The sequence below is a fragment of the Trachinotus anak genome, unplaced genomic scaffold (assembly GCF_046630095.1).
Source record: "Trachinotus anak isolate AG129_WGS33_773 ecotype Australia unplaced genomic scaffold, CSIRO_AGI_Tana_v1 ptg000045l, whole genome shotgun sequence".
NCBI classification, from domain to species: Eukaryota; Metazoa; Chordata; class Actinopteri; order Carangiformes; family Carangidae; genus Trachinotus; species Trachinotus anak.
In genome coordinates, this window is record NW_027273896.1 from 160,499 (window position 1) to 303,306 (window position 142,808).

The 142,808-nt window shown below is 42.6% G+C and overlaps 8 protein-coding genes and 1 long non-coding RNA gene across 12 annotated transcripts in view; 7 read left to right on the top strand and 2 right to left on the bottom strand.

The window, feature by feature from the left end:
• Positions 1-15,325: 15,325 nt before the first annotated feature.
• On the top strand, positions 15,326-42,951 carry LOC139615276 (acidic mammalian chitinase-like). The gene is made up of 6 exons (XM_071473090.1): positions 15,326-16,233; positions 17,234-17,392; positions 18,345-18,543; positions 38,439-38,555; positions 38,975-39,107; positions 41,293-42,951. The coding sequence occupies exons 3-6, from the start codon at positions 18,517-18,519 to the stop codon at positions 41,652-41,654; spliced, it is 639 nt and encodes a 212-aa protein (XP_071329191.1). The 5' UTR covers positions 15,326-16,233; positions 17,234-17,392; positions 18,345-18,516; the 3' UTR covers positions 41,655-42,951.
• LOC139615275 (piggyBac transposable element-derived protein 1) lies at positions 31,706-37,428 on the bottom strand. Its single transcript, XM_071473089.1, has 3 exons — positions 36,279-37,428; positions 36,010-36,174; positions 31,706-35,848 (listed from the first exon to the last, which is right to left on the bottom strand). The coding sequence occupies exons 1-3, from the start codon at positions 36,523-36,525 to the stop codon at positions 35,034-35,036; spliced, it is 1,227 nt and encodes a 408-aa protein (XP_071329190.1). The 5' UTR covers positions 36,526-37,428; the 3' UTR covers positions 31,706-35,033.
• Positions 42,952-43,104: 153 nt separating the features above from the next.
• On the top strand, positions 43,105-47,759 carry arfrp1 (ADP-ribosylation factor related protein 1). Its single transcript, XM_071473091.1, has 7 exons — positions 43,105-43,446; positions 44,376-44,463; positions 44,704-44,786; positions 45,700-45,781; positions 45,937-46,007; positions 46,599-46,699; positions 47,128-47,759. Exons 1-7 carry the CDS (start codon positions 43,354-43,356, stop codon positions 47,213-47,215), a joined length of 606 nt encoding a protein of 201 aa, XP_071329192.1. The 5' UTR covers positions 43,105-43,353; the 3' UTR covers positions 47,216-47,759.
• LOC139615279 (uncharacterized) lies at positions 47,599-50,120 on the bottom strand. The gene is made up of 3 exons (XR_011687329.1): positions 48,817-50,120; positions 48,253-48,323; positions 47,599-47,720 (listed from the first exon to the last, which is right to left on the bottom strand). It is a non-coding gene; the product is annotated as an uncharacterized lncRNA (long non-coding RNA).
• Positions 50,121-50,137: 17 nt separating this feature from the next.
• Positions 50,138-52,597, top strand: LOC139615274 (piggyBac transposable element-derived protein 4-like). Its single transcript, XM_071473088.1, has 2 exons — positions 50,138-51,574; positions 51,701-52,597. The coding sequence occupies exons 1-2, from the start codon at positions 50,823-50,825 to the stop codon at positions 52,266-52,268; spliced, it is 1,320 nt and encodes a 439-aa protein (XP_071329189.1). The 5' UTR covers positions 50,138-50,822; the 3' UTR covers positions 52,269-52,597.
• A 1,566-nt stretch (positions 52,598-54,163) lies between these two features.
• stmn3 (stathmin-like 3) lies at positions 54,164-84,065 on the top strand. The gene is made up of 5 exons (XM_071473092.1): positions 54,164-54,314; positions 74,610-74,705; positions 75,643-75,821; positions 78,111-78,306; positions 83,840-84,065. Exons 1-5 carry the CDS (start codon positions 54,296-54,298, stop codon positions 83,893-83,895), a joined length of 546 nt encoding a protein of 181 aa, XP_071329193.1. The 5' UTR covers positions 54,164-54,295; the 3' UTR covers positions 83,896-84,065.
• Positions 84,066-85,074: 1,009 nt separating this feature from the next.
• LOC139615272 (3'-5' exoribonuclease HELZ2-like) lies at positions 85,075-106,163 on the top strand. 3 transcript variants are annotated; one of them, XR_011687328.1, is made up of 21 exons: positions 85,076-85,234; positions 85,915-87,452; positions 88,580-88,763; positions 88,994-89,101; positions 90,702-91,216; positions 91,338-91,976; positions 93,546-94,344; positions 94,504-94,579; positions 94,734-98,136; positions 98,246-98,331; positions 98,550-98,675; positions 98,757-98,912; positions 99,006-99,147; positions 99,253-99,369; positions 100,929-101,121; positions 101,520-101,666; positions 103,916-104,125; positions 104,218-104,374; positions 104,932-105,102; positions 105,193-105,566; positions 105,601-106,163. XR_011687328.1 is itself a non-coding variant. In XM_071473084.1 (20 exons), the coding sequence occupies exons 2-20, from the start codon at positions 86,101-86,103 to the stop codon at positions 105,303-105,305; spliced, it is 8,694 nt and encodes a 2,897-aa protein (XP_071329185.1). In that variant the 5' UTR covers positions 85,076-85,234; positions 85,915-86,100; the 3' UTR covers positions 105,306-106,163. The 3 variants fall into 3 exon arrangements, 2 of the variants coding, with proteins under 2 accessions (XP_071329186.1, XP_071329185.1); XM_071473084.1 differs by having other exon boundaries at positions 105,193-106,163; XM_071473085.1 differs by lacking the exons at positions 103,916-104,125; positions 104,218-104,374; positions 104,932-105,102; positions 105,193-105,566; positions 105,601-106,163 and adding an exon at positions 102,543-103,811 and having other exon boundaries at positions 85,075-85,234.
• A 6,901-nt stretch (positions 106,164-113,064) lies between these two features.
• LOC139615273 (serine/threonine-protein kinase PDIK1L-like) lies at positions 113,065-123,355 on the top strand. Its single transcript, XM_071473086.1, has 3 exons — positions 113,065-113,731; positions 115,617-116,357; positions 121,191-123,355. Exons 1-2 carry the CDS (start codon positions 113,080-113,082, stop codon positions 116,333-116,335), a joined length of 1,371 nt encoding a protein of 456 aa, XP_071329187.1. The 5' UTR covers positions 113,065-113,079; the 3' UTR covers positions 116,336-116,357; positions 121,191-123,355.
• A 12,235-nt stretch (positions 123,356-135,590) lies between these two features.
• The window catches only part of LOC139615299 (CCN family member 5-like), a 7,759-nt gene continuing 541 nt past the window's right edge, over positions 135,591-142,808 (top strand). Inside the window, exons 1-4 of one of the 2 annotated variants that reach the window (XM_071473119.1) lie at positions 135,591-137,800; positions 138,131-138,347; positions 140,198-140,446; positions 140,932-141,164. In XM_071473119.1, coding sequence (XP_071329220.1) covers positions 137,792-137,800; positions 138,131-138,347; positions 140,198-140,446; positions 140,932-141,164 — 708 coding nt within the window. In that variant the 5' untranslated portion in view covers positions 135,591-137,791. The remainder of the gene's footprint in view (positions 137,801-138,130; positions 138,348-140,197; positions 140,447-140,931; positions 141,165-142,808) is intronic. The other variant, XM_071473120.1, reaches the window with a different exon arrangement.

Sequence of the window (142,808 nt, forward strand, 5' to 3'; positions counted from 1 at the left end):
TATATTTAATTAAAGTTGAGCTGCTCTGCTCTCATATATAAACAGAGTGTATATCAGTGTATGTATGTGTGTATATAAGCAATGTTTCAGCAGTTGGTTGAAGTGGAGCTCTTTGTTTCCTGTTTCATTCAGGGCTTCAACTAATGATTCAGTCATTTTCACTCTGGATTAATCTGCTGATAATTTGTTGATTGATTCATTTATAGTTTGTTTTGTGGAAAATAGTGAGAACTGTTGTGACCCAGAGCTCTGAGTGACGTCTGAGTAACTTTACTGAGTAAATGTTTGACTTTTGTCCATTAACAATAATCATTTATGAAAACAGCCTTTAAAAAAGACAAATCAATCAACCACATTTTAAATAACATTGAGCAGTAATATTTTACAGTGCATCATATTTGAAAAGCTCTTCCTATGGTTTGTATTTCAAACCTTCATCTGTAAAGTAACTCCAGCTGTCAAATAAATGTAGTGCAGTACAAAGTATTTCCCTCTGAGCTGTGGTGCAGTGAAAATATAACGTATACAATAATGAATATAACTGGATGGATGGAGCTGCTTGTTTTGCTGCTGTTTCTGAGCCGTCACATCTCACAACTTAACGTGACGAGCTCTGCCGCACTTTACTGGGGCAGCTGTGGCTCAGGTGGTGGAGGGGTCGTCCTCTAATCAGAAGGCCGGTGGTTCAGTCCTTGGCTCCTCCAGTTCACCTGTCAAACCAAATTGCCCCAACGGTTGTTCCACCAGTGTGTGTGGGTGTGAATGTGTATGAATGTGGTAACTGTTGTAAAGTGCATTGATAAGACTGGAGAGGTTGTATAGGCGCAGTCCATGTGCTCACCTGGTGGGTTGAGTTCAAAGCTCCACTGTCTTGGTGTCAGTGAGGACTCTAGCAGCAGCATTCTGGATGAGCTGCAGCTGTCTGCTTGATTTTTGACGAAGACCTGTGAAGACACCATTACAATAGTCAGTCCTGATGAAAATAAATGCATGAATGAGTTTTTCTGTTTGGACAGAAATCCTTTAATTTTAGGAATGTTTTCCAGATGGTAGTACGCTGGTTTTGTAATTTAGGTCTGAGTCTATAACAACACCGAGATTTCTGGCTTGATTTGTAGGTTTTTAGTGTCATGGATTCAAGCACTGACTTTTACTTTTTCTTTTTTGGGGCAAAAAACAACGATTTAGTTTTTTCCTGTGTTCAGTTGTAGAAAGTTCTGGCACATCCACTCGCTGATTTGTTCAACGCACTTAATCAGCTAATGTAAGGGACTGGTGTTGCCTGGTGACGCTGTTATGTAGAGTTGTGTGTCATCTGCATAGTTGTGGTAGGAGATGTTATAATATCCCATAATCTGAGCAGGGGGAGCATAGAAGTGAATGGACCCTTTAGGGACTCCACGTGCAATTCTTATTCATTCAGATTCATAATTACCAACTGACACAAAGTAGTCCCTGTGTTGTAAATATGATTATTTAAAGTTAAAGTTAAAACTTTAACAAGTGCAGTCTCAGAGCTGTGGTGTGGTCTGAATCGAGACTGAAATGTACTGAAGTGATTGTTTTGTACCAGAAAAGCATTGAGTTGCTGAAAAACAGTCTTTCTATGATCATTCTTAAAAGAGGTAGGTTTGATATGGGCCTGTAGTTATTTCTAACTGAGGCACCACATTCGTCTTTTTTAGAAGAGGTTTAATAACTGTGGTCCTCAGGGCCTTTGGAAATAGGCCTGACCAAAGAGATACATTAACTATCTGTAATACATCTGATGCTCTGCAATTAAAGACTTTTTTTTTTTTAAAACTGTGGGCAGAGTGTTGAGGCAGCAAGCAGTAGGCCTAAGGCTTTGATCAATATCTGTCAAGGCTGCAGAATCTAGGAGGATGAAACGGGCCATATTAGCCAGAGTAGTCTTTGTGGAGCCACAGGTGACATCATAGTTTAGCCTGAGATGGAGTTACACACAGTTTGTCTTATCCTCAGAACTTTATCTGTGAAAAAAGTCATTGCATGAGTTGGTGGAGAGCAGTTCAGGAGGGACTGATGCTGAGAGGTTTTTCCATTTGTCAGTGACAGTGAAGTTTAACTCTTTTTTCAGCTTTCACAAGTGTGGTGTTCCTCCACGGTGCTCTATTCTTACCAGAAACAACTCTGGTCTTCATGCGGCCAATGGCATCAATAATATTATAACTTTAGAACTGCAATTGTCTACGATATCATTGACAGGGAGAGAAGGCAGAGCTGGTGTGGATGTAAAACCCTGTGTGAATCATGTGTGGGTGTTTTCACTGATACGGTGCTTCCTGATTATCTCTGTGTTCATTCTTCTGGTGTCAGCTGAGATGGACATTTTAAGGAAAACACAGTAATGATCAGAAAGGAAAACTCAGTCACCACGACCTCAAGGACATGTATGCCCTTGGAAATAATAAGGTCTAAAATATGTCCCTTATTATGTGTTGAGCTCCGGAAGGAACTGATAACTCTTCTCATGACCATGTCCACAAATCACAGTTCACATGTATGTTCATGATGTACATATGGACATTAATCCATAGTATTTATCCACAGTGGCAGGCACCTCAGGCACAGCTCTCATGAGCTGCCTCAATGCTGCCGCTGGCATTTATCTCCTCCCTCCAAGAGAGGGCGCCCTGAGCCAATAATCCATACAGATTCATAAACACAACAAATGATGGTGACAGCCCTGATGTCATGTCCCCACCATGTCTGTCAATGGTCTGTGTGAATGGTTTGTCACAGTCTGGTGGCCCAGCGTTGGAGGAGATTGTAAAGCTAGCTTCAGATCAACAAATGCTCTTCCTGCTTCAGGTGTCCGCTCAACTTGATCTTTTGCAGTGAAGCCTTTTCCATGCAGCAGGTTGCTGCTAACGGTGCCTCAGTTTCAGTTTCCCAGGTGACACAGTTGCTCTTCACCATTTCTCTGATCTCTTGTTTCATGCCGTTCATGAAATGGTCTCGTAGGTGAGCTTCCCATGGGGTGACAGGATTGAGTCCTTGAGTCTTTGAAGGCCACTGTGTGCTGTGGACCTTGTGAGTGTGGTGAGGTGATTGGACACAGTCTGATCCTCCTTCTGCTTGCATGCAGATATTTTGCCCATGTCCAGTCTCAGTGGGAAGGCTGCTCTAATTCCTCAGTCACCAGGGATTAAACTTGCAGAGAGACAAGTGTTGACTTTGTCCCTTATTAAACAGCCACCACACAAATAAAGGCAGTGGACTCACACACTATACAAACTGTGTAACACAAGGTTGTTGTTCCTGGTAGAGACGATGCTCTGATGTGAAAATATGTCCAAGTGTTGAACATGTGTAGTTTTTCTCTCCAGGTTTTCAGCTCTGACACTCACCGACATTTTCACTGTTCTGCATCAGAGAAACTACAAACTGTACATTTTCATTTTCACACACAAAATCTACATGTCTGTGACTTTCACATGTATGTGTGATGGAAAAATCACCCAGAGAAGAGGGTCCAAGTTTAAAGATCCTTTATTCACATAAAGGACCAGAGTTTCTCTCTGCAGAGTACAAGACTGAAGAATACAAGGAAATACACTCAGATATATAGTAACAAATGTTACCTTGGCCTCACATATTTATCATAACATGCACAGGATGGCTAGACAGAGTGGCTACTGTTTGTACTTCTCTGATGTAATTCTGGTGCTGGATGCACTCAGGGCCTGTGTTTTAACTAGACTGAGTGGAGCACACATTTCTTTCATTGAGAGAATAAGTAGATTTAGTCTCTAAAATGAACTGAGTTAAACATATGGATATAACACAGCGAATAACGAGCTTTATCTGAATTACACCAGTTCAACACAACAGGTTTCCACCACATGTATGTGCTGACACAGATGTCACAGTCAGATTGTACCTGTGCTTTTAGCTTTGTGCAGTGCACAGGTGACCTGGTCACATGATCCATGTGTGTTTTCAGTGTGTGAGTGAGTGTGTTTAGGTGACAGTTCTGCTCCAATCAAAATGCTGCTTCATGTGGATGTTTGTGATTTTCTCCTCAGGACTTCGGGCTGTCAACAGGTAACAGAGAACATGACGTTAATGAAGGTGGAGGTGAGCCAGTTAATAGCTGATGGAAGCATGATAGACTTCAATGACCTGAAAAGGATGTACACACAGAGGATTTTAACATTTGGCAAAGCAATTTAAAACATTCAACCATTAGATTTCAGCCATAATTTTATAACTTTATGATGTCTAATCTCCCAAATTGTGATTTATTACTCCTAATTTAATTTCTGGAGAAAATGTGGCTCATCGGGTCCTTTTTTCTCCCTCCCTTCACTACTGCCCCACTCACACATACGTGTTGTAGTTTTCCTGAATCTTAATCTAGTCTTTACACTACAGTTTGGATCTGTATTCTATTTGGACTGTTTTTAAATACTATTATTACTGTGGGTTTGACACTGTAATTGCAACTTTAACTTTTCATAATACAGTGATTTCATTATCTCAGTTTTCTATGTTCACACTGTATTATTTGTTCGCCTTATTGCGTCCGATTATTCAGTGGCATCTTGAAATGTTTGAAACTATCAAGGCTACAGTGTGTTACTTTATAGAACTGAAGTGTTTCCACTGTGGTGTCTCCAAATGTGTCAGTTTGTGCACAGTAATATATCTAATACAGTTGAAACTTTTCAAATTAATGGTTTCAGATACTGTGGATTTCACACAGTTCAAATTTGTTCTTGTTGTTCTTTGTTCTTTGGTCGGCAGGCATGACTCCCTGATTTTCGGTCACATTGCACAGAAAATCACTCAGATTGATTGAAAACTGTTCAAAAGCTGTGTGATTTTTTCATGTATTTGAGTTTTTGACGTCTGCAGGGGTCCGGGTATCAAAGTATGATCCTTTTTTCATTTTAAACCAAAAACGGAAAAACGTTTTTTGCTGTCAGCATCAAAAAATGAGAAAACGAAAAAAACCAAAACCAAATAATGGCCAAAATTTGGTTTTTGCAAATTCATTTTTTCATTTTTCGTTTCTTATTTATGAATATGACGGCGGACAGACCGGAAGCAGAAGTGAAGTGTAAAACCGTCAAAATAATAGTTTAGCGTGCTGATGCTAACTTCTTAGCATATATTATAGACTACCATTCTCTTTCTACACCGTATGGTTCACATTTATTTTACTTCTGTGAAACTATAACAGCTGGTTGTTTGGAAGAACCTGATAGGCCTATAATTATCATTTTAGCTGAGTGTGTGAATGCACTTTGTGGAAAAACTTTACCCTAATTAGCTAGGCTATACGTTCCCTGCCTAAATTAAGAACTTCTATAAAGTCACCAGCAGAGGTCCCCATCACCCACAGTCAAGACTAGGCTATATTATTATAACAGGCTAATGATTTTGAAAATGAGAATTTCTGACTTAAGTGCAGTGGATGTTTAGCCACAGGGTGGCGCAGTATTTACATGAATAGTAGACCTGTGCTTTACTACGGGGGATGATGGCCAACACAGCCAGGCTCTGTGTTCATGATGCGGCTCAACAAAACCCAAATCCCCGGTCAGACCGAACTAGTATCACGGCGGTGATGAGCTGCGCCTGTGATTTCAGCCGGGAGGAGCAGGTTGATTTAATGGAGAGCTGTGAGGAATAGCCTACAAAAAAGTGATCACAGCCAAAATATGACAAGAGATGAGGCAGGCTTTTAATTTCTGACAGCTGAGCATTGCACATTAACCTTCACCCATTTAAACAAAATAAACGATAGCCAACAGCTGTCTGTTTTCTTTCTTCTTTTTTTTAAGTGTTGTACTGTGCCAAATAAACAAATGCTTTTGCTCTTTGCAGTTGTGACAGTTTTGTGTAGGCTACGTGTCAGCAGGCAAGCTTCATGATTTGGAATAAGAGAAATTGATCTATATTATGGAAATTGGCTCATAACAGTCTGGCTGGAATACAAACCAAACTTACCTCTTTCAAATGCACAAATGCACATCCATGGAAATCTTGTACATAGTGTCATCCCAGGACAAAACACAAACAATACACTAATGTAATAGGCTTAATATAGGGCCTACATCTTTAAATGGACAATAATGAGTCATTCAAAGAGTTATTAAATATTTTTATTATTTAATTACACAGAAACCACATGTCAGGTGCTATTTTCTCATCCATACTCTGTATAGCAATGTGTGGGTGTCATACATGGTGGTTGGATCACTCTTCCTGAGAGGTGTCCTTACTCTACAGTGAGTAGAGCGTACTTTCCCTGGAAGTATAGACTAACACTATGGACTAGGGTTACAAAGTTATTTCAATGCTTCATTAAGTCATCTGAAATTAATACAAAGATGAAACAAAGTGTGCCCAACATAAAATAACACGTCTGTGTCATGTTGTTGCAGCAGTTGTTGATCTTCTCCCATGTTTTGTCTCAGACTTTTCTTTGTCAAGCTTTTGAGTTTCTGAAGTTGGCAGGTTCATAGCAGAACACAGTCAACTGAAAATCAAGTAGTGTGATGCTCCAACAGTTGTGTGATTTTTTTTAAGCTTTTGAGTTTCTTAGGTCTGCAGGCATGAAGAAATGATTTTAGAACACATTCAACGGAAAATCACTCAGATTGAGTGAATACTGGTCAGAATCAACATTTGTGTAATTTGTGTGATGTATCTGAGTTCTGCAGGCATGAAGCAGTATTTTTAGATCACAGTCAACTTAAAATTATTAAATCTGAGTGAATAGTGGTCCGCATCAACAGTTGTGCAATTTCTGTGAAGCTTTTGAGTTTTTGATGTCGGCAGTTATGGAACAGTAGTTTTAGACCACAGTCAACTTAAAATTACTCAACTACAGTACATACTACAGTGAATACTGTTCAGAATCAACAGTTGTGTTTTTTTTGTGAAGCTTAAAAACTTAAAATTACTGAATGTGAGTGTCGCATCAACAGTTGTGTGATTTTCGTGAAGCTTTTGAGTTTTTGTCTTTGGTCACATTGCAAAGAAAATCACTCAGATTGCGTGAATTCTGTTCTAGATCAATAGTTGTGTGTTTTTTGTGAAGTTTTTGAATTTTTGACGTGGGCAGTTATGGAATAGTAGTTTTAGAACACAGTCAACTTAAAATTACTGAACGTGAGTGAATACTGTTCAGAATCAACAGTTGTGTGATTTTTGTGAAGCTTTTGAGTTTCTGAGGTCAGCAGACATGAGGCATTAATTTCAGAACACAGTCAACAGAAAATCACTCAGTGTGAGTGAATATTGGTCAGAATCAACAGTTGTGTGAATTTTGTGAAGCTTTTAAGTTTCTGACGCTGGCAGGTTTATAGCAGTAATTTTAGAACACAGTCAACTGAAAATCAATTAGTGTGAGTTAATACTGGTCAGAATCAACAGTTGTGTGATATTGTTGAAGGACACCAAGTATGAAGCAGTATTTTTAAGACAAAGTCAACTTAAAATTACTGACTGTGAGTGAATACTGGTCAGAATTAACAGTTGTGTGATTTATGTGATGTATTTGAGTTTCTGAGGTCTGTAGAATCTAAATCTAAATCTAATCTAAAATAATGGCCACACAATGGGTAGTTGGGTTATGGTGCCACACAGTCTAGTGTTTGTGGAAATGCCGTACTGTCCAACAGTACAGCCCGCCACCAACGTGATACTTGTCTTTTCCTTCAGCACTGGCTTGCTAACTCACAGCCGGGTCCACAGCTGACTGGCAAACCGTCCCCTGCAGCACGGCTCCCTCCTGTCATGGTTCCCCGCTGCACCTCCGGGGTGGCCTAGGCAGTACGTTGCTTACAAAATCACTACCGAGTACTTTTTACTGTCTACACCACTGCTACTAGGCACTACTTCAGGCACTTCTGGATAGCCCGACACTAGTAACGTCACGTCTGTTGAATCAAAGAAATCGCGGGTACTCACTCATCTGGGCCGTGGCTCCAGCCTCTGCCCAGCCCATCTGTGCGTTGATACAACTGGCTCTGGTCCTTCTCAGCTGGTGTCTCATGGTTTTCCAGTGAACAAACAGCAGCTCAGTCACTTGGCAGCAGCAACGCTCCCCTCCGTCCACTTCAGCCTGCCACTGCTCCAATTCGTAGTCGCCCATTAGCTCCCCCCGGCTAAACTGTCCATCTTATTGTTCAATCAAGCAATTGTCCAATCTATTGGTCTTAAGTCCGGCAAGGTGCAGATCAAAAAAATATGCATGCAACACTGTTAAGGCCAAATAATCAAGATTAAAAACACAACTACTATACACATACACATGCAAACATCAAATTGAAAATATTATGCTGTGTGACACTCACGGCAGTTGCTGTGTTGTAGTAGCATTGTTAAGTTGATGAATCTCGTCAAAGACAGCTTTTGAGCTTTTGTCGGCATGGCAAATTCTGATGTTTCGCCATGAAGATTCAACTCACTCTAGCTTTGGCATGCATTCACCAAAATACCTCACAATTTCTATGTTTGATAAGAGTCTCGGCACGAACAGATCTATATGCTCATATTCAGTCACACTCATAGCGTTCCCTAGTGGCGACAGGAAGTGTCACGCTTGACATTTTGCTGTACTTCTTTGTATTTGTGTTGATTAGAAAACTCCTCAAATGTGATGAAAAGGTACATCAGATCTTGACAATGCTTGATTGTGAAAGACATTGAGTTTTCATTTAAGGGCGTGGCTGTGATGGTGTGACAAATCTGCAACAGGAAGTGACCTGCTGCTCTAACAGACTTTGTGTAATCGGCTCCACCAAAGGTGAGATGATGCTTCACATCCTGAAGAAGCTTCACTGTGAAACTTAGTCTCTGCTGAACGGTACGTCCGTGGTGGAGTGCAGCGTTTTTGATGTTCCGCCATCAAAAAGAAAGCTATTTACACAAACTTCTCCTCCAGAATTGATCAGACGGTTATTACTCTCATCTTAAGGCCTTTACAATGTGAAAAAAACATTTTCAGATTTCATGGAACCAATTGCCTGTGATGGCGTGCCACATGGAGAAACAGGAAGTTGCCTGTATGCCCATCTAGATTGTTGAATCTGCCCCACATTTGCTGAGGTCTTGATGAATTGTCCCTGTGAAAATTTTGAGTCTCCGTTGAACGCTATGGCTGCAGTGCAACATGACATTTTCACTGTGTGCCTATGACAGAGATAATAGAGCAAGTTCTGCAGTTCTCATCCTCTGTGTCTCCAGTTGCATGGTCTCTGGCTCTGTCTATGGACACATTTAAGAATGGCACGGAAAAATGTATTGCCTTTTCTGGCTGTATTGTCCAATCTTCCTCAAATTTCACATGTTTAATGGCAGTCTGACACTGACAACATCTGCCCACTAATATGATAGTCATAATCAGAGCGCTACCAACTGAAAACAGGAAGAATCTTAAGTGACAATCACTATTTGATCTACATCAGATTTTCATTGTGTGTTCTACACCTAATACACACACACATAACATGTTGCTGTTATTTCTTCAAACTGAAACAGACAAAGATTATTGCACTTAACTACTTAGCTATTGCTCATACAATAAAATGATACTCAAAAGCAATAAAATATTGCTTTACTGAGAAGGCCATAATTTACAGGGCATATTAAAATGGAGTGAAAATTAAAATAAAGTGATAATTTAAAGAGGTCAACAGATGACGGCAATGCACTTGTTACTGCTATGATGCCAAAATGCCAAAACGACTATCAACAGGTCGAAGCAACCGCAAACGGCAAAACAAGAGATGTATGACTTAAAAATGCACTATGTGTAAACATGTTTCATTTTAAAAGGTGAGGGGTAAAACATGTTACATGGTCATTATAATGACATCTGATTATGTAATCTCCTCTTACTATTACGTTAAAGAGCCTCTTTTGGCTACCAGATGTATCATTTCTCAGGTGAGGACAGAACCAAAATCCACTACAATCAGCTAAAACTGATGAAGTCTAATACAATGTAGTCCTGTAATCAACTGTCCTGCATGAAGGTTATAGTAGGTTTGTAATAAAAGTGTTTCAGATGGACTCAGACACATAATGTCTGCATGTTGCTTGTTGTCTGTCTGTAAGCAGTGGGGGCGATTAAGAATGCAAATAAACAGGCCTGGAGGCCGCCACACAGTAAGTGTAGGAAATCTTAACCCCTGCGATGCACAACTGCTTTGCCAGGGATTTGCGCGGACTGCTGCTCCACCCTACCCCCCTGGTCACAATGGTGCGGGTTGCTTTTTGGACCCGGCGCGAGCCCATTGCGGGGCACGAGGGTGCAAGGGCTTTAATTGTTATGAATGCCTTAGATATCCCAAAGCATTGCATTCAGAAGCAGTAAAGGCCCCATGTGCTCTTGTAAAGTGTGTTAAAAATCACAGGAAAGTTAACACAAAAAATAGTGACCAATATTATATGATCAATTTCTGTCTAAAATGCTTATATGACTGTTGTGTTGACATTCTGAGGAAATATAAGCCATGCTAATGGCATGACTCTAGAGATGAATTTTTTGGTTTTACTGAAATTCCTCAGCAACTATTTAACTGATTCAAACCCAAGGAATAAATTGTAATAACTCTGGAGCATACACCTAATTTGTTGAATACTGCTACTTAGAAAATGTTAGCATGCTAGCATACTAAACTAAGACATATAAATAATATAGAATAATAATAGAAAATATTATACCACACATGAGCATGCTGATATATCCGCATTTAGCTCAAAGCAACACTGTACCAAGTACATCCCACTCCCATGGCTGTAGGCTCTTGTTTAACACACACAGAAAGATAGTCTACTTTGTAGCAGGTTGCACTAATTATTACTTGTCATTGGCATTCAACTTTAAAGAGGTGAAACTTGTCTTGGAAATTTTTCATAGCAAAAAGAAGTGTATATTTTTACATTTTAATAAATTGTTTATCTTAACTTAAGAAAGTGATATGAAAAAATGCTTTTACCATCCTAAAATGTTAATGATTTAGTTAACTGTTGATTAATATATATAAAAACATTTTCAGGATTGACTTGATTACACGTGAAAGGTTTTTAAACCACATCCCATCAGCATTTATTCAGTTTAAAAACACCACAGTTCAATGAAATTTAAATAATTATTTCAATAGTCCTCACATGATGCAGGGACACAACAAACAAACAGGCTTTGCTGTACCATTTGGCACCACCCATTACACATCGTATGCAGGACATATGCAGGACAGCTCATCTCAACAAATCTCAGTGTTCAACAACTAACATTCACTGTAATCCCTCCATCAAATCTTAGACAATATGTAGTTTGTAAGGAGAGCTGTACTTTATGAAAAAGCAGCTTCTTTATTTGGGGTGTGGCAGAGGAGATCATTTAAGAGCACCATAATCCTGTGGCTCCTATCTCCACCACCTTGGAGGCCATTTTAATTCCCTCCATCATTACAGGGACATTCGCTGGTAAGCTTTGGTAAAGGTGATTGCTGACACAGTCATTCACAAGGACTATTTCAAGATGTCAGCCCATAGCTGAGATTTGTCTCATTAAAGTTGGTGGAATCCATGATATCCATCCCTTCCTCTGCCTGCCACACTCAATCAAGACAACTTGACCCGAGGTGGTTGTTATGGTTGTTATGGTTATTTGCATAAAGGTTACAGTGTGACAGACTATCACTGACCAATAAGAAAGGAGAGAAGCAGAGGGAGAAAAACACAGCAAGTTGTTGTGAAGAAATCACAGGCAGGCCAGCTTCTTTTTGTTTTTCCTCCTCCAAATTGATGCCAGCAAGTAAGACTGGTTTCAGCTGAGAGGAATCAAGAAATGTCAGCATAACTGTTATGAAGACACTGGAACACCATTCTTGTGTTCAACAGTCTCGTGACCTCAAGATTTACATACAGCTTCAATAAAACCAGACCCACATATAGCCTAGCTCTTCATCTAAAGCATATCAACATCTTTACAGCTGGGGGGTTTCAAAGCCCCGGGATCAATCATGTAGATGAATGACATCTGTGGGTCAGGAGCCTGAGCGAGGGAGGGACAGACCCAAACTTTTTGTTTGTCTCTGAACACTTTCACTTGCCTCAGCTCACAGTTGTGAAGCTGACAATGACAATAACCATTCTGCTAATTTCATTATGCAGCTCACAGGACTTTGCTGTGTTTAGGTTGTGTTGTATTTGTATTTAGATGTTGTGCTACCAAGACCCAGGAACTTAAGACTGTTGGAACACTTCAGATGATGTGAAGTCCTTTCCCAAACAACTAATCAGTGTCTTCATTATGTATTCTAATGTGGATGAGCAAGTTTTGTAGAGGTAAGTAGCTTGTTAACTGACAGAAAATTAGTCAGCAACTATATTTCATAATTTACTGTTTCTGTCAAGAAAAAACAATCCTAAACATCACTTGGCTCCAGTTTATGAAATGTGAGGATTTGCTGTTTTTTGTCAAGATAGTTGACAATTGACTGTTGACTTAATATCTTTGGATTGGGTTGTTGGTTGAACAAAAAATCTTTTGAGGTTAGTATTGTTGATCAGACGAGTTTGAAGCAGAGCTGACACAACTCATCTGTGAATAGAAAATTAATCTGCAAGTATCTGATAACCATTGAGGAATATTTTTATATAACAGCTTGTGCGTGTGTGTGAGTATTGCAAGGTTATGAGAAACATGTTGGGGTAGGATGCTTGCTTTTGATAACTATATGTTGGGGAGTTGCTGAAGTCTCAACAGGGAACAGGGTGTTACAGATGGTGAAGTCAAGAATGTGTGAAGGGGTTGTTCTCCAGATGCGGGGCGGACATGCCACAGATAGACTGCATAGGTAAAGACGAGGACAGAAGTGTGCAAGGGCACGGTTAACTGATAGATGTGAGACAGCCTTGAGGATGTGGGAGTGTTGTGTCTCTCTCTGTCTTCTTTTCTCTGTTTCACACAGGTAAAATCAGCTGTTCCCAGGCACGAGTGAAGGAGGTCAAATGTAGTCAGATAACCGCAAAGGAGGCGCCTGGGCGAAGGCAGGACGGGCAACAGCCAATGAAGAAGACTTCAATCTACATTCTTTGCTTCCTTTGTGTAACAGTAATAAAAAGACCAGGCTAGGGGGAAGTTAGTGTGTCAAACTTTGTGAACTGGCACAGCTGCATTTTGTTGTCAGGGAAAGATAGTTTGGACCTGGAGCTCTGTAACGATCCTCTTTTAATTTTGTAAAAGCTTGTTCAATAAATTGGTGAAAAGAATTCTGAATTCGTCTCTTGCATTAACTTCATCAAACAAATGCGCAAGTTTACTTGAAATGAGAAAGGACTGTAAACTCAACATAATTTAAGTTACTCCGTTGAAGTCATTGTTTAGCAGAAATGTCAAACAACTGGCTGGTTGGATGGCTGGTCTGACAAAACAGGCAAGTTACTGACTATTTTCTAACATTTTTAAACTTAACAATAAATTGATTCTGGGAAAACTCCCATGGGCTTTAAGAAATTATAATGGGGAATTTCACTAGTTTTTGAAATGTTAAAATAAAAATTGTTAATCTGGAAGTAATCGGCAGCTTAATAGATAATGACAATAATCATTTGTTGCACCCCTGAAGTGTTGTTACCTTTGCAGTGACTGATAAAGTCTCTGGCTGTATAAAAAAGGATAGAATTGTGGACATAGTGCATGTGCACAGCTGAGAACTTTCAAATGAACTATTCACCACTCTTTCGTTTGTAAAGAAACACAAGAGAGCAATCACTTGCATGCCACTGACTTGAAATGCTTCAAAATGACATCATTATTTTAGGTACTTGCAGTGCACAAAAAGACACATTAGTAACTACAACATTAAATGAAATCACCTTATCTCTTATCTACATAGAGAAGATTAAACAGAACCACTGTCACTATCCAAACATGGCCTTCACTGAACTGCACTGCACTGAACTGAACAAACCAGTGTATCTGAAGCTGAAACATAAAAAATAACACATTGTTTACCCATTTAAAAGATATGCTTACACATTCAGACAAAGGAAACTGTGAACTTTTTTTAACACAAGGACCATGAAAATAAAACAGTTGATTATGTTTCAATCCAGTATGGTGATGTTTTGAATGAAGCACAGCTGTGGTACATTACATTGTTGGAACAGGGATAACTCAAAGTACAAAAAGGTCAATTGCCTAAGCCTGCATGAGTGTGGTGTGTGTGTGTGTGTGTGTGTGTGTGTGTGTGTGTGTTAGGGGGTATTATAATACAAATCTAGAGTATGAAGACACTCATGCCACAAGTTTGAATAGTGCTTCAGCATGTCAAGTCATGGTGGCACGTACCATGATCTGCAACAGTACAAGAAGTAGTAAATGCATGGACACAAGACATGGGCAAAATTAAAATTTGATTTCCCTTTGTCAGCCTTCCTCTGACGACAAAAAAATGGGAAAAAATGCAGCAGCATATAGAAAATTTAATGTTTCTAGCATAGGTAAAATCATATGTTCATATATCTGTAAAAACACTTTTCAGAAATGACAACATATAAATACTGTACATACAAAAAACCCCAACACATCCTTTAGTGTTCCTTAAAATGTATTATGGAAACAGCTGGCAGCTGATGAAGGTGGAGGGGGGCTTTTGATGGTCCTGGCTCATCTTTGAGTCTTGTGCCTTATACAAGTTCCCACTCTAGTGGTCTGTACATGAACTGCAGTTGACTCCAACCAGGAGCTGGAAGTTACAGTGTTTCCTTGTGCTGGTGTGGTCTACGTTTGGATGACAATGAGTTCCAAGGAGCCGAGGTGGGTGGTGGGCTTTAACTTCAGTTAGGAATTTTACAGTCCAAAGCGGGCAGGGGTGCATCTGGGTGTCATGGGCATCTCCTCTCTTCTGCCTGGTGTGCAGATTTTCACTGCCCTGAGTAAAAAAAAAAAAATCAGAAACAAAACAAGTTTTATTCACTGTCACAAATCTCTTTGAAGTGTGTTGGGATGTAGAGCCTGATGTCTCTGACAGCACAATCTATCATCTTTAATTACAGCAGCGTGACACCCTCACACTGCCCACACTTCACCTCATCTCTCTCTCTTTCTCTTCCTCACACACACACACACACACACACACACACACACACACCTGCAACAATTACAACCATCAGCCCATAACCCCCTTCTGTCACTGTGTCCTATCTATTAGACCTGAATCACTTTTTATCAGATATATTATTGTTGAGTCAAAATGCAGATTTTTCAAATTGAGCTGCCTGGAGTTGTTGCAAAATTATATCCATAAATCTATACCTGTACACCCTGCAGCCAAAAATAGTTAATAATAATGTGAAGCATAAATAGGCTTTGTATTATTTGAAATGTGTTTGATATTAGTGAAGATGTGACACCACAGTTTTGGGTTGGGGTTTGAGAAGTATAAACGTGTTTTTAAAGAAGTCAAACTTCAGTTGAACAAGAACTATGTCTACATAAATTACAGACTAAAATTGCAGAAATGATAATTTCAATGAGAAAATGCCGAAACACAGAATAAGGAAAAAGTAGTGCAAATCTAACAGTAGATGTGACGCCAACTTTAAGTACTTGACAGAAGGGCTGCAACTAACTAACTTTTTTTTTTTTTTTTGAATCATTTCATCTGAAGATTATTTTGAGTAATAGACTAATTGTTTTTGTCTGTAAAATGTCAGGAAATGGTGAATAATGACATCAAACTTTCCAAAAGCCCAAAGTGACATCTTAAAATATTTTTGTTTTGTCAATCCCACAGTCCAAAACCCAAAGATTCTCAATTGACAGTCATATAAGACAAAGAAAAAAAGGCAAATCCTCACAACTAAGTGAGGAATTCTGTGCCTATAAAGAAACTTATCCAGGTTCAATACACTGTAAATGCAAACAATGTGCTGATTAAAGATGAAATTGTGCATTTAACTTAATTCATACTAGTTCTTAAAATGTACTTTCTTACACTGAGTTTTCTGTACTTTTTACCTGCATACTTGTTTCATTAAGTTATATGAACTTGATTTTTCTGAGTGAGTAGCATAGTTGGTGGTATGAGACTTAAGTTACAGAGCTGCACAACCCAGTGCGCATGTCCATTTCCGGTTAGCGCGCATCTACCACTGGAGGTAAACTCAAGCAAGCGGTCAAAGCCATGCACATGGCCCCAGTGCTCTCACGGGACATTCACTCTAACATTGGTTTCGGTAAGTGTAAAGCTTTTGTCTTGTCAATATAATTTAATGTTTGGAATGAGAGTTGTTGGAAGAAAGCCCACTCTTCGACTTTTTGTTGGCATGTTAGCCCGTGTGTTAGCAGCAGCTCAACATGATACTGTATACAAGTGAAGAAAAATCTGATGAGGCCGGATCCTTGGCCGTCTGCATTTGATATTCCAGAATTCTCTGTGGATGTAAATTTCCGACTGGGACAGGGAGACCTTGTCTATATGAAGGATGGAACTCGGATGGATGTTTCTCGGGACATGAAACATGTGATCTTAGAAAGACTTGCAGAGACAATGTACAAATACACAGCATACCCCACAGAGGAAAACTGTCAAGAAGTGCACTGATTGCAAAACATCCCTGTCTGAAAGAAGCTGGATCACCCACTGGATACTGTGGATCGAAAGATAGCATTAAGTTTAAGATGGGGAATTTCCGTACAAAAATGAGGAGGCCAATGTCACGGTGAATGGCAACAAGAGGAATAGGGATTTTCCTGAAGGAGCACAATCATGTAGTAACATAAAAAGGCCAAAAAGAAGTGAGACAAATTTCTTGCCAAATTTTCCTGATGGTGAAAATGCAGATACTCTTGAGTCTGTTAGAAGATAGCTTGAAAGTGAAGCAAAGAAAAGGCTTCCAGACTCAGCCAATGTGAAGAAAATGATGGACCTGACATTTTCTTTGCAATGTAAAGAAATCGTGGAAGAACAGCCTCCAGTTAAAAGGATGATGGAACGCTGGCTGGTTCACAGAAAGTCAGGTGTGGCCCACTGACACTGTACTATACTGAACCACAACACAAGTAATCATTATTTTCATTGTAGATTACTCTGTTTCGTTAGATTATTTGAATGATTAATTGATTTATCATTGAGTAAATCTGGTCATTACTTTTTGAGAAATGTATTGTATATGGCAGTCAAATAGGGTTAGTTAGCTAAATAGGGTCCTTTGGATGTGTTTTTTGTTTCTCAAGGTGTTTGCCGAGTTCTACAGAGTTGCCAGTAAGAACCTCAAGAAAGACTTCTACGAAGTTCTGGACCACCATACCACTCATCTCATTGACCTCTTCAAATCCAAAAAAGGAGTTGTCGGCCAATCACTTGATCGCCTCCTCCAGCGAATCAATACACAAGCAAGTGCTGTTTCAATTTCTTCATCATTACCAACTTATGGCAGTGTGCCTGCAAGCTTCAACTAGGTCTTCATATAGTCTTCTGCTTATTGTTTTTTGTTATTTTTTTCCATGAGACCAATGACATCATCACAACACGCACTGCTGTCCTGCAATGTCTGCCCCTGTATCTTGGAGATAATTCCGGCAAATTCTTCCTCAGCTGCCCACTAAGTACATTTATAATGATAATGATATGACCATCCTACAGTGCACATTTTAGGACATCATCAGACTTTAGGTTCAGTTCTCAGATTTCAGAAAAAACAGCATTGTTCAGGTGTGGTGTGTGTAAACTTTGTCAGGGCTTAGGTCTAATGCACCTGGACTGCAAAAAGCCAAAACAAAATCCCCCAAACTTAAATCAAGTTAGGTATTATAGCCTGTATTCACACTTTGCAAACCAAACATATTTAAGTGGGGATGTCACAACATTAAACAAGTGACCTATTTTTAATCAGTTGGGAGTTACAAACAAATTTGATGTATCACATGTGATGCTTAAGGAAAGCAATTTTCTATCTTAGTCTATGGTGAAAATGTTTTATTTCCATTTCTTCCTGATATAAAATTTGTTTTAGAGGGTTATATCACTAAAATGCAACTACACATTTATGTTTAAAATGATTTTCAATGCATGCAAAGTTTGAGCCAAATCTGAGCTTCGCAGATGAAGTTGTATAGTTTTTTTGTTTGTTTGTTTTTTTTTATGCTTTTTGTGCAGACTTAGTGCTGAAATGCAGCTATTTCTACCTGCTCATAATCTAAAGAGCTCTCTAAGACGGTATTCCAGAGTTGTGGTTTCTTCTATGTGATTTTGTGTAGACACTTTAATCATCAAAATGAACACACTATAACTGTGAGTCTTAGCACCCTCCCTGAATTTATTTGTGTTATTTTATTTTCAATGCAGGATTCGGACACTGCAGATGACTTCACCCAGGTGCCTGTTGGGGTTCTTAGAGTCATGACTGAGGACACGCCACCAGTGATTAACAGCATTGCAATCATCCTTGAAGGAAACATTGTCATGGATGAGATTCCCACAACCTGTCAAGCACTTTGTCTTCTGTTCGGCTTAATATATGCCCTCCATCTGGATTACCCCAAAGGTATGAAGAACACATTTGAGTTCATCCAGAAGATATTGTTGAACCTTGGACAACAAAAGCTCAGCTCAAAACTGCAAACATTAAAAAATGCACTTTTGGGCTAGATGTTGTGGCTAGGGATAGCTAAACTGGTTGTCTACATAAGTGTGGTGTGTGAATGAGTGTGAGTTTGATGGGGCTGAACAGTTAACAAAACATTATTGAATATTTCATGCATTTATTTTTCACTTGCATCTTTTTTTATCTTTTGATAATGAAAGTGTGACAGCCTTTTTTTGTGGAGCTGCAGAGGTTTCCATATTGTTTTCTGAAGAAATAAGAAAAGATGTTGGATAGACAACACACTTAGAATGATCCCTCTAACAAAAATGTATAATTGTCACAATAACTGTCAAAAGAATGGCAGTGTTTTGATTTTGTTAGTTTTTTTGGTTCAGCTTCATTTCATTCCATACTCATCTGGTTCAGTGTTATGGGTGTTAAGTTACTGCTACCTCATAATTGCAGAAAGGGAGTAGGTACTTGGGGAGCCCACAATATAAAAAAGGTTAATGGAGACCAAAAGTAAACCTATAAGTATCTATTGAGATAGCAGCTTGTTGTATTTGCTCGCTGTTTTTTGCATTTGCGATTTGAAAGCATAAAACAAGTTTAAAGACAGCAGAAGACATCCTTAGGCAGGTCACATGACCCTGCCATCAGTGCAGGTGTTATGTAATTTCCAGTGAGTAAAAACTGTTGAAAAAGAGCATACAGTATGTGATGTTTAGTATTAAAATGTAGTGTGCCTCTGTAACACATGTTGAATATATCAAAGTTGTTCAAGAGTGGACTTAATTTAGCTGCTTTGAAGATGTATGTACAAGTACAGTTCTGTGTAACAATACAGTTTTAATTATCAGGTTTCAATCAGGTTTTATTCAGGTTTTAAACTTTTACAGACTAAATGTTGCCAAGTCTGTTTGTTGCTGTGAGACATTCAGGAAAGTGTCCATTGTGTATCAAGAGCCTTCTGTTAGCTTACATCCAGACCAATCATTACACCTCACTCACACTCATTCTCACTCTTAAGTCTCACTCATACATCACATAATGATTTTCACTCATACTGACATACGCTTTCTGTCTCACGCACACATTCATGCTCTTACACTCTTACACTCTCTCTCAAACACATAATATTGAAGAAATAATTTAGAGAAAGGTATAATTTAGCTGAACCAATCAGCAAACTACAAGGAAGGATTAGCCTCTAACTGGTTAGCATAATTTTTTCCCCATTTTCTCTCCCCTGCATTGACTGGGCTGGTTTTCTGCTAACAGAAGGGTTGGGACTAAGGCTCAACAATTAATTGCAGTATTAACAAAAATCGCCATATGGCCAAGTACTGTTATTCAAATTACAGTACAGTACATGTAATTTTTTGATAAAGGTCAAATTAGGTAAACCTCATTAAAAACTAAGTGTATGTGGTGCTAAAGAGATGGTCTGACCTTTTGTTTATCTATCACCTAAAAATTGTTCAGCCAAACTTGATGGTCTCTGTCTAGAGAAGTTTCAGAATCAACAGCATGTTGATTGTTGTTATTGTTGTTTACAAATACTTAAATTTAAGAAAACATTTTCATGATGATTTTGTGAATTCTTATTTTAAAGTTAGCTAAACTATGGTATGTTAAGTGCATTTATTTAAATTTAAGTACTGCCCACTTACTTTGGCACAGTATATTAACTTAATGTGACTTACATTTATTGAGTTCCTGTCAACTTTATTGAAGTGGATTACACTAAGATACCTCAAGTGAAGTGTAATACAAATTTCAAGTGATGCCCACTTGTTTTGGCAGAATATATTAAGTTAATATGACTCGATCATAAGATTCTATTAGAGAGACTAGAACATATGGTCGGCATTAAAGGAACCGCACTAAGCTGGTTTAAGTCATATCTGTCAGATAGACTCCAGTTTGTTCATGTTAATAATGACTCTTCTATCAACACTACAGTCAGTCATGGAGTTCCACAAGGTTCTGTGCTAGGACCAATACTCTTCAGTCTATATATGCTCCCTCTAGGAAACATTATTAGGAGGCACCAGATAAATTTCCATTGTTACGCAGATGACACCCAGCTGTACTTATCCATGAAGCCAGGTGAGACTAACCAGGTAGCCTAGCTTCAGGTGTGTCTTAAGGACATAAAAACCTGGATGACCAGTAATCTCTTACTCTTAAACTCAGGCAAAACTGAAGTTATTGTAATTGGCCCAAAACACCTCAGAGATACACTATGTGATAATATACTGACTCTGGATGACATCACCTTGGCCTCCAGTGCTACAGTCAGAAACCTTGGTGTCATTTTGACCAGGACTTGTCCTTTACTTCACATATAAAGAAAGTCTCTAGGACAGCCTTCATCCACCTGCGCAATATTGCTAAAATCAGACCCATTCTGTGTCTAAAGGAAGCTGAAAAGCTAGTTCATGCATTTGTTACCTCAAGACTGGATTACTGTAACTCTTTATTGTCAGGATGTCCCAAAAATTCAGTAAAAAGCCTCCAATTGATCCAAAATGCGGCAGCACGAGTACTGACAGGAACTAGGAAACGAGATCATATCTCTCCTGTGTTAGCTTCTCTGCATTGGCTCCCTGTAAAATCCAGGAAAGAATTTAAAATCCTCCTCCTCACCTACAAAGCCATTAATGGTCAGGCACCATCGTACCTTGGAGAGCTTATAGTTCCCTATTTTTCCAACAGGACACTTCGCTCTCTAAATGCAGGTCTACTTGTGGTTCCCAGAGTTAGTAAGAGCAGAATGGGGGCAGAGCCTTCAGCTATCAGGCTCCTCTCCTGTGGAACCAGCTCCCAGTGTGGGTTCGGGAGGCAGACACCCTCTCTACCTTTAAGATCAGGCTTCAAACTGTCCTGTTTAGTAAAGCTTATAGTTAGGGCTGGCTCAGGTATGTCCTGACCCATCCCTTAGTTATGCTGCTATAGAGCTAGACTGCTGGGGGGTTCCCATGATTCACTGGGCTCTCTCTCTCTCTCTCTCTCTCTCGATTACTTTATGCCATTAACTTTGTATTTTTTTCTCTCCTGTAGTTTGTGCTTCTCCTCTCTCTCCCTCTCTCTGTCCTTATTCTGCAGGTATCTCTGCCTCTGGAGCAGCAGGATCCAGATCCACCACTACTCATCATTACTATTAACCACTGTTATCTGTCATCATTATTGATAACACCATTACCTACACAGCTGTTCCTGGTCTTTCTCTCTCTCTTTTCTCCTCTCTCCTCCCCCTTCCCCCCCTTTTTTATCTCCTCCTAAACCCAACCGGTCAAGGCAGACCACCTCCCCCCCGAGCCCGGTTCTGTTTGAGGTTTCTTCTTGTTAAAAGGGAGTTTTTCCTCCCACCTGTCGCCAAGCGCTTGCTCTTTGTGGGAACTGTTGGGTTTTTCTCTGTAACAAAGTAAGGTCTTGACTTTACCCTGTAAAGTGCCTTGAGATAATGTATATTATGATTTGGCGCTATACAAATAAAATTTAATTGAATTGAATTGACTCAAAATATTTGAGTTGTAACAGTTTGATTTGAATTGAACTATACTGAGATAAATTAAGTTCTCACAACTTTGAAAAAAGTACAGCTCACTTAAATATAATAATTTTACACTACTTCACACAATTAAGTTTGTTTACTTACTTTTCCCAAAGTAATTGGTTTCCTAAATTTCTTTAAGTAAACTCAACTTGTTAGAATTTACAGTGTACCCAGCCCTATGTATACATTAGGAGACTAAAAGCTGTGGTATTGTCCTGTCAGTGCTTCATATGGAACAACAAGGGACCCCCACTTCCAGCTCTTGCCACTGATACACTCAATCACACAGTTCTACATTTATTCACAAAACAGATGACTGGGCCATTTACTAATTCACACCACTGATCTGTGCTGGTGAGCAGGGAGACAGGTGATGAGCAGCCGGCATACCGAACAAATTATTTTATCCTGGTCACACTGAACTCATAGAGGAGATGCTTGCGAGGCCTGCTGGAGGACAAAGGAAGCCAAGAGCCCAGGAGAGCCTTCAAGCTTCATTATCACACATTGAGCTTCCTCTGCTTAAATGTAATTCTTAATCCTATACCTCGAGTGTGATTATTTTTAAAAGATCTGTCACAGACGTTGTCATACAAACTCAAGACAGATGAACCAGCTGATTAATTTAGAATTTTAATACAATCAGCATCTTAGAAAGGGCAGGGTCGAGGGGAAACTCAGACGGAAACTCAGGGGAAACTCAGATGCCCTGTTGGTGTCAAAGCAAAAGAGAACACAATTATAAGGTCACACAAGTGCATGATTCTTTTTAAAATGTAGAAAGGACAAGCATAAGCCAAGTGATAAGCTTCTTTTCCATCAAAAGTCTGCTGGCATGAGGGTGAAGCAAGTATAATGTGACACTTATTTGTCTATCACCATGAGAGAGGAGGATGAACTGCTGACAGCTGAGAATACTTGTAGAGAAAAAAAGAGCGAGATCAAAAACCTTGCCAGTTCTGATTTAAATGATTAGACGACAGAGTCTAAGATGCTTATGAAGAGGAAAAGCAAAGAAGCAGAGCAGCCAGTTTTGGGCAGGTAAACCTTAATCAGAGATAATCTGCTGTTAACAAACCATACAGGGAATCATCAAATGTCCCCCCTTATACCCAAAGCCCTAAATCCCCTGGAATCTGGCTAAGGGTGAGACAAATACTTTCATTCCCTTCAGACAACAAAATAGACAATCTGTTGTTCTCCCTTAACATACAAAATATGTATGAATATGAATGAAATATATATATTAAATATAAAATGTTTAGTTTATTACATTTATTTGTCAGGGACCATGTACAAAAACATTTATCTTGTACCAAAAAAACATGTAAAAGGCAGAAACACGATGTATGCCCATGGGTGAGAAAACATTTAACAACATCATTTTTTTTTTGGAAATTGGCCTATTGGTCAACTGACATTTTATTTTTTGCAGAAATTTGAAGAAAAAAGAAAAGGAATTTATTTATGCAGCACGTTTTCTACATGAAATTAAAATCACAATCCTTCGTACAATATGTTAATACACAACAACCACCTGAGTGATAATAACAGCCATGTTCCTCACCTTGATATCCTCCTGCTCGGGCATAAAGATGAGGATGTCTCCCACCAACTCACTGAGGTGGATCTGCAGGGCCTGCTTCACTGCTGCTTCCACATAGTCCTCCTAAGTACTGTTATGACCCTTCAACAACCAAAACATAATCCTTAGAATTCTGACACTACAGTAGAGACAAGCTTTTTACTGCTATATGCCCAAGTTTAGTTATCCTTTTAATTTGCAGTATATGTATTGTCCAAAGGGTATTTCTATAGAAAGCTGTGTGCTATTATGACTAAATGCGATACATATTTTTTACTGTACTAGCTTATAGACTTTTAAGGTTAAATACATTTTAAAAGTTAAACATTTCATGACAATCTCTGATCATAGTTTTTAAAAAATATGTAAAGAGTCTTATTAAGACAGTCACAGAAAAATTACATATGAGGTGTAACACCTGAAATATGGAATAACAACAACAACAACAAACTTATTATTAGCTGTAAAAGGATCTAGCATCAAGATGGAATATAATGGAGATGTGTTCTAAGTGCCTAAACATAAAGAAGAATGGAAACATAAGCATGCCTTATTGAACAAGATGTCTACTGGAAATGTTCTTCCTGGAATATGGAATATAGGTACATTGCCAAAAAATGCTGCAAACTTGTCTGCGTCCATAGTTGCAGAGGTAACTATGAATTTCAGATCAGTGCGTCGAGATACAACCTAGCAGGAAACAGTAGACAGACGAGGTAAAGTGAGAACATCATTAAATCATCATTGAATCACACAGTACACACAGCTATCTGTCTTAGAAATGAAAAGAAATCTATCTTTGATGGGGTATTCTTTTGTAACCCACTCAAAATAGCCTGTAGTGAGTGTGAATGTGTGCTAACTGTTAGCTAACGTAGCTGGGTCACTGTGCAGTACTCTGTCATAGTGAGAGATCTTCTTTTGATGAGAATTCCTGTAATATTGCCTCGCTATTTTCTGAGTGTGTTTACAAGGTCGCAATTTCTGAAAAACCAATCGGAGTAGAACTTGAGTTGAATAAACAGGTCAATTAGAAGAAATTCAACAGAATAATAACATTTTGGCCTGCTTACGCAGGTTGGTTTTTTTTGCAACTGATGATGATGAGGGAGAAAGACTGTTGTTGGACAAATGGGTGAAGAACTGACCACAGATGGGCCGAGGACCTACGGTGTATGTGAGACGAGGAGCTCCTCACCAGTCAAGAGGATTGACTCATTCTACCTTCCTTCATCGCTTTGTATCTCACCACCCTCCAATTAAAGGAAAAAACATACTACCCAGGTAGATGAACATATTTTATTTTATTTGGTTTGTTATTTTCTCAGAGCTCTGATTTGTTGTTTATTTTGGTTATTGCTTTTTTTTAGCTGAGTTGGTTGAATGAATAAAAGACATACACAACTCTTCAACAAGCGAAACTGAAATTGAACTAATAGACTAAATCTCAAACTATTTGGACTGAAGGAAATTTTAGGGTTGTTTTTGAAGACTAAAAATAATTACACTGGAAGGAAAAGGAACTGTACTATGTTCAGTGTTGCTGTTAAATAAATGCCAGCTATTCAATTCAATTCAATTCAATTTTATTTTATTTGTATAGCGCCAAATCATAATATACATTATCTCAGGGCACTTTACAGGGTAAGGTCAAGACCTTACTTTGTTACAGAGAAAGTTATGCTGCTATAGAGCTAGACTGCTGGGGGATTCCGATGATGCACTGGGCTCTCTCTCTCTCTCTCTCTCTCTCTCTCTCTCTCTCTCTCCCTCCCTCTCTCTGTCCTCATTCTGCAGGTCTCTCTGCCTCTGGAGCAGCAGGATCCAGATCTACCACTACTCATCATTACTATTAACCACTGTTACCTGTCATTATTATTGATAACACCATTACCTACACAGCTGTTCCTGGTCTCTCTCTCTCTCTCTTTTCTCCTCTCTCCTCCCCCCACCCCTCCTTTTTCTCCTCCTAAACCCAACTGGTCAAGGCAGACCCCCCCCCCCCCCCCCCCAACCCTGAGCCTGGTTCTGTTGGAGGTTTCTTCCTGTTAAAAGGGAGTTTTTCCTCCCCCCTGTCGCCAAGCGCTGCTCTTTGTGGGAACTGTTGGGTTTTTCTCTATAAAATAGGGAAGTATAAGCTCTCCAAGGTACGATGGTGCCTGACCATTAATGGCTTTGTAGGTGAGGAGGAGGTTATGCTGCTTACTGAAAAAGTGTCCTTTCATTTTGAGTTACTCCTGGGACAAATCTCCTTAAAGACTTTGCCAAATATATGTATACAAGAATATGGCCTCATGGGATGAAATCCAGACTTTACATCCTAAGTATTTTGTGAATCATTGTATCTCCCACTATCATCTTGTGGATGTTTACTTCACTTATCAGTAGAAAACATATGCTTCACAGGCCCCATATCAGCACAGGAAGAGGCACATTTAAAACTGCTATCCGGTCGTAAAGCACAGTAGCAAATGGCATCACTACTTATTATTCCCCTGAGTAAAAATCAAAAAATTGCTTCAATATAGTAGGCTATTTTCATTCCATAATCAATTAAAATTTGAAGTGACACATCACTTCAATTAAATTCCCAAATCCCATTTTTTATAGCAGTTGAAATGGTAAAATTATTATGACTTTTTAAACATTCCAAAAACAAGCAGAATGTTTCGAGATGTTACATATGTCCACATACAAGACGTGTTATGCCAAATTCACCATCTCATGATCATCAAGTGGACGATTCTGATTGGTCACAACTCCGATAGTCACATTTTCATTGGTCAGTTGGCCTGTTTGAGCTTTATGATAAAATAACACGCCTGTTATTGGTCTGTTTCTCATGTCAGCCTGTGTGCCGAGTAAGTCTGTTTTGTATTTCGTAACACAACAGTGTTTAGCACTTGAGCGCTGTTTATATCGTTTCTTTACTCTAGTGACATTAGGAATGTGTGGAAACTGAACTGGACGTAGCTAGCGTTATATCCATCCATACTTGACTAAGAGAAGCTAACGTTAGCTAGCTGCTCAGTCGATATAGGTTGCTCACATTTACGTAAGAATTGGTGAGGAAATTAACAACAACCTCATTAATACAGGCAATGGATCTGCTAATAGTGCCAATGGTGAGGAAAACGGAGATACAGCAGGAAGTGATGTAAAATATTACATGTTAGAGCAAATAAGATGGCACAATATGAGCAATGACACATGGCTCATCATCCATGATAAAGTATACGACATCACAAGTTTTCTTGGAGAGGTAAGAAACCCCCTCTTTCAGCTGGAGGCAACTAGCCATTAATGCTGTCAAAAGTTATGTTTTTGCTGTAAGCCTTTGGTAACCAAACGCCTTTTCGGCTAGGGCTACTTCCTGGAGTCATAAAACGCATTATTAACGTCACGTATTGATGTCCTTGCAGCACACTGTCTTCATTCAAGCTGCTGCCGTCCCACATTGTAAAGCTCGTTATTAACATCGGTATAAAGTCATGCTCTGAAGTTATGTGAAGTTACACTTGGCCAAAACTTCTAGCAACATTTACTGTTAGCTATTGTTTCAGGTATTCCAACGTTAGCTGCTGTTGTCCATCGTTTTCATATTGTTGTCAATCTAGCATTAATTGTAGCTACTACCAGGTCCTAGAGTAGGTGAAAAAAGTCACTTTCGTTCGGACAGCTGAGTGACGGTGAGAGATCCTTCCCCACTGAAACAAAACTCATAAGCTCATAAATGTTCCATGTACCAAGAGCTCAAAAGCTTGCAGACTAACAGGACTTTTGTGTTGATGACAACAATGTGTGTTATTTGCCTGAACTCTGCGAGAACTGAGCATCCGCCAACTGAAATTATCATATCTGCACTGTATTTAAAACCATGAACACATGCAGACGATGCAACCAGCACTGTTCTTTGATTGGCATTTCGCTGATTTAGCAAACTCTGAACATTTTCAGGAAAAGATGCGACCATAACTGACTTCACTTTGACAATTTGTAAAGCAGGCTTGAGAAATGTTGAGGAATTTAAATGGAAGACCATCATCTTGTGGTGTCATACAGCTAAGGTATGTGCTACATTTTTGAAATTACGAGTGTCATGCACAACCTTTTTGAAAAAGCTGTGTTTCCCCTCAAAACACATTGTCCACACATCTACCAGTGGGCCAAAGGATTTTATCATTTGAGGGTAGTGTTCAATATGATGATGTTTTGGACGAAGTTTGGAAAAGTTTTCTGCAGTAATTCTCTATGTTCTGAGATTTTTCACTCCAGGAAGTGGATTAACTCTTCAGTGAAGTGTGATGAAAAGACGAACTCCAGTACATCTTTCAGAAGCGTCAGTATCTCCCACACTTATCATATCATGGTCTAGCATCAATGGAAGGAGCCTCAGGAGAGACCAGTTTTCATGGCCATTTCCCCCAGTGGTTCCCTTAGAGATAAAGGTCTTTGGAATGATCTGTGGTTGGTTAGTTTTTGTTTGAAAAAGTGTAAGGAAATTGCCTAATAGCCTTATTCAAGGAATCCAAAGTAACATACTTCTTGGTGATCAAATCCTGAAGACATAGTGACAATTCTGCTGGTATTACAACCTCCAGAAAATCATGCAAAATGTCAGGCGGAAAACCATTCACAACATGAAAGGGTGTGAGGTTTTCATTCATTTTCATCAAATATCCCACATCTTTGTTGTAAATATTTTATTTTAATTTTTTAACTTTTAATTTTACCATTAATTTTACTTAAATCTTATTTTAGTTTATTTATGTTACTATTTTGCACCAAACACCAGCACAAATTCCTTTCTCCAAAACTCTCCTTAAATCCTGCCAAAGAGTGAGCCCCCAAGTTGTCCGCTGCTGCATACAATACAGAGCTTTTAACACTTTCTGCTAGTTGTTCAACATAAACACCATGCTCCTCAAGAGTTGCAAGATTTTGTATGAGAGGATGAAGAACTTCTGCATAGCCATGTTCTTTCACAGTGTTAACCTTACACAAAAGTGAAAGATGAATAAAGTGAAGAGCTGACCGATATTTGAGATCAAAATTTGCTAGTACCCAATATTTGGCACACAATTTGTGTTTTTTCTTGGATGTCCCCGGTGGATTAGCCACTTAAAACTCATCTATATATAGTCCAAAAGCAATCCTAAATTCTTCCACATTCAAAAGAACATTTTCTTTAAAATTAGAGCCATCTCTGAACGAGTGGTATCTGTCCGATGAAATCACATCTGCATGCAGTACCTTGTCCAAAATATCCTTACTGCTTAACAAGGCCTGCAGCATATTCAGAATGGGGACATATACAACAGGATGACTATCTCTGTCAAGAAGAAACTCAACTGGAAATTCTCAAAGTATATAATATGCTCTCCTGCCAGCTGTTCATAGCAATCCTTCTGCATTGGTGAATTTTAGCAGGACATTACTTTGTGAAACTACTCTTACAATGTCACTATAGAGTTATCCACATCACCACAATGCTCACTGATAATTTAATGGATTGCACTTTTCATAGTAATGACTGTGAAAGTAAATGGATCCGGTTAATCTGCTGAATTATTTCTTGTGCAGCACTTTCAGTTATGTGCAGTATCGTTTGCATTTTCCAGAAGAGTATTGCTTCTATACTCGTGTGAATCAGAAGCAGAGAAGGTAGAAAAACCTTTACTTTACATCAGACTTTTCATTTCATGATTTCTCATCACCATGTACCCATTGCAATCATTCCCCATAGCTGAATAATTTAATGGTAATGGCACATTGACAAGTGCATTTGCATAATGATTTTGCTATCCAGTATGCCTGATATCAGATGCTTAGTGCGTAGGTTTCCTTCGGATGTGCCTGATTTAGTTTTGTTTAGTGATGAAGGGTAGCATTACTCTGTTTCTCTCTTCTGAATTTCTAAACCCTGTATGTCATCTACAGACTCCTCAAACTCACACTCAATGTCGCCTCGACTTTAGATTTGTGTGCATTAAAAGTAGAATATACATTGCTCTGAAAATGACAGCCTTCATATGGACACATGACTCTTTGTTTAAGTTTTAAATGGCTGCGCAAGTGTGTGAAAAACCCAGCTTCAGTGCATGGCTCCATGTATTCACATAACCGGCAGTGAAACTCAACTTTGGGTTTACTTGCTTGCCCAATGTCTGATTGTGAATGCCACACAGTTAAATGAACTTTAAGTGAATTAAAAGACTTGAAAGTGCACAAGCAATCCATATGAAGACATGGTATTCATCTGCATCTGTAAGAAATAATTTCAAGTGGAGATTTTAGATTGGGATAGCACCCCAAATTAATTCTAGTAGAAGCTTAGTATAGTTAGCACTGTCAAAAAATACTCTACTACTGGTACTCATAACTCATTGCTGAAACAGAGGTGTTACTAGGATGTCATCTTTGGGTGGGCATTTGGATTATTTGAGTGGGCAACAACAAAAATGTTGCTTTTCCTAAATAGCGGGGGGCACAAAAGGAATACAATTACAGCATCCAATTTTTGTAGGAGGTTCCAGGGCCATTACCCCGTGAAAAAGAAAAAAATAATTGAACTCTGTAAAATTTAGATTTAGATTTTATGATAAGCATTTGTATGATGAACTAGAGAGGAAAACTTGTGAGCAAATTTTGGTTTGGATCTTCAGTAGACTACAATAGAATAGAATGCAGTGTCAGGCAGCAGTGTCTGTATGATGAACATTTGTATGATGAACTAGGATAGTTCTGCCTAGGATAGAACGATGTCTAGGCCCTATATGATTAGCAGATGCAATGAAACATTTTTAAAATTATTTTTCATTTTTATATATTTGTATATATTTCATTATATATATTTATTATATATATTTATATTTTTTATTATATATATATTTATATTTTTTTGTTTGTGTGTGTAAAAGGAATGTAGAACTCCTAGAATGCAATTGATAGCGAGCTAGGGTAAACATCAATAAAGGTAAAAGAAGACAAAGGTGAGTAAGCTAGAATGGAGACAGTATAAAGAAATGCTCTGTTTGCCTACTGAGTGCAATTAAATCACACAGGCTACTTGCTGAATGCTGCGTTTAGCTCTAAGATGATGTTAAGTAAATGATTGGATCACCACATATAACATATGATGACAATGGGGGAGCTAGAACAGTAAAAATATAGCTCAATGCACTAATTTCTATGGGAAGCTAGGATGCCAGTTTCCAGCGTATAGAAATGAATTACAGGACCAGTCTACGGTTAGCCTTGGCAAATTCTGAAACAAATTGATTCATGTCCAGATTTTTTGTGATGGTCTTCTCGTGTGCCAAAATGACTAAATCTCTTTTCCTTGAATGCAGCATTGATCTGGGGAGAGGGGTGAGAATGCGGGACAAGGTAGAAAAAGAGCTTTCACATGCAGCTGATGATGAGTGCTGTGACATACAGCCTATGCAGCATGGGAAAGGCCTCTTTGTACTCCTGAATGCATTTGCATACTGCAGAAAGGTCTGCATCAGTGGGCAGTTTATTGAGCAACATTACTTTCGCCACAGCAATTTCATTGTGCAAACTCATACTATTTTGCTCTGTACCTGCAAGCACTTGAAGTGGCTTCAGGAGAGAGTGGTCAAGAAAAGATGCTGATTTTGGCAGGAGAAATGATGTGGCCCTCATTAAATCAACATTTCTTCGAGAGAATCTTGTCTCCATCTCCACAATAGCTCTATCAAGAATGCTAAACATAGCTCTTTTAAAAGACTGATTTGGAGTGCTAGTTTGGCTATCAGAGTCACCATGCCCAGTAGTTGACAAGACAACACTATTGTCAAGCTGTGAGTTCACTGCCCTTCTCCTCTTAGGAGGATTGGTATTTCCACATTGAGAGAAATGCTCCTCCCAGAACAAGTCACATCTCATCTCCTTCAATGTCCCCAGTGAAGCGGTCACCACCTCCCCTGCAGTGCAGAAATCCACTGTTTGTGACTGCAGAATTGAATTGGCTGGCTTCAGCCAAGCACATGGAGGAGAAATTTGCCAATGTCAAAGAAGTTCCGTCTTTTCAATGAATGAATGAATTGGACCATTCAAAGAACTTCTTTGCAAGAGGTTCTGATTGCATCGCATGCACCACTGCCAAGTGGAGTTTGTGGTTGTAGTAGTGCACATACGGAATGTCCTTGCCTACTTTTTGTTGCAGCAAAGTCTGCATACCGCCCCTCACCCCAGACATCACACTAAATTGTCAGCATTGTATCCCAGGTCAGAGAGATGAGAGAGAATTTGGTTGCACACATATTCAGCATCAAGCTGACTCAAGTCAATCAAGCGAATTAAATGTTCTTCTGGGATGGAGTTGCAGACAAATTTTATTATCATTGATAAGTTCTCAATGTTACAGCGATCCCTGGTGCCATCACTTTTAATGCAAAGTCCAGGAGAGTCAGCTTCCTCATATTTGGCCCTGATATCTTTTAAAACCATTTTGGCAAGGGTTTCAATTATTTTGTTTTGAATGACATTTGATGTGTATTTAGCGTTTTCAGGGATGCATTTTGCAATTTCTGCGAGTTTGGGATCTTTTTGAAAGGTGTAATCAAACAGCCTAATTAAAAGACCTGCCTCATCCCCATCCCCCTGATGGTGCTCATGGAGAGCTAGCTCATTTACAGTGAGAAACTGAATGACTTTGCCTATGCTTTTAACATAGTACCTGTTCTTATCTATCTGGGTTTGACCCAGTTGCTGAACGATACTTCACCTGTCTCCGAGCGGTGCTGGTATTCCTGCCATGACAAGACATCGCTCTAACGTGGGGAATACTAGAGGCATGTTGAAGGAAACCACCGTCTCGTTCAAGCGCTCTCTTCCAATTAGTGTATCCACGTTTTGTGAATATGTCCTCTCATTCGGAATTGGAAACACCAAATTTATGACAGGCAAAGCAAAAGCAGGCATCACGCGAGACAGAATATTCTAGCCATGGTCGAAACTGGTACCAGCCTGCACTAAAGCTTCTCACAGTTTGTCCAAATGGGCGCTTGGGTAACTACTTAAAATTGGCTGGGATGGGCTATCCATATTTAAGTCAGGATCGGACACGGCAGAGCTGGAGGATTGTGTCTGGATTTTGTGGAGGACGGAAGTTTGCTGCCCCTGACACCAAGGCAGTAACGCTTTGCTCAGTGTTGGTAGATGTGCTGGGCTCGACAGTGGAGGCAGCATGCACTGGGGTTGAGGGTGCCTGTTTTTTAATGAGCCACCTATCCATGCTGGAAGATTTACCCAGCTAGCTAAATAAAACGAATCGTGTTAGCCTTCTGTAAAAATATTTTATACCCAACAAGCCAACTCCAGTGACTAGCAACAAATCAGCTATAGCTGGCCTGGAGCTGTCTAGCTAGCTGGCTAATCACTAAACCAATAGCCACCAAGTGAGCTGCTAACTTAAAAGAAATACACAGCTTGCAAAACGTGCAAACTCAACTGTGAAACTATACAAAACTACTAATACAACTTATAAGAACCAGAGAAAAGAATGAACAACAATCAAAGGTATTAACAGTTTTAATTGGATTGCTGAGAGCAGCTAGCTACAAACAGGTCTTGCAATTCAGTTAACCGTGTCTGTACCGCATGTGTGAAGAAGTGTCGTGGTTTGGCGATAATGTAAAGGAGGAGCACTGACTAAGCACACCCACACCTTCAAAATGACAAATAGGAAAGCAGTGCATTTTTTGATGATCAATGACAAAATTACAGAAAACAATAAACGCTCAAAAAATAATTCATCAAAATAATACAAAAAAAAACAACAAACAAAAAATAATACATCCATGGTATATGCCAGGCGAGCAACTCATATTGAACTGAATGGGCGCCATTTTTAGATCCGGCATCCAGGTCTTATAACACATTCATGGCGTATGCACACCCCACTGTGGAACTGTAGATATATGGTTTTTAGGAACAAATCCCTGTTTTACAAAGAGTGGTTTGACAAAGGAATTTGGTTTGTGTTCCACTTACTGGATAATATAGTGGAGTTATAATGTCTTATGAGAGGTTTTCCTTAAAATTTAATATCAATGATTGGAAACAGTATTATATGATTCCTCCTAAGGCCCAAGCTATTTTTTTATATGCATTTTTTATTTCTCTTTGCTATTTGGGCTTATTTGGAACCTGATTAGAATAAAAATGAAGCATCATCTATAAAACTTTATAAGACTTTAAACATTCAAATAATTTGTAAATTGTCACTGTTGCATCAGGCTACTAATGTGTGTTGAACATCATAGTGAAAAAAACAAAACAAAATGAAAACATATAGTGAAAAAACAAAACAAAATAAAAAAACAACATTTTTGCCCCTTTTTGACAGGCACAGTTACAGTATGGCTCATGTGAAATTTTGTATTGGCAATGTAAAAAAAAAAAAAAAGGATATGTGAAAGGGTGTGATCCCTGAGGCCCAGCCTGCTTACGGAGGCCCAGGGGTCACCTGATTGATTGACCTTCACAGAGTTGGAGAAGAGGAGTTGGAGGAGGAATGTGACTAATCACACATCTCTATGTGTGAAAGGCTGATTAACAGTTACGCTCAGTTTGCAAGCACAAGAACACTTTGCAGGTCACACAATGCACTCGGGTTCTACCAGTGCAGCCTGGTTGTCTGCAGCGCATCGCATTCTTCAGGCCAATCATTTCTGGGAGATGGGCATTAGCCCTCCTGCGGACCGAGACATGGGGCAACTCTGTCACATGACGTTTTACCCCTTGACTTGTATCTTCTTCTTCCTCTGATTGTTCTGAAAGGTCTGCATCTGCACCGCGATGCTGGGCCAAGAGGATCTTAGCCACTTCCATACGGAACTGAAGGAACTGGATGGGTCTTGTCTTTGGTCCAGCACTGATTGGATGGTCTTTGCGGTAGAGTAGCCAGCTGTTGGCTAAAGCCAGATCCGTGAAGTGCATTACCATCCGCATTGTCCACTTCTTAGTGCGGGTGCTCATGCGATAGTAACTAATTATTCTATCCATCAAGTCAACACCACCCATCTTGATGTTGTACTCACGGACAATGCTTGGTCGCGAGACAGTGACATATTGTTTCAATTTCTTGTCCCAGCGATGGCAGGTGTCTTCAGGCTGTGTACCATGAACAACAGACATCATCAATACTGGTTTGTTGTCGTACCACTTCACTACACACAACTTTCCATCCTCAGTGGAAACTTCTGATGAGGTACCTCTTCCTGCTTTTTTCATGGCTTTGTTACTGGGTAACTTGTGGTCGGCTCCAGCGAGTCAGTTCTTCATTATTGTACCAGTTATGTACAGCTCCTTCTCCATCATTCGTTGTGCACCTTTGATTGTGGTGAAGAACCGGTCACAATACACTTTTGTGCCACGGTGCAGAGTTTGACACAGACGCTCGATGACTACGCTTTCCAAACCCAGGCCCTCTGGTTCTTCGACCTTCTCAATCAGTGAATTTGTACTTTCATAGAGCTCAAAGTCAAGCACCGTGCCATCTGCTGTAGCACAAACAAAGTTCTTTATGCCAACTGGGTTTGGCTTCATTGGCAGATATTGTCTGTATGGACAGGCTCCCGTGAAAGGTATCATCTGCTCATCAATAGATGCGCAATCAGGTCGATTAAGAGACTTGCAGCCTTGCAGAATCCGATTCAGAAAAGGCCTCACCTTCCAGAATTTGTCCAACATCCTCAGGTCATCTGGCACATCATCATCAATTACCACTTTTATTGCTCCCCTCAGTTTGAAGAATCTGGCACGTGTGAATCTGTCAGTGATGGCAGTTATTTTCAAGGCTTTGGACCAGTACATCCTAATGGTTGGGTATCGGATGCAGGACATCAAAATACAGGCACCAAAAAAGCGGTAAACCTCATCTACTGACATGTTGAGTGGGTCCCCACTCTTAGATAGTGACATAACATTAGAGCATTCTGAAATCATTGTCATCAAATCTCTATCTATGTACTGTTCAAAATAGTCTATTGGGGTCCAGCCATGTCTGTCTAGATTGGTTTCATCCTGATGCTGATACTCTGCAAGGTTTGGCGTCAATGGAGTAGCCTTCCAGCGTATTCCACGTCCTGCACAACCAGAATAAAAGTAGTATTTATTGCAGTAAGTTACATTTTACCCATGTAAGCAATTGAGGTGTATTGGTGCATAAAATACTTGAATCTGTGTGGATGTTTATATGAAATTTGAAGATTTACTCTCAAGGCGTGCCAAAAATAATAACCATTACCTTGTTTGGACTCTCCCTTTTTCTTTTTTTTGGTTTGACTCGGTCCTGGTGTTTGCTCTTCCAAGTCATCTTCTGACCTATCAGACTCAATCGTTTGAGTTTGACGTCTGGGAGTGCGGGATGAACCTATACCTGTACCTGTACTCTCTGTCCCTGTCAATGAACCTGTCAACAAATGTTGTAAATAAGCATTTTGCTTCCAATCCTTCACGTAGCCCTGAGGCCCTAACTCCATAAAATAAACAAATATCTACTGGGTCTTGGCTAACCATTATCTGCACTATGGTGACGTTTACGTCCTCTGCTGTGCTTAGTGGGCTCAGGAATGGGGTCGTCATCATCACTAATGTCACCCTCATCCTCACTGCTGCTTTGCTCCTGCGGTGATGGTTGGTAATTTTCATCCAGGATGGGATCATCGTTGTCAGACAAGTCCAAATCTGAGTTGTCTCCATCAATTAACCCAAGAAGCTCCAATGCTTTTTGCACAGAAAAACGCTCTGGAAATAGAAACATGACAAAATCAAATACAAATCAATGTCATTCATGCATTATTTATTTGTGCATTATTTCAATGGTACAATGTGCTTTTAGCTGCAGCTGAAAGCTAACTTACATGTGCACATTTTTACTAGCATATTACATTTTTATTTTTATTTAACATTTTTAACCCAACTAATCTATGTATGTATGTATGTATTTAGCAATTTGTTATTTATTAGATTGGGACAATGTACAGCCTTTTAGCTACACCAGAGAGAGTTTTTTTCTTATTTTACATGTGTGCATGTTTGCTAGCATATTAGCGGTTTCGAGGAGCGTCAGTCCATAAGTCCACATACGTGTACTTCATGTTTAGCGACATACTAAGTTCTTATTTTTACACTTTTTTTTTTTTAAATTTGCTTGTCATGGCAAATGTCCAACACTTCTATAAATATCTAAATCAGAATAAGCCAAAAAATATGACAGGACTCCTTATCTGGTCGATGTTTGTGTCTGGAGCTGCCACTTGAATCTTCCCTTGTGTTTGCCGCCATCTTGAATTTTTACCGTACTATGTTAGACTCTGTAATGCAGATCTTTGTCTCCCTAACCTTTTGGTGAATGGTCAAGCGCTCGCAAATCTGAAAATGCCCAGCATTACAATTCGGAAAGCTTTCATCAAGGTATTACATCCATTTCCATCAAGACAAAATTCAATACTAAAATTCTTCTCCAAAACTGATGCTGAGAAATTGAGAGCCAAATTTTTCAAGTATCCAATACCACCAAAAGCTAAGGAAATCCAATTTAAAATTCTTCATGGTATTTATCCCTCAGGAGAATTTTAAGACATAGATTTGGCTTTGATTATAACAACTGTGCCTTTTGTGACGATCAAATAGAAACAACGGAAAATGTATTTTATGAATGTAAATTTGCTAATATATTTTGGGAGGATCTACATTACTGGCTATACCCTATTTTTGTTAACTTTCCTGTATTAACTAAAGAAGATGTTCTTTATGGCATGATTTGGAAGAATGTTACTCATGACCTGGCAATCAACACATTCATTATCCTTGGAAAATTTTTCCTGCATAAAAAAGACCCAACCAAATTTCTACATATTTCACAAAGAACTATGTCAATATTTTCTATCACAAAAGAAGAACGCTGTCAAGCTTTACAACTTAATAGAAGATCTCAAGCTTGCTGAAAACCATTAATGCCCCTCTACTTTAATTTATCATATATGTATATATGTATATAATTTTTTCCCCAATTTATTTTCTTTTTTGTCTTTCTTACACTTCTTTCTAATTTTATCATTTGTGTTTATAATGCTTGTCCTTTGCCTGTTTGTATTGTGTTCCCATAGTATTACCCACGTCACTGTCACAGGCGGCTCGTTTTTCTACCTTCTGTGCTTCTGATTCACACGAGTATAGAAACAATGCTCTTGCTTTTTCTTCCTGAAGAACCGCAGCCTCCTGCCAGAGGCGAGTGTTTGTAGTTAGTGATCTTTCTGAGCCCTTTCCAGACAGAAGCAGAGTCATTGGCTGAGAACTGGAGCTGAAGTTTCTCAGAGTACAGTCGTTTAGCTTCTCTCACCGCTTTGCTAAACCTGTACTTGGACTCTTTAAACCTGTCCCTGTCCCCACTCCTGAAAGCTTCCTCCTTTTGCCTCCTGAGCTGACTGAGCTTAGCTGTGAACCAGGATTTGTCATTGTTATAACTCACCCTGGTGCGTGATGGGATACAGCAGTCCTCACAGAAGCTGATGTATGACGTCACAGCCTCTGTGAACTCATCCAGACTGAACACTTCCCAGTTAGTGCAGTCCAAACACAGGAGCTGCAGGCCCAACTGTGTCCTATTGCAGGTTTTCTTACAGCAGACAGAATAATTATCATGACACGTGAATGTGTTTGTTTCCTCTCCAGACCTGCTCCTTCCTGAAGGGCAGCTCCGTGCACTGGATGGAGAGTCAGAGAGTTCCCTACGCCGTCAAAGGCAGCCAGTGGGTGGGCTTTAAGAACCGGTGCAGCTACAATGCTAAGGTGCAGTAGGACTGAGAGCTGAACCAGTCCAGTTCACAATACTGGATTCATCACTGAAGGAGCAGTTAGAGTCAGACACCTGACAATTTATTCACCACAGAGTGGATTCATCCAAACACAAACTGATGTCTCTGAAATAAACCAGACTCACTTCTATGTGTCTGACACACAGGCAGTCTGAACTGAACTCATGAGGTTAGAGAGGTCACAGACAACATGTGGGACGTGTGTTATCATTTCAGAGACAAACTTAGTGATTGGTTCTTAAGCAAAGGAATCAAAAAGTTCAACTAGTTTCAATAAAACATCTTAATCAGTCTTTAAATACAGTGTCTGTAAGTCGAGACAACTTCAACATGACCTTATCCTGGTCCACGTCTGTGAACAGGGTCCCTGTGGTTCCTCTGTTTGTCCTGCAGGTGGACTATCTGAGGAGCAGGGGTCTGGGGGGAGCTGCTGTGTGGAATCTGGACATGGACGACTTCTCTGGACAGTTCTGTGACCAGGGCAAATATCCTCTGATATCGCATCTACAGCGAGAACTGAGTGAAGGTGAGTCTGCAGCTCTGAACACCATCCTGTTAACTGCAGAGCTCACAGAGACATCCTGAGGGGCCAATCTCACTGGAGCCTCAGTCCAGCAGAGACCACTGGTCAGAGTATAAACACCTCCCTGTAGGCCTCTTTCTTTAGCTACTGTGGGCATGACCAATCTGAACCAGTAATCAATCATTTCACAGCGTCAGTCATCAGTTTATTTTCCCTTTATTATTCCGTCTCGTTCTCGTGGACACGATGTCTCAGGAGCGCCTCGAGGGAACTTCTTCAAATTTGACTGAACTTCCTACTGACAAACTATTCAGACCAAGTGTGACGTCAAAATGAGTGTGTAGTTCTGCCTGCATGGGGCGTGGATTTCTGTGTGCCATGAGCATACTGGACATACTCAACTGTCCCATGATGCACTGTGGCTTTTCAAATTTTATATATATATACACCGTATTTTCCGCACTATAGGGCGCACTGGATTATAAGGCGCTCTGTCAATGAATGGTCTATTTTCGAACTTTTTTCATATATAAAGCGCAGCGGACTATAAGGCGCATTAAGTGAAACAAGACAGTCAGATAAGTCAAACTTTATTAAACGCGTTCACACTAACTCCCAACCTTGTTCAGTTGTAACACGTAAAAAAACACAGTCTGATACCGCTAAATCAAACGTTAGTGTATTCACAATAAGTCCTTATAGGTCCTTATACACACACACTGTAATATTATGGTGAAGCACAGTATGTATTACTCCGCGACGCTCCTGACTACGGTAGCCGTGATGCTGCAAGCGGTGCGGCTTTGTAGTTTACCAAAGTCGTACTAAAACATTTTGACAGAGCGCCGTGAGCGCCGTGAACCACACAAAATCACTTCGAGGTCAGTAAACACAACCAGAATTAATCCATATATAAGGCGCTCCGGATTATAAGGCGCACTGTCGTTTTTTGAGAAAATTAAAGGCTTTTAAGTGCGCCTTATAGTCCGGAAAATACGGTATATATATATATATATTAATTAAAGATTAATTCTTAATAAATCTCTGTGATGTAAATATGTGATTTTAGAGTTTACAGATATAATGTATAAAGAGTGATTGTGGCTAAGGGATTACCTCTCACCCCCCCCCCCCCCCCTCAACTGTTCACATTTATATTTTAGGAGCCAGTGAGCTGATTAAAACTAGATAATACTTCTGAGGGCAATTCAACATTCAGGTACTTCAGCGTACAGTTCACCGGCTGCTCTACATCACGCTCTGAAATCGTCTCATCAGATTTACAAACAGACGGTGTTCATATAAACAGACCTGAAGTCTACGTGGAAACATTATGACCTGAAAGTGACATATTTAAGGTGTTTTTAGCAAATATTATAACAGGTTTCTTTAAAATCCCCACTGTCACTGCCAGTTTGTATGAAATGCATTCTGGGATACTGGCTGTATACTCCAGTGTGACCAGTCAGCGTGGTAATGGCATACTAATTTGATAATTTAGTGGGTAGTGTACAGTATATACTGACCATAAGAACACTCATATCTATCCAATAATTGGAACCGATATGCATTTTCAGTAAAAAATTTAAAAAAGGCTAAATTTTGAATTTTACAAACTCTTCAAACTCTCACGAAACTTTGTTTAAATGTCTTTAATGTTTATCAACAAATATACATTTTAAAAAATGATATGCCTGAGCCAGATGAATCAAATTAATTAATTAGATGGTTTAATACCATTAATACTGTTTGCTTAATTACATAATAAAGAGTGAATAGATGTTGATGCATAAACTGTCCTCCAATTCTGGAACTGCCCTCTTATGAGCTAAGTGCAAGAAATAACGGCACAGCCTTTTATTCTTTTTCCTCTAGTCATTTACTGTATATGGACGTTTGGTAACACATTCAAATTAGCAGTAAGAGACTCCACGTTGTTGTCAGCTAACGTTACATGTAACGGACCCTCCTCAGAGTCCTCTTCCTGCCAAATCAAAAAAGTAGGCTCCTCACAACCTGGTGTCGTCCTGCAGTCGCCTTCCTCACTTTTTAACCTCAGGTGTTGGTTTCTCTCTGCTTCCTTTGAGATTTGATGGGCTGCTGTGTTCAGGTCATCTGTGTATATTATTATCTTAAACTTCATTAAAAAAAATTGCTCATGAAAAACAAAGTTGTTTTTTTTTTCCAGACTGGAAAACTCAGGAAACAGCTGTCCCTGAACCTCCCCCAACAGCCTCCACCTCTCCATTTGAAAGCACACAGGAGCATTTCACCACAGCCAAACCGGACAACAGCTGCTTCCACAACATCACTGTTGTGTATCCTGTCAGCAGCTTCTGCACACACAGAGCCAATGGACTGTATGTGAGACCAGACCGTCCAAACACTGTCTACAGGTGTGTGCAGAGGACGACATATGTCACCAGGTGCCACAGTCTGGGAACAGAGCAGAGCAGCGGAGTCCAAGTTCTCCCATCAAACACTGTTCTTATGGTCAGCTCTGTAACAGCCGCTCTGCTCCTCCTGTCAGCCTGGTGGAGTCACAGCTGATTGGCTGTAATATTTTGAGATGACTGGTTTACTGTAAAAGAAAACAGTGCAGTGCCAGGGCAGCATGGTTTCAAAACATGACTCTAATAACTCACATTTGTGTTTGTTTCAATAAGATTTAAAGGTGAAGCTGAGTAGTTCTACATTTGAAGGTCCATCCAGTCTAAAGGTAGATGTCCATGTGTTTGTGATTATAAAGCAGCTCTAGGTTCTATATTAATACTGTGAAAGTATCAAAGCCTCAGTCCACAGAGAAATGCACACAGCCTGTATTCAGACACTGAGCCTTAAAACCAGCCGTCAGGACTTCTGGAACTTTGTGATGTCACAACAAAGGAGTCACCGCCCTGAGCCACACCCCAAGTCCCGCCCATCTGGACCCACCATCCAACATTGCAGGATTTGGTTTGGTGTTTACCTGAAATCTGCTATATTTTTATTGTATCACTCCGAAAACAGTCAGCCATTGACCTGACTGACTGACTGACCTGTTGTTACTCAGATCCTCTTCTCTGATTGGCTGACTGACCTGTTGTCACTAGAGCTCCAGAGAGAAGCCTGAGAGAGGAGATGTAAAACTACACTGAGATGCTTTTTGTTCTTAAATCCACAAATATATCTTCTGATGGAGATCAACACTTCAAATATAACACAGTGTAAAATATATGGGACCTTTAAAACTTGTTTTATCAGTAGAGTCATGCACATTATTTATGGGATGTTAAAGTCAAAGTACATGAAGGTCAGTGAGGACAAAATGTAACTGAACAGTGAATCTTCATTAATGGATTTTCTTAACCCTTGTTCTTCCCTTTCAAAAATTACACTGAGGTCCTTCAATGACAAAAATGTCTGCTTCAATAAATATTATATATTATTATTATTATTATTATTATCCACCGTCACTGAATGAGTTTTTTTTTTTACCAACATCTGTCTTGATCATAATGACCACACACACACACACACACACACATCCTCAAAGCTCAATATCCACTGTAACTCATAAACAGAAATGTACTGTACCTGTGAAGTTTCATATATTATAATCTATTGAATTTGTAGGCCGGTGCATTTATTGGGCTGTTTATGTTGAAGCTCTCTCTTTAGCATGTGTAATCAGCTTCATCTGTGACATTTCTTGATTGTACAGTAGCCTTCTGTAAATACCGTCCACAGCACAGCCCCCAGAGCAGCTTTAAACGCGTCCTATTCATAATAAAAACAGTCCTGGGGATTTAACTTTTCCCTCCTTTCTGAAGCCACTGTTTGTTTGTTTGTTTGTTTTTTGGTGGATTATATCTTTAAATAAATTACGCCCTGTGAAATAAATATCACGATGGTCTGTGGGAAATGTAGTTTTTGTGAATGTACAGCCTTCTCACAGAAACGGTTTAACGAGTTGCTGTTCACTTCATTTCCCATGATTCCTACCTTTCTACTTCCTTGTTACTGTACGTAACGTCAGAGCTGCTGTGTTTGGAGCTCTAGTTTGGAAAATAGCTGCAGACGACGACTTTTACCGACTTGTGTTGTGTATCTACGGTTGTTAGTCACTGGTTTATAGACGTGTTTGTTTTCTTGGTTCATAATGAAGCCACAGCGGCGACACTCGCTGTGTTTGTCCTCATATGTAGGCTAGGCTAAGCTAGCAAGCTAACATTAGCAAGACACTTGTGTTGTTTACAGTTTATCCAACATGTACACTTTATTATCCGGGTTGTATAAGTACATGTTCCAGAAGGACGAGTACTGCGTGTTGATCCTGGGACTGGACAACGCAGGGAAAACGGTAAATTAAACTACAGTCTGAATTTATTAAGCTGGTGGAGATATCCACACGTTAATCCTCGACAATAGCCGCAACACATTTGTTGATTAATGGATGATTTCCAGCCGCTGGTACACCGGAGAAACGTCGAGCTGAAGTTAGGGGCCGTCTGTAAAGAGCAGTGTGACACACAGAGCCATTTAAATTATGAAATACTACAAATATTAAGGAACTAGCCATTCTTACCAAGTTTGGTAAATTAATGATGAATGTGTGTCAGTCAGAGACTGCTTGCTTGTGTGTTTCTTTTTTTTTATATTGTATTTTTCCAGTATTTGATTTTAACAGATACTTCCTCATTCAATGTCTGTGAAACACCACAGTGTTAATTTACACTGACAGTTTGTGTTATTTCTATGTGGTGCTATGTCACATGTGGCTTTGTTGTCTGTCAGTCCCATTTTCTCTAAGTTAGAGTCCAGTTTAACCAGACTCTGTTCAAAAAGACAATCTGTGTTTTCTAGTTTGTTATCTAAACATGCTGGAGTGTGTACACACATTTACTACCAATACAGTACATGCAATTCAATAAATGATAATTATAAGTTGTTCACATGTCCAGTAGCTCCTTCTGCCAAACTTCAAAAATGCTCAATTATAAATTGAATTCCTTCAGGTTATGTTTATCTCTGAGTGGAAAAGTAGTAATTATACAGCTGTAAAATGTTTCTAATATAAAAGGTTTAAAGCCTGATGAATTTTGTCCCTTTCAGAAAATCAAAAAGTTATTAAAGTAACATAAAAACTGTGTTTTGATTTTGTAGATTGTCTGTGTGGAGCTACAGCGAGGAACTAACTCATCTGAGTATTTAAACTACTTTACTGCACCATAGAGGAGACGTGGTCTGTTGTAGCAGCCTGTGTCATCTAACTGTCATCTCTCTCTGCAGACCTTTCTGGAACAGACCAAAACAAAGTTCAGTAAGAACTACAAGGGCATGAACTTATCAAAGATCACAACTACAGTCGGCCTGAACAGTAAGTGCTGCTGTGTCGTGAAGAGTGAGGGGCTGTTACTTCAAACAGCAATGTCCCAGGATGCATCACTGCTCTGTTACACCAACAGTTGGCCTGACTTTGGAAATTGATCTGTTACAGCCAGACTGAAGCAGCTCCTATTGTCCCTCCTCACTCTGACTCTGTGATCACCTGATGCTGCCTGTGGGACAGTTGGGTCCTCTCTAATGTTTCCTGTGTGCCTCTCACTTTGTGTCACAGTCGGTACGATCGATGTGGGAAAAGCTCGTCTGATGTTCTGGGATCTGGGAGGTCAGGAAGAGCTCCAGTCTCTGTGGGACAAAGTGAGTTAGAAATGAAGCACCAACAACATCCAACAGCCGCACGCACGCACGCACGCACGCACGCACGCACACACGCACACATCTGTGCTGAGGGACGTATGTCTACAGCAGAGTTGAAAAGTATCCTGTTTGTAAGACGCAGTTATTTTACACACAGTGGTTTATACATTTACAGTTCAGAGTCACACTGGATGTGTCACGTATGTGTGTCAGCTGCAGAACATCTTGGCACCCATGTTAACAGATAAGAGCACCTGCCTGCATGAGACGCGCTTGAGACACGTATCTCTTGTGTCGTGGCTGCATCACTTAATCTAGAGATTCAGTGTTTTGCCTGTTTTTCATGCTTGATGCACATCTTGTACAAAAAGATCTGTTGATCTCATAGTGACATCATGACAGCAACATCACATAAGACTGACACCTTCCACTATAGCTTCCAGGCTGAACCTGAACATGACACAGACATGAAAAATATAAATATTTGTTTTAACCACGTTAGCAGCTGCATGTGGAGACAGTTGAGTTTTAAAGAAATTTTCTGTCAGATGAATTTTACTGAAGATAAATCCAACATTCAAGTCTCCAGTAAACTCTATGTAGAGACAGAGCTGCAGCAGCAGCGACGCAGCAGACACACAGCTGATGTGAACACACGTGTGTTATTCTGCTGCAGATCAGCAACAGCAGCTCCAACGCACACACCAAACATCCAGTGTGTCTCCTTCATTAGTCCTGATCCCTGAACAGTTTTCTCATGTTAACTCCACTAAGTATTAACCTCACCTCATAAACCAGTCAGTATCTGTGTCACCTGGTTCTACTCTGACTGTGTCTCATGATGTCCTGACTTTAATCTCAGGTGTTTGTGGGACTGATAGATGGAGGTGTTTGTCTTTGTGTTTATTTTTAGTACTATGCTGAGTCTCATGGAGTCATCTACGTGATAGACTCCACTGATGAAGCCCGCCTGTCAGAGTCAAAGGAGGCCTTTGGTAAGAAACAGCCTGTCGTCCTGTCTCCTTCAGTGTGTGTGTGTCTGTGGTTAAAGCAGCTGCAGGCGAAATCTGGATATAATGTCCTGATGATGATGATGATGATGATGATGATGATGATGATGATGTTGTCGATGTCACTGTGTCTCCTCCAGAGAAGATGATCAGCAGTGAGGTTTTAGAGGGAGTTCCTCTCCTGGTGCTGGCCAACAAGCAGGACGTCCCGGTACTGTGTGATCCTTGTGATTTTCTAAGACCATGTTCAGGTTCATGAAGACGACCATGATGATGATGATGAAGATGATGAAATGATTCAGTGTGTTTTGACTCAAGGATGAATTGAGTAGAATTTAGTGGTTAAAGGTCACAAAACACGTTTGTGGCCATTACTCAATCATTTATTTTAACACACATGTCTAATGTCAGGTTAATTGATATAGTAACAGCAGTTATGTCTGGTAGCTCTCATACAGACCAGGTCTAGAGACCAGGTCCAGAGACCAGGTCCAGATCTCTGTCTCATGTTATTTAAAGAGACACAGCAGTTCTGAGAGCCAGAGACGAGAAGAACAGGACGAACAGGAAGAACCCAGACTCTGTGGGCGGGGTCTCCATGGTTGGGTTGACTCCTTAAGGATGCAGTAATATTAAATACATGGAGCTTGTCAGCAGCTACAGACATGAGCTGCTGGACTGTGAGAAGTAGGACTTGTGTGTTTCCTCTGTCCTTAGTGTCTCCTATGTCCTCTGTCCTCAGTGTGTCTCCTCTGTCCTCAGTGTGTTTCCTCTGTCCTCAGTGTGTTTCCTCTGTCCTCAGGACTGTCTGTCGGTGCCCGACATTAAAACTGCCTTCAGTGACTGTGCCCCCAAGATTGGGAAGAGGGACTGCTTGGTCCAGCCCTGCACTGCTCTCACAGGGTAAGACTCTCCACTGCGTGTACTGACACCAGAACCATTGAGTCCTCATTGATCAGTTTTATTCCTGTGTAGACCTACACAGGTTTATCTCTGAGTCAGATGTGATGGAGGTGTCTCTTCCTCTTCACTGTCAGTCAGTCAGTCAGTCAGTCAGTGAGTCAGGGGTGACGACCTGTCGCCTGTGATAAATACAGACAGTGTTTGTGCTGCTGCTGCTGGATTAGATCACATTATATTTATATTCTGCAGTATATCTGACTGTAGAAACACCTGCAGAGGTCACAGTAATGACTGTTCTCCTTGCACTCTCTGTGTGGCCTCTGGTGTCAGGTTGAGGTTATTTTTCTCAGGTGTTTGTCAGTGGCTGCAGGTGAGGTGATGGTTCAGCTCCTCCATCTTGTTCTGACTGAGCTGATGTCGTCCTGCAGGGACGGCGTGAACGAGGGGATCGAGTGGATGGTGAAGTGTGTGATGAGGAACATTCACAGGCCTCCCAGACAGAAGGACATCACATAAGAGGATTTGTCGAGGCGTCTTCTCTCTCATCGTGGACTCAGTTTCTCCATGTAGACCTGGAGCCAGCACCTCTCCTCTCTCCTCGTGTTGCTGTGACTGTGAACAGTTTGGATTTCTGCCTTTAGGAGTTTGTCACAGACAGAGTGGCCGTGTTTAAGTCTTCATGTGGAGCAGCAGCCTCAGTCTCTGCTGCATGGAGCCTGTACAGTGACCACAGAGACTCATCTACAGCGCACACACCTTCAGCAGCATCACACTAACTTATGTCTAAGTGAAGTCTGACTTCTGCTCAGTTTTATTGTAAGGAAGTATCAACCAGCAGTGACACTGCAGCTGCTGCTCATAGAAGCTTGTTTGAACATGTTAATGGAAACAGGATGAGTCTGTATTTCTTTTATTGTGATGAAATCCCATGAAAAGACCAAATCCACCAGTATAGAGTAGTTTTCCCTCCTCCGTCTGCGGCTCTCAGCTCTGAGCCCAGACACATGGTTTCTCTTCTTTCCTGAAAAACAAGATTCAATAAATCATTTCCTGAATCATTGCCGACTGTAGTTTTTAACATTACTCTGAGGGTCCCTTCATGGGGGGGGGTAAATCCACCAGTGAGCTTTGGAACACCTCTACCTTTATCTGATGGAAACAGGAAACTCATCCAAAAATCTGTCAGAGCGCATATTGTAATTAAATCAATATTCATCTGAAAGATGTTTGGACATACAGCACTGACAGACTTAGGTTAGTGGACGATGGCATCACTTCTTCACATTCATGACATTATTAACAGAGTAACTAAAAACTCACTCCAACTCTTCTCTATCGTTGTCATTTTAATCTGATCAGATCCTCGTTTTTCCACAGTCACTGAAATGATCAAGTCAAATAAAAAACAATGGATGCAGCCTCACTGTTGGAGGCTTTAAAACCTGCCCCCACTGCAGGGTCAGCGGTTTGGAGTGAGTCTTAATGTGGGGACCCTCCATTGGTGGGGGGGTGAGGGCTGGTCTGGACCCGGACCAGTGACTCAGAGGACTCACAGAGCAGGTTGCGTCTTTTCATGGATGTGTTGACGATGAGGAAGATGAGGAATATCATCTTCTTCAACTGCCTGTGTGTCAGATTACAGTGAAGTGATACGACAAACGCACACATGTTGTATCGGACACTTAATTGTCAAACACTAAATAATACATGTTAAATTTATTCTTGATATTTACAGTTTAGTGCACACGTCACAGCTGTCACCAAGTTAGACTAAAGACTAAAGGAGAAACAGGACAATGTGCTAAACGCTGCTCTCTGTCATCATCCTCAGCAGCAGCAGGTTAACGTGTGAGACACTGAAAATATCTTGAACTTACATAAAAGTTTTCTGTGCCTTCTCACGTCCAGCAACAGATCTTAGTAAAACATTGTCAGTATTATCAGTTATTGGCAAATGTTTGTAAAGCAGACAGTTTTGTTAGCTAATTCATTTCACAGTCCCCATAGACTTTACAGCAGAAAGAAACGTGTTTACAGCCTGGTACAGAAACTGTTCTGGTCTCTAGAGATAATTTCCTCCTCCATGACGACTGTACGGCTGAATTTATACAACTCACCTGGTTACATTTTACTAAGGACTAAAGGTGGAGAATTGAGGGCGTGGCCTCTTTGAGTGACAGGTGGGTGAGAGTATACTTTCCACAACCAGCATGCACCAAAGTCTCAACTCCACTAACGTCCCACCTCTTTGACCATATTTGGACCTCTTTGACTCGTTACAGGCAGAACCAATGGTATGAAATGGTATACACTTCCTGTCTCCTAAGTGGGCGTGGTCATGAGTGCTTGCTCATATCAAAACATAACTACAATACAAGACTAGATCAGTTTGAATTTGTGCCTGATTTTGCTGCTCGTGCCGCAGCTTAATATCTGATTTAATTTAATAACACACTCTGTTTTCCCTCCAAAAACAGTTTCATGAGAATAGTAGTAATAGTATTACTAAGAAGGAATCACATGTTTTATTTCATCCAAACATTTAATTCATGGTTTCACATATTAGTCCCTCTACACTTCTGTGATTGGAACATATTGACAGGCTGATCAGACCAGCTTACACACAAGGGGATGACACTTGGTTCATGTTCATGTTAACTCTTTTCTCTGTCAGGTCTCTTCTTCTACTGAAGTTAGCACGCTAACCAGCTAGCTCTGGGCCGTGTCCTCACTGTAGCCCCGGTCTGTCCTGAAGACGCAGCTGCTCAGAGGACGCTTTATAAGCGAGGGTCTTATAAGGACAACGATGAGTGAAGCTGCTGTCAGGTGACCATCACCACCGCCTGATCCTGACAAGAAACCATGTCCAGCACATAGACTGTAAATAGAGAGGGATGTAGTCTCTGTGATGTCCCCCCCCCCCTTTAGGAGACCAGCAGCAGGTCTGAGTCCATTCATTCCAATAGGAGAAGTGAAGGTGATCACACATTATGATTCCTTGGCCTCACAGTCACTGTGGTTGCCACGCGGTAAATGTCTGTAACCACCGTGCACTGACACCTTTTTCGTTGTCTTAGACTTTTTGACACTTTTACAGCCATCCTGCATGTACACGCAAACACACCGCTCTTTATTTCATACAACATACCTGTAGTTTGTGTCGTCGACGACACATTTGCGCAGGCGCACTTTGGATTACCGTAACTCTGTCACGGTTTGAGCGATCGGAAAAATTCCAACGGTTTCTGAAAGCTAAGACCTTGCGCTTTAGGCATACAGGTGTCATTACGGTAATTTCACTCCCGCCTCTACCGGAAGACCGGGAAAGTGCCCTTTCGTTACCGGCGAGTACAGAGACAGCAGAGTGGAGAAACACAGCAAATTATTGATTGAAAATGTCAGCAAAACGCCCTCCCGTGTAATAAAACCTCTGTGGACGGTCACAGATGGGTTTGAGGACGAAGGAGCAACTTCTGGCGAAGAAAGGTAACGTTAGACGAGTTGAATTTCCAAGTTGAGTTTCTGAATGAATGAAGCTCTCTAACTTTTCTCTATCTAGTTTTTACTTTCTTTACGTTATTGTATGTGTAAATCGACGCTTGTATTGCGTGGTGACTTTTTTAGAACAGTGTACCAAGTCTGTAAGTTTGTGCTATGAGTGTATTTGTACTTTTTATGGATAAATGTGCGCTTCATGCACTACGAAATATGGCGCATGCGTTGTTTGTTTGGTGCCTTTTTTAGAATCGTGCAACGTTATGTTACCAAGTCTTGTTTGTGTAACAAGTTATTCTGTGTGTGTTATTACATGCACGTGTCCACCGCATTTTTATGTTTTGATGAGCCATTAGAGAATTGAATTTCTCTTCAGGGATGAATAAAGTTATATCTATCTATCTATCTATCTATCTATCTATCTATCTATCTATCTATCAGAGGTCACATTCAGGGCCGTAGAGGGAGAAGCCGTGGGGATGCTGGAGGCTCCAGTGATGGTGTTAGGGACCGTAGCCGCTCACCACATCATCAAAGGTGGAGGACTGAGGCAGAGCCTGATGATGGAGTCCCTCAGCCACCGAGGTTCAGCCCCAAACGCACCCCAGGTGTCCAATCCCCTCTCGATATGGGAAACCCACCACCAGGTGAAATCTTTTCCCACTTTTTTGATGCTGCAGTTTTCAGACTCCTCTGCAAAAACACCAACAGGAATGCAGCCAAAAACCTGGAGAAAGGGAAGAAGTTCATCTGGACTGAAATAACTCCAGATGAAATGAAGAAATTCATTGGCATGTTGCTGTACATGGCAGTTTTGAAACTGCCGAAGATGAGTGACTTTTGGCGTCAGCAAACAATTTTCCATGTGTCATTCCCCGCCACCGTCATGTCCCGAGACCGGTTCATGGCCATCTTGTCTAATCTTCATTTGAGTGACCCAGAGAAAAATGAGGAAAATGACAAGAAAAAGGGCACAGAGGATTATGACCACCTCCACCGAGTCAGACCTCTCATGGAGATGATTTGCGTGAAATGCAAGGCCATCTACCACCCAGGACAGCACCTTGCAGTCGATGAGAGGATGGTTGGGACCAAGGCCAGGCTCAGCATCAAGCAGTACATGAAGGCCAAGCCAACAAAGTGGGGGCTGAAGTTTTTTGTGCTTGCTGACATGAACGGCTACACCGTTGACTTCATGTTCTACACGGGCAAGTCCAAGTGGGCATCAGGGAAGGGGCTCTCATTTGATGTTGTAGCAGGACTGGTCAACAAAGACTATCTGGGGTCTGGATATACAATATACACGGACAATTTTTACACCAGTCCCCTCCTCTTCCGACACCTGAGGCAGCAGGGATTCGGAGCTTGTGGGACCCACAGGTAATGTGCAATGGCTCCTCACTGCTCCTAGTGATGTGTATCATATATAGTATGGGTCAAATGCAGAGAATAAATTCCGTGTATACAAGTACTATGAAATGACAAAGTAATCTTCTTCTTATACAGGCAGGGAAGAGTTGGTGTCCCCACCACCCAAGAAAATACACTCACAAAGAAATCACCACGAGGCAGCATCCGGTGGATCAGGGACAGAGATCTTCTGTTTGTGAAGTGGATGGATGTGAGAGAAGTCGCCCTGTGCTCCACCATCCACCCAGTCTACAGTGGGGACACAGTGGAGCGCTGGTCAAAGACAGGTGATGGGTCACAACAGAAGATCTCTGTCCCCAGACCCACCTCAGTAACGGAGTACAACAAGCACATGGGGGGAGTAGACACGTCAGACCAGATGATTGGCATAAACTCTGTCCACCGGAAAACGAGGAGATGGCCCACCACTGTCTTCCAACATCTGCCTGACATTGCCGTGACCAACTCGTTCGTGATCCACAAGACTCGCTGTGCCAGCCTGCAAGAGAAGCCTATGACACGTCAGCGATTCCAGGAGGAGCTTACTGCGCACCTCCTTGGAGTTGACGTGAAAAATGGCCCACAGAAGACCCGAGGTAACCAACATCTGCCTGTCCCCACAAGCAGCAGCCACACAAAATCTGACAGAGCCAGCATGGGGTGACGGCGCTGCAAGCTCTGTAAAAAGAGCACTGCCTGGCAGTGTCAGGAATGTGATGTGGGCCTGTGTCTGCAGCCAGAGAGGAACTGCTACTGGCAGCACCATCAAGATCTTTGAGTCTGCAGCCAGAGAGGAGCAATTGCCCTGTGTGGGGAAAAAATGCCTGTATATAGTTTTATTTTTATGGCCTGTTATGCACTACAAGTTTATTGTAAGTTCACAAATTTTATTGTAAATAGTTTTATACTTTTCAAATTTCAAATTTAAGATGGAAAACCTGTTATTCATGTACAGTTTCAGTGTTTTTTCTTTACTAAAACTCTAAAATCAAATTCCGTTTTTGTGTTTTTCCTTCATTTAAACTCTTATTGCAGTGTTAGACCATGCAGTAAATTAAAAATAACTGCCAAATATTGAAAGTTCCAAGTATTCTGGAAAAATGGACAAAAGCACTAACTCACAGGACATTTTCTGACCTTTTTATAGTCAAAATAAGCAAAAAAAAAAATCCAGGCAGACATTTTGAGGCTCAGGTGTTAAAGGGTTAATATTTGTCAGAAATGCATTAGTTCTGTTTGTTAATATGGGCCTCAGGAAGCAGAAGTCTTAAATAGAGGAAGTGCTAATTAAGGCTATACCAACTGCCCGCCATATTATGGGGGGATTTGAATTATTTACTTTGATTATTGTGCATTTCTTTAGATTTAGGTGAGGATATTTCTTTTTTTTTTTTTTTGCAAATTCAATACGATATTTATTTCAATCTGTAGACCAACTGTCTTGCTTTGTTTATTTGTTAGTTAACCTGTTACTGTTGGTCTCCACCTCTGGAGACAGATGTCGGTGAGTAAAGGATGAAGTTTGATGCTGAACTCACGTTTCTTCTAGACTGGTGAGTAAACAGCTGTTAATGCTAATGTTAGCTATGTAGCAATGGCTGTGAGCTTTAAAACCACATCAGGCTAATTCATTCATCCTTCAGTCAATTCACAATAAGACATGAAACATATGATGTTGTCTAATACTCAAACAAATTGCTGAGTTACACACCAGCCTCTCAAAACATCTGATTTTAGTCCAGCAGCTCGTCATTGTTATGATGACACATCTGATCAGTGCTAAGCTCTCTGGTAGAGTGTTATTACTCCAGTCAGCTGAACTCAGGTTCATTTGAAAAATGCTTATGTGTCTCTGTTACACACACATGTGCCTGTCCTGATATACTCAGTGTTAAATCAGTGCAGTGACTCATCATCATCATCATTAGAAGGCTGTGATTCACCCGGTGTGAACTGGACACTGAGAACTGAGTCTGACTCTGCCAACATCTTTAAAACACACCACGTATTCATCTCAGCAGCTTTTCACAGTCAGTCTGCATCCATCCAGTCTACTACTGGGAATTACCTACAAGAAGTAACCCTGAGTCATGCTCTTAATGACCTTTGACCCTCACACCCCTCCCCCTAGACCATCGTTACTGACACCATCACTCCTCTTCCTCTAAACCAATCCTGGTCTCTGTAAACCATGATGAGGATCCTCCATTGTCTGACTGTTGTTGACTGTTGTTGACTGTTCTCAGCTCTGATTTGTAGCTTTGTAGACTCTAAAATAAAAGAGTGAAAACCTGAACATTTTAACACCTGAACAATTTAACACCTGAAAACCTGAACACCTGAACGGAGAGGTCATTTGGTAGTATTCAAACTATTTGATACATTTCATATGTTCATCTGTTCTTATGTGTATCATGTATCTGTATCTGGTCCCACTGCTTCACCAGCAACACAGTGCACACACACACACACACGCAGTCTGAGTGGCTGCCCATTGTTTACATAGACTTGTGCACTGCACCAGTCAGGGCACATACACACACCCTGCCCATCCTCTCTCTCCCTCTCTCTCTCTCTCTCTCTCTCTCTCTCTCTCCCTCCCTCCTCCTCTCTCCTCTCCTTCACATTCTCTCCTCTCCTCCATCCAGCAGCATCCTCCTGCTCTCTCCTCCTCGTCCACTGTCAGGAACAATGACCAGCACAGTCTCAGGTAAGACGACACGGTCCCCACCAGCTTGTCATGTGGTTTAAAGTGTGTGTGTGTGTGCATGTGTGCTGGAGGGGTGGGGGCTGTATTGTTTTAATCAGAATATTTAATCATACAGAGGGTCAGTGTCTGTGTTACTGTCATGCTCACTGTCTCTAATGGAGGTAAGAGACACTCCCACATGTGCATCGCTCACATTCATCCTGAGCAGCAGGATCATAGTCACATAACTTTGATTTAACGTCAGCTGATCAAAAACAAACACAGAGTCATTTTTTTGTTTTTTTACAGCAGGTATGGGAGGGCATGATGGACAATATTAATGCTAAGAAATGTGATGTTTTGTGTGTGTTTATTTCTTCCTTAGTCATAGAGTGAAGCTTTCAGAGAAACTCACCTGACCCTGTGCCACAGCTGATCTAATCCTGCAGACACAGAGGACGCAGAGCCTTTTGTTTCCTGATTTCTGATTGGTTCACACTGTTCTAATTCAGCTCACGTGTGTGTGAATATTTTATACAAGTGAAAATTTAAACATACGATTTCAGATTTTTGTTCCTTAAGTTCTCACCCTCTTTTTAACATATTTTTTTTGTCCAATCTGTGATTTTTGTCCAATCACAGCTAAAGAGCCAGCACAGAAGTACACATATTAACCTCTGCCGTGCACTATTTTCTATACACATACAGTTGCTAACTCAGTTTACTGACTCACACAGACAAGCAGGAGCTCGTCTGAAAGCTCTGATCCTCTAGTTTAACAGGAATAAACAACACGTCTCTGTCTCAAACCACTGAGGAGAAATGATGCTCTAAACGCAACCTGATATTTGTGGACATATTTGCTCCTGTGAGCTTCAGAGTTGATTTTAAATGAATTTAACTGATAAATTTATTACTTATCAAGTAGCCACCAGTCACTCATCCTGTCAGCTTGTAGTCTCATCCTGACCATTGTGTGTGTGTGTGTGTGTGTGTGTGTGTGTGTGTGTGTGTGTGTGCGCGCACACAGTCAATCACTCTGATTACGTCAGGGAAACTTTAATATAAGCCTTGTCAACCACATCATATGGGAACTGTACAGCAGGCTGTATGGGATGGACTCATATGTATATTAGCAAGGTACTCATATGATGTGGAAGAGTCCGGACTGGTCTGACAAGAAACCCAGTGTGGTCAGCACCTGTGAGGGAACAGGTGATGTGTGAGTCCTTTGTGCATACATGTGTTTGAATGAAGTGTTGTTACACAGTCATGTGTAAGGTCCACTGTCGGTGAACATCTGAACCATTGAACACACGTCTGATGCTCCTGTGTGGTAACACACCACGTTCTGTCCTGTGTGGGGTTTGTTCTGTTTGTGGAGGTCTTGATGTTGTGGAGCTGTTCGACTGTGAGCTCATTTCATAAGTTGACATTAGTTCATGTTAGCTCACATTAGCTCATATCAGAATCAGAATCAGAATTAGTTTTATTGCCAAGTATGTTTCCACAAACAAGGAATTAGTTCTGGTGATTGATGCAGTTGGAGGTTCTTGGAGGTTCTTGTAAACAACAGGTTTACACAGTTTTAGTTTCTGTCTGTATGTGGGAATCAGGTGGACCATGACATGGTCAGAGTGGCCCAGTGCAGCCCGGGGGACGGCGTGATAAGCACCACTGATTGTGGTGTAACAGTGGTTATATTAGCTCAAGTTAGCCCATGTTTCAGCATGTTAGTTCATGTTAGCTCACGTTAGCTCATGTTAGGTCATGTTAGCCCACGGGACCTAGCTCATGTTACCATATCTTCGCTCATGTTTGGTCATATTAGCCCACATTAGCTCATATTAGCTCAAGTTAGCCCATGTTTCAGCATGTTAGTTCATGTTAGCTCACGTTAGCTCATGTTAGCTCAGGTTAGTTCTTGTGAGCTCATGAACTAGCCAGAATCTGTTGCTTTGCTCCGACCTTCTGAAACTAGTCCGTAACTGTTGAATCCCCCCAACCCCCCCACACCTTTAAATACCAAACCAGCTCAGATTCCAATTTTTGCATTTCACTGTGTTTTTGATCCTCATATTCACCGTGATGAGGAGGTTTCTATGATGTCCACAGTGAACCAGGCAGGTGGTTTCTGTCAGAAGTCTGCTCTTTTGCTGGTGAATGATGTGTAAAGCTGCTTGTTCTCTGGTCTGGTCCCCTATCTGTGCACGTGCTCTGTACATGTTCTCTGCTCACTCTCTCTGTTCATTCTCACTATGCAAACTCTCTCTTCCCCCTCACTGTGCACGTTCTCTGTTCACTCTCTCTGTTCACACTCTCAGGAATCTAGAGAAAGAGGAGAGACTAATCCACAGCTGTGTTAAAGCTCACAGCAGGAAGTCTCAACATGAATAATGAAATCTGATGACATAACACTACTGTGCAGAGCACAGGTCGGCCATTTTGAGGACTTAGTGGAGGAACAGAGGCGACCGTGTTGGTAAATCTCCAGTGGAGCTCAGCTACAGTTACCTCAGCTTCAGCTGCGTTCGTGTTTCACAGTTAATCGTCTCCTAAAGTGAGAGTTAAAAGCAGTTATTGTCTATCAGGAAGGATTAGGTATCTGCAATGTTTCTTATTTAAAAGAAAACACACTCCTTCATCAAGTAGTAAGAATTTACACAGGAAGTTGATCATCCCCATGGCTTGCAGGACTCCTTTTTTGTCTGTACGGGCGGGCATGCCCAGTATGGCCTGGACTTTTGATCCCCAGTAACACAGAACTAGCATTTTTTTCTGTTCAGTTTCAGCCCTTTCTCTTTGATTTTCTGCAGAAGCTCTTCTAGTCTTTCATCACACTTGCTGCGCGTAGATCCCAAAATCACCAAGTTATCGATGCATTGACCTCTTGTCCCTTCCAGCCCCTCTATAATGGACTCATTGCCCTGTGAAAGATCTCTGGAGATGATGCCAAATGGAAGCCTGAGGAAACAGTATCACTCAAACAGCGTGCTGAAGGTGCAGTATCTACTGCAGTCTGGGTCAAGTCTCAGCTGCCAGAATTCCTGAGAAGCATCCAGCTTACTGAAAAACTTTGGAACGGCCCTTTCACTGGTTATTTCCTCTCTTTTCGGGATCTGGTCGTGTCTCTTTAGATTTTCATTAAGATCTTTGGGATCGACTCCCTTCAGTTTTCGCCCAGCTGAATCATCCTGTCCAGCTTTTTATTCAAACCAGCTGGAATAGGTGCTGCTACTCTCATTGGAAGTGTCTGACCATTATATGCTTTCAGTGGTATGGTCTCACCTCAGATTTTTCCAGGCTTTTCTACAAGTTCACTGACATTAGTCTCATGAATCAGGTTAGCTTTAGCCCCAGTGCAAATTTTAAACAGTGTTACTGTCCTGTTGACCAACAGTGGTGCAATTCAATTCAATTCAATTCAATTTTATTTGTATAGCGCCAAATCATAATCTACATTATCTCAAGGCTCTTTACAGGGTCAGGTCAAGACCTTACTTTGTTACAGAGAAAACCCAACAGTTCCCACAAAGAGCAAGCGCTTGGAGACAGGGGGGAGGAAAAACTCCCTTTAACAAGAAGAAACCTCCAACAGAACCGGGCTCGGGGGGGGGTGGTCTGCCTCGACCGGTTGGGTTTAGGAGGAGATAAAAAGGGGGGTGGGTGGAGGAGAGAGCAGAAAAGAGAGAGAGAGAGAGACCAGGAACAGCTGTGTAGGTAATGTTGTTATCAATAATGATGACAGGTAACAGTGGTTAATAGTAATGATGAGTAGTGGTGGATCTGGATCCTGCTGCTCCAGAGGCAGAGAGACCTGCAGAATGAGGACAGAGAGAGGGAGAGAGAGGAGAAGCACAAACTACGGGAGAGAAAAAAATACAAAGTTAATGGCATAAAGTAGTCGAGAGAGAGAGAGAGAAAGAGAGAGAGAGAGAGCGCCCAGTGCATCATGGGAATCCCCCAGCAGTCTAGCTCTATAGCAGCATAACTAAGGGATGGGTCAGGACATACCTGAGCCAGCCCTAACTATAAGCTTTACTAAACAGGACAACTGGGAACCACAAGTAGACCTGCATTTAGAGGGCGAAGTGTCCTATTGGGAAAATAGGGAACTATAAGCTCCTTAAGACCATGAATGGCTTTGTAGGTGAGGAGGAGGATTTTAAATTCGATTCTGGATTTTACAGGGAGCCAATGCAGAGAGGCTAACACAGGAGAGATGTGATCTCGTTTCCTAGTTCCTGTCAGTACTCGTGCTGCCGCATTCTGAATCAATTGGAGGCTTTTTACTGAATTTTTGGGACATCCTGACAATAAAGAGTTACAGTAGTCCAGTCTTGAGGTAACAAATGCATGAACTAGTTTTTCAGCTTCCTTTAGACATAGAATGGGTCTGATTTTTGCAATATTGCGCAGGTGGAAGAAGGCTGTCCTAGAGACTTGCTTTATATGTGAAGTAAAGGACAAGTCCTGGTCAAAAATGACACCAAGGTTTCTGACTGTAACACTGGAGGCCAAGGTGATGTCATCCAGAGTCAGTATATTATCACATAGTGTATCTCTGAGGTGTTTTGGGCCAATTACAATAACTTCAGTTTTGTCTGAATTTAAGAGTAAGAGATTACTGGTCATCCAGGTTTTTATGTCCTTAAGACACACCTGAAGCTTGGCTACCTGGTTAGTCTCACCTGGCTTCATGGATAAGTACAGCTGGGTGTCATCTGCGTAACAATGGAAATTTATCTGGTGCCTCCTAATAATGTTTCCTAGAGGAAGCATATATAGAGTGAAAAGTATTGGTCCTAGCACAGAACCTTGTGGAACTCCATGACTGACTGTAGTGTTGATAGAAGAGTCATTATTAACATGAACAAACTGGAGTCTATCTGACAAATATGACTTAAACCAGCTTAGTGTGGTTCCTTTGATGCCGACCATATGTTCTAGTCTCTGTAATAAAATCTTATGATCGATGGTGTCAAATGCGGCACTAAGATCTAGCAGGACAAATATAGAGACAAGTCCATTGTCTGAGGCTATGAGGAGATCATTGGTAACCTTAACAAGAGCTGTTTCTGTGCTATGATGGACTCTAAAACCTGACTGAAAATCTTCAAACAAACCATTTCTGTGCAGATAATCACATAACTGGTTTGCAACAACCTTCTCAAGGATTTTGGAAATAAAGGGGAGGTTGGATATAGGTCTATAATTGGCTAAAACATCTGGATCAAGAGTAGGCTTTTTAAGTAGAGGTTTAATTACTGCAACTTTAAAAGGTTGAGGCTGCTGAACTGGACAGTACATCTGAGCCAGCTGTGGGGAGGAGATGGTGATTTCTTTCTCTAACAGAGACAATTTTATTTGTAAAGAAGCTCATAAAGTCATTACAACTGAGGGCTAAAGGAATAGATGGGTCAACAGAGCTGTGGCTGTCTGTCAGCCTGGCTACAGTGCTGAACAGAAACCTGGGATTGTTCTTGTTTTCTTCTATCAATGATGAATAATAGGATGTTCTGGCTTTACGGAGGCTTTTTTTATACGCCAATAGGCTGTCTCTCCAAGCCTTTAGAGATTCTTCCAGGTTAGTAGAACGCCACCTTCTTTCTAGTTTCCTTGAATTTTGCTTTAAAGCTCGTGTTTCTGAGTTGTACCATGGAGCTAGCCTTCTCTGACTCACTACCTTCTTCCTCAGAGGGGCTACAGTGTCTAGAGTTGCACGCAGTGAGGCTACAGTACTGTCAACAAGATCATCAACCTGTGTGGATGTGAAGTTAAGAGAGCTGTTCCCTACTGCATTGATACATGGCAGTGGGCTAAGTACTGATGGGATCCTTTCTTTAAATTTGCTAATGGTATTGTCAGAGACACACCTGCTGTATCCATTTGCCTTTTTTTTACTGCACTTACAGTTTGTCCAGTGTCCTTGATTTTTGAAGACTGGGTGTGGTCAGCATCTTCAGGTGACACCATCTTGATAAAATATGTTTCACTTAAATCATCACTGCCATGTGTTTCATCTGTTTCCTCCTCTGTGTGAACCTGACGTCTATATACAGGACATCTTTATGGTTTGTGCTTTTCCCAACATCTTTTGCAGTGAAACACTTTATCGTTCATGTTTTTAAAATTGCTCTTTCGTTTTGCATTTGTCACAGCATCTACTGCATTTGGCATCTCAGCAATTTCTCTCAAAGCTTTTTGTCGTTTATTCCAAACACTATCTGATCTCTGATCATGGAGCCTCTAAGATCATTGAAATTACAGGACAGTGATTTTAGCTTTAAGTCCGTGAGAAAGTTATCAAATGACTCTCCTTGTTGCTGCGCTCTTGAGTGGAAGACGTTTCTTTCATAAGTTTCGTTTTTCTTCGACAAGCAGTGCTCATCAAACTTCTTTAAAACCTGTTCAAACTTATCTTTGTCCTCAGGGTCAGTGAACACAAATATGTTGAAGACTTCTCTTGCTTCTGTGCCAGCGACGGTTAGCAGCATGGCTATTTTCCTCTCATCTGCCTGTCTGTCCACTCAGCAGCAACATAGCCTAAATTGATTTTTGAATGTCTTCCAATTAGCATCCACATTTCAGCAGTCAGTTTTAATGGACTTGGCGGTTTCAATGCATCCATACTGTGGCTTTCCTCCTTTGACAAAGTTAACCCTGGTGCTATGTGATGTTTCTTATTTAAAAAAAAAAAAAAACTCCGTCATGAAGTAACGCAGACAGTCTTTATTAGAGCCATGTTTGTTAGTGTTTTTCTGTCTCTCTCTGTGCTCATACTAAAACTCGTCTCCCTGGTATATCCTGTTATACTGCTACCTACTGGCATCACATAACAAAACCAGCTGTCATTACTGTGTCCCTGAGGACACTGCAAAAATAGATTGGAGTAAGGTTGGTGTATTAATACAAAGGCTTACGGTTTTTATTAGCGACTGTTTTTTAATTAAAGCAGTCGCTAATAAGAGAGCTAATCATTTATTTTCACTATAATCTAGTAATTACACGGTGAATGAATGAATATTTTGATCATAAGTTTCAAACTTTCTGTAATAAAGCATCTAAAAGCAAGAATCAAATGGGCATCTCTGGGACAGGATGTGGTCTGTGGTCAGATGGGGTCTGAGGTCTAATTTGTGTTGGTTTGAAGAAGAAGGACTCAATGAAAAGTCCTGCATTTCAAATGGTGCTGAGGAGCATGAGGAATATTAATGTTGTATTCTATATGAAATGATGATTTTAGCATATGTTCTATTTAAAATGAATAATAACAAGTAACTACAGCTGTGAGATAATGAAGTAAATAGTATAATATTTCCTTTTCAAACACAAAGAAGAATGTAGAAGTAGAAAGTAGGAAAAGGGTCATAGTCAGGAAACGCACAAACATCTGCCAGCTGCACTCAGGTACATTAGTGTCTGTGTGAGTTCATTTTCAGATCACACCTTGTAAAATGATAAGATGGAGTTTTTATTTCACACAAACGAAGCTGAGTACAGAATGTTCATAGGACTGAACACACAGAGCCTTTAGTCTGTCCTCAGCACCAGCAGAAACCATGGAAGCAGTGTAGACACCATTAATGACGCCTCCACTCCTGCCTCCTTTAAGAGGTATATGATCACCACCTCCTCCACCAAGCTGCCCTCTGGTGGTCGTATCACTGAACATCAGGTCAACGTGACTGATGCACGTTTGTCGCCTCAGAGCGACAAGGTTGCGGGTTAAAACCTGGGGCCAGAGAGACAACACGCAGCAGCTGAGGAGGTTTAAATGTTCTTCAGCTGTTGATGATTGGATGATAGGAAAGAACACAGTGAAATGATTGGATGATAGAGGAGAGGTGGAGCCTCAATATGATGACGAGAAAAGATAAGAGACAGCTCTCAGACATTTCATCCGGGTAAACATTTTGTTAAATTCATGACTTAATAGTTTTAGTAGTTGTGTGTATAATGATGTTCAGTGTGTTGATGTGCGGATTGTTGTTGCCCAGATCTGTGTCATATAAACCTTCTGATTCTTCCCTCCCCTGTTTGCTCGCTGGTTGCTCTCCAACTGACCTTAATGGAGCTGACAGGAAGTGACTGGCGAGGCTTTTCTGAAACGTGGGCTGTGCTGTGGAAACAAACCAGCTGGTCTGCAGACATTATTTGTCTCGTCAGTTTTTCTATGAAGAAGAAAGTCTTCCTCCCTGTCCTGGTCCTGCGTGTCTGGGACAGAGAGTTGACATAAAAAGTTTGGGACACTGAGTGAGACTAATGCATCCACCCTGCTGAGCAGCTCAATAATGAATGAGCTTGTGGTGGATGCCAAAATCCTCCTGTCATGCCAGCGGCAAGGTCCCACATCACAACCTCCTACCTCTGAAGACGCTTTCTAAATCTGTCCTGAAGCTGGAGACTCACGGTTCTTCAACAAAAACACCTCTGACTGGAAATGTTTCTGTTGAGGACAGACACTCAGAGACAAGCAGAGAAACTTGTGCACAGGAAGTCAGTCCAAACAACAGCAGGAAGCAGACAGAAATCCACAGAGCAAGGCAAAGTCACAGATCATGAGGCAAACAGGAGGAGAATGAAGGTAATCTGGAGGTAAACTAGAGGTCTGGACCACAAAGCAGATTCAACAGACCCAGGTTAACTTTCATTACCTGGTTTAACTGAGCCTAACACTGTTCATCCTGATCACCTGAACTATGAAGCTGTTATCACCTGGTTCAGTTAACTCTGGTTCACCTGTCCAGGTACGAGCTTGATCACATGACAGAAGAAGAGTTTTTAATTATAAACAACATCATCAGAACCATGAATAAAGAATTAATATGAGAGGAAACAGTGATACCTGCAGGTAAATTCAGTTATAGTGACGTCATCAAGTGAAATGTAAACAACATGATCACATGACCAGAATAAAAAAGAAATGATTAAAGTCAGACTAAGGATAAACTGTCAATAAGAAGATGAATCATCATCAAGTTTCTCACTGAGTATTTTTCTCTTCTCTCTGATGATGATGATGATGATGATGATGATGATGATGATGAACATGTTTAAGGAGAGAAGTAGTTGATGTGTGATGAGGTCAGTGAGACTGAAATGTTCATTATTAATGAAATATTGATCAGTATGTGGATCATTGATCTGATCAAAGACATCAGAGGTTTAGTTTTTGTTTCCAGTTCCATGTTACACTGACAGACTGTCAGACTGGGACTGAAAACCAGAGTAAAACCTGAAGTTACCTTGATGACCTCAGACCCTGCTATGTGCAGTAACAAAGACAGTCTGACAAGTGACAAGGAGGAGTGTATAAACAGGGTGGACTGACAGGAACAGCAGGGGCAGGTCGGCTGATTGGAAACAGGTGATGACAAGATGACAGATAAATGTTTCAAAGTACAACATGAAACAAGACGTAAACACGCAAATCAAATCAGCTGATCTCTCACTGAGCTCAGGAGTCACACAGACACTGCTGAACAATAATGAACTGTCCAACCGGCCCACACCTTTCTGAACAGCAGGGGGCATGTGCTCGCATCAGATACACCTGGAGTCCAGATCAATACATACCTGTGTTATATAATCACTAATGTATGGATAACATCAAATCTACAACACAACACTCACTCACTGGGACTGTGTGTGTGACAAAAATCATTTCATGCCTTTGTCCTTGAGCTAAGTTTAATTAAAGAGAAGTGAGTCTCTGGGGGACACTGGGGGACCCTTTGGGTCCTAGTCCTGGTCCCGGCCTGAACCCAGACCAGTCATTAAGAAACAAGGACCAACATTATTGTGTTGTGCAGCAGGTGTTGTGTTTGTAGCTTACTCATGTACACAGCTTCAGTGATGTCACCTTGGCAACACCCACTGGGACCATAACTGGCTTTTATTTCAGGCTTATCACCCCACCCCACTCCACCCCCATCCCTGTGTGGGACTGGTTTGTTTTGCAGCCATGGTGCAGACACAGACCAGGACGACGAGTTTCAGGGTCATGTGGGGACAAACATGAACTAACATGAACTCAGTGGTTAGTTCAGGCTGCTGCAGCCCTGTGGACAGGTTGTGTAGATGTGTGTGTCTTTAACAGTGAGAGGGAGAGAGATGAAGTAGGAGGGACCTATACCTGCCCCAGAGGGCATTAGTGAGGTGGCAGGTGAGTGGGTGAGGGGCAGGTGCTGTCACTGGTCTACAGCTCAGCCCTGCAGTGATGTTGTTGTGTCCACCTGAACAGGCTGCTGTCCATCACTGAAGAACCTGTGCAGGTGATGGATCAGACGGGGGCGGGGCTGTTGAGTTGGTGTACCTGCTGTGACTGGGGTTGAAAGCAGAGCTGAAGGGTATCCTGTTAAAGGTGCCTGGGGGGTCCAGGTTCTGGAGGAGGACCCTCTTGGCCCAGCAGACTAACAGGAGGGGGTCTAGTTGTTGGTTGACATTTGTCAGGATGGTGTGCAGCAGAGCTGGTGTGATGTTTTCACTCTTGTCCCTCATCTTCTCCTGGTGGACACATCAGGGTCATGATCAAACACAACCAACCAAAAGGTTTAAATCTACATTTGGCTGAAGATGATTCAGCAGAGACAGACACATGCAGACCGCAGTCAATCACACTCGGCTCAAATGATCTAATGATGAAATGTCACCAACACACACCTCCTCATGAACAAGCTGTGTGTCAGGCTGAAGCTCTGTGCAGTCAAGACAATCTGGTTAGTCCAACTTGTGTTGGACACAAAAAAGACTTCCAGACCTGCACGGGTTTAAAGTCAGTCCTTACTGCTTCTCTCTGGAAACATAGAAACACATCAGTGTAACATGGCTGCAGACTGTCTGGATGTCATGTGACCCTCCTGTCTTACCCAAGACAGGATATTTGTAACTATGAAGTAACCAACAACAGCAACCAGCCTCTGTTGTCTTTGTGTTTGTGTTGCAGATGAACAGCAGGATGTGTAGTTGTTCACTATAAGAGCTCAGCCCACTTATGTCATGTGGAAAGAGACAGGAGAGACTCAGGAAAACTGCCTGGTGCTGGTCGATCTGATGATCTTATATCGTGGACATTTTTTCTTAGTTATATGATCCACTGTTCAGATCACCTCATTAAAAGTTTCTGTAGTTACAGATTTAATTTAAAAGTTCAGTCACTGCTCATCAGATAATGTTATCTGTTAAACAGTTAGCTGCTAACCAGACCATGCTAACTGTTAAACAGTTAGCTGCTAACTGCAGCTGGAGACATCAGTCCTTGTTCTGCTCTGCAGCCTCAGTGAGACACAGGAACCAGTTCTTCGTCTGAGCAGGGAAACAGGAGGCGGTGCAGAGACTGAACTTTCAAATTAAAACACACATAAAGCAGCTCATGAATAAATAACGGTGCTGTCCAAATGAATCCTCCACATGAACTAAGTGAAAAGTGAGATTGGTTGTGTTTATCCAGTTTATACCCAACATTACTGTGGGACCAGCCAGAGACTTACAGAAAACAGAACGAGGACATGGTCCTGACTCTTGAATCTCTGAGGTTTTTGTTGTTTTTGTTCTCTTAAGAGCTGATGTTCTCTCTACATTAAAGCTGCATTATTCACATAGCTAGCTAGCAGTCTTCCTCACCTGTCGCAGCCTCCAGCAGCTGAGCACTGGAGTAGCGTGAACCTGGTGACAGAGGTTAACCTTTAACCTTTGTTATGATGGTTTCTGGGATCTGCAGACCTGCTCTAAGGCTGCAGCTGTCCTGACTGACAGTGTAACAGATCCACAGTGCAAACCCTGCGTGATGAATGAGCTACATAAACACCTCACCTCTTATTGTTTGACACACTGATATTCAAATACATGAGCTCAGTCCAAACACACTGTCAGCCCCAACATGTAATACACTCACTACATGGTGTCATTCAGTACAGTGGACTCACTGAACATTGACCTTCACACAAGTGTCTGTATATCAGAGGCCTGGACAGTGACCTGTCTCATGTTCAGGTGTGTTTCAGTCTCCAGGTGAGTCAAGGTAAACAGCTGATCCAGCTTCTCTTCCTGACGAAGCGTAAACAGGTCAGACCTGATGACATAACTGTGGCTTCATGTCATTTATGTAATTAGCCACAACCTGAAACCCACAGGGATGTGCTGCACTTCTGGTGAATTAATGAATGAGAACATTTCTCAGAGAGCAAGGTAACTGCTGAGGACTTTCATTAAACCTTTTGTTAGTGAATATTTTAGATGTCATATTCAGAGGTCACTCAGGTGATACAGCACTGTCTGAATAAGTTCATATGTTTTCATCAGATTAGTTGAGCAGTGCAAGATATTTGTCAGTAGACCCTGCCCCCATGTAGACCTCTGTCTCGGTCAGAGCTCCTCCTGTTTCCTGCACAGCCTCTGTTAAGTCACATGATGTGGTCCAATCAGCAATGGCATAGGTTTGTCCATAGCTGTCTGACTTTTGGCTGAACTGAAACAGCAGAGCCATGTCCATGACTGACTGACTGAATGATCACAGTTCCACCATTGGTCAGCCAAACGCCATGTGACTGAGTTGGAATTTCCTTATTGGCTGTTGCATTGACAGTTTCTGTGAGGGAGTGTTTACAGCTGCTGTGTTGACAACTCAACATTTGTTCCTAGTTTTTGAGATTTTTTCCAAAAAGCACCTGATGACAAATCAAACATGTTGGACAAACTTTGGCTCCTTTCCATAGAAGAGTCACCAGCAGGGTTAAAGTGGACTGGAGGGACCTGGACGCTTTGGTCCCTACGTTTAATGACTTAATAGACATGAGCGTCTGAACCCAGAGTGAGACAGACAGGAGAGAGGCCCCTCCCAGCTGATCATCACACAAGGTGATGGTCCTTTTAACTTCTTTGTTACTATGACCATGCCCAAGGTGTGGTCACAGTAACACAGTGGTCTACAGGTTGACCTGGTCTTTTGTCCTCATTTAGACATCATCCAAACATATGGAAAAACAAACAGCTGTTGGTTTTAGTGCAGCAGTACAGATCAGGTGATGTAGGTGGAGTAAGGGTAAAATACACAGATACATGTAGGGAGCAGCTTTGCATTAAGTCATGACACATCAACAAAACTCCACAGAGACGACATGAGATGTTTGAGTTGAGTTCAAAGTGTCTGTAAATAACTGCTGTTATAATGTTTTATGTCCACAGTGAATAAACTGATGCAGTTTTATAAAAGTCATGTGAGTGTTTTTTCTCTTTTTTTATTAACTGTTCATTTCTCACATTCTAACTTTGAGGATAATCTCAGTCTTGTCTTTTCCTTCAGTTGTTGTGTCCTGATGTTCAGTCTGTGTTAGTGTCACAATCAGAATTTGTTTATTGTAGTTGTACCTGGTGCATACAACGACATCCAGGTGCACTACCTGACACGTGGGGTGGCTGCTGGCCAGGATAAGTGTTGTCTAAGGAGGGTGGTTTTCAGCGCAGACCTCAGAGTGGTGAGGGCCTCGGGGTAGAGAGTGTTCATTAATTTTGGTAAACAAGCGATGGATGGGGTCAGATGGTGGAGGTGTGTAGGTAATGACTCTGTGAAGCCGCCTCCACACTGGGATCCATGTGTCAGGACCTCAGTGGACCAGCAGCAGCACCCACTTTCTTCAATGTCCTTAAAGTGATGCTGCTTAGTCAGCACAGACTTGTGCGTGACTTCAGTCAGGAGGCACACACACATCCACAGACAGCAGCAAGCCCCACACACATATCCCAGCAGGCAGTGGGGCAGAAAGAGATTTTAAGTACACACTCATAAAAACAGCTTTTTATAGTTTGAGTCACACAACAAAAGCTTCCACACACAGCTGAAGGTTCTGGGTCCAGAGCAGCTGATATCATCAGAAGATCTATTTGTGGTTTTAAGAACCAAAAACCATCTCAGTGTAGTTTTACATCTCCTCTCTCAGGCTTCTCTCTGGAGCGCTAGTAACAACAGGTCAGTCAGCCAATCAGAAGAGAGGTTCTGACCCTCTCTTCTGATTGGCTGACTGTCTTCTGAGTGATCCAATAAAAATATAGCAAATTTCAGGTAAACACTCGGAGAAACCAAATCCTGCAAGGTTGGATGGTGGGTCCAGGTGGGCGGGGCTTGGGGTGTGGCTGAGGGTGGTGACTGCTTTGTTGTGACATCACAAAGTTCCAGAAGTCCTGACGGCTGGTTTTAAGGCTCAGTGTCTGAATACAGGCAGTGTGCATTTCTCTGTGGACTGAGGCTTTGATACTTTCACAGTATTAATATAGAACCTAGACCTGCTTTATAATCACAAACACATGGACATCTACCTTTAGACTGGATGGAGCTTTAAGGCCAGGAACACACTGGCTGCGAGGTGTGTGTGTGTTTTGTCTTGGTTTTCATTTCAGTGCCCTTGTTAACAGGTTCGAGTACAGTGGACGCTGCATCACATGATCTGGAGATTCAGTGTCTTGCCTAAAAACAGACAAAGAAAAGACTTGATGATGTCATAGTGACATCATACCACCAACATCATGACTGACACTTTCCACTATAGTCTCTATGTCCAGGCTGAATCTGACTATAACACAGACATGACACAGCAGCTGCATGTGGAGACAGTGGAGTTTTAGAGACATCTTCTGTCAGAAATAAATCAGAAATTAATTTAAAATGAAGAGAAATCCAACATTCAAGTCTCCTGTAAACCCTGTGTAGAGACAGAGCTGCAGCAGCAGCGAGGCAGCAGACACACAGCTGATGTGAACACACACACAGACATGTGTGAGAGCTGCAGCAGGTCAGTGATGCAGCCTCCTCCTGTCCTGCAGTCATTCGTCTGTGTGTCAGAGGGTCTGGACTGGATTCAGTCTGAAATCCAACTTTCATCCAACAGCAGTGTCAGACAGTGTGGTTAGGTCTATGTCCTTCTCTTCTTTAGCTGTGCTGTGTAGATGTGATTGCTTGTGTTGCGTTGTGTAACTGTAATGCTGTGGTTTCATTGGCTAGTTTGCAGATACACTGGTTTATCAAGAAAATCACATCAAAGAAACAGAGTGAATCTCATAAGGAAGTGATTCAGCTGCACTCTCAGACATTAGATCAGAGAAATGATACTTTGCAGTAAATCATGACTGGACTCTTCTCATCCTCTACTGTTGTTGTGACATCAGATTATGCGACTCAGAAACTCTGGGTTTGGTTTCCTGCTTCCTGCCACTCTTCTTGCTCACCTGATTGTACATTGATATCTCTGGTATGCAGCATCAGTGTCTGAAGATGAAGCAGACTAGATTCAGGATCCAGGACTGTGAGGATCTCAGACCTTCATCCAGAGGTTTGATTTGTCACAGGGTGAAATATTTGATATGGTGAAAGAAACCAGCATGAGCCTGCAGCATGATGAGGACCCACTCCTGCTGATCTACACTGTGAAACAGACGTTCTAAAGTTTAGGCTCCGAGTTTATAAAACTTTTTACTGTAACAAATAAATTACTATACACTATCAGCTGATAAATCTCTTTTTCTGTTTATCTTGAACTGTTTATCAGTTTTGTCTTAGTCTTTTATCTTTATCTGTTTATCTGTTTATCCCTTGTAACAGCTGCTGCTGGTTCTGTCGTCACAATGAGCCCAGACATTCTTCACACACGACTCAAGAAACGGGAGGCAGCTGAATTACAAACCTGTTCTCCATCATGTCACTTTCTTTAGAGTAGAAAACAGAGGGATTTCTGGGTAATATCCACATTGTCATCTGCTGAAGGTTTGACATCAGAAAACATTTGTTTAGTCTGTGAGATTCAGTTTGTGTGTCTCAGGAGGATGAACCGTATTTATTGGTTCACACTGATCCCATCAAACACATCACAGGAGGTTTGATGACATCAGCCGATCAAAGGTCACGATGTCGACTCACAGCTTTACATATTGGTTTATGCACATTCAATGAGACATAAGACACACAGGCTCACAGAGCATCGCCTTTAATCAGATGAGTTAAATGAAAGAATTCACTTTATGTTGACCTGTGAAGGTTTTTATAATAGTAATAATAATGATAATAATAATAAGAATAAGAATAAACAACTTTATTTATATAGCACTGCTCATATAAGAGATGTAGCTCAAAGTGTCCAGTAAAATAAGGGTGAATAAAAGGACAGTCATATTAGACAACACAAATATAAAACAGGAAAAAATAAAAATAAAAACAGGAATCAGTAAGAAATGTAAAATATGAGAGAATTAATTAAAAGCCAAGTTAAACAGATAAGTTTTCCGCTGTGGTTTAAAAATGTTCACATAGCCTCTTATAGCTCTTGGCAGGCAAGGCACACCATAATTATGGCACATACTCAGAAAACGCTGCACTGCCTATTTTTATGATCCTGTAACCTTTGTAACACAGACCTCGTGTTCTGATAGAGGCTGGTCATGTGACAAGTTATCACATTATACTGCGTTCATTTGGCAGATGCTCATGTCCAGTGGGACTCATCATAAAGCAATCCAGAGGAGCTGGATTGGAGATTGTTTGGAGCAACATGCTCAGTATGAAATATTAACATGATGATGTGCAGCAGATTACAATTTATAATTAGAACTAAACAGGCGGATGCGAATGAAACAGAGCAGATTGGTTCAGGCAGAACGCTGAAGTTTCCTTTACACTGATTGGCTTATTCACAACATGTGGCCGGCAACATCCAATCACATTCCGTCAGGTGCAGCGTGCAGAGGACCTGGTCTAAGAAGGTGTGGTCCTTCCATTGTAGACTGTGAAGGCTGAGCTGAACTTCACATCACCAGCTGTTCCCGCCCTCACTGTTGGGTCGCAGCTTGAGGTTTCCAGGTCCTTGGTTTTAACAGTTGTACCGTTACTGTTGAACTGAGCTGAAACACAACACTGACATTAACACTATTAACACTGTGATCCTCTGACTCTCTGTCTGGGCTGGTTGATGACAGATTCTTTTCATTACTGGCAAAGCAATGAATCTTGGGATACGTTGGACCATGACCGATCCACTTGTTGGAGGATTTGAGCTGTGACACAGTCTTCAGATGCAGCCTCTGAGGGATAAGACCCTGAACTGGGACACAGCTGTTATAACCTGTCTGCTGATTAGTGTCACTGTTATGTGGTGTTTGATGTTGTTGAGATGACTGAGGTTTAATGTTCAGGTGTGTGATCATTACAGGGATGAGAGCTCTAACTCTCTAACCTGTCAACAGTCTGACTCCTGACCAATCACATCACTGGAGTCATTGTCCCTACAGGAGCCTGATCAGTAGAGTCAGTCTGGTTTTCAACATGATCACAGTTTGTTGAGCAGTTTGGGATTGATGAGGGAGAACGGGGGGCGGGTCTAAAGTCAACATGGTGGCCCTAAGATCGACACAGGAAGATCCATTTAAAATTCACATTTAAATAACCATAAACCATTTTTCATTGGATAAACATAACATAAACTTAAAGTTAACAAGTTTAATTAAACATGTTAATTTAACAGTCAAATGTAATGATAATAATAATAATAATAATAATACATTTTATTCATAGACACCTTTCAGGGCACACAAGGACACCTTACAACACACAGTAAAAGATAAAATGTAGTACAAGGCATAAAATACAGCAGTACAAAATAAATGAGTAAACACAAGTGATCTGAGCAGAATAAGTGAATGGAGTGACATTAATAAAATGATCTCTGTTCCTACAGAGTGTGACCCATGATACATGTTGGTGGGATATCAAACGCCCAAAACTCTACTAAACTCTACAAAATGCTGACACTGCTGAACTGGATAACAGATAAAGGTCTATCCAAAAGGTTTTGGCATGAGGTCATAAATGAATATATATCATTGGATTATTTGACAGGCATGTTACATCACAAAGACAATGTATTTACCAGACTATGGAAGCTATTTTTACTTTGACTCTGAGTCTCTCACCTGTTTGAATGTGAATCAGAATGACGGCCTCTTTTTTCATTTCTGTTGTAGTTAGTGTGTGTTGCTTTGATGCAATCACATCACATGCGTTTTTATAAACAATAAACATATATATATATATATATATGTTTATATATATATAAAACACACATCAGTTCTAGCTTCTGTATCTCATTAGTCCTGTTCTGACAGCTCTGCAGGTCCAATCACTGGAATATAACCACTGATGTCTTTATTTACAGTGGGAGATAAACACAGATAAATACAGATGGACTTCAGACCAACGTCAGGACAGACCAACAGAACAAACACAACAAGTCTAAACAACAAATAAACAACAAATACAACCAAACCAGATCATTAAACCAGCTCACACACACAAACACACACACTGATGGCAGCAGTCTTCCATGTAAGGTGGTGGTGTGACTGTCAGGAGCAGGTCAGGGTTCAGGGTCTAGTCCGAGGACACTTCAGGCACAGTCAGGGATTTACAGTACATATGTAAAAACCACACCTGGTCACACCTGTTCTTATTTCTGAAGGTTCGACTCACATTGCGTTTGACTCTCAAAGCCTCTCTCATAGTTAACCTGTGGTTGATGACATCATCAATGATGTAGCTCTAATCTCATCAGAGACAGGTCTTCTTCCTCCTCTTCCTCACCTTGAAATCTTTGTATCCATTGTTGAAAACAAGAGCTCTGTCTGACCTTTGACCTTTTTATAGGACTGGTCTAAAGCAGTGAATGGTTTGTGATCAGTGGCACAATTAGTGTTTGCACACGCAAGGAGTGGGTGTGTGACACCGGTGAATATGTGGAGCATTTTGATTGGTTGTGTTTGGAAAAGGCAACAAAGTTACTTCCTGTCATATTTTTCTGTGTCATGTAGAGAAATGTGTTCAGTGTTTTGCAGAAAGTGTCAATGACAGAGAGTTAACAGGGTTTTACATCTGCTGCATCAGCTGTAAAACAGATAGATAGTGGGAGCTCCATGTTCAAAACAGTGCATTTTATCAGAATATTGTGCTTATTAAGACAATAGGCAAAAGTTAATTAGTGAAATTAAATGTATTTTAATATGTTGATATGGTGAGGGATGAGAAAACACTATGAAAACTGTAAAGAAAACTCCAGAGTCTGAACACATCCTGTGAGCACTGAAGACGTAATGTTACACAGAGTGAATGAAACACACCAAGGTTTTCAACAGTGGTTCACTGTTTAGCTTCTGTTACCACTGATAGACCACGTCTGGAGACACTACTATCCTCCGTTGCTATGGTAACCAAGGTCTTATAGATAAGGAGGTAGAGAAAAGCATAAACTTAGAGAGAACTGTCCAAATCCAGTTGTAGTGAAGGACGAGCTGAGTAGAAGACACAGGAGACAGTGACCAGCAGAGTCTTCACACAGGTTTAGACTGTAGTTCAGTTTGATCTGAGCTGAGGGAGGAGTCAATATGCCTTCACTTACTGTCACTGAGCTGCTCATCACTTTCTCTGCAGTGTCTCGAGTTGTCAGTGAACACTCAGCATCATATGAGGCTGTTTCAGCAGCTTCAGCCCTCTGACAGTGTGTCGTGTGTGTGTGTTATGGTAGAATGCAGCCTGACAGCCTAAAGCTCTCCTTGGCCCTTCTCTCTCTACATGCTGTCTTTGGTAAAATCATTCAGAAACACAACATCTCTCCACTCATGACACTCAGCTCTGTCTACCTCTAAAACCAAACAGTCATAAGAACTTGACCTGCCTCAGACAGTGTCTTCAGCCACCTCCAGCTCAACCAGCACAAACTGCAAGTGGCGCCCAGGTCACCTCCCAACCTACATTACACCCTGCTCCAAAAACCTCTAAAACCTTTTTCTTTCAGCCTCGTACCATCACCAAAATAAAAGCCTTCCTCTCATTTGCTCTTATACGCTCCAGACTCAACCACAGTAACCCCCCTATTCTGGACTCAACTGGTCCAGAAAGCTGCAGCTTGGTTTCTGACTGGTTCCACAGGGAGGGATGACTCCTGGCCTCGCTCCATCTACTCCCAGCCAGTCTTAAAATAGACTTTTTTAAATCAATGGACTGAAGGCTTTAACAGATCTTTTAACCCCATCCCTCACGCTAACCCTAAACACAGAGGTGACCGGGTCTCTGTCACGGCCCCCAGACTCTGGACTAGCCTGCCCCTGTCAATCAGATGCTGCTGGTCGTTGTGTTCGTTTGTTGTCTGTTGATGATGATTCTGTGGTGATTGTGTTTTCTTAAACCCTCACAGGTTAGTCAGGTTTGATCCAGCTGACAGGGTCCAGGTGGTCTCAGGTGGTCTCAGGTGGACTAACATGTTGTCTTCTGTCTCTGTGTCTCAGCCTACACAGACAAAATGAAGGAGATGAACATGATGTCTCTGCTCTGCTCCTGCTTCTACTCACTGCCGCATCCCAACAGCCTCTATCAGTATGGAGGTCAGTCAGTCAGTCAGTCTGTGTCTGTGTCTGTGTCTGTGTCTGTGTCTGTGTCTGTGTCTGTGTCTGTGTCTGTGTCTGTGTCTGTGTCTGTGTCTGTGTCTGTCTGTCTGTCTGTCTGTCTGTCTGTCTGTCTGTCTGTGTCTGTCTGTCTGTCTGTCTGTCTGTCTGTCTGTCTGTCTGTGTCTGTGTCTGTGTCTGTGTCTGTGTCTGTCTGTCTGTCTGTCTGTCTGTCTGTCTGTCTGTCTGTCTGTGTCTGTCTGTGTCTGTGTCTGTGTCTGTGTCTGTGTCTGTCTGTCTGTCTGTCTGTCTGTCTGTCTGTGTCTGTGTCTGTGTCTGTGTCTGTGTCTCTGTCTCTGTCTGTCTGTCTGTGTCTCTGTCTGTCTGTCTGTCTGTCTGTGTCTCTGTCTGTCTGTCTGTGTCTCTGTCTGTCTGTCTGTCTGTCTGTGTCTGTCTGTGTCTGTCTGTGTCTGTCTGTGTCTGTGTCTGTGTCTGTGTCTGTGTCTGTGTCTGTCTGTCTGTCTGTCTGTCTGTCTGTGTCTGTCTGTCTGTCTGTGTCTGTCTGTGTCTGTGTCTGTCTGTGTCTGTCTGTCTGTCTGTGTCTGTGTCTGTGTCTGTGTCTGTGTCTGTCTGTGTCTGTCTGTCTGTCTGTGTCTGTGTCTGTCTGTCTGTCTGTCTGTCTGTCTGTGTCTGTGTCTGTGTCTGTGTCTGTGTCTGTGTCTGTGTCTGTGTCTGTGTGTGTCTGTGTCTGTGTGTGTCTGTGTCTGTGTCTGTGTCTGTGTCTGTGTCTGTCTGTGTCTGTGTCTGTGTCTGTGTCTGTGTCTGTCTGTGTCTGTGTCTGTGTCTGTGTCTGTGTCTGTGTCTGTGTCTGTGTCTGTGTTGTTCTCTCAGGTTGTCACATGCTGTCACGTAATTGTGATCCATGACTCTGTGTCAGACCTGGAGGTGAAGGACCTGAACCAGCGAGTGTCTGGACAGTCTTTTGAAGTGATCCTGAAGGATCCTGGTCAGTCTGGGGACAAAGTCCACCCCCAGCCATCACGCACCCCCCCGAGGAGGGAGTTGTCCCTGGAGGAGCTGCAGAACAGGCTGGAGGCGGCTGAGGAGAGGAGGAAGGTGAGAGAGCACAGCGGGGAGCACAGGTGTTAACAATAATTCATCTCCAGTGAGCTCGGACAGGACCTGGTACCTGCTCCTTTCTCACCTGAGCCGAGGTTCAGGTGAAAATACTGCTGATTGGTCAGAGCCGATTGTAACTGGTGCGTCATTGTTGTCTGGTTCATGTGACTGCCCACTGCTCGATGTAGCTGTTACCTCTTTATTCGTTTTTGTTACTATTGCTATGACAACCAACAAAACCACTGAGGTCAATGAGGAGGAGCAGACGTTTGGTTTCCCTTTGAGATCCTCCGTTGTTCAGGTGTGCGTCGTGCTGAAGATGATGTCATGATACTGTATTGTAGCTATTGTAACAACGCTGTCTCTGCAGAGGGAAACAACGCACCAGCTGGGCGTGAAAAAGTAGGTCTTTACTCTTACGTCAGTCTCAGCCACGCCTGAATTTGTGATTTGAATTTACACTGTGTGCAAACCTGACTGACCGCAGTCTGGCTGCGCCTGGTTGCAAGTGGGTTTGTCCAATCAACAATGAGCCTTTCTCCTCTTAACGCCCTTTTGTTACTAATTCTAGTTATAATATATATAAACTGTAACTTTTCCACATTCAAATGTCTAAAAAATTATCCCAAATCTTTCCATCAATTCTCAAACCAGAGAAATCTGTGATTTTCATCCTGGTAACGCTCCGTTTCATTTGGTCGCCTGTCAATGACGTCATATCATCTATATGCACGTGTCAACGTGGTGGTTCCCCTGAATATTTTTAAATAAAGATTCAAAAAAAGCTTTGTGGTTGCTCAAATGGACTTTCATCCTGTTTTAAGTCACATTTTAAGATTCACTTTTTACACCTCGGTGGTTTTTAAGTACATATTTGAACTTGGTGAAGGAAAATTGGTGATTTCTGATTGTAAAGACTCACAAACCAGAAAATGTCTTTCTGAGGTTTATTCACACAAGTGGAATAAACAGGCTGAGACAAACGACACAACAAATGAGGTCATCATGAAGCGTCAGACAGATCACAACATCATGGAGACACAGAATATCTATCCTCGCTGATACAAGACGACCTTCCATGCTTCACACATGACGTTAGGCCAAACAAGGTCACTCTGCTCATTCAGACAAGGGAAAAGGAGAAAAGCAAATGAGAAAAGTAATGTTGTATTTTTCCTTTACACTGTAAAGGCCCATGAAAAGTGAAAAGTAAGTAAATATATAAAACAGTGAGTAAGGCTGAACGATATTCTTTTGCTAAATGTGATTGAACAAGCTAAAAAATTATCCAGAAAAGTGACTCCTCCTCGTGGTAAGGACAGAGAGGTCAAGCTTTTCATCTTTGAACCTTTGTGTTCAAGTGTACATGCTGTTGTACTTGTCCCTCTCTTACATTTCCTATTACATCCATCTGTACATCAAATTCAGAGCAGCATACATTCCTCCTTCTTCAGCAGAAATAAAGTCCATGACAGTTTCATGTCTAAGCAGAACTTCCCTGTGACTCCTGGCTGCACTGTTGAAGGCATGTACAGTGTTACTATTGTTTGCCATGTAGTTATATAGACCATAGGTAATATTATCAATGTGTAATGTAATACCAAGGAATTATTCCTATTCCCCATCTTCTCCTCAGCTAATGTGGTAATGTTGAGGATCAGGGGTAAGACACTGACACGTCTCTTTTAGCTCGATGCTGGAGGGATGAGTCAGATGTGGTTAAACTTGTTAGTGGAAAGGTGTGGTGAATTTAGCAGCACACGTCTGCTGGATGTTGTAAGGCAGTGGTGAACTCAGAGTCCAGCTCCACAGACCATGATGCTGACTCAGACTAGACTGTGACACACTGTGAAGACTTTGTATGTCAGCTAAACACAAGAAATGATCCTGATGATGATGTAAGATCAGCAGGATGTGCAAGGTGACAGCTACACAACAGAGAAAAAAAACAAATGTGTGACTCCACATCAGTTAAAGCTCAACAGCACCAGGTCACTGAGCAGTTTGAGTTGGAAACAAACAAATAAAACTGGTTTCTTTTTTTTAATCTGCAGAGTTCAAAGCACGGTTCAGATTAATTACCTGAGGGAGGAGAAGCTCCAGTGGGCGGCAGGTTTTAATTCCAGCAGCATGAGTCACAGAGAGACTTCTGAAATTTCATTAAGTCAACCTCTGCAGATAATATACAGAACAGAGCTCGTCTCACCTGTAATGAAACTCTGAATGTCATTCTCTTCTGTCTGTTCTCTGTTCATGAATCCCTGTCATTACCTGCCCCCCATTTAGTCCCAGGAGGCCCTGGTGCTGAAGCAGCTGGCTGAGAAGAGGGATCATGTGCAGGAGGTCCTCCACAAGGTGCACGAGGAGAACAACAACTTCAGCAGGAAGACGGAGGAGAAACTGAACCAGAAGATGGAGGTCAACAAGGAGAAGAGGGAGGCCCACCTGAGTGCCCTCAAACAGAGGCTGCGTGAGAAAGCAAGTCCTCCAGTCTCTCATCATTTTAATGTTGATGTCAGTTATCCAAGCAGAGCCCAGCAACCAAGTTAAAATACTACAACTGCTGATGTCCGCCTCCACTCTGTGGAGGGAAATCTACACCAGCTCAGACTCACAAACAAACACAAACGGACATCTGTGTCTTATGTGATGCAGGTTTCAGTGATAGTCAAAAGGAACAGTTAAAGATAGCAGACATGGCATGAATGGAGCAACAAGAAGAATTAAAAGGACAACTTGAATACGATGCAGCTGCACCTCCCTGCAGCTCTGAACCCGGTTAATTTTACAGATTAGACACCTGAGGTGAGAATGAGCTTCACAGGTGCTGTTACCTGCACACAGACTCAGGCTACCTGTCTCCGCCTGCTCCCAGTAGGTTAGCTTAGTCTGCTGCTAGCTGTCTGTTAGCCTGTTGATAGCTGTCTGTTAGTCTGCTAATAGCTGTCTGTTAGCCTGTTGATAGCTGTCTGTTGGCCTATTGATACCCGTCTGTTAGCCTGTTGATAGCTGTGTGTTAGCCTGTTGATAGCCGTCTGTTGATAGCTCTCTGTTGATAGCTGTCTGTTGATAGCTGTCTGTTAGCCTGTTGATAGCTGTCTGTTGATAGCTGTGTGTTAGCCTGTTGATAGCTGTCTGTTGATAGCTGTCTGTTAGCCTGTTGATAGCTGTCTGTTAGCCTGTTGATAGCTGTCTGTTGATAGCTGTCTGTTGATAGCTGTGTGTTAGCCTGTTGATAGCTCTCTGTTAGCGTGTTGATAGCTATCTGTTGATAGCTGTCTGTTAGCCTGTTGATAGCTGTGTGTTGATAGCTGTGTGTTAGCCTGTTGATAGCTGTCTGTTGATAGCTGTCTGTTAGCCTGTTGATAGCTGTGTGTTAGCCTGTTGATAGCTCTCTGTTAGCGTGTTGATAGCTATCTGTTGATAGCTGTCTGTTAGCCTGTTGATAGCTGTGTGTTGATAGCTGTGTGTTAGCCTGTTGATAGCTGTCTGTTGATAGCTCTCTGTTAGCGTGTTGATAGCTATCTGTTGATAGTTGTCTGTTAGCCTGTTGATAGCTGTGTGTTAGCCTGTTGATAGCCGTCTGTTGATAGCTGTCTGTTGATAGCTGTCTGTTGATAGCTGTCTGTTAGCCTGTTGATAGCTGTCTGTTGATAGCTGTGTGTTAGCCTGTTGATAGCTGTCTGTTGATAGCTGTCTGTTAGCCTGTTGATAGCTGTCTGTTAGCCTGTTGATAGCTGTCTGTTGATAGCTGTCTGTTGATAGCTGTGTGTTAGCCTGTTGATAGCTCTCTGTTAGCGTGTTGATAGCTATCTGTTGATAGCTGTCTGTTAGCCTGTTGATAGCTGTGTGTTGATAGCTGTGTGTTAGCCTGTTGATAGCTGTCTGTTGATAGCTGTCTGTTAGCCTGTTGATAGCTGTGTGTTAGCCTGTTGATAGCTATCTGTTAGCGTGTTGATAGCTATCTGTTGATAGCTGTCTGTTAGCCTGTTGATAGCTGTGTGTTGATAGCTGTGTGTTAGCCTGTTGATAGCTGTCTGTTGATAGCTGTCTGTTAGCGTGTTGATAGCTATCTGTTGATAGCTGTCTGTTAGCCTGTTGATAGCTGTGTGTTGATAGCTGTGTGTTAGCCTGTTGATAGCTGTCTGTTGATAGCTCTCTGTTAGCCTGTTGATAGCTATCTGTTGATAGCTGTGTGTTAGCCTGTTGATAGCTGTGTGTTGATAGCTGTGTGTTAGCCTGTTGATAGCTGTCTGTTGATAGCTGTCTGTTAGCCTGTTGATAGCTGTGTGTTAGCCTGTTGATAGCTCTCTGTTAGCGTGTTGATAGCTATCTGTTGATAGCTGTCTGTTAGCCTGTTGATAGCTGTGTGTTAGCCTGTTGATAGCTGTCTGTTGATAGCTCTCTGTTAGCGTGTTGATAGCTGTGTGTTGATAGCTGTGTGTTAGCCTGTTGATAGCTATCTGTTGATAGCTGTCTGTTAGCCTGTTGATAGCTGTGTGTTGATAGCTGTGTGTTAGCCTGTTGATAGCTCTCTGTTAGCCTGTTGATAGCTATCTGTTGATAGCTGTGTGTTAGCCTGTTGATAGCTGTGTGTTGATAGCTGTGTGTTAGCCTGTTGATAGCTGTCTGTTGATAGCTGTGTGCTAGCCTGTTGATAGCTGTCTGTTGATAGCTGTGTGCTAGCCTGCTTCTCACACACAAGAGTGGTATCAGTCTTCTCATCTAACTCTCAGCATGTAAAATATTCGACTGTTAGATTTCAGTTGTGGTTGAATTAACAACACCTCTGGTTAATGATGATGGTTCTGTAGCTACTGTCTTTACTTTTCCTCTGTTGGACCTTTTGCCTTTCATATGTCTGCATGGGTACACAGTTTGAATCCAGTACAGGACAGACAGACTTCACAAGTAACACCAGTTAGTTTCTGAATTAATTGACTGGTTATTACTGAAACCTTCTGACCATAAAGAGAAACAAACATGCATTCAATATAATGAAAATCTTAACAGAGCTATGTAAGTTTTACTGAATTGCTACATAGCTGACATTAGCATTAGCAGCTGTTTATTCACCAGTCTAGAAAAAACGTTGTGAATTCAGCATCAAACTTCATTCTTTACTCACCAACATCTGTCCCCAGAGGTGGAGACAAACACCAAGCTTAACTCCTGTTTGGCTTCAGGTTCTATCACTTCTTTTCTTTGCTGCTGGAAGTGGGTAGTGGTGGTGGTGATGGTGGTGATGATGATGGTGGTGGTGATGATGCTGATAGTTTGCCAAGAGCTTAGGCCATAGGCCTTAAAAGACAAAAGGTTAGACTATGCCAAAGTCCTCATAAGTCAGACCTGTTTAGTCCTTTTCAGACCTGCATTAACATCTGTCTCAGGCGATCTGATCCAATGTTGTGCAAGTTCTCAGTTCACCAGAGCTACAGCTCAAACTCAAGGTGATAAAGGTTAAAATGAACTAGGTCAGTTCATAGTTCACAATTTTGAGTCCAAACAAACAAACTTCTTCACGTTCACTTCTTCAAATTCTTCTTCAGTAGCACCTCCTCCTACCACCATCCATCCAAAGACACAGGTCACTTGTAAAAGATGAGGAAAACCAATGTGAGTGCATGTTTCATGTGTATCTGCTGTGAGTTTGACTCAGGAGGAGGCTGGTGGTTCCTGGTCTGACTCTTTTTTAATGATTTCTTGTGATCATCATGCCCTCTCAGACATGTCCAAACACTGGTCGGATGCTTCCTCTCGATGAGTTGTTTCAGATTTGTTACTGATGTTTACTGATTTGTTCATAAAATCTTCAAATCTTCATATGAACTGACATCAGCAGAACCAGCAGCTGAGCTGTTTGTGTTGTCAACACTGGACACATGACGGTGCCATTAAACCAAAACACTGTGCTCACGTTCATCAGTTACAAACACAAACGTCCAGTTCATCTTTAACCAAAACGATTTCATGCACACAGGTGGACAGCTCTAAGTTCAGGTGTAAACGCACCCAGGACGCATTCAGGATACATCTGAGATCTGATCTCTCACACCGCATTCTGAGGTAGTCTGGACCACATGTAGCCTCATTCTTTTAGCTGTGTCAACCTGAATGTGTCCTGGGCCACACTGGCTCCTCTACTGATGTCCTCTGAAGGACTGCCTCCTCTACTAACGACCTCTGACACAGTCTTAATATACCCATCACAGTTTCATAATGAACCCAAAATATTTTATGTTTCAAATGGATAAAACTTTATTTCACTGTAGAGCTGTGAGCAGAGCAGTGATTCACTCAACCCCTCTGTCCCCCGCTCTCTCTCTGTCTGTCCCATGCACATTGACAACAGACCCGTCTGTCACAGTCAAATTGGCTAAAAACAACAATGCATACATGTTGAATTGCAAATATAGCGAGGATGTGAGATCCAATCACAAGCTGTCACTGGAGACTCATGTTGATGCAGGTCGGAACAGGGCCAAAGGCAGGTCTCTCAGCAGCCATCTTCAAGACCAGACCCCCTTCTAAATAAATGGGCAGAGAGCCATAACTTCACTGTCCCTGGTGACTGAGTCAGAAAAACTGTAGGTGAAGAATATAAAGATAAAATGTTCACTTAAGGTCATACATACACTTCTGTATGTTCTACAACAGGTTGTGAATATAATTTTGGATGGACTCTGCCTTCATGTGATGACACTGGTCATGAGTAACCAGTAGTCTGCAACCAGAAACAGCAAGAAGACTATGGTCCTGTAATACTGTGAACCTGTACCACCATGCACCATTATCATCATGCACCTCTACCCCTGTGCACCTGTACCACCATGCACCATCTTACCATTTGATGTCATTATAAAACCAGTTCTATTTTCTACTCATGTCCTCCACCGACTCTCACTGTGAGTCAGTTTCACTTCTGATGAAATGCAGCAGATCGTGTATTTTAAGACAAAACTTCAGGAAGCAGGAACACACACACCCTCTTCACTGTTGGTGGGGCAGCGGCTCAGCCAAGCCTTCATCTTTTGTCTACTTCTCATGAAATTCATAGGATTCACACTGACAGACCCAGACACTGCTCTGAGAGGGTGATCCAGTTTCAATTGACACACCAAGTTTTCTTTTCCCCACTTTTCCACAGCTTTATCAGAGAGGTAACTTTACGCATAACTTCAAACAAAATTAAAAATCCTCAGTTTTTTTAAATGCCAACCTATTTTTCTTTAATAGTCCTGTTTATTACTCACTCTGCAGAAGGATGTGTGAGTGTTGTGATGCTGGTAAATAACCAGACAAATACAATTCAACTAAAAAAAGGAATACATTTCTTTAATATTTCACTTTCACTGAACAGCTGCTGTTGTTTTCCTGCCCTTTAAAGTTGCAATAGACGTTAGTTACCATGGTTGTTGTCAGTCTCAGTAACAGCAGCGAACAGAGACACAGGACTGACTAAAACTACACAACAGTGAGACATGGAAACATGAACGACACACAGTGAGTCAAAGGGAAGATGTTATTATAGATTATATGTTCCACACCCTGAAAACACAGTGGTGAAAACTGTCCTGAGTGACTGCAGTTGTTTGTGTGGCAGCTTCATTTCCATGAAACTTTACATAGAGTGTGAGGCGTGTGTGTTCCTGGTGGTTGTAAACTGCAGTGAATGCTGGTGTGATGACTTTATGGAACAAGTACAGCATGTTGTTGGGTTTTAAAGTTTTAGACTTTATGAAGCCACCAGCAGCTCAGTCAGACTCAGGATTATGATCCAGATCTGTGAAAGTAAACAGGATCAGGTCTGAGAAACAGGTTGGAGAGACACTTCCTGATGTTTCTGCATTTCTGTGATTGTCAGCAGTCAACTGTATTTCTGGTCTTTACAGATAAAAAAGTGGTGCCTCTAAGTTTCATGTTCCACTTAAGTCCCACCTCCTGTCATCAGTGTTCAGTTGTTAGGTTTCATTTTGTTTCATGTGTTTCTGACATATCTTGTGTCTCCCAGGAAGTCCATGCCGCAGAGGTTCGCAGGAACAAGGAGCGTCAGGCCGACCTCTCTGGCTGAGGAGGTTCTCTACACTCTGGGTTCTGCCTCTGCAATACTTTAAAGTTCTCACCATTATCACCTTTCAGGAGTTAATCACCACCAACTACTGTTACCCATCTGTTTCATGTGGTGAACCACACACACATCTGGAAGAGCAGCTGAAATAAAGTCCAGTCCAGTCCAAATGAGGTCTGTGTTGGGTTTCTATGAGAAAATAATATTCTCTAAGTAAGAAGTACATCTGACAAACATAACACAGGAAAGGTGAATTATATGGAAACTGAGAGGAAACAGGTTTTTTTTTTCTGTTTTCACAAAAAACAAAAAAAATCACTTACCTTTCAGGACTTCTGTAGAATTGGAATAGCATTGTGTGTGTGTGTGTGCGTGTGTGTGTGTGTGTTGTAGCAGCATCAAGCTCTACAACAACAGTTTAACTCAGGGTTAAAGAAAGGAATAGTTTCAGTCATGAGCTGGTGGAAAGACAGTCAACAGAGGTCTGGTGTGGGATGATGGCATTTATTTACAGAACACTGCACTCTTAATTATTGCTAATGAATTAAAGGCCAATGTGCCAACCATTGACTGTTGACATATAACAATCAATTAACTTTGCTTATAGTGTGTATATATATATATGATGTGTGTGTGTGTGTGTGTGTAGATATATATTAAATTTCCTTATCTGAAATATATGTATGTTTACACCTACATATGTATGCTCATATTGTAGACATATGTAAATATATATCCATCGCAAAGCCTGTCATATAAACAGTCTGAGACTACGTCCCCACGTGTTTAAAATTAATGATAAACATCCTATAAATGTATATATTATTTTCATAGATTTACATAAATAATTAAATATCATGAAGATATTTGGTTTTAAACCATATAAGAAGTCGTCATGGATATTTTAAAAATATACATATTTTACTGTGGGTATGTCACACATGTTATCAACATATAACTTCATATATCCACAGGATGTATATATGTGATAATGATAGGGAGACATATAGGTCATACATTATATTTCTGTGTGGGTTTGTCTCTTTTGGCAAATAAACTCAGATATGAGTGCGGGGGGGGGGGGGGGGGGGGGGGGGGGGGTGACCAGTGTGTAGAGCGCATGCTTATCATTCTAACCTGATGCTGACGTAAAACCCGGGAAATGAAACTTAAGAGAGCGAGTCAGACTCCAGACCATCTGACGGGCTCCAGCTGTGTTCCGGTTCAGGGAGGGGTCACATTCACTGCACTCCGAGACCGATCAGACCAGATCAGCCTCAGCACATGGATGAGCTCAGTTATCCGTGATATCACAGTCTTATGAGGACCTGCCTGTCTGACGGTAATTATTACTGTTGATGTTATTATTATCATTATTGTTATTATTATTATTATTATTATTAGTAGTAGTAGTAGTAGTCTTGTTGTTTTCATTCTTCCTCCTCTTCCTCTCCCTGTCACCAGTTGTAGTAAAATAAACCTGAGTGACAGTTTCTGTCATGGCTGCTGATGACCGCTCTGACAGCCGATGACCTGCACAACATTTTTATTTTACTGTAAAAAATGTAAAGAGCAAAGTGTAGTTCCGCATCACAGCCCGCTCACTCGAGTCATCCGAGGACTTCAGTCTGTTTTTCTTTTAATCTCTGCTCTGTTGTTGTGTTAGAAATACGCGACTACGCCATCTGCTGGTTGTAGATGTAAACTCCACAGCAGCTTGGTCCGGACCTGAGAGCTCAGATAGACAGAGATACTTGGCAATGACGTGCTCTGTTCTCAAACAGAGCATCATCAGCAGAGGCATGTGAGACTTTCATTGGCAAATCAAAAAAATCCTAAAAAGGATTAAGGCTAATGAAAGACCCATTATTCAGATACAGATCACACGTTGATACCAGGTGTGAACGGGGCCATGTTGGGTGTCCAGACCTGGATGTTAAAACTCTTCAAACTGTTCTGCAGATCAAAAACAAAACTCTTAATGAACACACTGAGCTGATCATCACATTGTTTCTCTTTCAGATACATTCAAGCAAAGTTGGACATTTCTCAGACTTCAATACATTAATCCAGCCTTAGTTAATGTGGGACTGACTGTAACCAGGAAAACACCCAACTTGTTTCAGCTTTGAAAACATTCCTTTGATCTGCAGGGCCAGTAAACTTTTTTCATCCAGTGGCTGCCTTCAGCATTATGAATGTATCACAATGTCAGCTGGTGAGTCCACGCTGGCTCCTCTCTCATCAACCCATGATCTCAAACTTGCATGCACTAAGTGCTCTGTCAAGGAGAAAGAGGTTACATATACAGTAAAGTCAGTGCACCACCAGTGTGCACGTACACTCCTGCTCTGCAGAGCCAAAGGTGGCAGCAAGTGGAGGCCTGTTTCTAGGCGGCCGCAGTTTCCAATTCCTAGTAGGTATGAGGTGTGTTACCACTTTGTGGAGGACTTTGGTTGCACACACCACAAGAACCGGTGCACGTTTGCCAGGAGTGATGAGGAAGCTGAAGTGTGGAACTTTGTAAAGCGTCACAGATTAGATCACATACTTCTCTGTAATCTCGTAGCTCGGAGTGAGAGAGGACCTGATCAGCCTGACAACCCTGAACCTCTGGGTGACCTCTTGGCATCTCTGGATTTGAAGGCTGTCTGTGATCTGTGCTGTGTCAGGGTCAAAGAAATAACATACACAGTTCAGTCAGTTAGTCACAGGTGCAGTAGAAACCTGCTTTTAGCCAAAGCCAAGGCGTCTGACCAGTGGAGACCTGTCTCTGAGCGGCCAACATCTGGAAACTTTGGTCGAAATGTCTTTTACCAAGTGTGTGACTTCTTTGCTGAGGGTTCTGGATGTAGAGTACATGGGCAGCAATGCACTTATGCCAGAAGCTATGAGGAGGCCACTGTATGGAACTATGTTAGAGACAACAAAATTGATAAGGACGAGTTAATCAGACTTGTAACTGAATCTGAGCATGTTTTGTCAACTCCAGAAAGCGCAGCTAAAAGCATACATCAGCAGTTTTCAGGTGAATTCATTGAGTTCTGTAAAGCCTGCTTTCTTGCCCGTCCACAAAAACTAACAACCAAAAGGTGGAATGCAACTTGCTCAGCAGATGAGGCACACAGATGGGACCCAGTCTTAGTCCATCACCTATCAGAGAGTAGCAGGAAGCACATCTACAGCCAGGTGCGTCCTCTTCCTCCTAATTGTCAGTTTAAGTACTGCAGTCATGTCAGGCAAGGCAAACCCTGCTGGCATGGGGCCGGCCACTGCGCGTCTGCCCAGAGTGAGGTGGAGATGGCGGTGTGGAAAGCCGAGCACAGCGGGCTCTTTGTTCGGCCTCATCTCCTTCAGCTGAGCCAGCTGGAGCAGACAGAGCCCCGACAGGTCACCGTGTACTGCAAAGTCTGCCTCCTGGTCCTGTCGTCCCCAGAGAGCTTCTACAAGCACTGCTCCTCTTCGGAGCATTCCCAGTTGCTCTCTGAGGACACTACCACCCGATGGAGAGGACGACAGCCTCCACACAACCGCCGAGATGAGTTCTGGCTGTGTCAGAGGTAAACAATGCTACTTCCCTTCACATGATTTACAATCATACTGTGGATTCATGCAGATTCCTAATGTTCCACCAGGGGGGACATTACAGCACATTACCACAAGTGTTTCATGGGACTGTATTGTTTTATCGTGTTTAAAGCAGTGGTTCCCAACCTGTGGGCCAGGGCCCATTGGAGGACAGCAAAGGTATTCCAAGTGGGCTGATAAATCATTTGAAAAACAGTACAGTTTTGGTGAAAAATATGTAATCATGTAATAATGTTTTTAAATGTTTTAAAATGAAATGATCTTTAATGATGTTGAACCACTTTTTTCTCATATTAAAGATATGAGTGATAAAAAAAGATATTGTGATAAACCAATGATAGAAACTTTTATCCTGCTGCCGGACCACATCATTTACTTGTTTGCTATCTCAGTCTGATTGTGCGACAAAAGGTGACATCCATGGCAAAGGATTTAGTATGCCACTGGATAGGTGGTTAACAACAGGAAAATTAAAAGGAAAGAGAGACATATGGTAAATTGACAGGCGATCCCTCCCTGTCAAACAAAAAAAGTTAGCTTCCCCAATTTCAGTTCAATTCAGTAAAAAGTGCTCTGAGAAGGCATTATTTGGCCGTGGTGTTGCATGTGGGCTGCCAACATTTTTGAGATTTTCAAGTGGAACATGAGTTGGAAAATGTTGGGAACCACTGCTTTAAAGGATACGGCAGGTCTCTGCTCCCCTCTGCTGGACAACAGTGAAATGTAACATCCGTTCACTTTGTTCTCTGTGTTATGATTTGATTTAATGTGACGCTGTCACAATGAAAACCAGTTCAGTCAGTCATTAAGTAAAAAAGCTAAATAACTCCCCTTTTACTATGTGTTTGTCATTTATTTATGACAGAAAATGCATAGGCAAAAAGAAAAGACAAACATCAGTATGTATTTGACTTTAATTTGTTTGAATTTAGTCATTTTAGACCTTCCACAGTGAGGGAGCTCCAGGAACACAGCCAAAAACAAAACAGTAACTCTAAATGAGTACATTTTTCTACTGTGTTTACTGTGTTTACTGTTCCAAAGTGTTTAAGTGACATATGATCTGTATTGTACTGTTAATACTGACATTTCATCCTAGACCACAGACTTGTGAGTATGGCATCAAGTGCCCCAAAGCTCATTCTGTGGAGGAGCTGCAGGAGTGGATGATGCGCACTAAAGAGGAGAAGGAGATCAGACAGAACATGGAGGCTCAGGGTCTCATGTCCTACAACGAAAGGCTGTTGGAGGAATACAAAACCAGCAGTGATGACGAGCACATTGTGAGCATGAGCTAATCTTTGTCCTGTCACTTTCTATATCTGATGAAGTTTGTTTATTTGGTGAGATGTTGCATTGGCTCAGTCAACTGAGAGGCCCACCATGTCCTCACAGGGTCAACACAGGAAGTTGGCCAGATGACTAAATACAACATGTTTTTTAATGTGACTGTTGAATCAGTTTATTCTTCACTTGTCCATCATTCTGAATTAGTATGTCAAATGTTGAGCAGATCTCTGAACAAGTGGATGATGTCAGCATCTCCTGTGATGAGGATTTAACTGTGGAGTCTGAACAGATCAGTGCAACACTGAAATGGACTTTCCAAGTTGAAACAGAGGTGAGATCTTAAATCTGGGTTTTTATAATAAGAAAGTTGGTACCTGTGTCAAGTGGAAAAAAAATCCAGCTGCTGAATATCTCCCTTCAAACAGTTTCATACAGACACAGCACTTCCCGTACACTGGTGCCAGACTGGACTGAAAGAGTTGCCCACTTAGAACCAGTGGTTATTAAAGTACCTTTTTTCCCTCCAGCTATATGTCTTCTTTTAGATAATGTTAAACATTATGTTAAAAGTTTTCACATATATGACAGTATATAAGTCTTTACAAGTCCTCTATCACACAGTGATGGCAGAATAATGATTGGAAGAGGAAAAAGTTTCAACTTAGATATAATTAATTACAACAATAATTAAAGCTGCAAGCAGCATTGAGCAGGCCCTTGAACTGTTGCGCATGTATGAGTATAACAGATCATTGGCATGTAGGTGTGTTCAGGCCGGGACTCTTATCAAACTTAGAAAGTTTGGGGCAGTTCGGACAACGTGTGCTCAAGTTGTAATGAGTTAATTTTTCATGTAAAACATTGAAATTCAACAAATATGATGTTGGTCTGATTAATTCTCTTAGAGTATGTTGAATTCCAATGCCTGTAAACGGCAAAAATGTGTCACCAAAATTGCAGAGTAAATTCAAAATAACTAATTTCCTGTTTGGTTTAGGGTTTGGGGGCAGTGGGATTTATTTTTGAAGGTCTTGATATGTTACAATTCCTACTGAATTTCATAGATGTAGGTGAAACACAGGGTCAGTTGTGCCTCGTAGAAATCTTCTGGTGGGCGCTTGTGAGCCATTTTACCACACCCATGTACAAGACTCATAAAATGTAAATTTTCACCAGAGCTAATGTGTGTTTGAGTTTTGAATTTTAAAAGAAGAAGAAGAAGACATATGAATTACAATAGGTGCCTCACAGTGTTGCAGCTCGGGACCTATCAAGTCAGGTAGCAGCCCCCGTTTTTTCTGAATGTGCTAAAAGCAGAAAGAAACTGAATCCTAAAGCAGGCACTCGATCAGAGCTGATGTAGTTCAGTGCTAGATAAATGGCAGTAAGAACAAGGATCCAAATGAGCTGAGACAGGATGATGAGCAAAACACATCATACACTTAGGTCACAGCTGAACTAGGTAACTGAGCTAAAGCTGCAGAGCGGGACTTAATGAATGTCCGTTACATTCAGGCTGATTAAGTCTATTAGGTGCAGGTAGAGCTCTCTGGCTCTCTGGCCACTTTCCCATTCTGCACACCAGTGTGTCAGTAATGCATTTTTTGAGGGTGAAGAGGGTGTTCTGTTGTCTATATGTACATTATAAACATATCTGGAAATAAAATATTTGATATAGGATATGTATCTATTACATTTACTCTACCTAAGTAATGCTTTATTGTCTTAAAACTGGACATTTCTCTGTATTCGACTGTGTTTGTGTAATTACTCTCACTGCCAGAGGGGGGAGTCAACAGTTCAGTTTTAAGTTTTAAATGCTCTGTCAGCGTGGAGCTCACAATATCTTCATCTTAATACATTTTTGTCTTTAATGTCCCAGTTATATTTTTGTCATAATGTGCTAAACTGTCACTTGTGTGCATAAACAGAGACGACTTGTGCACGTGGCCCTGCTGAAACAAGAACCAGGAGCTTCGTTCGCCCTCGGTGACATCAGCTCTGAGCCCCGCCTCTATTCCTCAGGTGATGACTTTCTTAGTGACGACACAACCTATGATATCACTGTGTCTTTCACATCCATCAATCCAGGCTTGTATGAACAGTGGTTAGTGCTGGATTTTGACATGAGACCAGTGCTGTTGAGGAAACTCAGAGTACGAGTAGGCCAGCTGTCACTGGGTGACACTGAACAACCAAGTGTGAACCACGGAGCCACCTGTCAAAGCGCTGAGCGTTGGCATCGAGGGAACAGGGTTATCATCCCATGTTTGTCCAGGACAGAGGAGCAGGAGGAGCTGTTGAAGCAGTACAAGCCTCCTCAGATTAGCTTTCAGTTTAAATCCTCTCACAACAGCCAGACACCTCTGAATAATGACAACTACAAAGAGAGAATGCACCACTTCCTCTACAAAGAGGAACGTGCAGAGGACGAGGTTGTTTCAAGGTAACGTATCTCTATTATTTTTCTTTTGCACAGATAGTGGGGTCCAAAAGTCTGAGACCACTTTCCAGTTCTTCTCTGTCTGTATAAAACAATGGCTGAGCTTTTTCCTTGTTTACTTCAGGCTAAATGTTTGTGGAGAAATTACAACACTGGAGACGTTTAACAGTCCACAGTGGGGCATGATGATGGCTCCTCGGGGAGAACTGTTCTGTGCTGTCTCGATTCCTTGTAATCTCACACCTGACACCCCAGAGGGACTGGTACTCAGACGAAGCATCCAGTCTGGTCTGATAGCCCCTTTATCTTCAAGTGAGCGACACTCCAAGGTCTATGAAGCCACCATTCTGCAAGACCAAACAAGTGAGAACAAGATGTATTTGAGACTGTCCAAAAAATGTTGCTCTGATCTTACACTCAAAAGCAACCAATCGTATCAGATGGAGGTGCAGTTTCAGATGAACCGCCACAGCTTCTGCACCATGCACAAGGCCGTAGACCTCCTCCCTGACACCAACAGAGTCCTACCAGACCTTAAAAACTGCAGAGTTCCTGTGAGTAACATCCGCTATGAGAACCTGAACGCAAAGCAGCAGTCGGCCATCGACTTCATCACAGGGAATAACAATGTCCAAAACTTTGTGGCACCGCTTCTCATCTATGGACCATTTGGAACTGGGAAAACATTCACCCTTGCTACAGCAGCCAGAGAGCTTTCTAAGCAGCCTCACAATAAAGTGCTAATTTGCACCCACACCAACAGGTAATACATGTCTTTTAAACATTAATTGATTGATTGTATTAACATGTACTCCCCAAATAATTGGACTTGTTACTTACAAAGTGTTAATCTAGGCTAAGCTTTTTGCACTAAACTGTACAGTTGAGTGTGTTGGTTTTTTTTTCATGGGATTCATCAGACTTCAGGTGTTAAAGCTGCACTTGTTACAACTAAAACTAAATCAGGTCTCCAATCTAACAGTTTGAGGTACCACAGACACCCCCTATAAAGTTGAATTAAAATCACCTGCACACGAGGACTCACGTAGTATACACAGAGATTCTGGGAATTTCACTTAGTGCAAGTTTATTTGCAACAAGGCATGTACACAGATAAACTCTGATCTGTCCTGGTAACAGTTCAGTCTAGCACAGTATGGGTACCCTCATGGGTGCTTTTGGTGACACAAATCAAGCAGACATTCTACATTCAATCTAAAATACAAAGGAAAAAAATACTCTTATATAATTTGGGGGGTGCATCCGTGAGTCTGTTGCTGGACCACCTGGTTTCAGTAAAAAGATGAATGATTATAATTAGGGCTGTCAGCATTAACGCGTGATTACATTAAGGACCGAGGATAATCGTGTTTTTTTTTTTTTTGTTTTTTTTTTAAAATCGTGTTAATCACGTGCTGCCAGAGATTCCTTATTTTACACCGTCACTGCTGCTGTTGCCAAAGATTCTAGAGCACTACATTCTAGAATCTTTGGCTGCTACTATTTTGACCCTTTGATGCACCCTTGCTTGTTATCAAGCTGCCACAGACACTTCCTACAAAGATGGCGGAGCAAGATACTTCATCGCAGTCATGTGTATGGGAGAAAAAGGGGGCGGTTCTGGTCTGCATAAAGGGGCGTGTCGGCAGACCTAAAGTGTTTGAATCAAATGTCTGAATCATTGTTGGTCGATCGAATGCGTTGGAAAATAAAAATATAACTTACCCAGAGCTTGTCTACGGGTTAATAAATTATCAGACATCTTCATAATTACACGTCAGACATGCTAATGTTAGCTTCTAGTTCAGACAGACTGAAGGTTATGTGTTGTCAAGCAAGAGAAAACAGTTCTGAAATGCAAAATAAGATAATTTTTTTAATCATGTGATAAAACATTCGATTAATCATGACTAAGAAAAAATTTATCCTTTGAAAGAATCATCCTCTGGTGTCTGAGGTGTTAGACATCAGCTGCTACCAGCACAGATTAACTGTTGCCTGTGCAGCTTGTGCTTATTCATCAACTGTCACATAGTTGTCACTTTGGAACTTACATATGCCCAAGTGATTTTCCTATACACACTATGTATTGTGAGTAACTATTCCTATCGCCCATTTGCAAGCTAAGGATATGAGTGTGTGAGTGTGACCAGATGCCCATTGCCTCTCAAAGTCTCGTCATAATCTAAGAGCTCAGATTTTGTGTCCACCCCCTAGTATTATTGGGTTTCTACTTGTGCTTGCATGCATGCAATGCATTTTTCTCCCACACTTAAAAGACATTTTAACACCGCCATGTATGTTTACCTGTGGCATTTTTCTTTCCCTTCAGTTCTGCAGATCTGTACGTCAGAGATCACTTCCATCCATTCATTGACCAGAAAAATGATGGACTCAGACCAATTCGAATCAAAGCAAACAAACAAGGCAGTGCTTTGTTGGCCACGGATGAGATTACTTTGAAATACTGTTTTCTTTCAGAAGATAGACAGCATTTCCTACCACCTACCAAAGCTGCCCTAGATTGCCACAAGATCGTCATAACCACTACAACAATGGCAAGACATTTCCATGACCTGAAGCTCCCGGAGGGATACTTCACCCACATTCTGATTGATGAAGCCTCTCAGATGCTAGAGTGTGAAGCCTTGATGGCCCTTGGTCTTGCTGGACCAAACACCAGAGTTGTTTTGGCTGGAGATCACATGCAAATGGGACCCAAGCTTTTCTCAGTGGATGATCATCACCGTTCAGATCACACACTGCTTAATCGCTTGTTCCACTACTATCAAGGCCAGAAGTGTGATGCTGCCCAGAACAGTAGAATCATTTTCAGTGAAAACTACCGCTCAACCAAAGAAATTGTGGAGTTTGTTTCCACCAATTTCTACGTCGGTAAGAATGATGTTATCAAAGCCTGCGGAAATATTCCAGCTCCTGCAGATGGTCATGCCCTAAAGTTTCATCATGTCAGGGGAGAGTGTCTCTTGGACACTGTGTCTATGTCTTGGTATAACAAAGAAGAAGTTGCCAAAGTGGCTGAAGCAGTGAAAGAAATTCTGGAACACTGGCCATTGACATGGGGGTCCAAGGACCAAAGCTCAATCTGCGTTCTATCAGAGGGGTTTCAGGTAAATAAAAACTGTTTAGTTTTGACTCCAATTGCCACTGAAACAAAACCATAAATTATATTAACAATACAGTGAAGATTTCTGATTGAATGTATTGACACTGACATTAATAAATATGATAACAGTCTAATTATCTCAATTGTTTTTCATGAATCATAGGTTCGGAAAATTAGGCCAGCACTTTCAAGAAGAGGCCTTCCTAAAGTCCATGTTGAGAATCTAGCAAATGTGCAAGGTAGGCCTTAAGAACTTCTGTACGCTAATCCAATTATGTTAGACTTGAACGATGGCTAAACTCAAATTGCAGTTTGTCAGACATTCCATTGATATTACCTTTCATAAATGTTATGTCATTTTAAGTCATAAACTCTGTCTTAATGTGTAAACAGGAAAACAGTTCAGGGCAGTCGTAATGACAGCTGTGCAAACACGTGACAGTCTGAAGACATCTCACCTGCCTGGCCTGGAACTGTTCGATGATGCCCGTGTGTTAAACACTGCAATGACTAGGGCTCAGTCCCAGGTGGTTGTGGTTGGGGATGCTGCTGCCCTCTGTTGCTTTGGGAAATGCTCAGGAATCTGGAAGAGCTACATAGACCACTGTATCAGCAACAGCAGTGCTGCACCACAGCATTTCACCAAGGATTTCTTTGAAAGAGATGTTGTGGAAACTTTAAGGTTTCAAAAGTCTGAGCATGAGGATGAGAACAACACTTTCAGCGATGCAATTCTTCAAGAGCTGAAAGATGAATATGAGCAGCTGAGAACTGATTACAGTTCTGATGATGACAGCTTGGATTTTAAAGGCTTCAGTCTCCACAAGTCAAGATCATTGAACAATATCATCGATTTTGGCAAAGACCTTTCAGAGTTATGTGAAAAACAGCCAGAGATGTACAAGCAAGGAAAGCTGGTCAGGGAGTCATTTAAAAAAGGTTATGTCATACCATCTAACAACCCCACCAGACGAATAACCATCAAGGGAAGGGCAAACCTAGGTAAGGCCTTCACTGGAGATGAAGTGCTATTACAATCAACAAGGGTTATCAGCGTCACCAAGGAAGCTAAATCAGCCCGTGTTCTAGTGTGTCTGCTTGAGGATGAAGATCACAGCAAACCAAGACGGAGTTCTGAAGACAATTTTGTCAGAAGGATGATGGTGCCTATCACAAAATCTGAGCCCAAAGTACGCATACTGATCAACAAGAAAAGACGTAACTTCATGCCCATTTGGGAGCAAATGAATGGAGAGTGGATGATTACAACACAAAAACGTCTTGATGAAAACCTGAGACAGAACAATGTATTCATGGTACAAGTGATTGGATGGAGGGAAAAATTTTCTTTTCCACTGGGGAAGGTCATTGATATTCTTCCAATTAGAAGTTTGTTGGTTAATGGACTAAGGATCTTGAATGAAGAATTCAGAGTTACACCCAGTACACTTAAATCAGACGAGGCAGATGAGGCAGTTGAAGATGAGAGACACAGACAGGACATATGTGATGTAATTACCTTCACTGTTGATCCAAAAGGAGCAAAAGACTTGGATGACGCCATCAGTGTCAGGGACGTTGGAGACCAATTTGAGTTGGGTGTCCATATTGCAGATGTGGCAAGCTATGTGAGTCCAGGCAGTGAATTAGATGAGGATGCAAAACAACAAGGGTCTACATATTATTGTGCTGGGGAAAAACCCAGTCATATGTTCCACCAAAACTTGAGCACTGGATGCTTCAGTCTGCTGCCAGGTGAAGATCGCAGGGTGGTTTCATTAATGTTCAAAGTAAACAAGAAAACAAATGAGATTATTGGAAAACCCAAATTCCAGCTGTCACTCATCAGGTCAGATAAGCAGTTTTCATATGAAGAGGCAGAGGAAGAGATCACCAGAAAATATAGAGAGAGACCGATATTTGACTCAGTAGAAGACTGTGTTGCAGTGGCTTATTGCTTTGCGAAGGCTCAAAGGAAGATCAGACTTGTGGATTGGCCGTATTCTCAACCTGATGCGCAGAGAATGCCTGGAAAGCGCAAAGCTCATCTGATGATTGAAGAGCTGAGTGTGCTATTCAACACGCTTGCGTCTGAGACTTTGATTAATTCAGAAAAAACCAGGTATTACACACCTCTTCGCTGTCAGGAAAAACCAAGTCCGGAAAAGTTAGAAGAATTCATGGAGAAATGCAGCAAATTCATACCTCTGTCCTTTCATATGCGGCATAAAGTTGACCATGACAAGGAAGGCCCAAACTGTGAAAACTTCCGCGTACACACAGAAGTGTGGAAAAATATCCAGTCAGCTGCCAGAACCAATGATATAGACAAAATGGTAGACCTGGTTGCAGCAGATGACATCCACCCTCTGCTCCAGCCAGTCGTTGCTCAGTTCAGAAGGTGCTCTAGTAAAGCTTATGTCATCCGTTCCAAGTCCTCTCCTGAGGCAGAGGTCGGGCATTATTCTCTGAGTGTGACATCTTACACACAAGCATCCTCACCGATTCGGCGGTACATGGACATCGTCTCACAGAGACTTTTGCACGCTGTCATATGTGACAGGAAAGTGCAATATACTCGAAAGGAGATTACTGATTTGTGTAATCAATTTGAGGACAACCTTAAGAATGCCAAGGAGTATGAGCAAAAGGCTGAGCAGATTTCTTATGCAGTGAGCATGACAAAACAAAGTGCTTCAAAGCTAGCCTTTGTTGTCAGTGCGGATCCTGACAGAGATAGCTTTGCAGTGTCGTTTCCTTTTAACAATGACATATTTAGAGAGTGTTTATCAATCATGTACAAAGATTTACAATTAGAGGACCAACCATTTTATGATGAAGCAAATAACTGCATCTGTCTTAAATGGAAAAGGCGGATCTATGCTGCTGACACCATGCATATTCACCGAGAGTTGAACATGTTGCCAGACTGTCAACCCTGCGTTGAGCTTCCACTCACAACATGGAAAGCCACTGTTGAAGCAATTGACGACGGCAACTGGGATCATGCAAGGTTTCTCATAATGGGTGCTGCTACAAGGCCACTGCAAAATCAAAATACTCTGCAACCATCATCTGAGATGCCTCATTCAAAGACTAACTCATGCACCTCTGAGGAGGTCACAGAGGTACAAAAGGAGCATGAAGTTGACATCAGCCTCCGGTTGCAGCCAGGTGACACTCTTCAGATCCAGATGACATCAGAGGTAAAAAGAGGTTATTACATGCCTGCTGTCCAGTTGGTGCACATCAAACCAAAGTTTGAGATTTGTGTGGACCATGTCCATAGCCCTATTACATGCTTCTCCAGATCTGCAGATGATCCATCAAGGATTCATTATAGTGACACCAAGGAGTATGTACGGATCTGGAAACCTCTCTGTGAGATGGAATCTGCTTCTACTGCAGTGGATGAAAGTGACAGCATAGTCATTGAGAACCTAGTGGTAGACTTCAGTGAAAGGGAAGGCACACGAACAGGAAGCTTCTTCTTACCTCAGGAATGGATCAATGAATGGGCCATTGAATGCAACCTTTTAAAGTGCTATCTGTGCATACGGAAAAGAGGTTTGGAGTTGACTTCAACCCCGGAACATTGCGCACCGGTGGATCCCATGGAGTACACATGGGTGGCCCATGGTGTCACAAGGAAAGTAGAACAGAAACGCTCTACAAATGAAGGAAGTACCGTGGAGTTCTATGTCAATCATCTGCCGATGGAAACCATTCCTGAATGTGTCGGTCAAAAAAACACACGTTTCACTGTTGAAATAATCCCAAAGCTTCTGCCTGACATGTAAGTTAAAATGTAGCTCATTTACCAACAATAACAAATAACACTGTTTATAGTGTAACTTTTCATGTGTGTATTTATTTTGTGATCTGCATTTATGCTGTTTTTGTAGCCGCAAAGAATATGCTGTGGTCAACATTACATCTGCATGTGAGCTTGTCCAGAGAATAGCACTCGGACAACGCATCCCAAGAGAGGGTATGTCCATTAGTTGGCAGTAAATACTTACACAGCTTTTAACTATTTTTGTCCACATATAATAAAATGAGGACACACATTATACATTCCTATAGTGGCTTTTAAATTTGAACAGTTTTTTGTTTTGTTTTTTGGGGGGTTTATTTTGCTTTGTTTTTTTTTTCTGCAAAAATAATTATAATCTGTCAAGTTATCTTCTTCTCATTTTCCCTTTGCAGTAAAAGCAAGAGATTACATCGTGAGGAAACAGCTATTCAATGGACTGCCAAGCCTTAACCAGAGTCAGTTTCATGCTGTGGATAAAGCTCTGAATAACTCCTTCACACTTATACAGGGACCACCTGGTAAGAGCTAGAACATGTATTCACCCTGATGCTTCATATTTTCTGCATAGGCTGAAGCCATTTTTCCCATTTGTCTCTTAGGAACTGGAAAGACAGTTGTAGGTGTGTACATAGTGCACTGTTTCTTTGAGCTGAACTCTCAGAACCAAAGGAAGTTTGATGATCCAGAGGACGAGAACAAGAAACAAGTCATTCTCTACTGTGGCCCATCCAACAAGTCTGTGGATGTTGTTGCAGGCAAGTCACTTTGTGTCTCTGGTGAAATTTTTAACTTTTTCTTTTAACATAATCCATTTTGTGTTGTGTTTCTCTTTTACTGTTTTGACACAGAGTACCTATTGCGGTTTAAAGACAGCCTAAAGCCCCTCAGGGTCTACAGCCAACAAGTGGAGATGCTTGATTACCCTTATCCAAACTGCACCCTTCAGTTTTCCCGGAGGACACGCCAAGATCGTTCCAAACCAGAGCTCAGGTATTGTAATCATACCAGTTGATGGCACTCAGTTTTCTGAGTTTCCTGTTTTTAATTATTAACTAACACTTCAATACATTACATTCATTACATTACATTGTTTAGGAGCATCACTCTCCATCACCTCATGCGAGAGAACCAAAACCCTCAGTCACATCAAATAAAAGATTTTGACCGACGCATTCAGGAGGGAGAAGAGCTGCCTGCTGAGGAGGTGAAAAAGTAAGTTCAGATGCACAATTGGTTTAAAGGTTCTGTAAACGACCGTCACTGCCACTAGATGTCGCACTTCACCACCAGCATCTCAGACCAAAACAAACGCTTCATTGGCCACACCTCTTACCTTACTTCTGTTTAACCACAACCCACACACACTCCTTTGCCAGCATGGTGTTATGAAGTCCAGTAAAAGTGGTCACTAAACGCACAACAAGAAACACAACTGAATAAAGTTAGTGCACACGAGAGTCAACAAAAAACCTACCTAAAAGATCATACTGTTATCATGCTTCTGTAGTTACTGTAGTCACTTACGAAAACAGACACGTAATGTTATCTAGCATCAAGTTACTGTCACATGGAGTAGAAGAAAACCAGTTCTGAGTCCAGCTGCAGCCCTTTAGGGTTCTCCATCTCAGTAGAGACAGACCACTATTGGCTCCACGGTTGGACTGGGAAAGAAATTCAGCCTTGGACTGATCCACTGGGACTGGCTGCACAAATTACTCTGACGTGGCCATAAAGACACTGACTGAGCCAGTAAAAACTTTATGGATGTTTTGATGGTCCACCAGCCAACTGGGATTTGAGCTCAAATCCTCAGTTCAGTCCTCCTGTGCTCTGGTCTCTTTCTTTGTTGGAGCCTTTTTAGTGTGTACTGCATGCACTGTGTCATCTTGCCTGAGGGCGGAGCCTGTATGTTTATAAATGAGGGGAGGACCAACCGGGGGACTCACATGCACTAATGTGAACGCACACATACACACCAACATGTATGTGCAGTCCTGGTTACCAGAACAAAGACCAGAGAAACTCAGATTACAAAACACAGAGGGGGTGTGGCTTCATTCTCTGCTCAGGATGCCATTACTCCGCTATATCTTTACTTAGAAAGTAGTTGTTTGCTGCTGTATTATTGTTTAAAAGCTTATTTACAGAACCTTTAACAAATTTTAATACTACATGAAAATGATCAAAAGTCAGTCTTTGGTAAAAAGTACAAGATTCCATTTAATAATTTTTACCAATCACAAGGTTTTGCAAAATCGCAGGCGACACCAGATATTGACTTGTTTGATTTGTGTGACAGCCACAGTTCATCATGAGGGATAACTTATCTTATGAACAGATATTGTACATACTTACTGTGTGTGTGTGTGTGTGTGTGTGTGTGTGTGTGAGAGAGAGAGAGATTATCCTCTATTGTCCTGTTAATCACTGGTCAGTTAGTTATGATAAGGTCCTAACGATAAGCTTGTTACAGTGTTCAGTCACTACTTGAAGAAAGAGTAGTGCGTAACCTAGCCCCATTCTGGACTGTCTCATCACTGCACTCATCCATCCCAGAAGTTTCCAAAGAAAAGCTCATTGAATTGGTGGGGACGGTGGGAAGTTAACCAGACAGACATTTACCTCAACAACCAGTTTGTTTTCGTCCTTAGTCTTCCAAAAACCACAGTTTGGAAACACTTGTTACTGTCATTTTACTACTACATCCAAAATTCCTGTGAAAAAAGAACTCTATTCTCAATGCCAACTGTGTGATCTGTTTTTCCTCCTAGTTACAAAAACCTTCTCAGAGATGCTCGGATATATGAGCTTAAACGGCATGACATCATATTGTGCACCTGCACACAATCCTCCACCCCCAGCTTGACTAAGACCGTCAGTGCACGTCAGATCCTCATTGATGAATGTGCAATGGCCACTGAACCCCAGGCCCTGATTCCATTAGTCTGCAACAAACCAGAAAAGGTGTGCTTTTCATTTAATGATCATTTTCCTGCTTGTGCTTTCCAGTAACACTGTCCTCTGTGTGCTAATGATGAATGATGCTTCTTTGTGCCCTGATTCAGAAAAATACTGCACTCAGTCAGAAATTACAACAATGAGTGTTAATGTCATAATATGATTTTATTTTGGCCAAATCCTTATCAAACATGAAATGATATTATTTCACAGTGGACAGCAGGTTCTCCAGGTGCTAAACAGCCACCCACACGCCGCTGTCCAACTGCCTGTTTTTATATCAGATTCTGTTTAAATTCCAGGGGTTTGGGGCACTGGCTGCATCATTAAGTGATGCTCACTTGATGTTAATCACTATAATTATTAGTGATATTCACTCTAATGTTTTACACTATCACTTTCAGATTGTTTTGATCGGTGACCACAAGCAGTTACGTCCCATTGTGAAGAATGAGCGTGTACGGAGGCTGGGGATGGCCAAGTCTCTGTTTGAACGCTACTATACAATCCAGGAGAACAGGGCAGTGATGCTGGACACCCAGTACAGGATGGTGAGAATACAATATTTACACTGCATATGCATATATAGTGTAAGTGCTAAATGCACGCCAATAAAGTAATTTTAACAGCTGTTTATGTACCAGTCCTGCCAATCGCTTCAGCCATCGTTGCATTTACAAGACCAGAGGTTATAATATGTCCACTCAGCAGCTACATCTTCAGGGCATAGTAGATGCAACAGCGACTCAGTATCAGAGAATGCCAAGACCATAGTCCGTAAATAAAGCTATGGTGAGTGCAGACACTGATACCTGCTCATTAGTGATAACATATAAATAAAATATTACTAGAATGTCACTCACTTCAAAAACCTGAGCACAGATTTCCTCATGTTCTGTTAGTCAATTAACAAGTCAAATTATCTGTCTGATATTTACATGAAAAATCATCCAAAAGGACCAACACTACAAACACAGAGAGGTCATGTTCAGTGATTTGAATAAGCTGAGGTGAGAAATAGCTGCTAGACACAGAGTGGCTAGCTAACTGTGACAGCACCCACCTGCCTTTATTAGATTTATGCATAAATAGGTTTAATAAGATTAAGATTAAGATAGCCTTTATTAGTCCCACGGTGGGGAAATATACAGTATTACAGCAGCAAAATGGACAGTGCAAGAGAAAAAATATAATATATACAATTAGGTATTCCCAGACTATACAACAACAATAGATTATTGATAATGGATATTGCACGGTTGGTGTGTGACGTTATTGCACATGGTGAGTTGTCAGTATTTGGTGTGTGTGTGTGTGTGTGTGTGTGTGTGTGTGGGTGGTCTACTGAAGCCTGTCACTGGAGGAGCTGCTCAGTGCTGTGAGAGTGCTGGCCTTCCTGATCAGCCTGTTCACTCTCCTCCTGTCAGCAACAGAGATGCTGCTGTCCCAACAGACCACACCGTAGGAAATGGCTGATGCCACCACAGAGTCATAGAAGGTCTTCAGGAGTGCCCCCTGCACCCCAGAAGACCTGAGTCTCTGCAGCAGATACAGCCTGCTCTTTCCTTTTTCATGAAGTGCATTTGTGTTGTGAGTTCAGTCCAGTTGATTGTTCCGGTGAACATCCAGGTACAGTCCACGATCTCAGTGTTCCCTGGATGTTCACTGGTGTGGTGGCTGTGGAAGTCCACCACCAGCTCCTTGGTTTTTCCAGTGTTGATTTGGAGGTGGTTGGCACCAGTCCACAAAGTCCTGGGTCAGTTCTCCCTGTTGTCCCCATCAGCGATGAGGTTGACAATCGCAGAGTCATCAGAGAACTTTTGCAGGTGGCAGTTGGTGGAGTTGTAGGAGAAGTCTGCAGTGTAGAGGGTGAAGAGGAACAGTGCCAGAACCCTTCCCCATACTGCAGACGACCCTGTCAGACACACAGTCCTGGATCCTCACATACTGTGGTCTGTTGAGGTAGTCGGGGATCCATGTGGTGAGGTGGTGGTCCACTCCTGTGCACTCCAAGTTGTCCTTCAGGATTGTGGGTTGGATGGTGTTGAAAGCACTGGAGAAATCAAAGAACATGATTCTCAAAGTGCTCACAGCCTTTTCCACGTGAGAGAGGAATCAGTGTAGGAGGAAGATGACAGCATCATGTACCTCAATGCCAGGCTGATAGATGAACTGAAGCGGGTCCAGCGATGGGCTCAACAGTGGCCGAAGATGAACAAGGACCAGCCGCTTCGGCGTCTTCATCAGGTGGGATGTCAGTGCCACAGCCTGTAGCTGTTGAGGTCTGTGGGCTGTGGTGTCTTGTACCACACAGGATGTCTTCCACAGCTGTGGCACTCTCCCCAGCTTCAGGGTCAAGTTGAAGATGTGCTCAACTATCCTGCACAGTTTGTCCACACAGGACTTCAGGAGCCTTGAACTGGTTCTGTGAGGGTCCCATTTATGGCCACTATAGGTCTGCTTGGAGGGTCATTTTTGTTATTTATGGACTTTAGGTGACATAGGGAAAGTGGCAAGTTTGGTTTTTGACATCATATTGGAACCAGTTGTTTTGTCTGTGTATGTGTGAGTGTATTTGTGTTGATTTGTTCTATGTATTGTATTTTCTGTATTTCTGTTATGGACCACATGGACGATAACCCTTTGAGATGGTTAATCTCAAAGGGTTATCCTACTAATAAAATGCATGTATATTATATATTGTATATTATGTCCTTACTGTAGCAATATTGTTTTACCATATGTCTCTGTTTAATATTTTAAATGGTAATTAACACTTATCAATTATGTACCTTTATAGCACAAAGACATATGCAAGTTCCCATCAGAAGAATATTATGAGGGAAAGCTGAAAACTGGGGTGGAGCAGCCGAGCAGCGTCCTGCGTGTTGATCAGAGGACAATGCCGATTGTTTTTGGGCACGTCGAAGGAAAGACCATCAGTCTGGTCGTCAACACAGCCAAGGGCAACGAGAACTCTAAAGCAAACGAGGAAGAGAGAAAGAAAGCGGTACTTTACTGGGCTCCCTAGCAGTTCCTTGTTCCTTGTGATATTATTCATTATTGCTTTCAACCACAGGTTTTCCCCTGGGTCTCTTACAGATTGACATTGCTGAAAAGCTGGTGAAGATTGCCAATATCCAACAGCAGAGTATTGTGATTCTGTCTCCTTATAATGCCCAAGTATCAGAAATACGAGAAGGGCTGAAGAAGAAGAAAATGGATAAAATCACTGTTACCACAATCACTAAAAGCCAAGGTGAGATCAGCTCCCTAACAACAAATCCTCTACTGAAATTAAAGTAATGACACCACAATGGAAAAGTATTCCAGAGTAAAATGACTCATTCTGAAGAACTGTTACATGTGTTAACGTGTAACCAGTATTTTAATGTTGTAGTTTGCCCCAGTGGTGCTTCCTGTAATTTAAATCACCATATCTCACATTTTGAATAGTAAAGTCATGATCAGTAAATTCCGATTCATGTGGCAAAATAAAAGGAACGTTTCACTTCAGACTTTTACACAGTGGAAATACTTGAGTAAATTGTCAAGTGGACTTGTCTACTTGAATTCTTCATGATGTATTGTAGACAATTTTTCCAGATGTTTTAAAATGGGAATTCCATGACTTAGAAGACACCAAGATGGTGCCGCACGAGTGGCAGCCTGTTACAGCAGCTCCTGTTCACTGTTGAGATTTTTCCCTTTTTTGTGAATTTCCCCACTGTGGGACTAATAAAGGCTATTTTATCTTAAAAACTACTGTTGCTGAGCAATGGCTCATCGTCTGACCTCAAACATTTTGTCTTCTAGGAAGTGAATGGCGTTATGTCATCATATCTACAGTGTGCTCTCTGCCAAGTGAAGAAGAGATTGAGAGAGAACCAGACAGGGCTTGGCTGTCCAAACATCTGGGCTTTGTGGGTGATCCCAACCAGATAAATGTGGGCATCACCAGGGCCAAGGAGGGGCTGTGCATCATTGGTGAGATACTGCAGCTCTTATCTTTTTTCAGCTACAATGCTCCTGCTGTAGCTGCAGCTTCATAACTCAAATGTGTCTGTCCTCTCACAGGGAACCAAAAGTTGCTGAGCTGCAGTGGAGCTTGGAGAAAGCTCCTGGACCATTATAAGTGTCACAATGCAGTGACTGACGCAGATAAGATTTCTGTTCACGGTGCCACATAGATGATCTCATCTATTTTTTTTGGAGACTCGATTTCTACAAGCAGCAGATCAGACCTCCTAAACCTAAGCATTCCGTAATGGAATCTGAAAGCAATATATTTTTACTTTTTTCTTTGGTGTCATCCTCATGTTTTGTCTTTTTGCAGTTTAATAGCAGATTTTTGATATTGTATTTGACACAGCTGTTGTTTTGCTCTGATTTACATATATTTCTCTTTAACATTCTACAACTTCTACATGAATTATATCCAGAGTTTTATTGTTAAATGTGCTAATTTCAATTCTAAGCTTTCAGGTTTAAAATATATTTTGTTTGTTTTGTATTTTTCATTTTTTGATACAAGTTTAAAATATTGTGTTTAACAGAGGTTTTAGACTACAATGAATACGTTATCACAGAGTGCAAGTCTTAACTGTGAAGACAGAGTTAATTCAGGTTTATGTTTAGCTGAGATGTACAGAATTACCACAGTATGGAAACGCCCCTGGTGGGGCAGTGCTCCAGATTACTGATTCATGAGTCAGTGGTGTTTTAATTACAGGACAGCTGGTCTTAACAGTCACCATTCAATGAGCCCAGTGTCAAGTTTTTATGTCCAGTTTTTATTATATGATTTTTTTCTCTACCTTTTAATCAGTGATGGAATTACACTGTTTGCAGAGAGTGGGGGAGGGGGCACCAGAGCTATGCTGTCTGTGCAGTGATGCTGAGACACACAGCAGAGCTGCAGAACACACACCCCACACACACCTTTTGTGTTGTGTGAAACTTTCATTGTAACACTTTTTTACATTCAGTGATTTTAGTAAAAGTCTGTACAAATGTGCAAAAACATTAAAACTGTTTTATTTATGGTTTTAATTTTGTCTGAACTTATTTTCACTTTGTTGGATTTTAATCAGGGTTCAAATTATTAAGGTGATTGGGGAATCTGACCTGAATCTGAACTGAAGTGGTTCATTTCTTTTGTCCCGAATGTTTGGAACAAAAGAAACACAACAGTAGGTTGTGTTATTCCTGCTTCTATTAAAACTGTCTGTCCCTCTTAATAAGAAGTTGCAAACATATATTGTAATTCATCTTAATAAAAAACATTAAATTTCATCTTGAGAACATATGGCCTAACAATTAATGATGTGCATATAGATTTTTCTTTTCTGTGATGTTCTCACTCTGACTCTCGGCATATTCCATTTAATAAATGCTGTAAACATACAGTGTGAGTGCATCAGTAGCGGGAGGACAGAAGATTGATGATTAAAACAGCTGTTACAATCATCCTGACACTGACTCCTGACAGTTAAACATAATTTGCTTCCATACTGAAAAACTTAGTCTGTCACGATCATGTCAGTGACACTTGAAACAATAACCACAACTTGTTTTTCAAATAAAATAAAATAAAATAAAAAAAATCCTACTTGAGCGAACTTACTTATTGCAATCCAAAAGAATCTTTCAGGTGAAACTCCACTGAAGTTTGATGTATCCACGCAGTATTTCGTCGGTCTGGTTAGTGGTGTTTAAGCTGTACGTGCTGGCACAGTTTGACAGATCAGAACACACAGAAAATTGCTGTGTTTCATTTGTCCCAGCTCTCCCCTTCAATACATTTCTCATATTCATACCAGAATGTATCTTGCTTGTAACACGATTTCAGACAGCCCTAAAGTGGACCATACCATTTCTTAATCTCGATGTTCATTGAAAATCTCTGCTCCTTTGTGTCAAGCAGACACTGCAGGTAAATGTAAGCAGCGGTAGCTTGTTTAATTTAACACTTTACTTTCTTACCTTCAGAGTGTCTTACTTAGACTGTGTCAAGTATCTATGGATGAAAGCTACAGTTAGCTAGTTTAGCCTTAAGTTACAGTTTAGCCAACTAATGTTAGCTAGTTTCTAAGTTTAGTCTTAAGTTACAGTTTAGCTAAGTAATGTTAGCTAGTTTGTAAGTTTAGTCTTAAGTTAAAGTTTAACTAACTAATATAAGCTAGTTTGTAAGTTTAGTCTTAAGTTAAAGTTTAACTAACTAATATAAGCTAGTTTGTAAGTTTAGTCTTAAGTTACAGTTTAGCTAAGTAATGTTAGCTAGTTTCTCTACTGAGGTATTTATCTATAGTCAGTGTATTAGCTGCAGTAGATTTAGATCAGTTTGCTTAATTTAGATTAATTTCTTCCATTTTTGAAAATTCTTTACCAGTAAACCTATCCATCCCCAGCCCCCACTCACAGTTCACGAGCTAAACAAATTCCTGTATGAACTGACAACTATAGAGTCAGACAGAGATTACTTTTAAAAGGGCAGAAAAATCAATGTGAGTATATCCACGTCTGTGTGTCTTAAAGAAGGACAACTCAAAACAGATCGCTTTACAAATGTAATTCAGCTCTATGTATATTTTCTATTATGCAGAAGGTTATAAAAAAGCAATACTGCTTTTATGACAGGAAGATAATGTGATCATGATTCACTTGCAGATATTTTCCAAGATTAGTTGTTTTAGATACGTTTTGACATCAATACAGAGTTTATTATTTCATGTTAATAGTGTTTGTGTGTCTGAGGTGGTTTAGTTAGCTTCTATAATAGACACCTCCTTTGTTTTCACTCAGGAATTCAGGAGTTTTACCTGTTGGCTGGATTAAAATCCATGTGACTGAAGTAATTGTATCAGCAGTGGTGGAAAGTAATTATCTACAGTTACCCTAAGTACTGTACTTCACTACAATTTTGAGGTACTTATACTTGACTTGAGTATTTCCATTTTATCTTAATACTTTCTACCCCACAACAGTTATTAAACAGGTAAGATACAGGACTGTGACACTTTAGTTGACTAAAGCACATGTTTGCACTGTTCTGGGTTCCTATAAATTGCCCTCTGGTTTTAATATAAATTTGTTTCAGAAGATGTAGTGTACTCACCTCCTAACTAAACCATAAAAGCAAATATATTTAGAAAGAAATGTAATTTGATTTAGGCTTTCTATTAACATAATGAAGAGATGTTGTTGATTTCCATATATGTCAAGTCACAGTACATAGATAGTGACTGTATCAGTGAAATGTTCACAGACGTTTGTTTTCCACCTGAATATCTGATCTGTGGTGACTCCAGCTTCGTTTAACTGTTTCCTGGTTCTGTTCAGACTCACTCTGGTTCAGGTTGGAGAAAGATCCTGGTCTGGATTAACACAGATACATGCTTCACCTTTAATATTGCAGAGGTCACTAATAGGAGGACTGTGGTCTGAGTCTGGACCTGGACCTACAGCCTATAGCCTGAAAGGGTCAGTCATTGTGTAGTGATTATGGTACTTTTATAGGTGATCTTACCTGTATAGCAGTGTCACCTGACTTCCATCTCGACATGAACATTTAGTGTCACACATGCGCCACCTACTGGCAGACCAAATTATCACCTCTGATGGGGAACAGAGAGGAATCAGGCTCAATGGTTGGAGTGTGGCCACTTTACAGAACATGTCCAATGGTGTTGTGTGTGTTTTTGACCTGAAGTCGTTTCCTGTTTGTTCATCTTTGCAGTCTTTATATATGTTGCATGACAAGCTGTGGTACTGTGTAAACATGGTAATTATGCCACATTAGTTTCCCTCTTTCTTGTACATGTTCCTTTACTCTGGTAGTTACTTTCACATGGTAGATAGTCAAGATAGTCAGAGTTTATTACTGTTTACTAGCTCAGGGTGGATAAAGTGTGAAACTGCTTGACTAGTTCACGTTCAGTCCAACAGATGTTGGACTGGTTATTGGAGTGTTACTGTTAATGGCCATCAGCTGCCATGTCAGGCAGAAGCCACTGAGTCTGATGAACCCTGTCATCAGCTATTTGGTGAGAGGTTTGTTCTGAAAGGAAGGCCCAGCAAGGGCCAGCCAGCACCAGGGAGAGTAACTGCTTGTTGCTCACTGTTATTGGCTGTTTTGATTGTTGTTGTTAAGTTTTCATTTCCTACACAGTGTCAGTTTTTGGAGACTCAGTCACAGCATGTCTCATGAACACATTTGTTCTTAAGTGGCTCATTTAAGAGAATTTGTACATAGAGTCTTCTCTTCCGTATGAACAGAACTCATGGGTGGTCCAGACCTGTGGTATGAGTCATGAACAGCCTCTCTTCACAGGGGGAAATACACTCCTTTGATATGAATGTCATCATCATCGTCATTATCATCATCATCATCACAGCCTATCAATTAACTGTGAGATTTTTTAGATTGTAGTATTTGTATTGGCAGATTTTTGCCCCGCCCACCTGGACCCACCATCCAACTTTGCAGGATTTGGTTTCTCTAAGTGTTTACCTGAAATCTGCTGTATTTTATTTGATCATTCAGAAAAATATCAGCCAATCAGAAGAGAGGATCAGATCCTCTCTTCTGATTGGCTGACTGAGCTGTTGTTACTAGAGCTCCAGAGAGAAGCCTGAGAGACGAGATGTAAAACTACACTGAGATGGTTTTTGGTTCTTAAAACCACAAATATATCTTCTGATAGAGATCAACACTTCAGATAAAACACAGGAGAAGTTAAAATATGGAGCTTTGACATTTTTCTAATTGTTTTAAGGACTTTAATACGAACATACTGACACTGATGAAGTGCTACTTTATAGTCTGCTGGTTTCTGAGAGCAGACTTAGCTCTGCAGTGTGGAATTCCTTTTTGCTTTCATCTTAAAGGACATTTTTGTGACTGAAGCTTTCCCACAGTCAAATCAGCCTAATATGACACTTTTATGATCAAACCTCATGAACTTGAATCTTCTCATGAACAGGTGGTAGTGTGCTGTAACCTGCATATATGATGTAGTTCAGCCACAGTAATGGCCTAACAAAAATGTCTTAAGAGTACAAATTAATGTATACATGCACATATACCGTTAGGTAACTAAAATACAGTTTTCATCAGGGTGATCTTCCACATGTCTCCACATTTGGGACAAACACAACAGCCTGCAGAATCAGGCAGTGTCCACACTGATCCACATTTTTATTTTAGAACAAAATGATCTCCATCTAGACGAGGGTTTTTAGCTCTGTATCAGAAACCATCACTGTCCACACTAACACACCTGAAAACATCACATGACCATTCACCCACACTGAGCATGTGCGAGCCAGTGTAAACAGGAAGCAGATTGTCTCCTCTCAGTTGGTTAGTGACAGTAAAGAGTTCAAATCCAGAACTGAGCTGAACAACAGCTGCTGCAAAGACAACAAGGTCAGTAACACTTTCATTCATTATTTAATTCATCACCACTGGTAGCCCAGGCTGATAAGAGCCAATCAGGTTTTAGGGGCTGAAGACTCTGGAGAAGAGTGGACAGAGGAGGAAACAGAGAAACTAAAATGAAGAAGAAGAGATGAGTTAAAAATGAAAAGGTGTCAGTGTGGATGGAGCCTAAGGGCCCTAGCGATGAACCTGTACAAACTTTTCCATATTATAAAATAAGCCCTGACCATAATACAGTATTTCAGCTTCGCTCCGTCTTTTATAAACATGTACGGAAACAACACAATAAGAAGGAACTAGCCGTAGAAAGCACCAAACGCTGCTGGTGGAGGAGATGAGGCTCATGTGGGGACTAAACATAAGATCCCAGACGTTCCCTCAGCAGGGACACAGCAGACAGATGAGGTCATCTGTGGCCGTCAGATATGCTGCTGAGATGATGTCACCACGGGACAAAGAAGAGACAGTTCTGTTTCTCAAACATCACAAACATTGAGAGAGACAAGGCTTTACACTGGACTGCCCCTGACTTTCATAACCCCTCTGTCATCATTACATATACAGTCATTACCTCAATGTTGATCAGAAGCCTGTGTCATCAAGGGGTTGTAGCTAAAACACAAAGATCCATGTTTGTATTCAGCGGAAAGACTCAGTTCCATGGTGAGAGCTGTGGTGGACATGAGAACCTCTCAGCCAAACAGAGCCTCTACACCCCATCACCATGAGACAAGACTTCAGGTGTTAGCTTAAATCATCTCTCACTTGTGAACTTCAGTGTCACGTCATACCGAACGCAGTCATTCCAGAGATGAGGTGTGTGAGGTGAGAAACTGGAGCAAACACAGCTTCCAGGCCAGAAGAGCCTGCAGACGGAATTTCAATAATCCAATTGGTAATCAGTTTGGTAAGAAATTACCTATCAAAAGAAAGGAGAGGCCTCCAGTTATGTCAAACGTATGATTTAGGATGAAATCAGGATTTTTAAGACAACTTTTTAACCAATTATTCTTAAAGGTGCAAACAACAGAATCCTAAAGGCAGAATCCAGGACTTCCTGCTTTTACATTTTTTTAAGATTGTGTGTTTTATTTTCTCCAGATAAACTCTACAGAAAATCTATTTATTTCTGTAGCTGTTGAATCGTGGATAAAGATGGATACACACAACTAACCCTACCCCTCTGCTCTTGTGATTAAAGTAATGATTAATGTGCCTGAAATGTGTGAAGTCATCTGCCCTTGCCTCTGCAGGCAGCGTGCAGCAGCACGTGGTTGAGGATGCGCGTGCAGTACCATGCTGGATGGGAGCTGGAGGGAAGGAACCATCATAGGGAAGGAACCATCATAGGGAAGGAACCATCAGAGAGGAAGGAACCATCAGAGAGGAAGGAACCATCAGAGGAAGGAACCATCAGAGAGGAAGGAACCATCAGAGAGGAAGGAACCATCAGAGGAAGGAACCATCAGAGAGGAAGGAACCATCAGAGGAAGGAACCATCAGAGAGGAAGGAACCATCAGAGGAAGGAACCATCAGAGAGGAAGGAACCATCAGAGAGGAAGGAACCATCAGAGGAAGGAACCATCAGAGAGGAAGGAACCATCAGAGGAAGGAACCATCAGAGAGGAAGGAACCATGCAGGTAGCACAGGATTGTTTGTGTGCTTAAGCTGTGAAGTAACCATATGGAAACCAGCTATCACGCCTCGTCTGCTGATTGCATATAGAGCCAGACAACAGTGTCCGCCGGCTGACAGAGAGCTGTCGCTGCACACAGAACTCTGCAACCCCGCCCCTCAGGGGCGTCAAGCAGACACATGGAGCCTGACACAGGCCGGAATTGACGACATTTTTGAGTTAAAAAATAAAAGTACTAAATTTCTATAATACATATACGATAAACAGGTGTAGATGTTGATGCTGATGACTAGAACGACCTAGGTTACAAAAAAAGTCTGTAATGTGTTTCCTGGATAGGCCCAAGGGTTGAATTTAACAATCCAATGAGTCTCTGTAATAATTTCTTTAAACAATCACCTGAAAGATCAAAAGGGTGTTATATATGACATATGTGGACTTGGTCTGCCACAGAGTAATCTACATTATTTGTTTTCATAGTGTATTTGTGTTCTGCCACTCATCTTTGCTGGTGTTATTGTAGATATATTTACTTTTACTTCTATTCTGATTATAACTATTACTGTGACTTTAGTGTTTGTCTGTTGAGCACAATTAAATAAAACACTGGTCTGTTATATTTAAGTTACTGAGCTCAACCAATCTCAACCACCATCATGGGAGCTGAATAACAATGAATGTTGGCAAAGACCCTCCTGTTTACAATTAGATCACAGAGTGCACCTTTAAATTGATTTGGCGCCAGTTGGTAAAATATCAGCAAACCGTTCCTCAAAAAAGCAAAACTAGAATTGTGCTTATGAAATACACTTGTGAACTTAGGAGAAACACGTTCAACATGACAGATTTTATGTTGAAGGTCCCGACCGGAAATGCTGTGACGCATGACGACGGCGGTTATCAGTGTCCCGCTCCACCCTCCCTCCGCCACCACCGAGCGGCTCTCCTCCGTCTCCTCCGTCAGGTGCGGGGCAGGTGCGGGGCGGGTGCGGGGCGCGCGGACAGCATGCGGACGCTGGGGTCGTGAGAGCTCACGCGCACGGATGGAAACAGCTCGCGGGGACAACTGGCGGAGACGCACGAGGAGCGCGCGAGCGTGCTGCACACAGCAAACCCGAGCGCGAGCGCAGGAGTCCGGCGTGCTGCGGTGTCTGAGCGCGGGCAACACGGAAGAGGACCATGACATGGAGGAGGACTCCGGCCTCTTCAAGCGGGACGGCCTGGAGCGGAGGGTCGCGGCGCCCCGCTACAGCCTGCTGCGGGAGGTGGGGAGGGGGACGTACGGCGTGGTGTACGAAGCCGTGGCCCGGAGGTCCGGGGCGAAAGTCGCCGTGAAGAAGCTGCGATGCGACGCGCCGGAAAACGTGGAGCTCGCCCTGCAGGAGTTCTGGGCGCTGGCGAGTTTGGAGAAGCGGCACCAGAATGTGGTGCAGCTGGAGGAGTGTGTGCTGCAGAGGAACGGCCTGGCCCAGAAGATGAGTCATGGGAACAAACGGTCCAAACAGTACCTGCGGCTGGTGGAGACCTCACTGAAAGGTGAGTCACTCTAGTTCACCAACACACAGGTAACGAAGCGGTTAGGGTTGTTGGCCGAATTACAGGAACAGCCCTCAAGTCTCGAAACGCTGCTCTGTTGTAGCAGAGAGTTTTGTTTTTTGTCTCATGTAATCAACGTAATCGTAATTGGTAAGATTTTTTAATGGAGTTCTGCTGTCCTGTCCTCAGAAGGAGGCAGTTGCTCGGATTTATATCGTAGCTGACTGTTTAAGGTCATAGTAAATGGCAGTGCTGGCCTCCTGCTAATATCGGAACAGGGCCGATGATTGATCAGTTTCGGTTACAGCTCACTGGTCCTTCGGTTTAACCCAGAGGAGTGTGTTAAATATCGGCGGTGTGAACATTTAGCTCAGCTTCACTGGTTCCACAGCAGATGTTTGGTGTGTGTGTGTGTGTGTGTGTAGCCTTGTTTCATGAAATTTCCCTTCAGTCAGAACTGTTGTTGTCGCCATGACAGTGTCTGGTTGGGGGATGGGCTCCCGAGGCTCAGACTCACTAAAATGGAGTCCACTGTGTTCAGAGGTGTTTCTGTACGTGTCACAATCACTGCAGCACATCAACACTGTCTGCTGTTCCTACAGCCTCTCTTCATCTGCTCATCCACGCTTAATGCTCTTCATGTAGTTCGTGGTCACACTGTGAGAGACAGTGATTTACCTTATCTATCCACACGAACCTCCTCTCAACACAATAATGATATCTCCTATCATAAGTATTGCTGTTACTATACTTTATATTGCTCATCTGTTCAGTTGTTTTTACATCTGTGAGTAACTGTGTCTTGTTGTGTATTTGTATGGTGACCAGAGTATCCTTGAGAAAGAGACAGTGTGCACTCAGTGGCCCTCTCTGTATAAATAAAGGTTTGATTGAATCTGCTTGATCATATCTGAGCCACAGAAGTCAGTCTGGGATAAAGACCGGTCGGGTCAGGAACAGCCATCTGACACGTAATTTAGTACATTTACTCAAATACAATGTTGAGTTACTTGTATTTGAGTATTTCCATTTTATGCTACATCAGCAGAGAGAACTATTGAATTTTCTTACCGCTATATTTATCTGACAGCTTTAGTTACTTATAAGATGAAGATTTTGTACAGTAGAAAATAAACAAGCTTAAAATCCAGATGAAAGCAGGGGTCTCAGCTGTCAGGTCACAGGTCAGATCTGTTAGCTGTTAACAAACAGTGATGTTTCCCATTTGAACTCACTGATTCTCATCTAGTCTGTCAGATCTAATGGAGTCATATATAATAATAATAATTGTATATGAGTCAGAAGTACCATACCAGGACTTTTCTTCTTTACTTTACCTACATGTTGCTGCCGATATTTGCACTGTAGCAGGATGTTTCATGGAGCACTTTAACTTCTAATGGATTTTTTCACTTTGCTGTGTTGGTGCTTTTACTGAATTAAAGGATATGAATCTGACTGGGGACAGAGGGGACAGGTGGTGGTGCCATCACCTCCACTTATGATGTGGGGTCTGGGCGGGGCCTGTCAGACCGGGGACAGATGACGAAACAACAATCAACAGTTCTCTTGATTTTGAAGTGTTTTAAGCTTGTGAAGTCACTTGTGGGGGAGTCCAGCCGCAGTTTCACACATACACACCTGACTTATTCTTTTTACCCCACATTCAGTGAAGAAGATGATCAGGCTCAGAGCGTGTGTGTGTGTGTGTGTGTGTGTGTGTGTGTGTGTGTGTGTGTGTGTGTGTGTGTGTGTGTGTGTGTGTGTGTGTGTGTGTGTTACCTCTCAGTGACTCGTCCACATCATCAACAAGTCTGGTTCTAGTGAAATATCTGGGGTTGTGTATCACTACATGACTGTGTGTGACTGTGTGTGTCTGTTTCAGGTGAGCGGGTGCTCAGTCCTCCAGAGGAGCCGTGTTACCTCTGGTTCGTCATGGAGTTCTGTGAAGGCGGTGACCTCAACCAGTTCATCCTGTCCCGACGGCCCGACCCGCGAACCAACAACAGCTTCATGCTTCAGCTGACCAGCGCCGTCGCCTTCCTGCACGAAAACAACATTGTCCACAGAGACCTGAAACCGGACAACATCCTCATCTCCGAGAAGTCAGGGGCCCCAGTCCTCAAGGTGGCCGACTTTGGCCTGAGTAAGGTCTGTGCCGGTTTGGGCAACGCCAGCGAGGGCAAAGACGGTGAAGATAAGAACAAAAACGTCAACGTCAACAAGTTTTGGTTGTCGTCGGCATGCGGCTCAGACTTCTACATGGCCCCTGAAGTGTGGGAGGGCCACTACACCGCCAAGGCAGACATATTTGCCCTGGGCATCATCATCTGGGCAATGCTGGAGAGAATCACGTTCATCGACGCGGAGTCCAAGCGGGAGCTGCTGGGGACATACGTGAGGCAGGGAGCAGACATCGTGCCGGTGGGCGAGGCGCTGCTAGAGAACCCAAAGATGGTGCTGAGCATCCCACAGAGACGCAGGTCCTGCATGTCTGACGCTGTGAGGAAGCTGCTTCAAGACATGCTCGCCGTCAACCCTCAGGACCGGCCCGATGCCTTCGAGCTGCAGGCCAGGATGGACCAGGTTATGTGTGCTGCGTGACCCCGCCCACAGTGTTTCACAGGTGCCTGTTGCTTTATATACCGAGCTGCATCTGCTTAGACGTCTGAGCAACTGAAGCTCCAGTTCAGTGTATGAACACTGTGACAGGTCAGCTGATAGACCCCCCTGTTACAGGTGATGTCATAGTTTTCTCATCAGACAGCAGGTACACATGGAGATGCTTGTTTTTAACAACAGGCTGTGATGCCTGCAGCCATAAACCCCCCCCTGTAAAATCTACATCACTCCCGTAGAGCTGTTCGACAGATCACGACCTTTACCCAGCTCATTGTTCAGATTGCAGGTGCAGGAACATGTTTGAGCCTCGGTGAGACTGAACGTCCTCTGAGACAATCGTCATCATTCACATACTGACACATGACTTTGATGTTTCCTCAGAGGTGAGGTTCAGCAGAGCTCCACCCTGCTGCTCTTAGATCAGTGGTCTGATCACCTGTTCAGGTGAATTATATACATGTGATAGAGACGCTCAGCAGGTCCCTGTGCTGCGGCCCCCTCTGGATCTGAGATGTCACCTGGGCGGTGACATCTCAGCTGCAGACCAGCACAGTGTAGGGGGCTGAACGGGGTCAACACACATTATCCAACCCTGCTCTGTGACCTTCAACCAGCCAGCTGTATGGAGGTGAGGGAGGAACCAGGGTGTGAACCTCTCTCTCGAGCTCTGATTTTGTTCAGCTTTTATTTTTATAGCGATGGTGAATTTGAGTATTAGCAGGTCTTTAAACACGGATAAAGCTTTATGTGCGGAGACACACAACTGTGGGGAGTGATGTCTGTGTGAGACGCATCGGTCAGAGTTTGTGTGTTTTTGAAACTTATTTCAGGGCTGCAGCTCACTGTCATCCCTAAGATCGGTGTGGTTGTGGTGTTCTGGTTTAACAGCACCGTGCAGCTGACAGCCAAGTTTACAGGTCTGTGCTCTGAAAGAAGTCACAGCACAGACGACGGAACAGAATTCACCTGGATGTTGTGTTGACATCACTGCCAATAAATACCTGTGATCACTGCAGAGTCATGTGACCCTGATGTGAATGCTGAACGTTCCGTTTTCCATTGCCGACAAAAGACAGATAATAGCAGGTCTTAGCCGGTTTTTGACCAGTGGAAAATTGGCTTTAGACAGGAAAGTCAGGGAGAGATAGACATACAGCAAAGGGCTCAAAGTAAACGGACAGACTCAAACTGTTAGCACATGGTACGCACTCTCCCAGGTGAGCTTTGAGGCTACGTCCTGTGTGTTTACACACTGACTGACTTCTGTGTGTGTGGGAAACCTGTGGACACACGCTGTGTGCTGTCAGTCATCTTGTCTGGAGGAGTGTTTGAGTGTTTGTTGTGCTGGAGCTAACGAAAGCCCTTCCCCCCGGCCCCTGGGACCACAGATCAGTCAGTACACACAGGCCTGTGTTAAAGAGGCTGGAGAGCAGGTACTGGCTCCTGTTCCACATGGATGGTACATGTGATGGTTACCTACTCACAGAGTCTCTGATAACACCTGAATTGACACGAGTCTCCAGTCATCACTGTGATTGGAGGTCACCCCCCTGCTTTATATGCAAATAAACAGGTATGTGTTGTTGTTTTTAGAGGGGGGGGGGTTAATCAGATAGGTGGCCTAGACCACCTCTGAATGTGGGTCATATCCTTAATGCGTCTTTGGTGTGTTCACACCTGAACTTAGAGCTGTCTGATCAGATCACCTGAGATAGATCTTAGTACCAGGTCTGAACAGGACCTGAGTCACCATCTGTGATGTGTGAAGACTGTGTCACACATTCTGCCTCGTTTGTTCTTTCTTCGAGGGGGGGGGGTCCCAGCAGACCTCCACTCTGTTTCCTGCAGAGTCGGAGAGGGTCAGCCATTCAGTGACAGGGACAAATCCACAGTTCTCACTCCTTGTGGTGGATCACCTGTTCACATCTCTTCTTCTCTGTTTCCTCCTCTGTCCACTCTCCTCCAGAGTCTTCAGTCCCTAAAACAGAGACTTTCAGTTTTAGTCTAAAACTCCAGGTTGTGTTGTGGTCTGGACGGACAGAAACAGAGACCTTTGGAAACGATGATATAGACACCCACGGTGGCTCCTGATTGGCTCTTATCAGCTCTCTTATGAATGAATGTGTTACTGACCTTGTTGTCTTTGCAGCAGCTGTTGTTCAGCTCAGTTCTGGATTTGAACTCTACAACTGTCTCTGCTCACTAACCAACTGAGAGGAGACAATCTGCTTCCTGTTTACACCAGCTTGCACATGCTCAGTGTAGGTGAATGGTCATGTGATGTCTTCAGGTGTGTTAGTGTGGACAGAAATTGTTTTAGTGGTAGTTAAATGGAGGAGGCCACTGACACTGACAGGAGCAACAACCCAGGGATGAGGTGTGTGTGTGCTCCCTGCAGTTGTATGTCTGTTTACCTCAGGTGTGACAGGACTCAGTCACCTCTCAGCAGGTTGAGCTGTTTCTAAAACCTGTTTCTTCACACTGAGTCTAGAGGGAGGTGACCTCTGCTGTGAGAGCAGGGCTGACTGTTTCAGCTCTGTTGTGTTGTGTTGTGTTGAGATGACTCAGCACTGTCCATTGTCCAATGTTGCTCTTAAGGCTGCAGGGTGAAGCTCTCAGTTTTCACCTGCCTTAAGTCAGTTATGTAACATGATGAACATGTATGACAGCACAGCTGGTCAACACTGTGTCTGATCCTCCCACATGGAGCAGGTCTAACAGAGGACTGTAGGTGCTGCACAACTCACCAGAGGCTCCGGCTCTGATGATGATGATGATGGTGCTCAGTGTAGCAGTTCACAGGCCGACGTGCTGTCAGATGTGAGGGGAGGTGGTGCCTGTCGGTGTGATGGACTGCGGCCTTGTGTGTGTGTGTGTGCGTGTGTGCGGCAGGGCATGCTGCAGTAACACTGCTGTTTGCTGCAGCACTGACTCAGCACGTTTCCAGGCTGCTGCAGATTCCTCTTCCTCACCGCTGCTCTGTCAGACTGAGTGATCCAGACTGAGTGGTCCAGATCAGCCTAGTGAGATGTTGCTAACGTCTCTGTGTGTCAAACACATCCTCCAGAGCCTCCGTGTCTCCTCTTGTGACACAGTTGCTGCCAGATGTTGTGCAGCAGAGCAAGGATCAGTCAGATCTCAGAGGAACAGCTGAGGAGTAAAGGACCACTTCCCCTGTCTTTCTCTTAGAGCCTGAGCAGCAGTGAGGCTAAAGAGGCTAAATCTGTCTGAAGGATGGTTCAGGGGGAAAAAAGCAACGGGTCACCAAACTCTCTGGCTCTGCCTAAACTGACACCTCTTCTACGTTTCCTCCTCTGTGCCCAGTATGCATGAATGGTCATGTGATATGTGTTTTCAGGTGTGTCAGTGTTGATGGAGATCAAACCAAACGTTTTCATTTTAAAACAAACAAAGGCTGATAAGAGCCAATCAGGAGCCACCGTGGGTGTCTATGTCATCGTTTTCAAAGGTCTCTGTTTGTGTCCGTCCACTACAACACAACCTGGAGTTTTAGAAATAAAACGGGTCCAGCAGCGTTTCTGAAAGTCTCTGTTTTAGGGACTGAAGACTCTGGAGGAGAGTGGACAGAGGAGGAAACAGAGAAGAAGAGACTAGTTTAAAAAAGGGCCGTCAGTGTTAACATGTTAATTGCGATGACATTAAGGACTGAGCATAACGTGTTATTTTTATTTATTTATTTATTTTTAAATTGTGTTAATCTCATGCTGCCAAAGATTCTTTATTTTACAATAACCCTTGATGCACCCTTACTTGTTATCAAGCTGCCACAGACACTTCCTACAAAGATTTTACATGGTGGAGCAAGACACTTCATGGCAGGTCATGTCTATGGGAGAAAAAGGGGGGCGGTTCTGGTCTGCATAAAGGGGCTTGTCAAGAGACCTAAAGTGTTTAAATCCAACATTTGAATCATCGTTGGTGAAGATGGAATGAGTTGGAAAATAAAAAATATAACTTACCCAGAGCTCGTCTACAGATAAATAAATTAACAGACATCTTCATAATTACACGTGAGACATGCTAACGTTAGCTTCTAGTTCAGACAGACTGATGGTTATGTGTTGTGAATCAAGAGAAAACAGTTCTGAAATGCAAAATAAGAGAATTTTAATCATGTGATAAAACATTCGATTAATCGCGATTACTTATTGACATTCAGTGATTAATCACAATTAAGAAAAATTAATTATTTGACAGCCCTAGTTTAAAATTAAAATGCAGAAGAAGAGATGATACCAGCAGTGTTTCATGGCCATAGAGATAAAAGGCTGGTTTTCCAGAATCAGAGGTGAGATGTAACACGACAGTGTCTGTGTCTGTCCCAGCGTGTCAGCTCTCTGTTTAACACTCATGGATCCAGCTCCATGACAACCCTCCCCTCCCCCAGCATGTTCATACCTTCTGCACAGAACAATGAGGTGGAATAAACACTCCCACTTTGAACTGGCTGTTTACTGACACATACACACACCCACACGCTGAGACTGACAGAGTACAGAGTCCTGATGTGGAAACACATTCCAGAGAAACCACCTTATCTGAGTCATTGCTTGAAGGCACTGATGTGATCACTGTCCTGTGTCCTGCAGCAGAACAATAACGTTTTAACTGTGACATCATGACAGCAGCCTGGATGACCTCAGAGCTGCAGCTGCTTCTGTGTCGATGGATTTATTCCTAAATTTCATGATCATTCACGGTGACGTTTTCTTGACCTGTGGTCTGATGGTGGTGGCAGAGAAAAGGTCAGAGGTTGTCAGAAACATGAACCTGTCCACTGTGTCTCTAATAGACGTTCTCTCCTCTGTCTCTGCAGATGTGTGTCTACCTGGAGCTGCTTTGTCACTGAGGGTCACCTGTGCTCACCTGGGGACTGAGGAGGAGGAGGAGGAGGAGGAGGAACAGGAAGCAGTTTTCTGTGACACCATTTACATGTGGCCATCTGACAAGTGTTTGTCCTGCCCCCAAGAGAAATATGTGTTCTGCTGCTCAGTGGGTCCTGATGGACCTGATGTAGCCACGCCCCCATCTCAGAACAGAGGTCTGGAGACCCCCCCCCCCTCCAAAAAAAAAAAAAAAAAAAAAAACAGGAGACAGTGGCACTGAGCTGAACTGTGTGTGTCTGTGTCTGTGTCTGTGTCTGTGTGTGTATGTCTGTGTGTCGTTTCGTGCCTCCCTGTGTTGCTGTGTTTCCTGTTGGTACAGCAGGACCCCAGTCAACTTCTCTGTGTTGTCACGGTGACATTTGACAGGGAACATGTCACTGTTCTTCTTCTGTGGTTGGGTTTGAGTTTCTCCAGAAATCTGGTGGTTTACAGAGGGGTGATGACACAGGGAGAGGGGCCGACCTGTGTGGACTCCTGTCATGGTATATGTAGTTTTATATTGCAGTGGTGGTACAGATCATGATGTAATCGATCCAGACTCTAAATTTAACACTGATAAAAAAAAAAACTTTTAATGATAGTGACATCAGAACATCAGTGACATCAGTGTGGTGGACACAGCCCCCGTCGGCCTCTGGATCACTGCAGATGTTTTCCCTGGGATTGTTTTTCTGGTCGTGTCTGTCCAGAGGATCAACAGAGACTCTACCACCCTGTGTTTCCACAGTCCTCATGTCCATGGTACTCACCTGGACAGCCGGTCCACGCTGCTGGAGCTGAGGACTTTCAGTCCTGAACCTGTTGGATGTAGATTTGTGTTTGAATGTGGTGGGCAGGGGGGGGCATGAACACATCCTGGATCAGACATGTGTGAGTGATCATCTGGAGACTCTGTTTGTCTTTGAGCGGACAGGTGATCCGTCCACCTGTCTGACTCACCTTCAGTCTCCAGCTCTTTACACCTGTGGTGCCTTGAAACTGACCTGGAGTCAGGTGAGTTGTGGCTTGCTGCTGTTTTAGTCTTTGATGCTCCAGGGTATGTGGACTGCCCACCACCACCCCCACCCTGCCCCCTCCAATATAAAAGATTAATTTGAATAAGAAAATTTGACAGTAAGATAAAGGTTGAGCTGTTTCCTGTGTTTGGGTGACGTCAGGGTTTAAAGGGAAGTGAAGACGCCATGTTTGAATGTCTCAGCTGTTCTGACCTGAGTTCAGACCTGTGTGAAGTGTCTGTGATCAGAAAATGAATGTGAAAAAAATTAGTTTCAAGTCATTGTTGTTTTGTTTTTTTTTCCTGAAACCAAACGTCAGAAGAGGAGGAGGGAAACCCTGAGTGTTGTGTTGAACTGACCTGGGACCTGAGTCTTTTTAATTGTTCTACCTCATGTTTCTACACATTCACCTTTTCTTTACTGAGCCGTCGTTTGTTTTCTCCACACACGTAGACAGGAGCCGTCAGGTCTGTCACTGATGACGTGTTTTACAAGTATTGGATCGTCTAAGAGATGCAGCTCAACTGTTGCTCTCTGTTGTACTGCTGAATTGTGGGAACTAGGTTTACACTGATACAGATGTTTACAGATGTTTAGCGCAGACTTTGGTAAATTGCTTGAAAAACACACCTCAGCTCCCCACCTTTGTCACTTGTGTGTGAATAAATGATGCTCTTGAACTGGAGGTGGGTGGACAGTCACGTACAATGAAGACCTGTTCGTATTCACCTTGATTTAGAGGAATGTACTTCAGATATGAACAGACCATTGGTGTCCCCTCGCGTCCAGGTAGCTGCTCCTCTGTCCTGTCGGTCTGCAGCAGCAGCACCATGTCCACCAGTCCGTCACTGGTTTTACATGCAATTCTCTTCTATGCAACGCTGCCTCCCTGGGTCACTGTGGATCAGTCCAGGTGGGGCTGGTCCTCTGCTTCTCACCCTCACACCTGGATGTGGTCGTGTTCAGGTGGTGACATCACCCTGTGTTTCCAGTCTGTGGTCGTACCTGTAACTGAAGCCATTTGCTTGAATGAAAACACATTTTTTTTTATTGCTGACTTTGTACATATCAGAGCTGTTTCAATAAAGGTTGGAAACATCTCTCACCTGTGTCATGTCTGAATAACAATGACTGGAGAGTGGAGGGTCTGCCTGTTTCACCTGTGCCCACATGATGTGGTCATATGGAAATAACTGAGGAAGCTGATGCTTCACACTCAGCACTTGTTAATTTACTTTATTCACTGTTGTTCCTGCTGAAAGAGGCAGGTAGAGCTGAAGTGTGAAGTCAAGGTGTTGATCAAACATCAACCTCCAGGTCTGAACCATGAAGCATCAACAGTGAAGATCTAAAAGCTGCAGTTCCTCTAACGACCACTAGAGTCTGGCTCCAGCAGTGAGTCAGTCCCCATAGACTCCCATGTTCAAATGTCTTTGCAGCAGGAAATATTTGTGATCATGTAAGACTCAACAATATGTAGAACAGAGGTCTGGTTGTTTTCAGACATCTTGAAATTTAGTTCAATGACTCCTGACAACTGTATATGTAGATCTGTGTGTGTGTGTGTGTGTGTTAGAGAGAGAGAGAGAGAACAACATTATTCAAATGAGACACACAATAAGTGGTGTTCATCCCATTAGAGCCTCCATGAGACACCTCAGCAGAGTCAGGAGTTATTAGACCTGGACTCAGTCAGACCAGACTGGAGGCTGTGGGTCAGAAACACTGCGACTTATAAAGAGAAACATCAGCTGATGTGAACCAGGCCTCTCAACAAAGATGAGGAAGAGTTGATGATGATGAAGGCTGTCCTTCCAGAGGAGGTCGAGCCTGGTCTCTGTTCAGTGTGTGTCACAGAAACAACGACGAGGAGATTAACCTTCCGTTCACACCTTTTCCTTTAAACGCTGTGGATTCATTCTAACTCTGGAGTCACAACTTCCTTATTGTCAACACAAAACTGAAAGACATCATTTATTTCCTGCAGCAGAAGACCAGGCTGATACACACTCAGCACTGCCACCATGTGGTGGAGCATCTGTAATACAACACATTATTTTTCTGGTTCAGGCCCAAACAAATCCTAGATTCATTTAAATAAAAGTAAAGTAACTGTTTTGTTTCTGGGAGTTTGACTCTACATCTATAATCATTTCATTTGACTTAAATTCATATTATGACGTAGAGATGGCATGGACTGACTGACAGGCTTAGAATCAGCTATTACATGTTGTGTAAAGAGAGAAATTTATTCAAGAGATAATTAACATCACATGTTTGGGTCACAGTTGTTTCTGGTGGAAAAAGTGTTCAGACCTTTTACTGAAGAAAAGGTTGAATGAATCAAATAAATACATCATCAACAGTAAAAGTCTTTCTATCAAAACTTAGTGTGTGAGTATTATCATCAGATTTCATCAACATCATCATCATCCTCTTTTTTTCAAATACTGACCTGCCTCTCAGGCTGTCAGATAAATGTGGAGGGAAAAGTAAAGCGCTCATCTCTCAGTGGAGGATAAAATAGGATAAAATGGAAAATAAAAGACAAAAAAATCAGAATTATATTTAGGTACAGTTCATCTGACGTGCGTGCATGTGTGTGTAAACCTGTACAACCACATTAAAACTTTAATGCAAATGAAAGAACATAATGTATTGTTTCACTGAGTCAGGTAAACCCAGAGGTCTCTCCTCACTGTATTGATCTAATTCAAACACTGGGTGGAGACGATGATGACGATGATGATCTGCTTGTTCTTCGTGATGACGGTGCTGGTTTGGCTTCAGCCCCCCTAAAATAGACTTAACGGCGTCCCTGCTGTGGAGTATGCTATTTTATTGTATTAATAAATGCCAAGTTTGGAAGTATTTAATGTGTCTACTGTCAATGATTCCTGTTTACTAATTACATGGCTTTGGTGGTTTTGGGGAGTAGGAGTTGGTATTCATATTAAAGGGAGATGGGTGATGTGGGAGGTGTGTGTGATTGTATGTGGTGGGCCGGTCTGGACCAAAATGCCAGGGCCAATTTTTTTCCCAGTCCAGCCCTGGTTAACACTGACAGCCCTCATATTAACACAGAATGAAGTGACTGTTCAGTGTGAGAAGAGTTTCTCTGCTGTTCTGATATTTGTGATGTTTTTATAGCAGTTTATATTTTCAGCCACTGGGGGGCAGCAGACAGCTTTAAATGCAACAGGAGCCATGGCAAACGACACTCATTTATTGTCTTTTTGACATGTGACTCAATGCATTATGGGACTGTAAGCAGACAGTACTTTCTGCTACACAACAAGAAACATAAAAATCAAATAAACAGGAGTGGGTAAATATAGAATACCCAGTAGACATGTAGCATCATTCATGTTCCAGGTGACCTGACACCTGTGAGACAGACTCACTCTGCTCCGTCTCCTCAGCTGTCCTGACACATGTTGGCTGACTCAGTGTCTTCAGCTGTGGCAGTGGAAAAGGCTCTGTGGAGGAACGTGGAGACAGGCCTGGGAGCTTTCAGGCTTCTCCTGGAACTATTTACTTTGCAGTCCGCTGCCTGTGACCTCAGGGGCCAGACTGTATAAATGAATGGAGGCAGCAGCTTTAATACATACAGATGAGAAGAAGAAGGAGGTGAGGCTGAACAAACGAAGGAGCTCAGGAGACGGAGGTGATGAAGATGGAGACAAGAGTCACCCAGTTAGTCTGTTCTGTGCTGCTGTGTCTCATCACACAGGTAAGACCTGCCAAGGTAGACACCAGCTGTGACTGACAGGAAATGTTATATGAACTCATTATTATCCACAGAGACTGTTTTCAGCAGGCATCAGTGATAGAACAACGGACATGTCTTATCACAGAATCTCTGCATACGAACTGTGAACTTTGTACCTATGGCGATGATGATGATGGCTTTATAGTAACACACAGTAGACTGATTATTGGAGCAAAGGACTGACATAAATCATCAGCATGAGGGGAATCACAACAGTAAGTTAAGTCTGAAAACACTGCCATTACATTTTTGTTACCCTGCACAAATATGCACCAAAATTGGCTTTAGTGGGGAATCTCCAGCAACAGTCATGTCTTGGTTAGGTTTAGGAAAAGATAGTGATTTGGGTTAAATTAAGTACTTCCTAAACCAGTGGTTCTCAAACTTTTAACAGTGTGTGTACCACCTGAGAAAATATCAAGATCTCCAAGTACCACCATTATGACCAAACTGAATATACAATAGCGGAGGCTTAACCTATTAGCTATGGACAGTTCACAAAGGAGACATGTTTACTCCTAATATGAGGATTATTTATTGATAATTGTTGCCTGCCACAGCCACACTGTACAAAGCAGTAGCATTTTAAGATGCACTTGAACTCAGCCAAACCAGGTGCAGCACCTCTTTATCTCTCAAACACACAGCAAGCAAGAACATTAAGAATAACAGCTGTATTTCATTCATTCACACATACACACAGTAGGCTAACAGAGCCATAAGTGTTCAGGTCACAGATAATCAAAATTCCAAAGTGTTTTTTTTAGCAACAAAGATATCAAACATCAAAAATCTCACAACTGAAAATTACAAATCTATAACAAGAATAACCATTCACATTAGAAAAGTCAGTGCATAATGTCAGTATGAACGACTGTCTTCACATGTGGGACCAAAAACACACACCTGTCTGAACATCGTTAGGCTCAATACAGTCTTTCAGTCCCGCTTTGACCAATGTGTTCTTACTAATAGCAAATAGCAACATAGCAGGAAAAAGGTGATCGATGAACCACTACAGTCACTAAGACCTGGCCAGCATATTAGTGACTATTATCAATTTACGTGCGCCTAATGAGAGGGGTGCGCCTGTCTCTGCGCACACAGTCCTGTGATGTCTGGCTCAATCGAGGTCAGCTTCAGTCGCAGCAGTCACACATTCTCAGCGCACAAGAAAATCTATACAGCGCATAAAATAAAATTCAACATAAACTGTAAATTAATTAGAGCAATAACATTTTTTTCTGTAACTTTTTGCAGTGTAACACAGTGAGTGACAGATGTCGAGCCAATGATACGGTACAGTTCACTTACTCTACGCAGCCAATCACAGCATTGACATTGCTTACGTAGGTGCCCTTCCCATATGCGCCGCGGCACCGTGCAAGTTAGCGAGCTAACAACAGTGCTTTTCATTTTAAGTGGGCCAAATCACTTATATTAAAAGTAAACGAATGGAAATTGCTGCTGTAATTTGATTCTTTTAATAAGCCATGTAACTTGCTATGATCCCAGGTGTTGATCAGGTGTGATACAGGTGTGTGGCCACAGCGTGCACATCTGGTGTTGCTCACAATGGTCCTCAGTGTGCTCAGGGAGCTTGTGTGTGCCCAGACACATGAAAAATTAGAGGGAACATTGGTCGCAGGTCTGGCTCAGCATCATCCTGCTCCTGTACTTTGTCTTAATGACGGCAAGTGAAGAGAAGCCTTTCTCACACAGATATGTTGTCGCAAAAGGAAGGAGAAAGCGCTGAGTATTCCGCTGAGTGTTGCTGTATCCAAAAGTCCAACAGCGACTGTTTTTTGAAACCAGACTTCAACGTTTCATCACAAGACAGTTCTATTAAACTCTCCTGCTCGCTAACAGTAAAATCTTGGGCATGTCAGAGGTTTCGATGCTGAATGGGTTTCTCATCCAGTTGTTCACCTCGGGCGTCGTTGGGAAATATTCCCTGAGCTGTTGTCTGAGGGAGACGAGGTGCGCAGCGACGTTGTCCCTGACCCCTCATCAAGTTGCAGGTCATTGTCAGTAAGAAAACTCTCCAAAGCGGGAAAAGCAGAAACATCACCTGCCTTGACTTTGATTTCGAACAGCTCCAACTTTTTCAGCATTACGCTGACTTTGTCCTGCACGTCAAAGACACCGACACAGTCCCTGTAGTCCCAAATTCAAGTCGTTCAAACGGGAGAAAATATCTGAGCCGTGCCAGCTGACTGAGCCACACAGTATCCTCAAAAACATCTGATATGGGGAAGCTTTTGTTCTGTAAGAATACCTGGACCTCTGTGCAACTCGAAAAGCCTTGAAAGCGCCTTCCCTCTTGAGAACCATCTGACTTCTGTATGAGGCAGGGGCTGGACATGCTCGCTGCCCATTTCATCACAGAGCAAACAGGCGAGATGCATCGGTCGGGCCATAATAAAGTTAACTGTTCTTACAGCTGAGTCCAGCACTGAGTCCAGCACCGACTCCAGCACTGACTCCAGCACTGACTCCAGCTCATCGGGCCTCTATAAAGTTAACTGTTCTTACAACTGAGTCCAGCACTGACTCCAGCACTGACTCCAGCTCATCGGGCCTCAATAAAGTTAACTGTTCTTACAGCGGACTCCAGCACCGACCCCAGCACTGACTCCAGCTCATCGGGCCTCAATAAAGTTAACTGTTCTTACAGCGGACTCCAGCACCGACTCCAGCACCGACTCCAGCACTGACTCCAGCTCATCGGGCCTCAATAAAGTTAACTGTTCTTACAGCTGAGTCCAGCACTGACTCCAGCACCGACTCCAGCACTGACTCCAGCACTGACTCCAGCTCATCGGGCCTCAATAAAGTTAACTGTTCTTACAGCTGAGTCCAGCACTGACTCCAGCACCGACTCCAGCACCGACTCCAGCACTGACTCCAGCTCATCGGGCCTCAATAAAGTTAACTGTTCTTACAGCTGAGTCCAGCACTGACTCCAGCACCGACTCCAGCACTGACTCCAGCACTGACTCCAGCTCATCGGGCCTCAATAAAGTTAACTGTTCTTACAGCTGAGTCCAGCACTGACTCCAGCACCGACTCCAGCACTGACTCCAGCACTGACTCCAGCTCATCGGGCCTCAATAAAGTTAACTGTTCTTACAGCTGAGTCCAGCACTGACTCCAGCTCATCGGGCCTCAATAAAGTTAACTGTTCGTACAGCGGACTCCAGCACTGACTCCAGCACCGACTCCAGCACTGACTCCAGCACCGACTCCAGCACTGACTCCAGCTCATCGGGCCTCAATAAAGTTAACTGTTCTTACAGCGGAGTCCAGCACTGACTCCAGCACCGACTCCAGCACTGACTCCAGCTCATCGGGCCTCAATAAAGTTAACTGTTCGTACAGCGGACTCCAGCACTGACTCCAGCACTGACTCCAGCTCATCGGGCCTCAATAAAGTTAACTGTTCTTACAGCGGACTCCAGCACCGACCCCAGCACTGACTCCAGCTCATCGGGTCTCAATAAAGTTAACTGTTCTTACAGCTGAGTCGAGCACTGACTCCAGCACCGACTCCAGCACTGACTCCAGCTCATCGGGCCTCAATAAAGTTAACTGTTCTTACAGCGGAGTCCAGCACTGACTCCAGCACCGACTCCAGCACTGACTCCAGCTCATCGGGCCTCAATAAAGTTAACTGTTCTTGCAGCGGACTCCAGCACTGACTCCAGCACCGACTCCAGCACTGACTCCAGCTCATCGGGCCTTAATAAAGTTAACTGTTCTTACAGCTGAGTCCAGCACTGACTCCAGCACCGACTCCAGCTCATCGGGCCTCAATAAAGTTAACTGTTCTTACAGCGGACTCCAGCACTGACTCCAGCACCGACTCCAGCACTGACTCCAGCTCATCGGGCCTCAATAAAGTTAACTGTTCTTAATGCGGACTCCAGCACTGACTCCAGCACCGACTCCAGCACTGACTCCAGCTCATCGGGCCTTAATAAAGTTAACTGTTCTTACAGCTGAGTCCAGCACTGAGTCCAGCACCGACTCCAGCACTGACTCCAGCACTGACTCCAGCTCATCGGGCCTCTATAAAGTTAACTGTTCTTACAACTGAGTCCAGCACTGACTCCAGCACTGACTCCAGCTCATCGGGCCTCAATAAAGTTAACTGTTCGTACAGCGGACTCCAGCACCGACCCCAGCACTGACTCCAGCTCATCGGGCCTCAATAAAGTTAACTGTTCTTACAGCGGACTCCAGCACCGACTCCAGCACTGACTCCAGCTCATCGGGCCTCAATAAAGTTAACTGTTCTTACAGCTGAGTCCAGCACTGACTCCAGCACCGACTCCAGCACTGACTCCAGCACTGACTCCAGCTCATCGGGCCTCAATAAAGTTAACTGTTCTTACAGCGGACTCCAGCACTGACTCCAGCACCGACTCCAGCACTGACTCCAGCTCATCGGGCCTCAATAAAGTTAACTGTTCTTAATGCGGACTCCAGCACTGACTCCAGCACCGACTCCAGCACTGACTCCAGCTCATCGGGCCTTAATAAAGTTAACTGTTCTTACAGCTGAGTCCAGCACTGAGTCCAGCACCGACTCCAGCACTGACTCCAGCACTGACTCCAGCTCATCGGACCTCTATAAAGTTAACTGTTCTTACAACTGAGTCCAGCACTGACTCCAGCACTGACTCCAGCTCATCGGGCCTCAATAAAGTTAACTGTTCGTACAGCGGACTCCAGCACCGACCCCAGCACTGACTCCAGCTCATCGGGCCTCAATAAAGTTAACTGTTCTTAATGCGGACTCCAGCACCGACTCCAGCACTGACTCCAGCTCATCGGGCCTCAATAAAGTTAACTGTTCTTACAGCGGACTCCAGCACCGACTCCAGCACCGACTCCAGCACTGACTCCAGCTCATCGGGCCTCAATAAAGTTAACTGTTCTTACAGCGGACTCCAGCACCGACTCCAGCACTGACTCCAGCTCATCGGGCCTCAATAAAGTTAACTGTTCTTACAGCTGAGTCCAGCACTGACTCCAGCACCGACTCCAGCACTGACTCCAGCACTGACTCCAGCTCATCGGGCCTCAATAAAGTTAACTGTTCTTACAGCGGACTCCAGCACTGACTCCAGCACTGACTCCAGCTCATCGGGCCTCAATAAAGTTAACTGTTCTTACAGCGGACTCCAGCACTGACTCCAGCACCGACTCCAGCACTGACTCCAGCTCATCGGGCCTCAATAAAGTTAACTGTTCTTACAGCTGAGTCCAGCACTGACTCCAGCTCATCGGGCCTCAATAAAGTTAACTGTTCGTACAGCGGACTCCAGCACTGACTCCAGCACTGACTCCAGCTCATCGGGCCTCAATAAAGTTAACTGTTCTTACAGCGGACTCCAGCACCGACCCCAGCACTGACTCCAGCTCATCGGGCCTCAATAAAGTTAACTGTTCTTACAGCTGAGTCCAGCACTGACTCCAGCACCGACTCCAGCACTGACTCCAGCTCATCGGGCCTCAATAAAGTTAACTGTTCTTGCAGCGGACTCCAGCACTGACTCCAGCACCGACTCCAGCACTGACTCCAGCTCATCGGGCCTTAATAAAGTTAACTGTTCTTACAGCTGAGTCCAGCACTGACTCCAGCACCGACTCCAGCTCATCGGGCCTCAATAAAGTTAACTGTTCTTACAGCGGACTCCAGCACTGACTCCAGCACCGACTCCAGCACTGACTCCAGCTCATCGGGCCTCAATAAAGTTAACTGTTCTTACAGCTGAGTCCAGCACTGACTCCAGCACCGACTCCAGCACCGACTCCAGCACTGACTCCAGCTCATCGGGCCTCAATAAAGTTAACTGTTCTTACAGCGGACTCCAGCACCGACTCCAGCACCAATTCCAGCACCGATTCCAGCACTGACTCCAGCACTGACTCCAGCTCATCGGGCCTTAATAAAGTTAACTGTTCTTACAGTGGACTCCAGCACTGACTCCAGCACCGACTCCAGCACTGACTCCAGCTCATCGGGCCTCAATAAAGTTAACTGTTCTTACAGCTGAGTCCAGCACTGACTCCAGCACCGACTCCAGCACCGACTCCAGCACTGACTCCAGCTCATCGGGCCTCTATAAAGTTAACTGTTCTTACAGCGGACTCCAGCACCGACTCCAGCACCGACTCCAGCACTGACTCCAGCTCATCGGGCCTCAATAAAGTTAACTGTTCTTACAGCTGAGTCCAGCACTGACTCCAGCACCGACTCCAGCACTGACTCCAGCACTGACTCCAGCTCATCGGGCCTCAATAAAGTTAACTGTTCTTACAGCGGACTCCAGCACTGACTCCAGCACCGACTCCAGCACTGACTCCAGCTCATCGGGCCTCAATAAAGTTAACTGTTCTTACAGCGGAGTCCAGCACTGACTCCAGCACCGACTCCAGCACTGACTCCAGCTCATCGGGCCTCAATAAAGTTAACTGTTCTTACAGCTGAGTCCAGCACTGACTCCAGCTCATCGGGCCTCAATAAAGTTAACTGTTCGTACAGCGGACTCCAGCACTGACTCCAGCACTGACTCCAGCTCATCGGGTCTCAATAAAGTTAACTGTTCTTACAGCTGAGTCCAGCACTGACTCCAGCACCGACTCCAGCACTGACTCCAGCTCATCGGGCCTCAATAAAGTTAACTGTTCTTGCAGCGGACTCCAGCACTGACTCCAGCACCGACTCCAGCACTGACTCCAGCTCATCGGGCCTTAATAAAGTTAACTGTTCTTACAGCTGAGTCCAGCACTGACTCCAGCACCGACTCCAGCTCATCGGGCCTCAATAAAGTTAACTGTTCTTACAGCGGACTCCAGCACTGACTCCAGCACCGACTCCAGCACTGACTCCAGCTCATCGGGCCTCAATAAAGTTAACTGTTCTTAATGCGGACTCCAGCACTGACTCCAGCACCGACTCCAGCACTGACTCCAGCTCATCGGGCCTCAATAAAGTTAACTGTTCTTACAGCTGAGTCCAGCACTGACTCCAGCACCGACTCCAGCACCGACTCCAGCACTGACTCCAGCTCATCGGGCCTCAATAAAGTTAACTGTTCTTACAACGGACTCCAGCACCGACTCCAGCACCAATTCCAGCACCGATTCCAGCACTGACTCCAGCACTGACTCCAGCTCATCGGGCCTTAATAAAGTTAACTGTTCTTACAGTGGACTCCAGCACTGACTCCAGCACCGACTCCAGCACTGACTCCAGCTCATCGGGCCTCAATAAAGTTAACTGTTCTTACAGCTGAGTCCAGCACTGACTCCAGCACCGACTCCAGCACCGACTCCAGCACTGACTCCAGCTCATCGGGCCTCTATAAAGTTAACTGTTCTTACAGCGGACTCCAGCACCGACTCCAGCACCGACTCCAGCACTGACTCCAGCTCATCGGGCCTCAATAAAGTTAACTGTTCTTACAGCGGACTCCAGCACCGACTCCAGCACTGACTCCAGCTCATCGGGCCTTAATAAAGTTAACTGTTCTTACAGCTGAGTCCAGCACTGACTCCAGCACCGACTCCAGCTCATCGGGCCTCAATAAAGTTAACTGTTCTTACAGCGGAGTCCAACACTGACTCCAGCACCGACTCCAGCACCGACTCCAGCTCATCGGGCCTTAATAAAGTTAACTGTTCTTACAGCGGAGTCCAACACTGACTCCAGCACCGACTCCAGCACCGACTCCAGCTCATCGGGCCTCAATAAAGTTAACTGTTCTTACAGCTGACTCCAGCACTGACTCCAGCACCGACTCCAGCACTGACTCCAGCTCATCGGGCCTCAATAAAGTTAACTGTTCTTAATGCGGACTCCAGCACCGACTCCAGCACCGACTCCAGCACCGACTCCAGCTCTGACTCCAGCTCATCGGGCCTCAATAAAGTTAACTGTTCTTACAGCGGACTCCAGCACTGACTCCAGCACCGACTCCAGCACCGACTCCAGCACTGACTCCAGCTCATCGGGCCTTAATAAAGTTAACTGTTCTTACAGCTGAGTCCAGCACTGACTCCAGCACCGACTCCAGCTCATCGGGCCTCAATAAAGTTAACTGTTCTTACAGCTGACTCCAGCACTGACTCCAGCACTGACTCCAGCACCGACTCCAGCTCATCGGGCCTCAATAAAGTTAACTGTTCTTACAGCTGAGTCCAGCACTGACTCCAGCTCATCGGGCCTCAATAAAGTTAACTGTTCGTACAGCGGACTCCAGCACTGACTCCAGCTCATCGGGCCTTAATAAAGTTAACTGTTCTTACAGCTGAGTCCAGCACTGACTCCAGCACCGACTCCAGCACCGACTCCAGCACTGACTCCAGCTCATCGGCCCTCAATAAAGTTAACTGTTCTTACAGCGGACTCCAGCACTGACTCCAGCACCGACTCCAGCACTGACTCCAGCTCATCGGGCCTTAATAAAGTTAACTGTTCGTACAGCGGACTCCAGCACCGACTCCAGCACCGATTCCAGCACTGACTCCAGCTCATCGGGCCTTAATAAAGTTAACTGTTCTTAATGCGGACTCCAGCACCGACTCCAGCACCGACTCCAGCACTGACTCCAGCTCATCGGGCCTCAATAAAGTTAACTGTTCTTACAGCTGAGTCCAGCACTGACTCCAGCACTGACTCCAGCACTGACTCCAGCTCATCGGGCCTCAATAAAGTTAACTGTTCTTACAGCTGACTCCAGCACTGACTCCAGCACTGACTCCAGCTCATCGGGCCTCAATAAAGTTAACTGTTCTTACAGCGGACTCCAGCACCGACTCCAGCACCGACTCCAGCACTGACTCCAGCACCGACTCCAGCACTGACTCCAGCTCATCGGGCCTCAATAAAGTTAACTGTTCTTACAGCTGACTCCAGCACTGACTCCAGCACTGACTCCAGCTCATCGGGCCTTAATAAAGTTAACTGTTCTTACAGCGGAGTCCAGCACTGACTCCAGCACCGACTCCAGCTCATCGGGCCTCAATAAAGTTAACTGTTCTTACAGCGGACTCCAGCACCGACTCCAGCACCGACTCCAGCACTGACTCCAGCACCGACTCCAACACTGACTCCAGCTCATCGGGCCTCAATAAAGTTAACTGTTCTTACAGCGGACTCCAGCACTGACTCCAGCACCGACTCCAGCTCATCGGGCCTCAATAAAGTTAACTGTTCTTACAGCGGACTCCAGCACCGACTCCAGCACCGACTCCAGCACTGACTCCAGCACCGACTCCAACACTGACTCCAGCTCATCGGGCCTCAATAAAGTTAACTGTTCTTACAGCTGACTCCAGCACTGACTCCAGCACTGACTCCAGCTCATCGGGCCTCAATAAAGTTAACTGTTCTTACAGCGGACTCCAGCACTGACTCCAGCACCAACTCCAGCACTGACTCCAGCACTGACTCCAGCACCGACTCCAGCACTGACTCCAGCTCATCGGGCCTCAATAAAGTTAACTGTTCTTACAGCGGACTCCAGCACCGACCCCAGCACTGACTCCAGCACTGACTCCAGCTCATCGGGCATCTTCTTCACTGCAAGTGCCTCGCGATGGATGCTGCAGTGAGTCCAGCGCTTCTCAGGTGCCACCTCCCGGATCCGGGCTGCTACTCCACTGTGGCGGCCTGTCATCGGCCTGTCATCGGCCTGGCGCCGTCAGTGCAGACGCCGACACACTCTCTACAGTCGAGCCCGTTCTCTGGGATAAAGGTGTCCAGTGGCTGGATTATGTGCTCGGCTGTAGTTCTGGTCTCCAGTGGCTGGCAGAACATAAAATCCTCCTGAGCTGCACCATCACACTCATATCTGACGTACACGAGCAAATGAGCCAAATCTGCACCATCACTGGTCTCGTCCAGCTGGAGGGAATAATACCGACTTCTTTTAATACGCTCAGTGTCTTTCTAACATTATCTGCCATGGTCTGTATTCTCTGTGACACTGTGTTTGAAAGTGGCACCAAGTTGAACTTTTCAGCAGCTTTCTCCCCGCACATGATGTGTGTCATTTCTAATGCCAAGCACAGTTGCTGGCCCATCGTGTGTGGCTCTCCGGCTCTCGCTGTACGGAGGCCGGCACGGTATGAAGCCTCCTGTGCTTTGGCCGTGGATGTAACACAGGACTGCATTGTGGACTTGGACTGCTTCAGCACATCCCGCTTTCTTAGGAAAAATCCAGTGGTTTATCTTTCAGCGCTGCGTGTTTGGCTAAAAGTCCCGTTTGAGGTGCGCTGGTTTCATGGAGTCATTGCTGAGGACTTCACCACAAACCACACACTGCGGCCTCGGCCCGTCCTCGGTCCCGCAGCAACTGAATCCAAATCTGAGGTAACTGGAGTCATACCTCCTGACTGCTCGGCGGTGCTCGGCGGTGCTCGGCGGTTCACTGGCGCCTCTTGAGTAGCCGCTCGCACTTGAACTCGGCTCCCTGTCGTCCTCCTTTTCTTTTTCAGCAGCGCTGCCTGAGTTATTCTCCTCCTGAACCGCGGTCTCTTCGCAATAGTTCCAGTTTGAAGCCATGAGCGCAGTGTTTTTGAACCACTCACCTTCAGTCTCTACGTTTTCCCGCTGTTTATCTTTTCACACAGTTCAACTCATAACCAATCATGTCTCAAGTACGCACGCGCTAAGTGCATGAACCTGACGACATAGCAGGCTGATAGAGACAAAAATAAAGGAAAGACAATACTTATTTTAAATATGAATTTAATATGTTTTATATATTTTCATTCTAAGTTTTGTACTATTTTGATAATATTATATATTTTCAAATTAATTTCATTTTCAAAAAATATTTATGACGCTCCTCCACGTACCACTAGAGGGAGCTCGCGTACCACCGGTGGTCCTAAACAATCTTTGTTGTCATGGTTGCAATAACAACAACAAACGGATAATAGGAACAACATAAACTGCTACTTTCACATGGCAATGGACTTTGTCGCTCTATAAACTACGTCACCGCACTTTTCCCTTTGCTCCTGTCATCATTACTACGACCACTAGATGTCGCCTAGCAACAGAACCTGACTGTGGGTCTTTATAACCTGCTGACAGATGACCTATGACCCCATTTGTTACTGGACAGTTGAAAAGATATTTTGGAGAGTTTTTGTTAAAACTATATAATTCAGCTCTTGATTTACTGTGTAATTCCATTGTGTGAATCAGGTACCAATAAAACGAACTGGTTCCAGCTGATACTTAAACACAGGCACAGCGGGAGAAAACTGTGCTGGCTGGGGCAGGAAATGCAACTGGACATTTCAGAGGGACAGAAGAATAAAACATTAAATGTTGTTAAAACCTTTTTCTCACTGTGTAATTAAGAGAATTAAAACAATAATTACGAGGTTCCTTGTGAAACGACATATTATTGCATGGCCTTACATGACAATGAAAGTTCCTGCAGCCTCACACCTTGTTCTAAAGAAACTTCAATGTGATCATATTTTAGTTGTTGCGTGTGTGTATGTGTGTAAAGCTGCGCAGGTAAACTGATGGTGTGTGCAGTCATGATAACAGTATGTGGTTACCTTGTGTCTGTCGTGTGACTGCTTCACCTGCACACACGTCTGCTTCCTGTGTTCCATTTGATTGTGTCTGGACACACTGTACCTTAACCCAGCCTGTACTAAAACACCTCAAGTAGGGACACAGGTAATCTGCCTCAGGTCGACCTGCACCAACAAGAAGGCCAGGGACATGCACAAGGTGAGAGACCCAGCAGGTCGTTTGTGTGCCACGTGCTGAGGTTTGAGACTTTAAACAAATGGCGGTGAGTGAAGTTGGTGTGTGACACAGAAGGATGATATCTCCAGCATCATAGCGCCGCAGAAACAAAGTCGTACTGAGTCTGAACCTGGGAGTGGTTTTCTCTGGAACTGTTTCTGTTGAAACTAATTCCTTTTTTATACCCTTTAATTAAAGTGTCTGCTACTTAAATCTTGGTATAAGACCAGAGGAGCCAGTCAGCAGTAAGCACCACACTCTACTGACTCTACTCTACTAACAGCAGCTGTCATTTTCTTCCTCTCAATCCAGGTGTGGTGCCAGCTGTGCACTGGGCCGTGCCAGTGTCTGCCTGCTGTGCCGCGCTGCCCCGTTGGCGTTCCACTGATGTTAGACAGCTGTGGCTGCTGCCAGGTGTGTGCCAGGCAGGAGGGCGAGCCCTGCACTGACCGGCTGCCTTGTGACGCCCAGAGAGGGCTGCAGTGCGACTACAGCGCCAGCTTCCCCGGGGGAGCAGGAGAGTGTGTCGGTGCGAACACAACACATTCAAACTGAAACACTAAGACAATGCTGAGAAAACCTTGACTGCTGCTCCAGCTACTGCTGCAGCACCCGTCTCTGCCTCTCATGTATTATTATTACATTTAAATCTCAGCGCTAAGGAGCATTTGTCTGGTCCATATTCCATCTGTTCTTAACAGGTTGATCAAATCACAATTGAAGCTCAGACACAGTAATCAGAGGTGACAGTTTTCATGGTGGATTTTTAAACAGAAAAGCAAAATTTAAAATATCTTCATTTTCAGACTCTTTTGTCCATGTGGATAAAAAATATTCAGTTTTCAGAACAATAAGAGAACCAGTACTCCTGTTTGTTAGCATGCTAGCAGTACTACTGCTGCACAACTGCTGTGTGTTAGCATGCCACCAGCGTGCTACAGCTGCTGCTACTATTCGTTGTCCTGATGTTGTCTGCTGCTACTGAGCAACTACTGCAGAGGAAATGTAAGACAGAGCCAGATATGAGAGAGGGAAATGGTGTAAACTAGGACAGATTGTGGAAAGAAACTGGAGCTGCAACTGTGATATTAATTTAACTATTGTTTGATATTTTGTGTGACTCATTTAAAAGATGTCTTGAATCTGTGTGGCTTAAATCTACTAAAAACCAGATACCAAAGAATCAAAAGTGAGGATCCACAGCTGCTGTTAAATGACAGAGGGCTCGGCTGAGCACAGACCACAACCTGTAGCCTACTGTACCACACTGAACCAGAGTAGGGTGCCTCTGTGGAAGAGCTCAGAACAAAACAAACACAAACAAGTGATGACAAGTCGACCTGCCATTTACTGAGTGGAGATCAGTAGGAATCTTTCAGCTTACAGGCTCATTGAGTCTGTACAGGACCTTTACAGTCCCACAGCATGTGTAAGACTAAAGGAGCATTGCACAACCGCATCAGGGGTGAACAAGGTGATTTATAATGTATACAAACAATCTGGATAAAGAAATTAAACCTTTAAACTGTGGGTGAATGTGTGGAAGAGGATGATTGGTGTTGTTCATCTGAAGAGAAGACAACAATTCTCCCACACTGATGGATGGTGTTGAAAATGAAACTGTTGATTCACACAAAGGACACTGAAGTGATTCATTCAGGAATTCCTCTTCTACACACAGTACAAACTGAACAATGCAGATTCATATGAACGTGCAGTTTTCAGGGCTTCAGCAGGAATCAGTGGTGAGAACAAAATGCTGGCGGATGTTCGTTTTCAAACTCAAAACTTTGTGTTTCCTGTGTTTGGGCTTCAGAGCTGTCTCTGTGTGTGAGTCAGTAGAATATTTTCTGAATGTGCACAAACATGCAGCAGAGCTGGCTGCAGTGGAGGCCAGTTGCTCCTTTGTTCTGTGTGTATTCCTAGAAGAAGCTTGCTTTGTAAAGTAGTGTTGGACCAGGACACAGAAATAAAAATCTAATAACATTTATGGTATAAATATTTCTGTCTACTGCACAGACTGTTCAGCCCCCAGAGGCCATTAAAGTTTGACTTAACTACCTCAGCTCTCATTACTACTGTTACTAATCATGACACTTGTTTCTACTCTAATTTATGCAACACAATTAATAACCCTTCATGTTCATCATTTTAGATGTTATTTTTTCTGTTAGAAGTGTTTTGATGAAGCGGATGACATGACTCAGATCCTGACTACACCTCTGCATCATGTACCTAAGAATTCCACGCTCTCACAGTAATGACTGAATAACAACAGATCGCCTTCCTCCAGCAGCTCATTTGTCTGCACATGTTTCACACGACTCACCCAGATAACATCCTCCTCTCCCCCCGTCCTCCTCCCTCTGCTGCGTTCAGGTCGGAACGAGCTGGGCTGTGAGGTGAGCGGCAGGAGGCTGGAGGAGGGACAGGTATTTCAGCCTTCCTGCGCCGTGCTCTGCCGCTGCCTTGGAGGGGGCGTGACCTGCGTACCCCTGTGCAGTGATGATCTGCAGAGGCCTGCTGATAAATGCCCCAACCCTCAGCTGGTGCGACTGCCAGGGCGCTGCTGCAAAGAGTGGGTGTGTGACGGCACAGACAACAGCATTTCCTCCAATCCGTCAGCAGGTAACGAGGCTGATGACCTTTAGATTACTGGAAACACATTTCAACATGTTGGTCTGCTCATTAATGACAGGTCAGGCTGTTCATGTGAAAGAGAAGAAATTCGGCTGCTTTGGAGACTGAGGCTTCTTCATCACATCTCTGCCAGGATGTCGAGCATTTGGATGATTTTCAGTTAATTCCTGTGAAGCTGCCTTTAACCTCAGGTCCACATGGAGCCTCGCTCAGCTTGCACAATGGCTCAGGTCACTTTTGAGCTGTGTTTAGGAAAACCAATTTCAAAACTTGAAGGTGTCAGGAAGTTTAAACATCTGTGAGCACTATTCTTAGCAGACTAACCTCATCTGAGCAGCAGTTTACAACATGTCAGACTGTGCATGTGCTGAATTTTCTGACCCGTGAACGCTCATCAAAGCCACCTAATTCAAACAGCTTTCAGTTCCGTGCACACAGAAAATGAAACTTTCCGCTCTGGTGTTTCTTTCCAGCAGAGCAGGCGCGTCAGGAACACGGGGGTGGGCTGTCTGTCCTGCAGTTTGGCTCCACCTCCAACTGCATCGAGAGGACCTCAGACTGGAGCCCCTGCTCCCACAGCTGCGGCCCAGGTGTCTCCACCCGCACCACCAACAGGAACCGGGCCTGTCTCCTGCAGACCGAAACCAGACTGTGCCAGGTCAGGCCGTGCCAGACTCTGCTGCCCGGGCTCCAAAGGCTGCAACCGGTCAGTGTGCAGTCAACACACATGACTGAGTCCCAGTGATCAAACACTCGTGAAGACATTTCTAAGTAAAGTGTGTATGTGTGTGTATCTGTGCATCACAGATTTAGGCTCTCTCATGTGGATTCACTTAAACAACACTGAACTCAGAAATGTCCAGTATAAACAGTCACTGTGAAAGAAATAAGCACATAAATAATTGCTTTCTATTAGCTTTTAACTATTATTTAATAACTTGTTGCTATAAGAAACTCTATTTCCTTACTAGTTCATTCCAGTTATCAATTAGGGCTTTATTCTTTTTTTTCTTTGTGGTGTTTTTCCTCCAGACTTTTATTTTATAGTCAATTTTAACGACTGTTGTTGTTGTTGTTGTTGTTGTTGTTGTTCACAGCAGACATGTTTGTCATTGCACAGGTGGAACTGAAAACTGGTCTAGTTTAAATGTCCCAGTAAAGCATACCAGTGAACCAGCGCCACACCACAGCCCTGGATCTGTTACTCTGTATCATCCCAGTGCTTCAGTAGCTGCTAACACACACAGTTCTGCTCTTCATGAGGAGTCAGGTCGAGCGGAACTTCTGTAACAGCACTGACAGGGTCATTATGAACATCAGTTAGCATCCCAGCTAAGAGCTAGCTTTCATCTTTCATCAGCAGACATTTTATCCGTGAGAACTTGAATATGAATATAATATATGAATATAATAATTCATTAAGATATTTGTGGTATTTGTTTAAAACTCCTTCCTGCTCAGAATGAGAAGCTAATATGTAGATTAGCCTACAAATGTTTAACATGAGTTTAACATGTTTAACAACTGTGTAAAGAATCTGCCATCAGCCACATAAATTACCAACTTTATCTTTTAATGATATGTAAAAAAAAAAATTTACATTTAACATAAACGTGCTAATGTGCTACTAAAAGTTAGCTTGTTGCATGGCTGTTATTAGGCTGCATCTGAAGACTGTGTCACAGCTCAAATCCTCCTTCAGATGTGTCCTTCTTTTTCTTTGCCTGGACAACGAAGGCTCCAACAGGTGGATCCTTCATGGTCCAACGTATCCCAAGATTCATTGCTTTGCCAGAAATGAAAAGAATCTGTCATCAACCAGCCCAGACAGAGAGTCAGAGGATCACAGTGTTAATAGTGTTAATGTCAGTGTTGTGTTTCAGCTCAGTTCAACAGTAACGGTACAACTGTTAAAACCAAGGACCTGGAAACCTCAAGCTGCGACCCAACAGTGAGGGCGGGAACAGCTGGTGATGTGAAGCAAAAATCCTCCATAGGCCAGACCGTCTCATTTCAGTTTGACCTTCATGGTCTACGACAGTCATGAAGGGCCACACTTTCCTCTGAAGGATGTGGCCTCTGGATTGGGATACAGAGACTGTGTCACAGAGCCACTTTTCATCCTCAGCTGGAAGGAGTTTAATAAGTTAAAAAAATAAAATCTACAATTTTAAAATATTTTTAATGTAGTTATTTATTTATTTATTTAGTGACAGCACAAGAGCGGTTTCTGTCTGTCCTCAGTTTTATCATCTCCGGTGAGGTGTCCCTAACATTAACTTGTCCAACTGGCTGATTACATCAGCTGCACGTCATAGCAAACACACTACAACAATGTTTCGTAGGTTTC

What these genes read in the sequence shown, in the direction of transcription:
- LOC139615276 (XM_071473090.1), top strand. Translation starts at nt 18,517, where the DNA reads ATGCCCTCCATCTGGATTACCCCAAAG. An exon ending in GGTGCAGCTACAATGCTAAG is followed by an intron (nt 38,556 to 38,974) that starts GTGCAGTAGGAC and finishes TTTGTCCTGCAG; the next exon opens with GTGGACTATCTGAGGAGCAG. An exon ending in ACAGCGAGAACTGAGTGAAG is followed by an intron (nt 39,108 to 41,292) that starts GTGAGTCTGCAG and finishes TTTTTTTTCCAG; the next exon opens with ACTGGAAAACTCAGGAAACA.
- LOC139615275 (XM_071473089.1), bottom strand. Translation starts at nt 36,525, where the DNA reads ATGTTTCTATTTCCAGAGCGTTTTTCTGTGCAAAAAGCATTGGAGCTT. An exon ending in TCACCATAGTGCAGATAATG is followed by an intron (nt 36,175 to 36,278) that starts GTTAGCCAAGAC and finishes ATTTGTTGACAG; the next exon opens with GTTCATTGACAGGGACAGAG. An exon ending in AAAGGGAGAGTCCAAACAAG is followed by an intron (nt 35,849 to 36,009) that starts GTAATGGTTATT and finishes CTGGTTGTGCAG; the next exon opens with GACGTGGAATACGCTGGAAG.
- arfrp1 (XM_071473091.1), top strand. Translation starts at nt 43,354, where the DNA reads ATGTACACTTTATTATCCGGGTTGTATAAGTACATGTTCCAGAAGGAC. An exon ending in AACTACAGTCGGCCTGAACA is followed by an intron (nt 44,464 to 44,703) that starts GTAAGTGCTGCT and finishes TTTGTGTCACAG; the next exon opens with TCGGTACGATCGATGTGGGA. An exon ending in CCAACAAGCAGGACGTCCCG is followed by an intron (nt 46,008 to 46,598) that starts GTACTGTGTGAT and finishes CTCTGTCCTCAG; the next exon opens with GACTGTCTGTCGGTGCCCGA.
- LOC139615274 (XM_071473088.1), top strand. Translation starts at nt 50,823, where the DNA reads ATGGGAAACCCACCACCAGGTGAAATCTTTTCCCACTTTTTTGATGCT. An exon ending in GGAGCTTGTGGGACCCACAG is followed by an intron (nt 51,575 to 51,700) that starts GTAATGTGCAAT and finishes CTTCTTATACAG; the next exon opens with GCAGGGAAGAGTTGGTGTCC.
- stmn3 (XM_071473092.1), top strand. An exon ending in CAGCCTCTATCAGTATGGAG is followed by an intron (nt 74,706 to 75,642) that starts GTCAGTCAGTCA and finishes ACTCTGTGTCAG; the next exon opens with ACCTGGAGGTGAAGGACCTG. An exon ending in GAGGCTGCGTGAGAAAGCAA is followed by an intron (nt 78,307 to 83,839) that starts GTCCTCCAGTCT and finishes TCTCCCAGGAAG; the next exon opens with TCCATGCCGCAGAGGTTCGC.
- LOC139615272 (XM_071473084.1), top strand. Translation starts at nt 86,101, where the DNA reads ATGTCAGCTGGTGAGTCCACGCTGGCTCCTCTCTCATCAACCCATGAT. An exon ending in GAGTTCTGGCTGTGTCAGAG is followed by an intron (nt 87,453 to 88,579) that starts GTAAACAATGCT and finishes ATTTCATCCTAG; the next exon opens with ACCACAGACTTGTGAGTATG. An exon ending in TTCTATCAGAGGGGTTTCAG is followed by an intron (nt 94,345 to 94,503) that starts GTAAATAAAAAC and finishes CATGAATCATAG; the next exon opens with GTTCGGAAAATTAGGCCAGC.
- LOC139615273 (XM_071473086.1), top strand. Translation starts at nt 113,080, where the DNA reads ATGACGACGGCGGTTATCAGTGTCCCGCTCCACCCTCCCTCCGCCACC. An exon ending in GGTGGAGACCTCACTGAAAG is followed by an intron (nt 113,732 to 115,616) that starts GTGAGTCACTCT and finishes TGTCTGTTTCAG; the next exon opens with GTGAGCGGGTGCTCAGTCCT.